This window comes from Marmota flaviventris, chromosome 15 (assembly GCF_047511675.1).
Source record: "Marmota flaviventris isolate mMarFla1 chromosome 15, mMarFla1.hap1, whole genome shotgun sequence".
Lineage (NCBI taxonomy): Eukaryota > Metazoa > Chordata > Mammalia > Rodentia > Sciuridae > Marmota > Marmota flaviventris.
Genome location: NC_092512.1, coordinates 52,035,543 through 52,156,731, shown reverse-complemented (window position 1 = coordinate 52,156,731; position 121,189 = coordinate 52,035,543). Strand labels below are relative to the sequence as shown.

The 121,189-nt window shown below is 36.5% G+C and overlaps 2 protein-coding genes and 1 pseudogene across 2 annotated transcripts; 1 reads left to right on the top strand and 2 right to left on the bottom strand.

The window, feature by feature from the left end:
* The first annotated feature begins 12,369 nt into the window (after nt 1-12,369).
* Chmp4c (charged multivesicular body protein 4C) lies at nt 12,370-40,724 on the top strand. The gene is made up of 5 exons (XM_027948063.2): nt 12,370-12,693; nt 33,386-33,563; nt 35,840-35,954; nt 39,418-39,571; nt 39,764-40,724. Exons 1-5 carry the CDS (start codon nt 12,504-12,506, stop codon nt 39,826-39,828), a joined length of 702 nt encoding a protein of 233 aa, XP_027803864.2. The 5' UTR covers nt 12,370-12,503; the 3' UTR covers nt 39,829-40,724.
* On the bottom strand, nt 31,751-32,166 carry LOC114101466 (small ribosomal subunit protein eS24 pseudogene; annotated as a pseudogene).
* A 23,667-nt stretch (nt 40,725-64,391) lies between the features above and the next one.
* Nucleotides 64,392-94,129, bottom strand: Snx16 (sorting nexin 16). Its single transcript, XM_027947818.2, has 8 exons — nt 93,950-94,129; nt 91,798-92,272; nt 86,435-86,521; nt 80,501-80,649; nt 72,350-72,419; nt 66,976-67,112; nt 66,320-66,439; nt 64,392-65,527 (listed from the first exon to the last, which is right to left on the bottom strand). The coding sequence occupies exons 2-8, from the start codon at nt 92,170-92,172 to the stop codon at nt 65,431-65,433; spliced, it is 1,035 nt and encodes a 344-aa protein (XP_027803619.1). The 5' UTR covers nt 92,173-92,272; nt 93,950-94,129; the 3' UTR covers nt 64,392-65,430.
* Nucleotides 94,130-121,189: the final 27,060 nt, after the last annotated feature.

Here is a 121,189-nt window from a genome sequence, read left to right as displayed (position 1 = left end):
ACATGACACCACGCAGAGTGGAGTGACCACTATACTCATGACAGGATCTGGAAAACCATCCAATGCTTGCTTGCGATCCTTCTGCTTTAGCCTCCGAAGTTGCTGGGATTACAGGTGTGAACCACTGCACCACACTCTTTTTGCTTAAGAGATTCTTAGCTGGGCCCATGGCCCATGCCTGTAATCCCAGAGACTCTGGAGGCTGAGGCAGGAGGATCCTGAGTTCAAAGCCAGCTGAGCTCAGCAAGGCGGAGGCGCTGAGCAACTCAGTGAGACCCTGTCTCTAAATAAAATACAAAATAGGGCTGGGGATGCAGGGAGTGGTTGAGTGACCCTGAATTAAATCCCTAGTACCAAAAACAAATAAAGGGCGGGGGGGAGGGAGAGAGAGAGAAATTCTTTGCTCTCCCTGACTAGAACAAACCTTGCTGTTATACAATTCATTTTGCATCTTTTTCAAAGCTGTAAACTTCAAGAAGACAGAGATCATGTATGTTTCTTTTCCTGTCCATCGTATTGTAATTGCCCTGAGCCTTTCAGACATAAAATAAATAATTATTGAATGAATGAGTTAAAAAAAACAAAAAACCCTTAGATGTTTTATGCACTTGTCAACTTTAGTTACTACATGTTTCCTATTCCAATCCCCAAATGCTTTACTCTGTGTCTTTGTGCTATTCCCTTTGCTTTAAAGTGTCCTTTCACTATCTTTACAAATCAAATTTCTACCTATCCTTGAGAGTTACATTCAAATGTTATTATTTCAGGGCTTTCCTTCATTCCTCCCACTATCAAGGAGTCAATCTTTCTTGTAGACTCTATTGTGGTTTATCTGTACCTCTTTATTAAACTTAGTTACTTCCAAATTTTTATAGTTATTTTTATGTACATCTTCTCCTTTACTAGGCCATATGGTTATATAACCTGATGGTTCAACTGATGTTTTATTCCTTGCTGTAATTCTTTCAATCTACCACAATGTCATTAGACCACATAATAAATATTTTGTATAAATCTATGAAATAATTAGCTGAAATTTAGATTTTTTGATTCATACCTAATTAGGGTAGAGCCCCTTTCTCCAGATTTTAGAATGGAAAAATGATCAAAATCTAAACACCTGAAACAGTAATATTGCTATATACTGGAGGAAATTTGAGCACAAGAGAGACATACAAGAATCCTGAGAGCAGCATCAGCTTAATCTGAAAATAAAACAAATGCTTACCAATAACAGAAACAATAACTTGTGGAATGGCTAAACAGTTTAATCCTTTACAACAGTGAAAATGAAGGAGATATACTGCGTATGAGAATGTTGATAACACTTAAAAATGAAGTATTCTGTGGTAAAATAAAACCCAAAGAATACATGTCATATCATTCCACTTACATAAAGTTCAAAGAGGCATCATTAAATTGTTTAGGGATTAGTACATAGAGGTGTGCCTATAAAGAAAATTAAGATAACATGCAGTACAGAAGAGTGAATACCTGTGGAGGTAAGGAAGGATCAGAAAGGCACATATGGGATGGTAGTGGGAAAAAATGCCCTATTTTGAACCACATGTTGCATTTATATTGATGTTCCCTGTATATTTCTTTGTTAATGTGTGTCTGTGAACTTCTCTGGCTATTTGTTGTTTTGCAATGAAAATGCTTCTCCAAAGATAATATTCTAGAGAATGGGAAATTAATTCTATTTAAAGGTTTGGCATATTTAGACAAGTATGGAATTAGGTATGATCCCACTTAATGCTATAAACGATGTTAAAACTCATTCATAACAAATGTTTGGAGTACTGATGTTCGATTTATTTATTTAGGTACTGAGGATTGAACTTAAGGGCACTTTACACTGTGCTGTGTCCCCAGCCCTTTTATATTCTTTATTCTGAGACAGGATCTCACTAAGTTGACCAGGCTGGCTTTGAACTTACTATCCTTCTGTCTCAGCCTCCCAAGTAGCTGGGATTAGAGATAGGCGTCACTGCACCCCATTCTACTTTATTTCTTAATTGGTTAAAATAAGAATTCACTTTTGTTTGAATTTTTTGTCAATACCAAAAGGTGAGAATAAGAATAAACTTAGTATCTGAAATTATGATTGCTTAAAACATTGAAAAGTGTCAAGTGTGACAAGTACTTACCCTATTGTTAAACATTTGAAAAGAATGCAATAATGTTTTACTTTTTAAAATCCTATATTTACTTTTAAAATTCCACATTGCAGGCATGGTGGTGCACACTTGTGATCCTAGTAACTTTCGAGGCTGAGGCAGGAGGATTGCAAGTTTGAGGCCAGTCTCACCAACTTAGACCCTGTTTCAAAAATGAAAAGGGCCAGGGGTGGCTTAGTGATAGTGGGCCAGTAATTCATACCTACACACAAAATTCCATATTATTAGCAAATAATTACTATTATTTACTTATATTATCACATGCATGTTTAGAATCCCTCTTTATTCAGAATCTCTGCTTAATGTAATATTAATAAACATGAGTAAGAGAAAAAAAGTAAGTTGTTAATTGAATATTATTTTTTGATACAGAATTATATTATCTGTTATAAACCCGCAGGTGTGACAGTTTGAATTATTATTCTGCAAATATTCACTGCCTTTCTCCCCAGTGAGGGCAGGTGTGCTTTATCAACTCATACATATTTGGTTTGGCCAGCCATATGACTTTCATTGCTTACGGAATGTTAGCAGACCTGGCATAGGTAGAGTACTTAACTGGGTTTCTGTGGTTTGTCTTGCCTGTTGTGCTTTCATGCTACACCATAAGAACATAAGCCACAGAGTTGCTGCCTTTCAGTCCTGGCCCCAGAATGAACACATGTGAAGCATGTCCGAAACCAACCCACAACCTGGACTGGAGCTTTGGCAATTGACAGCTATGCCTTTTCCAGCCCAGATAAATCTTGATAGGCCTGTAGGTCTGTAAGCATGAGTATGAAAGCTTATTGTTAAGGTCCTAGAATTTGAGGGTATTTTGTTACACAGCATCATCGTGGAAATAATTGAATAATATAGTTGATAAACAAAACAAATGAAAGTGAGATTTTCCATAATTCACAGGAGATTATTTTCACTTAAGATCAATTTTGTTTTTTTACTGTAGGAAATATCATTTAATCAAAGTTTCTGGGTTTTATTACCACTCACAGGAGAAATCAATCTGACAGAGAATGTATTAATGAGAATAGAAAAAAACAAACAAACGTAAAGCACTTTCAAAAAGCTCAAGATATTTTAAAAAAATTTTTACCTAAATGGAGCAAGTGATATATTTTCAAAATTTATTTTCACTTTTTTACCAATTAGTATTAAAATTTGTCTTGTAAGCCATAACTAACTTAAATAACAATTTTTATGGTAACATTAGTTATTGATTTAAATCATTTTGTCTCTTCTTTTGCACTAGGAAAAGTATAGTTATTTTCTTGACTAATTATCTTCCATTCTCTAAAAATGTCATATTACTTTTTTTGTTTTTCCACTTTTTAATTTGTTTTTTATTAGTTATACATGATGATATAATGTATTTTTAAAAAATATTTTTAGTTGTAGATGGACATGATATCCTTATTTTGTTTGCTTATTTTTTATATGGTTCTGAGGATCAAACCTAGTGCCTCACATATGCAAGGCAAGTGCTCTACCATTGAGCTATAACCCCAGCCCGGTAGAATGTATTTTGACATATTATACATATAAGGAGCACAATTTTCCATTCTACTGGTTGTACATGATGTAGAATTACACTGGTAGTGTACTCGTATATGCACATAGAAAAGTAATGCCTGATTCATTCTACCATCTTTGCTATTCCCATATCCTCTCCCTTCCCTTCATTCCCCTTTGTGCAATCTAAATTCTAATCTTTCCTACCCACCCTCCATTATGATTCAGCATCTATATATCAGAGAAAACACTCCACCTTTGGTTCTTTGGGATTGGCTTATTTCACTGAGCATGATAGTCTCCAGTTCCTTCCATTTACTGGAAAATGCTATAATTTCATTACTCTTTATGGCTGAGTAGTATTCCTTTGTGTAAATGTATCACATTTTCTTTATCCATTTATCTGTTGAAGGGTACCTAGGCTGATTCCATAGTTTAGCTACTGTGAATTGAGCTGCCATAAACATTGATGTGGCTGTGTCACTGTAGTATGCTGATTTTAAGTCCCTCAGGAGTGGGATAACAGTGTCAAATGTTGATGCCATTCCAAGTTTTCTGAGGCATCTCCAAATTGCTTTCCAGAGTGGTTCCATCAATTTGCAGTCCCACCAGCAATCTATCAGTATACCTTTTTTCCCCAGAAAAGATCAACTTTTGAATAGTTTAAATTCAAAATTTAGTAATACTAACAGTTTAGACTTTTTGATTACTTACTATGTGCCAGGCAATTAAATGCATTATTTCATAAAGTTTTTAAAACAGATACCATTATTATTCCCATTTAATAGACTGGTTTATAAAAATAACTTACCTCCTGCCTTATTGTCCTCAGCATCTAAGACTACTCTACCCTTTAAGTCCACAGGTAGACTCTGAATCATTTTTACTTACCAGCTTTCTTCCTGCCCAGCCTTATGAACCAGTCCATTAGACTGAAAATTTTCTCCCTTCCCTCTATTTACCTGGTAATCTCTTTCTCATGTTTTGGCTCTCAGGGTCTAGAACCCTAGAGAGGGTTCTAGGACATGCCTCAGATTCAATCAAGACCTTTGCTGTTTGTACTGGTTGTCTATTGTTGCTTTAATTAGCATACATATAGTGGCTTAAAACAATAAAAAAAAGGCTCTAGGGGTGAATCCAATTCCTTGCCTTTTCCAGCTGCTTTGCTTGGTTTGTGACCCCTTTCTCCATCTTTAGGACTTACAAAGTGGCATTGTTTTCTGTCAATTTTTTCACTGCCGTGACTGAAAAATCTGACCAGAACAATCATAAAGGAGGAAAAATTTATTTGGGGCTCATGGTTTCACAGGTCATGGTCCATAGAAGGCCAGTTCCATTCCTCGGGAGGCTTGAGGTGAGGCTGAATATCATGGCGGAAGAGTGTGGCAGAGGGAAGCAGCTCAAATGATGATCAGAAAGCACAGAGAGAGAGAGAGAGGGATCTCCATCTTCCAGATACAAATATATAACCCAAAGAAATGCTCCCAAGGCCCTACCTCCTCCAACCATACCCAACCTGCCTTCAGTTATCATTCAATTAATACCATCAAGTGATTAATTCACTGATTGGCTCAAAGCTCTCAAACCCAGTCATTTCTCCTCTGAACCTTCTTGCATTGTCTCATATGTGAGCTTCTGGGGGACACCTCACATCCCAACCATAACAGGCATCCTGAAATCTCTCCTTGCCTCCCCATGCTCCTCCATCTCTTCTTCTGCCACATCTCCTTCCCTGGCTCTAACCCTTCTGCTTTCCTCTTTTAAATATCCTTGCAATTACAATGGGTCCATTGGGATATATCAGGATAATCTCTGCATTTTATGAGCTTTCATTTGATCACACCTTCGAAGTCCTTTTTGCCAAAGGTTTCAGGGATAAGGTTGTGGATAATGTCGGGGATCATCATTTCAACTACCTCAATGTACATTCTTACTTATCTCATATTTCCAAATATTTCTTTACAACATTTGTTATAATTTTCAACCTTATATTTCCATCATTATTGATTTATATGCCTCCTCTTTGTCATTTGAGGACAAAGATGTTGTCTTATGCATTATATCTCCAGCTCATTCATCAGTGCTTTACACATGGCAAGGCCTCAAAAATATCTGTTCACTGAATCAATGAATAAACAAGTCAACATTGACATACATGGCTGTCCCCCAAACTGTTATAATCTCTCTCTCTCTCTCTCTCTCTCTCTTTTTCTTACAAGGGATTGAACCCAGGGGCACTTAACCACCCAGCCACATCACAGAAATACTTTTTTGTATTTTATTATTTATTTAGAGACAGGGTATCGCTGAATTGCTTAGGTCCTAGGTAAGTTGCCAAGGCTGGCCTTGAACTCGTGATCCTCTTGCCTCAGACTCCTGAGCCTATGGGGTTACAAGCATAGCTGTTATAATCTTTTCAGTAATATTAAAATACAATTTTCAGAACAAGGAACACGAACACTGTAATTTGTTTTATGTGCTTGTCTGATCAAAACACCAGGACTATTTTTCTTGGTTCTAAGCATATACTTTAGATGTAAAAGAAGATAATTGGAGCATATTAAAAGGCAGGTAACAGGATGGTGAAGAAACTAAAAACAGTAATATGGCCAGGCTTGGTGGCTCATGCCTATTATCCCAGCAACTCAACGGACTGAGACAGGAGGATCAAAAGTTTGCAGCCAACACGAGCAATTTAGTGAAGCCATCTCAAAATAAAATTTAAAATTGCTAGGGTTGTAAGTCAGTGGTAGATCACTTGCCTAGCATGTGCAAGGCCCTGAATTAGATCCCTAGTACCAAAACAAACAAACTAACGAAACAACAACAACAAAAACATATTATGTAAAACTCATGGAGTGTTTTTAATGTTTACAGCTCAATGAGTAGAGAAGAGGAAGGAACAGTGTTTGGTGATACAGAGACAAATCTATCATCATGTCCTCAGCCCTATCATCATCATGGCCATTTTTGTGAGTGTATTTTTATGTTTGTGTGTGGGCGTGGGCAAACCTGTGTTCATGCATGCTGCATGTGTGTGAGCATGTGTGTGCATTTTGGACATCTTCATCTTTTTAAGCAGTAGTCTGCCCACACAGGTAAGTTTATAACATTTTCTTAGGTAATTATTCTTTAGAGAGACGATTTTAGTAGTCCTGACCAACACACGTGAAATTATTTTGAAATATCAGCTTAAATTGCATTTTGGCAGGAGGTGGATATTTAATTAGTCTAACTAGGGAAGTTTCTTGATGATGCAGTAACAGCTACTATTATCTTTACTCCTTGAAATTCCTACCAATGCAAAGGAATAACAGATCTAAAAACACGAATGATTTTCTAGAGAAAATATTTTTATTTTGAGAAAGTATTTACCTCTCTTTCTAGTGCTGGGTGCTCTACCATCTCAAGTGTTTTCCTTTGCCTCAGATGGGCCAAATATTCTGTCAGAACTTTTGCCTACTGGTCTCAGAGATTTGATTACTAGAACAGTGGGTGTATCTTCTGTATCGTCAGAGTGATGACACAGGTTGTAGGATCTAGGAAATGAGTTTCAATTTTTTTCATATGTTGTTCCATCATTTGGATATTTTATCTATGTTGTCTTCCTTGCTCGCCCTGCCTCCTTCCCTCCAGCCCTCCCTCTCTCCCTACCTTCCCTCCTCCCTGCATTCAGTGAATATTAATAGAGATCTTACAATGTGCCAGGCTTAGCTTTGGGAACTGGGAAGGTACTGGTGACCAACCTCTGCTCTCATGAGGATGGTTCTGGAAGCAATGGAGATGGAAAATAAACAGAATTAAAAAAAAAAAACAGCATATAACAGATGGTAGTGAGTATTATGAAGAAAAATAAAGCCAAGAAAGGGGATACATATTCTGTAGGAAATAGGGAATGAGAGGTTAGGGAGGTGATTTAAAATACAGTGGGGTGACAATGTGATTTCATAAAAGGACCCAAAGAAGGTGAGGGGTGAACAAATTAGATGTCTGGGAGTAAGTCAGAAGGCAGAGGAGCAGCTTGGGCAGAGACTCAGCTGGGAGATCGTGCTGGTGTATTACAGGCCAGTGGGGCTAGTGCAGAGTGGACCAGGGAGAGGGATAGGATGTATGGACAGGGGGGCCCTGCTTGGGTAAGGCTGGGGGTCAGTATTACTTCATGTGAGGGTTTGAAGACATTTGTGAAGACTTTGGCTTTTAACTGGAGTGAGATGGGAAGTCATTGGAGGATTCTGACGTAGCTCACTCTGGCTGCCATCTAGGGACTATGGCAAGATCAGGGTGTTTATAGGGAATTCAGTCAGATGTCCCTCCAGGGATAATCCAGGGAAGATATGACTGGCTCACAGCATGAAGTGTGACATTAGCAGTGTTGGTGGTGACAAGGAGTCAGGTTTCTGTGTTAGAGTCCCCGGATTTGCTGATGGATTGAATGTGCTTCAAGGATAATTCTAAGGATAATTTCTTTTGGCCTAAGCAAAAGGAAGCCCGGGGTTATCATTAACTGAGAAAGAAAGAAACTGGACTGGGGAGAATCTATTGTTTTGGGATTAGGTTCAAATCTCATGTGATTCTATTCAAGAATAATTAAATTCTGGAGGAAAAAGGAAAGTGTAAAAATTAGCTTTTAGAAGGTTGTATAATAAGAGTGACATTGAGCTGTGTGCAGGGCTACATTTTACATCCATTAAGTGTGGTGTAGAAAACACTTTAAAGCCAAGTCTGATAAACCTTAGGCTTTTTTTTTTAACTTCTGATCAAAGATGGACAAAGATATGAGGAACGTGAACAAAGAGCAACACAGGCGAAATTCAGTCACAAGCATCATATATTTTCATTATGAATTAGGGTAATCAAACTTGTAGTTTTGCAAAATTATTATTTTTCATAATGGCTACTTTTGTACTCATTATTGTGATTGAGTATTACATACAATGAGTATTTGGTTCTAAGAAGCTAAAAAGAACTGCTGATGAAAAGAATGTGTACATGCTTGTTGAGCTGCTTAATAAATAACTATTTGATGATTATTCTGCAGTATGTTTAAAGGATAATTCTTCTTCTGTTGCTTTAGAGAGCTCATTTGGCATTCTAAAAATGGATGCAATTTCAAGGGGTGGCCAAAATGTATCAATTAGCCTGACATCTAGGTCTTTTTAACAGATCTATAAATTTCCAATTTCCTTTGCTATCTTAACCATGGTAAATCATCCTGAACAAGATCATTCTTTTGAACAACAGCCTCCTTATTAGCTGAGATCAATTGAGATTAGAAAATGAAAAATACACTAGATGCTGAGAACTCTTTATGAAATCACATTTGTAGGATGAGTATTGAATGAAGATTAATGTGTTATTTTCAGCTTCTAAATCATTGATTTAAAAATTTATTTTCTACATCCCGCTGCTGGATTAAACACTAATACATATCTGGATGGTTTACTTGCTTTCAAGTATTATCTTTTCCCCATTGAATTTATGTATTAATGGAAGGGAATGATTTTTAATTTAAACGTGTCTTGCTTTGCATACCACATGTTTCTGAAAGTGCTACACATTAAATTGGGTAAATTACTTTTTCCACTGAATTTACAGATTAATAACCAGATTCTTTATTTTACCTTGTGATTGACTTTCAGTTGCTCTTCTGATAAAATATGGGTCCTTAGCACATGGTGTGGATCCTCTGTGATCAGGATGCTACCTTTGAAGGCAATCTTTCCACATTCTGCTCTTCTGTCTCCAAACCCCACTTATACTGGCCTTCCTTCAAATGTTAATACTACAGACTTGAGATATTTGTATGTATTATTTATAATTTCAATTCTCAACTAGTCCCCATTTTCCCCCAAAGAGCCCATTTGGTACATTATTTTCTTATTTAATTAATTGTCTGTCTCCCCTTATCTAGAACACAGGCAACAAAAATCCATGGATTTTTGTCTAATTGCTACTGAATCTCCCCATCTAGAACTGTGTTGGCTATAGAAAATGCACTAAGGAAAAAATGATAAACGAAAGAAGGAAGGAGGAAAGAAAGGAATGAGTGATTTCTTATACTAGAACACTGATTTCCCTTCTGAAAACTTATGGAACTTGTATTTATTACTCAAATTCTAGCTTAAGTGTCACTTTTTCAGACTATTTTTCTTTGATCCCAAGACAAGACCAGTTTCCTCTATTATTTACTCTTATAGTTGCTGTCCTCTATAGAACTTTTTATAAAATTAATTTATAAAGCTCATTATTTGTGAGATAATTTGTTCAACTTTTGACTTCTCCCCTAAGGCATAAACTTTCTTGGACAAAAAAAAAGTGGTTCTTATTCTTAATAATATGACACAATACCACTAGCACAATTCCTTGGACATAGAGATATTCAATAAATATCTGAAGAATGAGAACATAGGTGAGTGGATAATTATGTAGCTCCCCTTATAACTTTCAGTCCCTCTGTTCCACTTGTTCAATATTCTTCTAACAAAAAAGTAGAATGGTGAACTACAAAAAATTTGGTAAACTGGACAGTTCCTATGTAAATGTAGCCCTCTGTGAATTCATTAATACATGTAGGAGTCTTTAAGTTGGATGCTTTTTCATAACCTCTTCACATCATATCATTTAATCAAACAACTACGTAATGAATTTCTTTTATGTATCAACTCAGGGAAAGAAGGCCACATAAATCGTGACAACACCATAAGTTTTAAAACAGAAAGCTGTCTTCACTCTTATGTGTGACCAATTGAGCCTTATGTACTTCCTTTGTCAAACATAAAAGGGAATATTTATCTTGTGGGGTTATATAGGGGTTATTGATAATGCATGTAGCATTCTTGCCACACAATGGCAGTCAAAAGATGGCAGCTACTACTATGATACCTAGACAATAAGCTCCCAGAGAGTGAACTATACCTGCATTCTCAGTCTCTCATATGTAGAATATACTCAAGCAACTCAGGAGGCTGAGGCAGAAGGATATCATGTTCAAGGCCAGCCTCATCAGCTTAAGGAGACCCTGTCTCAAAATTTAAAAACTAAAATTAAAAAAAATATGCTGGGAATGAAGCTTGTCAGTGATACAGTACCTCTGGGCTCAGTCCTCAGTACCAAAAGAAAGAAAGAAAATAGAAGAAGAGGAAGAGGAGGAGAGAGAAAGGAAGGAATAAAGGAAGAAGAAAAACTTTTTTTTTTTTTTAAAGAATATACTCATAAAGTTTGGGCCAACTGGTCATTAATGGGAAACATAATAGGATATGTATACTACTCAATTTTTAAGGGGCTTGAAATCAAATTAAGAAAGCAAGTTTAAAACATGTTTATGAATTTTTTGTAGCTGGCTGCAGTTACCGGGAAATGGTAAGCTCGTGTGTGTGTGTGTGTGTGTGTGTGTGTGTGTGTGTGTGTGTTGTATGTGTGTGTGATGTATATTGGTAGTTTCCTATTAAAACGTTTGTTTTAGCAAAATTTGATGCTAGCTATTCCAATGTTGGATAAAATGCAATAATTTCTTCTTCTGTGTTAATATGATGGCAGACAAAATTAGGTCCTTGATCTTGGGTATCAAGGTGAATTTGTTAGAATAATGGATGCTGTTTTCCCTTTTAGCAGTGGTTTACTAACAGTTACAAATAGGTTCTGATGATGTTGGGTGATGTTGCTCAAATAGGGCTGCATTATGCAGTGGACCTTGCTAATCTTTGAAAACTGGAACATAGACAAAATTTCACATGCCACTTCTTTGTAGCATACTCAACACAGATTTTTGATTGCATTGATTCATCCATAATCATTACATATATTTTTTCATTTTACCAAAGTCTTTGCTTGCAGCTCTAATAGATGAGACAAAGATAATGAGCATGACCTAAATAATGTATCTTTTCTCTAGGACGTTTTCTACTTTTTGTTACTTAAGTGTTTATGTAAAGGCATCTGACAAAATTCAAACAGAAGGGAAGCTCCATTTAAGGTTATTGATACACTGCCAATCACACAGAAAGCTTCAGATTTTTAATTATAGACGTCAATGCAACCACTAAACACACTGAGAAGTCCTGACTTTGGAAAACAAATAGCCACCATCTCTCACTTGAAAATATGTAAAAATAATTTAGATGCACTCATGCCAACTGGCTGGCGCTTAGCCACATACCAACCTGCCTGGACTACACAAATGCTGACCAGCCAATCAGAGCAGCTGCTCTTAACTTGCCCACACACCTTCATGATAGGGGCAGGCAAATGTCCCGGAAGCCACACACCTCTACCTACAGGACACACACTTGGAGGAAAATATCCGAGTATTCTTATTCACAAGAACAGAGACCTGAGCGCGCGCGCGCGCGCGCGCGCGCACACACACACACACACACACACACACACACACACACCATCTTATATTCCACGTAGGCAAAGCGCACTTGTTACAAACGCGTTCAGGTACTGCACAAGCCCCCTGGAGCCATTCGCATCCCTGGGTGCGTCCCTAGCGTGGATCAGGCAGCAACTTTGGCGCAGTCTTTCTGCCCCTTTCAACTTTTCTCTGCTCTCCCACAACTCCCAGAGGGCGGGTGGCGCCGGCTGGCCGCCTCGGAATGGTTTGCCCTCCCCTCCCGGTAGCGCTGAGGGGCGGGGCCGAGCTGGCAGCCAGGAAATGCCCAGGAGTGTGTGTCACCTGCGCCCGCAACTTGTTGATTCCCTGGAGCGTCGCCTGCTGGGTCTAGACTTTCTCGCCCCCTTGTCCCCTGGGCGCAGCCCTGGGGAGATACGGAGAGACGCCCCGGCACAGCACTACCCTCCAACTCCACAGCCATGAGCAAGTTGGGCAAGTTCTTTAAAGGGGGAGGCTCCTCTAGGACCCGGGCTGCTCCCAGCCCCCAGGAAGCCCTGGCCCGACTTCGGGAGACTGAGGAGATGCTGGGCAAGAAACAAGAGTACCTGGAGAACCGAATCCAGAGAGAACTGTCCCTGGCCAAGAAGCACGGCACACAGAATAAGCGAGGTAGGCTGGGGTCGCGCCCCCAGGCTGCAGCTCTCCCACCTACCTCTGGCCCTTCCTTCCCTTGGGGACCATGGGGAGCACAGCACCCTGGTCCCCCAGGCGGCAGGGTTTGCTTTACAGCCTTTCTAGGAACTGATGCTGGACCCCAGGGCCCGGTGATGAGGGTAAGCTGAGCAAGGTACTTACCTGTATGGCAAAATGTAAGAGAGCTTCCAAAATCTCGAAATGAGCAATGCTTTTATACCATATTTAAAAGACTCAAATTAATAATAATAATAAAAAAAAAGAATCCATGAAGGACCCCAAATCAAGTGTTCAAATCAAGTCATGATAGATATTACTGATTCTTTTTCTCTGGTATCTGGTATGACACTTCTTTATTTAAAATTCTTTTTTTCATGGGATATTTTGTTTATTATGAATTTTTGTATTAATTTTGAGTTTTAGTACATATTGCAGTAAATGTTATTTATCTTGAATACTGAATTTTCTGACACTCCCTTCAATTTTGCTTCTGGCTTTCCTTTCCCTAGTCCAGCCCTCCCACTCCAGTACTGCACAATTAAGTTTTCTGCTGTATGTTTGTATACCAACACAAATCACACATAAATCACGAGTGCAGCATATTCTAGTTTGTTCTGGCTTACTTTGCTCCTCAGACTTTGAAAACTTTGGCTGGCTGTTGTGTAGTTGAGATCTTAAAAAAAAAAGTTGAAGAATTAAATATTAAATTTCCTATCACTGGCTTTTACCACACACAAGGGACTTTGAGTCAGTAATGATTCTTGGTTCTCCTGTTGCACCTTGAACTCTTTGTTCTTTGCCAGAGTTAATTGGTTTCTACAGTATATGGCTTTCTCTCTAGGACTAGATCCAAATGGTACCCATGGCACATATAAAAACCCAATGAGAAGATGAAGTGGTTTGCTCTTATAATATCAGGCAGACACAGAAATAGAAGTGATAGAACCGGACTTTGCTTACCTCCAAACCCTAAACATCTGCATCTTCAAGTTGGGCTTCTTTAGTCATGAAGAAGCCCTGGGAAGATTGAGCTCACCCTAATGATGCTGCCATTGTTTAAGGCAGGAAAGGAATGGTGTCTCATGGAGTTGAACGTGACAGCCTGCTTCTTCTTGTAAATGCAGGCATGATACTTTTATGGCCAGTTATTACTGGCAATGAAAAGGTCAAGTTTCATTTTTCTCTTCTATTGCATATATCTTTTAGTCATATTAAAGCTTGTTTTAGAGCTAAATAGTGGTTTCTATTTTTACTTTATGTCAGAAAATATTTTAGGAAGTTATTAAATGGCAGTTTCTAAACTGAGACCATATCATTATGGGTTGCTAAAATGTGTCACTGGTCAAAAATGTCACTGGTCAATCTGTTACTCCTCCCTTCTTCCTCAGTTTGATATGTACTCTGACATTTGCTTAGTGTCTGTCAAGGCATCTTTCGACTTTGTCATCTATTTGGATTTGTGTGTAGTTTTGTCTGCTGTGGTTGCTTAGTAAATATTGGTTTAAAATGATCATAAAAACTGAATATCTCCTTCAAGGAACTGGTAAACATGTAGGTTTGCTTTCAGAGAATCACATGTAAAATAATATGTGTTTTATTACTTCTTTTTTTTCCCCCCAGAAATGTCCTCCAATTGGCAATGCACTAAAGTGTGTCAAAAGCTAACTTTGTAAACACAAAGAAAATTAAAGACATTGCTAAGAGCACCAGTCTAACTTCCTTGAATCAGGGAAATTACAGATGCAAGTGTAAAGAATAAGTCACCAATTGGTGTTAAGAAATTCATCCATTCTTTGCCATTTGTACTTGGAAACTTCACAGGTGTTAGCCCAGGCCTGGTTCTGCAGTAGCCCTTGCAAGTAAGCAGCAGAGGCTGATTAGCATTAGGCCATCTATTGTATAAACTATGGAAAAATTCAATCACAGCTCTGTGCATTAGAAACGCTGTTAATATCAATATCTTCAAAATGTACAAGATAAAACCAAGTGCTGAATGTTTCCTTTGATATAAGGAGGCTTATTAATAGTGGGATTGGGAGAGGGAGCATGGGAGGAGTAGATGAACTCTAGATGGGGCAGAAGGGTTGGAGGGGAAGGAAGGGGACTGGGGTTATAAATGATGGTGGAATGTGATGATCATTATTATCCAAAGTACATGTATCAAGACATGAATTGGTGTGAATATACTTAGTATACAATCAGAAATGAAAAATTGTGTTCTATACGTGTGGTAAGAATGTAATGTATTCCACTGTCATATATAAAAAAGAAAAAATGTACAAGATAACTTCATATACATCTAATTACCTCTGTTAGCCACTATTTTCACACTCATAGTAACTTAAAACTCTGTATACTCAGTACTAAATGGTCCCCATGCTGCTTTATGCCATTGCTAGAATGGCTGTAGTTTACATTGTAACCAGAGTGAGATAGTGAATGTGCAGTTAAAGCTTTGCTTCTATACTTGGTTGGTCAATTAACACACTGCCAAGTTTACAGCTAGCATTGCATTAAAAACTAAAAGTTCTTCAATGAACTGTGGTACAACAGAAGCCTTGACAACAATCTAAATGCCCACAAGGAGTTTTACTGGAAAAACAAGTAACTTCTAAGTTAGCAAGTGTTAGAAGTGGGATCTCATTGGTGAAATTGCAGATTGGCTAAGGTAGATTTAGAGACACTTCCTTGTCCCCCATGTACGAACTCTTGAGGAGAATCTACTAGGTACATAACTACTTAAAACCAGGTGATATCTGAGGTTTGATCTCAAATCAGTGTGGCATCCTGTCATTGGTTCTGGTGGATTTCTGATTTGAGTGCATCTCCAGTAGGGCACAGCACCTTCTAGGAAATGTCACTGTCAGCCTCAGTGAGCCTTGGAGCATCTGAAGGACATAGAGTTGGGAATTCATTGAGCTTGTGAAACAGATTGACAAACTGTTTATGCTTGCTTACCAGTGCATGCTTATTTAATAAAGTATTTGCAGAATTTAGTCAGAATCTTGTTTGCATGATAACTTGTAGCAAGGCAGTGCAGAAATGTCTAATTCTCCTCATCTTAAACTTCTTTTGGGGTTACCATAAATATCTATCAAAAAGAATCTAAGTATGTATAACCAAATTGACTTTGGGACAACCATAATATCATGATATTCAAGGTTCTATTGGAGGATGGGGATATAGCTCAGTTGGTAAAGTGCTTGTCTCGCATGCACAAAGTCCTGGGTTCAATCCCCAGCACCCTCCCCTCCCCTGACACACAAAAAGGTTCTATTGGTCCAAAGGAGTATTACTTAGAGTTGGGTACTGTGGTGCATGTCTCTAATCCAGCAACTTGGAAGCTGAGGCAAGAGAACTGTAAGTTCAAAGGTTAGCCTTAGCATCTTAGCAAGACCCTATCTCAAAATAAAAAATAAAAAGGGCTGAGAATATAGCGTAGTGGTAAACTGTCCTTGAGTTCAATTCTCAGTACTAAAACAAATGAAGAATAACAATTGGAGCAAGATTCATAATTTAATTTTTTAGTTCTTCAGATTACTATCACATAACACCTGCTTTACAGCTAGTGCTCTTTTTTATACAAAAGCCAACTTATACATGGCTTAATATTTTTTCCCCTTTCTGAACTCTGTCACCTACAGCAGTTTTTAGTCTTGGCTATATAATAAAGTCACTTGGATGCCTGGAGTCCGCTCCTGTAGATTCTGATATAACTCTCAGGAATGGGTTTAGGCATCAGACTTTAAAGAAGTGCTTCCAGCTGATTCTGCCCTGTTGCCAGGTTTCAGTATCAGAACTCCAAATCCATAGCAATGTTAATGAGATAGAAAAAACAGGTCTTTTACTCTCCCAGTGCTTCCTGGTCCCTTTCACATCATGCCCCCATGGCAATGTTTATTTATATGCTTCACTGGGATATGGCAAGTCACCTGGAATTTCCATGCCCCAGGCTGGTGGGCCTCCCGAGTGTCAATTATCTTAGCTCACTGCAAACCTCTGCTGCCACATTGGTTTGGCAACATACCTTAGAGGTTACTCTTCTAATTCCTTTTTGAGGTCTTTTTTATAATATCCCTGACAGATGGCCGTAGGGATTTTGCTCAAGTGCAATTTCATGTTTTAATTTTTATAATTTAATATAAAGGAACTTGGTGTCAGAGTTAAGAACCTGGCTTTCAGAACAGCCAGGCCTGGGCTTGATTTCTAGCCCTGACTGTCACTTAGCAACTCTGTGACCCTAAATCTGATGCTTGGAACCTCTCTCATTCTCCATTTCTTCATCTGCATAATGCATCGATAACAGATCTTAGAGTTGTGAGGATGAATGACATTTCTGTGTAAAGCACTTGGTATACTGCTCTATAAATATCTGTCTTGGTATATCATAGTAGCATTTTTTTTTTTTTTTTTTTGAAGCTGAAGTCAGCCCATTTACTGGCCCAGATTTTTGTCTCCTTGAATAATGTTGAATCAATGTACTGTATCTCCTTTGTGGGACAACAATCTTTTCTCTGAGAGCCCTTTCCCTCATTCTCCTTAGAATTTTTATTCCCTTAGCAAACCTCCTTTACTGTGCTGAGGTTTGTCCCCCAGGGCCCAGTTTACAGAGCAGCAGGTGAGACACTCAGGACACACCTGTGTGACCTGGGTGAGTGCTGCCTAGCATTTTGTGCCTTACCTGCTCCTTCTCTTCTCACCCCAGTCATGGCCCTGATGCTTGTCTTGTTGAGGGCTGAGCAACAACCCCAGATATGTAATTAGATGAAAGAAGTGAATTCAATTTGTGGCTCTCTGTAGGCTTCAGCTTGCTGATCTCATAGGTTAATAGAAAGAAAAAGCTGAGACAGTCTGGAAGTAAATTTGTCCCAAAGCTCTCCTTGGTAATATTACATATGATTCAAGGGAATATCTGGTGCTAGGCTGCTCCCCCAGTTCGTCAGGTTGTATGGTGAAGTGAGTCGCCCAGGCAGAGTGTCCTCTACTTGAATGAGCTATCTTGCTTTGGAGTCTGGGCTGTGTGGACTGACAGGGATGGATTTGCTTTCAGAGTCATGCTGCAGACATGGTCTGCTGCAGAGCAGCAGAGCAGGGGTGTGTGCACAATCCCACTCTTATGTCAGTGATAGGAACCTCCTTAGTCTCTTGATTTTGCTTTTAACTGTACTTGTCATAGGGCTGAATTCTTCCACGCTCACTCACCAGTGACCACAAGGACTTCAGTGTGAAGAGAATCACAACACAGCCAGCTAACACCGAGGGCAAAAGCGTGGCTCAGGTAACCGCAGGACCCTGGCAGAAGTCCCCTGGGTGATATAGCTTACCTGGTGACCTCCTTTCTGAAGAGTTTCTCAGAATGTGGCTCTCCAATTACCTGCATTAGTGTTCCTTCTGGATGCTTATTAAAATGTTTGCTCACCAGAACTTGCTAAATTTATTAGGTGTGTAGTCCAGATATCTGAAAATTGAGGAAGCAGCTCAATGATTCTGATCTCCACCACACTTGAGGGCCTGTGAAATATTATTCAGTGCTCTGTTCAACTGCAAGAAACTAATCTCTATTCTGTTTTCTTCCCTTATCCTATATCTCTTGATTTTCTCCCTCTCTGTTGTCATTCAGATACCTGGATGAGAAAAATATTTACCTACCATCCCCTCTGTTTACTTCTGAAGAAACAATTGAGGAGCTTCTGGCAGATCTTTATAGCCATCTGACTCAGTTTCTTTTCTTTTTTTTTATGACCCAGTTTCCTTAGGGACATTTATATGTCTATAGGTGGTACAAATCAACCAGTTAAGGAGGGTTTCAGATTTATCTAGTATTCAAATTACAACTGGGCATTCTCATATATTGCTCTGTTTGCCTTTGTTTATCTGATTATCTTGTACTATATTCAATATTCCAGTGCCTGGAAGGGAAAATAAATTTTTTTGACTGGATGATTAATTAATACCTAGGGCAGGTCTTCCTCCCCAATCAACTGTCCCTCTTTCTTCCAGAAATACAGATTACAGAAATGTGAAGAAATGTGATCCTTCCCACAGCCTCAACCCCACCCACGTTTCTCTTCCTCACATAGGCAGTTACCCCATAGTGGGGGACCCTAAAACATCTGCCCCACACCTGAAAATCCCCCTTGCTTAAACTATGATTTTAAAACTTCTCAACCCCCACTGCCTCTGTTTCCCTCTGATCCTGGCAAGGATCCTATTTTGACTTAGGCCTTCACTCATACACCTAGGTACAGACCAGCACAGGGTGTCCTGGGCTTGTTATCTCTTTTGCTCTGTCAATACATCCTCAGTTTGTGGATACTTTTTCAGGTGCCCATGTGTCTTACTTTTTTTTAAACTAGATTTGGAAAGAGTTAGAATCCTAGCCAGATGAGGACCCTCTCCTCTAATTGATTTTCTCACTCAAGCTTGCATTTAGTGCTTTACATTTATTTCTATTAAACATTCTATTTTGGGTTAAGAATTTTAACTGAAATTAAATTAAATTCGTAATTTAAAATTGAAAATTTTTAATTCCAATTTTATTGCCCTTTATATGAGCTCTTTCTTTTAGTTGAATCAGCCATAATCAATCTTTTTGTTGTTACAGAGATATTTGTTAAAATATCAAGACAGACAGAGAAAAGGACAGAACCTTGTGGCTTTCTACTGGAGACTTCATTCCAAGATAACTTCTGCATGATCGAGTCAATGTTTCATCTAAGATTCAGCTACCCCTTGATAGATCAGCACTCAATGAGTTAGCTCATTGAGTGAGCTCACCCACAGCTGTTCTTAATGGTGCCGGCATGTTTCTCAGTGTTTAGAGCTATTCATTTTAGATAATTTTCAAAATAACAGGAAAGGAAAAAAATGTATGCTATTCTAGACAATGAGATAGAAGGTCAAATATCTAATACTCAGGTTTTGAAACTTAGATATTTAAACTCAGTTATTCATCTAGCTATGAATACACCTGACCTACATTTCAACCCATTATCATTTTGCTTATCCCACTTTTTTTCTCTTTTCTTTTTTTTTTTAATTTTTGTTGTTGGTTGTTCAAAACATTACATAGTTCTTGATATATCATATTTCACACTTTGATTCAAGTGGGTTATGAACTCCCATTTTTACCCCGTATACAGATTGCAGACTCACATCAGTTACACATCCATTGATTTACATATTGCCATACTAGTGTCTGTTGTATTCTGCTGCCTTTCCTATCCTCTACTATCCCCCCTCCCCTCCCCTCCCCTCCCCTCCCCTCCCCTCCCCTCTTCTCTCTCTACCCCCTCTACTGTCATTCATTTCTCCCCCTTGTATTATTTTTCCCTTTCCCCTCACTTCCTCTTGTATGTAATTTTGTATAACCCTGAGGGTCTCCTTCCATTTCCATGCAATTTCCCTTCTCCCTTTCCCTCCCACCTCTCATCCCTGTTTAATGTTAATCTTCTTCTCCTGCTCTTCGACCCTACTCTGTTCTTAGTTACTCTCCTTATATCAAAGAAGACATTTGGAATTTGTTTTTTAGGGATTGGCTAGCTTCACTTAGCATAATCTGCTCTAATGCCATCCATTTCCCTGCAAATTCTATGATTTTGTCATTTTTTAATGCAGAGTAATACTCCATTGTGTATAAATGCCACATTTTTTTTTTATCCATTCGTCTATTGAAGGGCATCTGGGTTGGTTCCACAGTCTTGCTATTGTGAATTGTGCTGCTATGAACATCGATGTAGCAGTGTCCCTGTAGCATGCTCTTTTTAGGTCTTTAGGGAATAGACCGAGAAGGGGAATAGCTGGGTCAAATGGTGGTTCCATTCCCAGCTTTCCAAGAAATCTCCATACTGCTTTCCAAATTGGCTGCACCAATTTGCAGTCCCACCAGCAATGTACAAGTGTACCCTTTTCCCCACATCCTCACCAGCACTTGTTGTTGTTTGACTTCATAATGGCTGCCAATCTAACTGGAGTGAGATGGTATCTTAGGGTGGTTTTGATTTGCATTTCTCGGACTGCTAGAGATGGTGAGCATTTTTTCATGTACTTGTTGATTGATGGTATGTCCTCCTCTGAGAAGTGTCTGTTGTGGCGTCCTTTTTTTTCTCTTTTCTACACAAAATGCTCTTAAGTACCTTGTGAATCTCATACCTAAAACCAAACTATCTTCACGTGCCTGGGGATCATGGAACTGATAGTGTGTTAGATTCATCACATTCACTAAAGAGCTCTTCAGAATACCACAGCAGGGGATTCTATTTCAACAGAGGTTTCAAGACTATGGCCCTCTGGGCTGGGAGTGTGGCTCAAGCCATAATGCTTGCCTGGCAAGCACAGGACGCTGGGTTTGATCCTCAGCACCACATAAAAATAAAATAAAGATGTTGTGTCGCTGTTAAAAAAAAAAATTCTCTCTCTCTCTTAAAAAAAAAAAAAAAGTACTGTGGTCCTGTATGATTTTCTGTGCTAGATTAGAAAGCCAACAAGTGAATTTTCCTTTGAGTCAGCATCCAAAGAAAAGATGCCCATAAGGTTAAACAGTTTGGCATTTTTCATTTTTGGGAACTCATATGGACTTGTAGTATTCACAGTCTTATTTTCTAACTTCTCAGAATTAAAGTGTATGATATTGAAGCTTTAAAATTGTTCTGTCATGTACGTGTGGCACAGATTTTGACAATTCACTGATGCATTCTGGCCACTTCCAGAAGAACAGTTGGGACTCTTTGTAATGTTGCATAACACTACACCCACTTTTCTAAAACATTAATGAATTTGAAACAGTATTATGAATATTGAAACATTCATTATTATTCTTCATTTAAATTCCACCAGAGTGGGAAGACACTATATTTGGAGAAATATGTATGTTAAAAAAAGAATGTGAGTTTTCTTGTTGTCTACTATTTTTTTCAGCTTATTGAATCAGACAAAATAAGATAGAGAAACATAGAAAATCTGCATTAACCTGTAACTATACCAGTGTCAGAGGACTTGATATAGTTTCAAGAAACTATGGCAGAAGAGAACTGTGAGCTTACCCACATGTGTTCTTTTTTTTTAAACTCTTTTTTTAAATATTTATTTTTTAAGTGTAGATGGACACAACACATGCCTTTATTTTTATGTGATGCTGAGGATCGAATCTGGGTCCCACCCGTGCTAGGTGAGCGCTCTACTGCTGAGCCACAATCCCAGCCCCCGACATGTGTTCTTAAGGTGTTGGCAAGTTTCTCAGCATTTAGAACTATTCATTTAAGATAATTTTCAAAATAACAGGAAAGGAAAAAATGTATGCTACTCTAGCCAATGAGATAGAAGGTTCAATATCTAATACTCAGTTTTTAAAACTTATTTTGCTTTATAGGTCAGGTTTGGAATGGGCATGAGTAAACTGTGCTGTTGTTCTGTTTGTATAATAAGCTTGATTGCATGTGAATGTACTTTTTTAATTATCCCAGATACTTAATATAACAGATAATATTTAGGACTTATTATTATTATTTTAAATCACATTCTTGATCTTCCCCCTTAGTAAATGTAATCAGGTTAATGCTTTCAGTACACATTACCAGTGGTTTTAGTCTTTCCTGCTTCTACGGATTATCCTTTGGTAGAAGTTCTAACAAACACACTAGACAACCAATGAGCTAGCTCCTCAGGTAGGGACAGGCCCCACTACCATAGCCCTGTGCAGCCTCATTAATCTCTTACTCAGTCTAGCAATCTAGTGACTTAAAATACCAACCCTGTAATCACTACCCACAGAAGAAAACTCACTCAAAAAGGAAGCAAGCAAGAATGGTGATTCTAAAATTACAGGCAAAGAAAAGGAGCTCATTCTCTATGAAAAGTTAGGAATCCTGCATTAGAAGTGAAATCCTTGATTAATAATTAAAATTTAATATCAAGCATCTAGCTTAAAGGAAATGAAGGCTTCAAAAGAAGTTTAGAGAAAAAAAATTATGCAACCCAATGTTTGACTAGCACTTTGGACATTTTGTTCTCTCTTTAAATAATTCCCAGTGAATCTTTTTGACTTTTTCACAGAGTGTTGTAGGCTACATAGTCATAATGGGTGTGTCTTATTTTCTGCGGTGTGACATTGTTCTGTGGGCTTTGCTCAGTAAGCATGCTGTTTACATTACCACTTATTTTGAATTTTTATTTGTTTCTTTTGAAATAGAGTCTTGATATGTTTACTTGGCTGGTCTCAAGACATCTTCCCACCTGAGTCTCCTAAATAGCTGGGACTACATGCACATAGTACCACTCACAGCTATACCATTTCTTTCCACATATTTAGCACATACAGAGTGGAAGTAAATAAAACCTTAGAGTTTGAACAAGAATATTATCCTAATGCAAAAGTTACACTCTGTTAACTGCATAGAGAGAGAGAGAGAGAGAAAGAGAGAGAGAGAGAAAGAGAGAGAATGAAAACAAAAAAATTATGATTATGTTAAACTAATTTGTATACTTTTCAAAGATTGTATATGCAGCCAGCTGTGGTGGCCCATGCCTGTAATCCCAGCAGTTTGGGAGGCTGAGGCAGGAGAATCACAGTTCAAAGCCAGCCTCAGCCATTTAGCAAGGCCCTAAGCAGCTTATCGAGATCCTGTCTCAAAATAAAAAATAAAAAGGTGTGGTGGGGATGTAGCTCAGGGGTAAAGTGCCCCCTGGGTTCAATCCCCAGAACCCCCCCCCCCCGCCACACACACACACACATGAAGATTCACACATATGAGATCCCATGTTATATCATTTTGTGAGCTTTAAATATTTAATAATTTTATTCATGAAAACTATCTTGATTTGTTGAGTGTTACTTGTCTTTAAAGAATTAGAGAATAGTATAGTGTGATACTAATTTCAGGATAAGTATATTTCTAAAGAGTTTAAAATACTAATACTCATCTTGAATGACTCCAAAATTTGTTTACCATAAGTTCTCAAAGGAGTGGTCATAAAGTCATAGACAGTGAGATCTAAAAGGAATATGGTTTGTTGGTCCTTGAACTTCAAGTGATAGAGCAAATTCGTGGTTACTTGCATAGTGCTTCAAACTATTGCTGCATCACATGAACAAAGAATTTTTCCAATAAGTAGAAAATAGAACCACATTAAATATATACATAACATTTAAATAACATATTACATACGTAGATGTATATATTACACCCCAAGTACACATATACCCTGTAAAATTAAGCATAAGAAGCTATTTCTGTTTTTTTCTGTTAACATTTGCTGATTTCATATTCATACCATTTTTCTTATATTCTAGGTAACAGGAGGTCCACAAAGATTACCAATTTGTGAGGTTATGAATAATACTAGTAGCAAGTAAAATATTCAGTCAGTTATGTATTCTGCCTGGTGTCAAACAATTAATTAGGTTTTCACAAAGAGTATCAAGTAGATTTTAATTAATGTATTGGTATGTTGTTCCAATAACAGATCACTTCTACTTGCCTGGCAATTGACCTCTGTAGCAATTAATTATAAGGGATGAGAGTTTCACTGGGTATTTAAAGTAAGTCTTTTTTGCTACATTTCTGCTTTTTCTATAGTTCAGGGTTGATAGCATTTTTGGATCATGAGCTTCCCCTTAGGGTTTACCTCCTCTAATATTCTCCTGTATGCTATCCTGACAGCAAGAATGGCCTCATCCTCAAAAGCAACTGTGAACCATTTAGAATGAGGCGATGAGCATTTTTTCTGTTGGAAAATCACTGTAATTGTCCTTGTCTATTTGTTCTGTATCTGGCGAAGGAGGAGGGCACTGATCCACTTATCTTTTGCACTTTGTAATATTAATCAAACACTATGTTTTCAAATACAAAATGAGGTCCAAAGTTGTGGGATTGCTTACTGCAATATTCCACTTCCAAATGCTCTTTCCTCAGAAAACCTCTGATTTAGCTTCTCCAATCTCATTCCCTTTTACTGTTTTCTCAGGCATCTGTCTTGCCATTGTATAATCCCATATTTCATTGTTGTGTTCCAGGCTTTTTTTTTAGTTTGCTATTTACCCTTCTTATGACATTTAATATTGGGAGACCTCTGAAAATATGGAGGTTATATATAAGATCCAGCTGGTGTGGCAAGCTGGTGTGATTTGCTCTATTTGTGAGGTTTATAGTTCCTGGTGTCCAATATATCTCAGCCAGAAACTTCATATTGGTATGAGATTTGCAGTAGGAGAGAGGTCATGTTTTTTTTTATTGATCAGTGTATTGAGTATACGTGTAGATAGTCACTGGGCTTTATCTACATTGCCTCCTCTCTGAAGCCTTCCCTTACCCCTGAGAGAGAGAGAGAGAGAGAGAGAGAGAGAGAGAGAGAGAGAGAGATTCAAATATCTCTGTGTATCCATTGTACTGTGTACATGTTTCATTCTCCCTACGACTTGAGATGGAGAATGTTACTTATGCATATTATTGTCCTTGGGGGCAGTGCCTATAACATAGTAGGTGCTTAATAAATGCTTCTTTTATTTATGTGGTGCAGGAATCCATCCCAGGGTCTTGCACATGCTAAGCAAGTGCTCCACCACTGAGTTGCACCCCCAGCCCTAATAAATGCTTACAGCATAGTGAATAAGCAACTGAATCCATTTTGTATTTTGCCTTTCTGAGTTTGTCATCTTGTTCCTTTGTTCCTCTAGTTCCTAAAAGTGCCAGGCATGTGGTAGATCCTTAATAGGTGTGTGTTAGGTTACTGAAATAAATGAACAAAGAACATTCTTTGAATGTGCACAAACCGAGGAAAATTCATAATGGGATGTCCCCGGCTAAATGACTGTTAAAATTTTATAGTATTTCCTCAGCTGTTTCCAATCTAACCGGTGATTTTGAACCAAAAGATTTTATTTTTATCCCATTTGTAAAATGCTTGTGACGCTTATTCAGATTGTGCTTTCTGAGAACTAAAATCATGTACCACAAATGGAAGGCACTGCTTAATTTACTAGGTGATTTGTATGTGAATATGAACAGGGCTTACAGTAAACATCCTCAAATAAAACCTGATCATGAGATTCCCCAGTTAAAAACAAAAGATGACATAACCAATTATCTGTGACATAGCTCTCTTAAGAACTCTCATAACTGGCTTAATCTTCAGACTCTCGTCTATTAGTTCTTCCTTCCTTAGAGCTCATCCATTCGTAGAGAAGAGCTGACGTAATGCAGTTTCATATTTCATGACCAGGGTTGTCTGAAGTCACTGGATAAAATGGCTCCTAAAAGGTTCTTCCTGTTTGCCAGGATTAGCAATGCACACATTTATACATCCTAGATGAGAAAACAGACTGACCTTTAAAACCAACATGCCCTACGCATTATTCAAGCAATGAAGCTACAGCCCTTTTTTGCTATTTTAAGTTCTTTGGAGCAGATGACTGAAAGTCTTCCTCCTTTGGCAGCAGAGTTGTATAGGATGGCTTTTATTTTGACTGAAGTGGATAGTTCTTGCATTTCATTCTCAATCTCCGGTGGTCAGCAGTCAGGACTCTCCTGTATTGACTTATGTTCTCCTGAACATAAAGCACATTGTTCTGCAGCTCCATTGCTAAAGGGACGTCACTATTATGTGAGAAGAGGAAACTCTTGGCTCTCCACCACAGAGGGATACAATAGGTTCTTTTGTTTTAGAAAGAAAGTTGCCCAGTTCTCACCAGCTGCTTAAAAACACATGCTGGGAGTCTGGAAAATGTAATTATACCTTCCAAACAGGTTAAACTACATGGTTCTAAAAGTGTCCTTTACCATATCAGGAGCTATGCTTGATTTGCAGCATTTGTTGCATGCCTTCTCAAAAAGTCATAGTAGTAGGGCCGGGGTTGTGGCTCAGTGGTAGAGTGCTTGCCTGGCATGTGTAAGGCACTGGGTTTGATTCTCAGCACCACATATAAATGAATAAAATAAAGGCCCATTGACAACTAAAAAATATTAAAAAACAAAAGTCACAGTAGATGTGAGATCTAGTCATGTAGGAGTCATTGGTTTTACCTATGCAATATTTATAAAAAATATTTAAATCAGTATTTAAAATTAAAATTTGGGGACTTTGCTTGCAAATCCAGATTTCTTACTTCTTTGGAATATATGGGGGGGCTAGGCCTGTAGGTCTGCAGGGCAGCCATAGACAGAAGCCCAGAGGTGCTGCTTCTATTAGATCATGCACATGCTCTCTGGTCTCTGGGTCCCCCTTACTTCTCTTGAGGTCCTGAGTCTGAGGCTAGTGTCCAATGCCCTGGCACTGGATTTTTTTTTTTTTTTTTGCACTAGAGGTTGAACCCAGAGGTGCTTTATCACACTGAGCTACATCCCCAGCCCTTTTAATATTTTTTATTTTGATATAAGTTTTGCTAAGTTGCTGAGGCTGGCCGTGAACTTGCAATCCTCCTGCTTTAGCCTCCCGAGTCATTGGGATTAGAGGTGCATGCCGCTGTGCCTGTCCTGTCACTGTTTTTTAATGGTACAGTAGAGAAACATTTCTCTTTCTCATAGGAGAGAAAAGAAAGAAAGCCCTTTTCCTGACCCTCTCTCTGCTTCACTTACTTTCATTACCTTCCTGGCTCTGTCTGAGTTTGGGACTCTGGTGCTGGCCAATCTGTAGTTTGCAATATAGGAATTAAAGTTGAGGTCCCAATCCTGAGTGAATTTTACATTTCTCTTAAATATTTTGAGAGGCAGAAACCATGTGTTAACATAGGCATTTAAAATCGTGTCCGAACCAGAATTTATTAATAATTACCATTTTGCAAATGGTGAGTTCATATTGTGTATATTCCCTGTTGGGGTTCCGACAGCCTATGAAGGAAATGGCCATGAGGACAAAGACCCCTAATATTTAGTTATTATGCAGTATGTGCCAGGCATGGCACTAAGCATTTTACTTGTGTTATTTCATTTAATCTTTAACAACTGAGTGAGGTATATTCCCATTGACCACGAGGCTAAGCAAGTTATTTAAAGCCATATAGTTGTAGATTGAGGGAGCCCAGGTTTGGAAGCAGGCAGCTTCTCAGTTCTATTGTTGTCTTCTAGGTGTTGTTATTATTCCAGTGAGGGGACATCAGTAAGGAGAGTTAAGGGTACACATTAAGATTATTTTGCACAGTTATTAAGTGGCAAAGATAGGATTAAAATATAGGTTTGGAGACTCCAAGACTTCTTTATACCAAATTATATTTCTTAATTTAAAAAAAATCTATAATTTTTACTAGGAAATATGGCATATTTCTTCATGGAGAACTTGTAAAATTTTCTGGAAGGAAATGTTCTTGGGTCAGTAGGTACCACTGCACAGAACAGCCTGGCAAGTGAGGGAGGAGACCCCCTGGAAACGTTCCAGAGTGCTGGGGGAAGAGATGTGTATTTGCTAGTCAGCTTTTTAGGATTCTCTGCTGGAAACCATGGTTTGCTGTACCTATTGAAATGCACAGCTGTTTTGTAATATTGTGTTCCTATTATGGTGAGTTATACCGAAAAAAAACTAAGTAATTTGTTTTGAAGGGTTATCAGAATTGGGATAGACAATCTTATTAAGAATGTTATATAAATCACTGACATTGATAGTAATATTTAGTGGCTATGCCCCTGTCATTCACAGGGGCTATATAAATGATCCCAGTTCTTATAATTCCTAGGCCTGATTTAATCCCCATTCCCAGAACAACAAACTGAAGCTCAAAGAAGCGAAGTGACACATCTGTTAAATTGGGGAAGAAGGTCCACACTCCATACTCTTTTCACTGGACTGTGTTGTTATTGTACTTTGGGCACAAAATCATGAAATTTATTCATTTAATATTAGTTTATTCCATCATCTTTAAAATGGCTTATTGTAGTATGTACTCTTTGTGTGTGTGTGTTAAGTGGCATAAATCGTATCATGCACACAAAGCACTTAGCACCAGTTTGGCATATAGAAAATTATCAGTAAATGTTACTTTTTGTTATGTATTTTATTGACCCAGTCGTAGGAATTGGACAAGTTGCTGGAGAAACAGAGACGTAAGATGCTCTTTCATCAAAATGTTTATAATTAGGCACAGGAGAGATGGAACAGAACAGATTTTACAAATAATTACAATACAGTGTGATAGATACAGCAGTAGCTGTGGATCCACAGACAGAGGGATAGCCCAGGGGGTCAGCTGGCCATTCTCCCTGTGCATTGGAGAAAACCCTCCCACAGATTGGTCATTAATGTGGTAAGGCTCTCTTAAGTGTGATCTTGTAAGAAGGTCTTTGAGCCAATTGACTTAAGAAGAAATTGTTTTAGTTCTTTCCTACAGGACAGGATAAGCAAATAAGAGCTGTTCTATAATTAAAGTGTAATGCTGTTCAATAAAAGCTTAATTGTGGTGCCACACCCGAAGAGGAAAACAGCAGAGCCTGAGGTAACCTCAGACCCCACAGTGGGTAGGGAGGGTAGGAAGAAAAGTCACCACTGCCAGGAGGGAGAAATATTTCACACTCAAAGCAAAGCCTTTCTTGGGCAACTGTAGGAGTCCCCAGCTGTGTGCTCGCTCCCTCCTGTGGAAGGAAGCCTGCCTGCCGGCATTCCCACTTGTTCCACAGAGCTGTGGGCAGCCTTCTCCTTCCAGGAGAGGCTTCTGTAACTACAAGACACACAGCAACTTACACGAACCATTCTAGCCTTTCATTTATAAATATGAACCTACAAGAGACAATCAGAAGCATTTTGAGGAAGGGCAGTTATGCAAAAGCATCAAGATAAGCAAAGCAGACAATAGAACCCAAGAGAAGAGAGAGAGTTTCAGAAATGAAAGGTGGAAATAAACATCTTGTATTGAATCTTCAGGGTTCAAGAGGCTATTGCATCTGTGAGACCAGAGAATGCTGCTATAGAAATCTGCAGGTAGAAAACAAGAAGTTAGAAATTAAAAACATAATTTAAAAACCAATTAAAGGGCAAGAAAAAGGTAAAATGAATATAGGTGAAGATGAAACTAGTAATCAGGAAAATAAAATCAAGAAATTCTCCCTGAATATTGATCAAAAAGATGGAGAGACAAACTAATAAGTTAGGGGATAGAGCCAAAGAAGCTGGTATCCATCTCACAGAGGTTTCAAAAGAGAGAAAACAGAATGTTTATGTGGGAACAGGTGATGGTAGAGATAATTTAAAAATAAGTGGGGATTTCAGAGGAGAGTGACAGAAATATTGGAGAACAGAGAAGAAACAAAAGAAAAATGGAACACTTTTTCCTCAAGCTAAAGGAAATTTTTATTCTAATTCTTCACAATAAAAATGCTTAGTTGGAAAAAACAAAAGATAAAAGGCACATGCCTAGAATTATCCTAGGGAAATTTCATGACTTTAATATAAAAAATAGAATCTCAAATACTTTCAGAGGATAAACAAAAAGGCAAAGCATTTACAAATAAATTAGAATATTTTTAATCAAACTTTTGAGATGTTGACTACTGCAAAACAACAGAATAGAGTCTTAAAATTTTAAAATATTTGGCATCTAGAATTCTGGAAAAGTCTAAATTATCATGCAAGTTTGAAACAAAATAAAGATTTTTCAGACCTATAGGTATTCAGAGTTTACATCTATGCACATTTATATAAGTATATCTACAGTATTTTATCTATATGCTAAAAAATACTTTGCTGAAAAAAGATTCACTTCAGTAAAATTTAAAAAGCCATCAAAGAGAACAATGTAGAATATAAGGAGCAATAGTAAGAAAATAAGCCACTAAACATACAGATTAGTGTAAATAACTAGTGAAATTATGCATATGATGCTTATTATTGAGAAAAAGTCCCTTAAAAAATTGAAAGAATAGCAAGAAATTTGTTAGTCATCTCGAAGTCAAAAAAAATTGCAGATTATTTAGACATTGTGGAGTCTGGGGTGGGAAGGGAATCTTGTTTGGGAACAGTAAATTATAGACTGATTAATTTTCAATAGGGTTACAAAACTTATTTAATTATATGTATATATTTTAAATACAAGTGTATTTGTTAGGAGAATAAATTTAGTATATGCACAAATTATAGTGAAAAAATGAACAAAAATACTTGACTAATCTACATAAAGAAAAGAAAGCAATGAGGACAAAATGTACAACAATCAGAAGACACAGAAGTTGACAGTAAAAAGATCATATTTTGTAAAATCAATTATTGTAATAAATGAGGCTATGGCCACATGCAGTGGAACATGTCTGTAATCCTAGTGGCTCCTGAGGCTGAGACAAGAGAATCACATTTAAAGACAGCCTCAGCAACTTATTGAGGCCCTAAGCAACTTAGCAAAATCTTGTTTCAAAATAAAATATAGAAAGGGCTGGGGAATGTAACTCAGAGGTTAGGTACTCCTGGGTTCACTCCCCAGTACCATGCCCCTGAAAAAAAGAAGACCAGAAGACCCAACAATAAAAATTTTAGAAGAGGAGAAGTTCATTTGGGATTCACAATTTCAGAGGTCTTAGTTCAAATACCACCAATTCCATTGCTCTGTGCCTGAGGTGGGCAGAACATCAAGGCGGACGGGTGTGATGCAGGACATGGCCACCAGGAAGCAGAGAGAGTGAGAGAACTCCCCTCACCATGGACAAAATATAAACCCCAAAGTCATGCCCCCAGTGACCCTCCTCCTCCAACCACACCCTACATGCTTACAGTTACTACCTAGTTAATCCCCATCAAGGGATTAATGCACTGATTAGGTTAAACCTCTCTCGTAATCTGATCATTTCACCTCTATGCTTTCTTGTGTTGTCTCACACGAGAGCTTTTGAGGGATACCTCATACCTAAACCATAACAACATTCGACTATATGCTATTTTTAATAGGCATTCTAAAAAGGGGCAAATAAAAATTTGAAATAGAGGTCCATGAAAAAGTTTATTAAAAGCAAACTGTAACCAAAAGAAGGCCAAAATATGAATATAAGACAAGATGGAATTTAAGGAAAAAAAATATAAGTGGGATATAGGATGATATTTTGTGCTGATTTTTTAAAGTCTTTGCAGTTTATTAACCCTCTTGTGAAAAAGTGGCACAATTGCCACAGATAGTCATGGCAGAGTCTTTACTCTGCATTTTGCTGGCACTAACACTGGCCTTTGCAGTTCCCCTGACTCCCTTTGTTCTATTCTTTTGTTCCTTTCACTGTTTTCTTGAGGTCTTTTTCTTCTGTGTATGTCATGTCTTGCAAGGCTATATTTGTATTCACTTTTCTTTGCATAACCCAAAGAATTATAAGTCATGCCAAAGCCATCACCAAAATGGGTTCTAAATCCAAAAACAAAGATGATGTCTGGGGTGGTCTTGTACATTTTGACTAGATTTTCCTGAGAATCTGTTTTATGTACTGTTGTCTTCTCAAGGTGAAGGAAATCAGTAACCATTTGTTCCCTCTGAAGTGGTCAGTTGATCATGGACTTCCTGGTCTGGATATGAATGTGTCATTCATGATGGTGGCTGATCCTCAGGTAGCCAGAGAGGGAGGAAAAGAGCTTCACGGATGACTAATAAAATCTATTAAGAAAATACAATGCCTATGAGTCTGTGAACCAGTGAAAAAACACTGGAATAAGTAAATTTGTTGGAGTTACAAAAAGCAATTCCTGCGAACAGAAGGAGTTTTCTCCCAGAAGTGTGTTGTAATAACTCATCTGCTTCTGTCCAAATCCACAAACTATTTGAGTTCTTTTGTCAAATCCATTTAATTATCACTTCTCTTTATGCTAACATTCTTCTGCTATTCTTTTCTTGCACTTCCCCCAAATGCTTTATCAAAAATGAACATTTTAGGGGGCTCAGCAGTAGAGCGCTCGCCTTGCAGGCATGAGACCCTGGGTTCAATCCTCAGCACCACATAAAAATAAATAAGTGAAATAAAGATATTGTGTCCAATTACAACTAAAAAATAAATATAAAAAATGAACATTTTAGGGCCTGATAATGTTGCCTTTCAAAATGCTAAAGTCAAAGGACTCTTAGTTTTGTGGTTTCAAATTGATATAGGTAAGATTATCTTGCTAAGGGGTGAATAAGAAGGTTATTTGGATATTGTTTCTCTGAAGGCAATGTTCTTTTATGACACCCATATGCCATGTACTCCTTGAGGATGACTCTAACTGCACTGATTTCACGGACACTTGGTTAGATGTAACCTTAATGACCATTTCTTAATCATTTCAAATCAAGACATGTAGGTCCACACTCCAGGATCTGGTTCCAGCTGCCACCCATTAGTGGTCTCACTTTAAGCAAGTGACTTAATTAATCTGTGTCTCCATAAACTCACCTTTAAGGAAGAGGATTAGAGTTGACAACCATTCAGGTCCTTTGGTCCTCTAAAGACTTTTTTTGTTTTGCATAGTTTTACTCATATTTTTATCTTTTAAAAAAATCCAATATTGACAGAAATGTTTCTGTGTTATATTTCATGGAATATTATAATTGACTTTGCGTCCTCTGTTATACCTTCCAGATCTTTGGAAGAAAGCATAACACAGTGTTTGAGAGATGTCACCCTTTAGTGTCTCAGGAGTGTTTGGTGTGCACTTTGTCTTAGGTATCAGCAGTTCTGAGTCTGTGGGTGGTGTGTGTAAATGCCTTGAGTAGTGTGTCTTCCCTTATGAATGTGGTCTCTCCCTTGTTTAGCTGCATTGCAGGCACTAAAGAGAAAGAAGAGGTTGGAAAAGCAGCTCACTCAGATCGACGGCACCCTTTCCACCATTGAGTTCCAGAGAGAAGCTTTGGAAAACTCCCACACCAACACAGAGGTGTTGAGGAACATGGGCTTTGCAGCAAAGGCAATGAAAGCTGTTCATGAAAACATGTGCGTGACTTTGTTCTCCCTCTGAATCATAAATGCCCTCAGTGTTGGGAAAAGCCCTTGAAATTACATGATGATTTTAGCAGGAATCTCTTTACTCATTTGAGGCTCTTTGGCATACTGAATGGAATGCTTTCTCAGAGGTAAATCAGAGGTTGCCATGACAAAAAAGACGAGGACAAACCAACCAGCCATGAAAAAAAGAAGGGTGTACATTTTTATCCTTCATGTTTCTTAGTTCTCTATGATTGCTTGAAATTCCATCTCTGTACATACCTTAATTCTATAATTTAAAAAAAGACCCTTCAATGTCAACATCTGTGCCGAGGAATAGTGGTTGTCCAACTTGGGTGGGAATCTGAGCTGTTAAAGGGAACAGATTCCAGGTTCCTGGAAGTAGGATAGGATTTTTTATATGTTTGTTTGTTTTTAACCAACTTCCCAAGTGATTCTGATACCACCCAAGGTTTGAGAACTTTGTAGAATAGATACAGAATATAGAGAGAGTAATAGTTGTGGGAATGAAATTTTATACTTTGGGGCTCAAATTTGCTGGCTTATCATCCCAGCTGCCCAGGGACAATCCTTGGGCAGATTGCTTTCTCTCTCTCTCTGATTCAGTTTCCTTATCTGTAAATTGGAAATTTCAGTGAGATGCTAGATGAAATGCACTCAACACAGTTTTCAGAGTAAGCACTCAATAATCATTCATCGTGGTAGTGGGGCTGGTGGCAGTTTGGTTCACACCCACATTGGGAAGTAAATGCCAGTGACCTGATCCTTTCCTGGTGTTAGTCATGACAGTGGAATCTTGGTCAAAGATGCATAAGAGCAATGAATGCCTGAGGGATGTAGACAGATTTGCACAGGATAGGAAGAGTGGAAAAGGCAGAGGCTGGGGCAGCGAAGACAGCCTTGCGAACATTTTCTTGCCTTTGTAGTTCATTAACAATCAGCCACCATTTTGGCAGCTTTAGAGAGGTCATTAGATTCGTTATCAGACTCTAAATTCTCTATGGTTGCTGGAAGCTGGGTGCTGAAATGTACAAATTAGTCTCTCCCCAGATAGCTCAACAGCATCACCATTGTGTTCCTTTTGAGAAAAATTCACACCCAGCCCCAAACTTTAGCAACACATTTCTCATTCTCCTTTTAATAAATATATTCATTATAGATATAATAGTAAGGATTGGAGATAAAGGGTGTAGGAGAGTGATAAAAGTATTCTTTTTGATTACTGCGTGAAAATATGTCAGAGTACTCTGTGGTCATAGCATATGGAGAGAATCTGAGAAACTCAAAAAGACTAATTCTTCTGGGACACAAACTTTCAGTGTTTAGGTTACTTAATAATGAAGTAACCTTGTATCCTTGTATCCAATCAGCTTGGCCTAGTTTTGGAGCTGAAGGAATGATTTGGAGACACCTGGATTCCTTTGCTGTAGTTGCTGATTCTTCTGGGGTACCCATAGGCCAAATCCTTTTCCCTTTAATAATCTCCTGGGGCATCACACTATGGGAAAACCCTCAAGGCATCAGGATCTGAGGTACTATAGAAATTAGATCTCTAGTCCCAGAGTTCAGCTTCTACAAATGCTGCTTTCAGAAAGTGGCTATTGAGAGCTGCCATACATATCTCCATCTTGGTGGTCCCTGGTGGTTCGTGGTATATCTCCTATAGAAGTAATATATGGTAGTATATATCTAAATTTTTACAAATGCCCTTTTATACAAAATTTCAAAATGGCCCCATAAATTCTGTTATAAAATAATTTGATTTATAGTAACTCCTAAAGGTAATGGATATTTACTTAATATTTAAAATATAGGTGCATATAAAGGATTGTTAAATTTTTTGAAGTGCAAATTATTTTTAAGTTGATATTTATCAACTTTATATCAGTGGGGAATTTTTGTTATGCTACTGAAATAATTAAGAGTTTATATTATGGGCTGGGGATATAGCTCAGTTGGTAGAGTACTTGCCTTGCCTGCACAAGGCCCCAGATTTGATCCCTAGCATCACACACACACAAAGTTTATATTAAATTGACTCATTGTGGTGGGGTTTGGTGGTATATACCTATAATCCCAATTACTTGGGAGGCTGAGGCAGGAGGATCACTTCAGCTCAGGAGTTTGAGATCCATCTGGGCAACACAGCAAGACTCTATCTCAAATAAAAAAGAAATCCACTAATTTTTTCATATGGGATTATGCCTACATTTATAATTTTAAGGTAAAATCCTAAAATATTTCAACAAATTATTATTTGCCAGGGATCTGAACAAAATAGATGACTTGATGCAAGACATCACAGAGCAACAGGACATTGCCCAAGAAATCTCAGAAGCATTTTCTCAACGGGTTGGATTTAACGATGGCTTTGATGAGGTAGGTAACACAATGGTAATGTGGTTTGTGGCTGCTATACCACAATAGGGTAGCAGCCTAGAGCATGTAGTGGGTAGATTCTTTTGTTCCTTGGAGAATAAATGATATTTGTTGAAAATGTACTTCTTTTGAGGGAGAAATGAAGAGTTAGTAGCTCTGATTTAAAGGAAAGATTAATCTAGTTTGGCAAACAGCCTCCTAATTAAGTTTTCAGCTATTAAGGAAAAGCGGCATGTGATTATGTAAAGTTACTGACTTTTAATGGTTGGAGTCTGAATAGCCCCATTAGGAGGGATCGAGTGCTCACACATCTGGGCAAACAAAGCAGACTGTGTTGCTTTGCAAAATGCAGGCATCATGCTTTGTAGATGTTAAATTAGAGGTCCGGCTGCCTCTGTTTATTAGTCAGATTATGAAACAACATAATGTGGGGTGGCATTATTAACACATACATTCTGTTTAGATTAATCAGTCTAATAATACAGAGAGGAGGTAATTATGTTGGTGGTGTTTGCACTGTGAATTTCAGCTGCGCTACTCAAAGCATACCCAAGTAGGACTAGGGCATGTTTAAAAACATGTCCACATACTAGAGTAGCATAGCAAAGAGTCCAACTTCCTTCTATGTGATACTAAAAACGATACATCTAACAAGTACAATGTGGCTCCATGGAATCCTAGAAAGTGAGAATTGAGTGATAACTGAGTTTAAAAAATGGCATAGACCATTATGAAGTCAAACAACAACAAATGCTGGCGAGGATGTGGGGAAAAGGGTACACTTGTACATTGCTGGTGGGACTGCAAATTGGTGCAGCCAATTTGGAAAGCAGTATGGAGATTTCTGGGAAAGTTGGGAATGGAACCACCATTTGACCCAGCTATTGCCCTTCTCAGACTATTCCCTGAAGACCTTAAAAGAGCGTACTACAGGGATACTGCCACACCGATGTTCATAGCAGCACAATTCACAATAGCTAGACTGTGGAACCAACCCAGATGCCTTTCAATAGATGAATGGATAAAAAAATGTGGCATTTATACACAATGGCGTATTACTCAGCACTAAAAAATGACAAAATCATGGAATTTGCAGGGAAATGGATGGCATTATAGCAGATTATGCTAAGTGAAGCTAGCCAATCTCTAAAAAACAAATGCCAAATGTCTTCTTTGATATAAGGAGAGCAACTAAAAACAGAGCAGGGAGGAAGAGCATGAGAAAAAGATTAACGTTAAACAGGGACAAGAGGTGGGAGGGAAAGGGAGAGAGAAGGGAAATTGCATGGAAATGGAAGGTGACCCTCATTGTTATACAAAATTACATATAAAAGGATGTGAGGGGAAAGGGAAAAAAATCAAGGGAGAGAAATGAATTACAATAGATGGGGTAGAGAGAGAAGATGGGAGGGGAGGGGAGGGGGATTAGTAGAGGATAGGAAAGGCAGCAGAATACAACAGACACTAGTATGGCAATATGTAAAAACGTGGATGTGTAACCGATGTGATTCTGCAATCTATATATGGGGTAAAAATGGGAGTTCATAACCCACTTGAATCAAATGTATGAAATATGATATGTCAAGAGCTTTGTAATGTTTTGAACAACCAATAAAAATAAAGTGAGGTACTAAAAAAAAATGGCATAGACAGAGGTTGGCAAAATATGGCTTGAAGACCAAATCATTCCCTTTGCTTGTTTTTGTCTGGCCTAGAGCCAAGAAGCTTTTTCAGTTTTGTAGTATTGTAGAAAACAACTACAAAGAAGACTATGTGATGGAAAGATATGTGACCTGCAACACCTAAAACATTGCTATCTGACCCTTTATAGGAAATATTTGCCAACCCTGGTGTAGACTAACAAGCATCTAATGCATGCATTGTGGCATGGTGGAAAGGGCCTTGGGCTTATGAGGACATCTTAAGTCCCTTTACTTTTCTCACCTGTAGTTTTCTCATAGATAGAATGGAAACTCTTGGATCACTGGATTATCTCCAAAGCTTATTAAATTCTAAAAATCTTTTCTAAAATGATCAAATAAGAGTTTGGAACTGAAAGGCTAAAAATGATGGAGGAGATAGCTACTGTGTCCATCATATTTCCTGAAGAAAACATCAATGTCTTTCTGGTGCTGTTGGTAATTGTCAAGTACCCATGACATTCTGGGCATGCAGTCAACATAAAGCAGCTCATTCTGCCATTACCACAGTTACTATGTTTGTTTTTTGAGCAGAACTAGGCATCAGACTATTCATTCTATTATCATTTTATTTATATAAACTGAGAAGAAGTGTAAAGCACTTAGCCACACTCATCATGCTGTTTCACATGACCTGATGGTATACACCTTCTTATTTTATTTTTTTAATGTGCAGTCAGTTTAATAGAGGTCAACTTTCTGCAAATCTGATACTCATGAATTTGATCAATGAGGACTTGGCTTAAGTATCTCCTCTCTTGCTCCATGGTGTTATTAACCTTACTTTAATATATTTGTTTACATGGCTTTCTCCCAAATTTAAGCATGCACTCCTTGAATGTGGGGAGTGTGGATTCAATTTTGCATCTCTAGTACTGAGTTCAAACTCTGTCCTAAATTTGTGGAATCAAGAGTGAATGAATGAATGAAGAATCTACCTGGTTGACTCTAAGGGTGTCCCAGGTCATTTCTAATTGTGATAACCTAAAAAATTCAATGATGGTAAATTTAATTTTGACTCTTGACTTTTTCCTGAGGGGAGCTGATCTCTATCTGAGACTTATGGAGGCAAGAGATGTGAAATACTTCAGGTTATCTCAGACCTGGTACAAGGTGACGTACATCCTTAAGATCTCAAACTAATGTTGCCTCTCTACAGCTTTTGTTCGGGGAATAGTTTAAGATTAAACCAGACTCTTTGGGACTATTGTTAAAGAAATACATTATACCTGTCTTTGAACTGAAGTTTTATTAACCCAAGCACACACATGATTTATGTTAACTTTGATGATTTGATAAAGGTACCACAGTATCTCTGATTCTTTTTATTTTTATTGCATTATGGTTTTTGCTATGCTTACTGTTCTATTTTCAATAGCATTAGCCCAAATAAAAATATTTATTTCTTCCAATTAAAGTTTCATAGCTTCTCAACAGGAGAAAAGAAGAGAGCATATTGAAAAAATGACAGGCAAGGTGTAAATTTCCCAGAAACTGAGATTATATATTCAGCTAGCACAAATTACTTGAATGGCTGTTTACTGAAGTATTATAAGATTAACTACAACAAATTTGCACAACCCAAAATATTCATTTTTTAATCATTGCTCAGTGTTGCAAAAAAGACTTAGTTTTAAAATAAATATTCCATTTCACTGGGTTCTCACATATCAATTGGGTAGCAGATGTTCTTGTTATTGTGTTTAAGGAAACCCACTTCTTGAAACGTTAACTCTGTAATTCTTCCTTTCTCCTACGTTCAGGATGAGCTGATGGCAGAACTTGAAGAATTGGAGCAGGAGGAATTAAACAAGAAGATGACAAATATTCGGCTTCCAAATGTGCCTTCCTCTTCTCTCCCAGCACAGCCAGAGAGAAGGCCAGCGGCATCCTCCTTTGCACACCGATCTCGAGCAGGTCTGTACCCATCTCCACTACCTGTGTTCTTACAGTTTCCTAAAAATAATAGCCACGTCCCTTCTTTTAGTACTCATTTACATTTGATTTCATAAATAAACACATTTTATGTGTAATTCATACCTTTTTGTAGGCTGAAAGTGGGAGTGATGTCAATGACTAATTTTTTTAAAAATCATTTTTATGTTCCAGCCTCTTCCAGGAGGGTAGAAGACGAAGACGATGGAATCAAGCAATTGGCAGCTTGGGCTACTTAATATAAAGTGGAATTTCCTGAAATCGAAATCGATGAACTATGTATGAGACATAAAAAATATTTTTGCCAAGTTCAGAAGTTAACAAAGACCCTGCTTTATATTTACACTGGATGAATGAATAATTGTCTTTTAAGCCTCATAAGTAAAAGTTAGGAAAGGAGTTGTGTGTAGACACCGAATGAAGGAGGAAGAAGGACCTCCTGGTAGCTTCTGAAAGGATCCCTCCATGTTGATGGTGGGGGACACACGTCTCTCTCCTCTGTTGACTCCTGTATTTACCGTCCTTGAGTTGATGTTCTCTCTCTATTTGTTGAAAGCTGAATTCTACTGACATGTATGATATGTAATAGTTTGCAAGCCATTTATGAAGGACACGTTTAGGATAGCTGGGGAAACGTCTTTTCCTATGTGAATGCAAGGTTGTGTGTTGTCTATCCATGTCGCCCATGGTAAACCTAAATATGTGGAGTCTCTTTTAGGAAAGACTTCTGGTGGGGAAGTCTCCGTAAGAGTCTATACATACATAGTTGCACTTGACTCTTGCAGTTTAAAATCTTAAAGGAGCTTTAATTGACATTTATTATGCCAATTAAGCTTGGAATGGGGCAATGGATGCATTTCCCAAAATGTCTGAAAGCACTAAAGGCTTACACTGCTGAGTGAGAATCTCTGGGGTGTAATTTAGCCACTTAGGGAGCTGCGTTAACACTCCCAGGCCATTATGATGCTGTTGTGGCTTCTCTGTGTTAAATGTGAGTGTTCATTCTTTTCTGTTTTGTGCTCTCTTGCACTTTTTTTTTTTTTTTACAAGTTCCGGGATACACTTTGTAACTATATAAAAATATTGACAATTCAAAGTATGTCCTGAATAAAATTTTGGCCATAATTGTTTTTAAATGAAGATAAATTATAAGATTATGTATTACTCATAAAATGCCATAAACCATAAAATGAAAAAATCATTACATAATGTGTTCTGGTATTCTCTACATTTATTTAGCAATATTGTGGAATGGGAAGAACATTAGATGTGAAGGTAGGACTCCTAGATTTTAGACCCTCTTCTGCAACTGGCAAATGTCATAAATTCTCTGAGCCCTTGTTTCTTCATTGGGAAATCTAAGGGCTGGGCTGGATGATCCCTAATGGTTTTCATTCTGCAACAGGCCTTTTGCATATGCTGCTCTCTTCGGTAATATTCCTACTCTGTAAAATATTGACACTAAATCTCCCTTATTCCTTAACTCTTAGTTAAAATGTCCTTTGTTTCTTGATTTCCCAAACTAAATCAGGTGTTCCCATTATATACTTTTATAGCACTCTGCTCCCTCGCATACATATTTACTTGAGTAATTTTTAGTTATTTTTTTCCCCTGATGGGCTGTAGTAACCACGAGGGCAGGGACTGCATATTTTTTTAGTTCAACAGTCAATCTCCAGATCTTTGCACAGTTTCTAATATACAGTAGGCACTGAATCAACATTTATTAAATGAGTGGCAATTAAATTTTTATATCCTTTAGACCATGATAGAATAACATAAACTAGATTTGCCTTTTCTCCTCAAATACTAGAAAACTGACATAGAGTACACGCAACAACAGTTTTCAGACATTGGACAAAAGATAGCACTGGATAGAGATTCCCACAGAAAGGAAACCAATCACATAAGCACTTCCATGGCCCTGGCTCATTCCTCTATGGGGAAAGGGAACCCAAACAACCTGGTAGTCCTGCTGAGCTTAGAAAATTTGTGGAGAAACATTCTAGAAAGGAAGTCGCTATGGAGAGAGGGGAGAGAGTGAGTGAGTGAGTGCACACACAAGAGGGTAAGCGTGCCCTAGCAGGCAGGCAGCAGCGATGGCCTGAATGTTTGCATCTCCCCAGAATACATGCATTGCAGTTCTAACCCTCAGGTGAGGGTAGTAGGAGGCAGGGTCTTGGGGAGGTGATGAATTCATGAGGGCAGAACTCTCAGGATGGGATTAGTGCCCTTATAAAATGGGCCCAAGGAGCTTGTTTATAACTTCTTCAGTCAACTGAGGACACAGTGAAAAGTGCCAACCATGAACCAGAGTGAACTCTCTTCGGATACCCTATCTACTGGTGCCTTGACTTGGACTTCTTTGCCTCTAGAACTGTGAGAAATAAATTTATGCAGTTTTTCAGCTTCTAGGCTATGATATTTTGTTATGGCAGGCCCCAGCAGGGATGTGCAATCTATAACAAAGAGAAAAATCAAACTGTAGGAACAGATCCAGAAATGACACAGATGATAGAAGGGGAGAACGTGAAAGCAGCTCTTATAAATATACTCCCTATCTTCACTAAACCAACTAAGAAATGTACTCCATGATTTTAAGAAAGGAGAGGAAATCCTCATAACAACCAAAGGAAAAATAGAAATAGCTTGATCTATGCCTATTTTTTTTTCTATCTATTGTGGGAGCAGGGGGTGGAGAAAGAAAAAGTGCATGATCTGAAAAGAAAAATATAGAATATGATGGATGGTATTAATAGCAGATTAAACACTGAAGAAGAAAAAATGTGTACATGAAGACAGAAACAGAAACTACACTAAATAAATAAGTAAAAAAAAAAAAAACCCAGAGAAAAAGAAAAGAACAAACCAAAAGTGAGCTATGGGACCATATTAAGCTGATGATCATGTAGTAACTAGAATCCTGGAATGGTGGTTTTAGAGTGGTGGGTAGTTTAAGGGGGGCAGTTAGAGGAGGATACAGGACAGAAAAAGAAAAAATAAAAAACCTTTGAAGAAAGAAGGACCCTTAAAATTTCTGAATTTGATGAAATCTATAAAGCTACAGTTTTTAAATATATATATATATATATATATATATATATATATATATATATATATATATAATTGTTGATGGACCTTTCTTTTTTATTTATTCACTTATATGTGGTGCTGAGAATCAAACCCAGTGCCTCACGCATGCTAGGCTAGTGTTCTATCACTGAACTACAACCCCAGCCCTAAAGATACAGTTTAATGAGGGTTAACATACCAGTCTCAATCTGTTTCCTGCTACTAAAACAAGAAAATCTGAGACTGGGTAATTTATGAAAAAGTTCATCTGAGTAATGGCTCTGGAGGCTGGGAAGTCCACAGCATGATAGCGAAATCTCCTCATCTCGTGAGGGCCTTCTTGCTGCATCATTGCATGGCTGGGGACATCACATGGCCAGACAGCAGGCAACTAGCTCAGGCCTCTCTTCTTATAAAGCCACTAATGCCATCATGGGGACTATCGTAGAAGGAGAGAATGTTAAAACAGCTTTTATAAATATACTTCACGTGGTCACTGAAACAACTATAATAAATAAATATCTTCAAACTTTTAAGAATGAAGGGGAAATCATCATAATGACCAAAAGAAAAATGGAAAAAAATACACATAGATCAATTGTTACATATGTGTTCAGATAAATGTATCGACCATTAATCTGGTTATGAATGTATAGTCCCTACATATAATCCTGCCTATCTCTCAAAGGTCTCACTTCCACATGCTATTAGTACAAGTAGGGATAAAGTTTCCAACACAAACTTTAAGGGACAAATTTCAAACCGTAGCAATACCTGAAGATACAAGTAGAAATTCTTGTATCTTTCAATAATAAAAAGTGATTGAAGAGTGTTTGAACTGCTAATACCTTGAGTGGGTGCTAATACCTCTGATGAATGTTTGAGCACCTCTCCTCACCATCGTTGAACACATGTGCCTAGAGAGTTCAGCTGGATTTGTGAGGTCTGGAGTATTTGTAGCCAGGTGTTCATGACTAATCCCAGCAACTCAGGAGGCTGAAGCAGGGACATCTCAAATTCAAGGCCAGCCTCAAAAACCTAGTGAGGCCCTAAGCAACTTAGTGAGATTCTGTCTCAAAATAAAAAAATAAAAAGGGCTTGGGGTATAGTTCAGTGGTAAAGTGTTGCCAGGTGCAAGTCCCAGTATCCAAAACAAAGTAAAACAAAAAAAGAAAGTATAGATTAGCCACATGAAACATGCACTTGAAATGTGGATAGTGCAATAGAGGAACTGAATTTTAATTGCATGCAATTTTAGTTAATTAAAAAATTGATACTGAAGTCATTTATCAGAAACTTTATGTTTGAGGAACTTGGGTATTTGAATCTACTTTTTCAACTCTAAAATTTATAAGATCTATATATGAACCAAATATTTCTAACAGAAATTTGCATCTGATTTGAGAAGTTCTCTAAGTGTTAAAACACATGCTGATTTTAAGGACTTAATATATAAAAAATTGTAAATATCTCAATAATTTCATTTTGATTACATGTTAAAATATTATTGTAGATATACTGGGATGAAAAAAAATTATCATCTATATTCATTGTACCTATCTCTTTTTACTTCCAAAACATGTGACCATTGGGAAATTTAAAATTTCTCTGTGATTCTCATTATATGTCTATTGGTTAGTCCTGGGCAAGACCAATTGCTTGCCATCAATGAGTGTACAGATAAGTATTAAAGAAGTTCTAAAATGTTAAGTTTTAAAAATATAATAATAAAAATATTTTCTTACGATAGGTGATGTTTTACCCTAAAAAGAAAAATATTTCGATATGAATCATCATGCTGCCCTTCTGTTGAAAATAAGAAGCAAAATGAATGAGAGAACAGTTGTAAAAGTAGATCATCCTTGAAAGTATGAAAAAGAATAAAGTATTAATTAGACATCTGTTTCCAGGAAAGCATCCTTAGTATGGGATGTTGTTTAAAAGTTAAAAATTCTGAGAGGTTTGCTAATATTTGGTCCCACTGCCTTACAGTACACTTTGGTGGTGGAACTCAGGTTGGACAGTGCTAAAGAGTTAGTGTGTTGGGTTTTTTTTTTATACTTTTAAGATGTTTTGTCATATATAAATTTCAATTTTTTCTTTGGTTGTAAAGAACATATTCAAAATAATTTAAGAGACAAACTTGAATTTATTGGCAGTGATTTGCATAATGATCAGAATCAATCTGCTTACAATGCAAATCTAAGGGAAGGTCAGAGAGCTGGAAGGCTCTGGAGCTCAAGGAAACCAGATATAAGAGATTTATTTTCCTGAGTAGCCAACTGTAGGGAAAATTAAGCGATCCCAACTTTGAGCAGCTGTTCCACTCAACAGTTAGATTCCAGTGCCAATACATTTGACTGACCAGGCTTGGCTCAGTTACCTACCTCTGGAGTCAGCCACCTGGACCCTCGTGAACTGAGAGAGAGGAAGTAGGGATAGTTTACTTCCTGTAATCAAGGTGATCCTACACAAATCAGAGGGGATGGATATTGGCCACCCAAAACCCAAACATACCAGCTCAAACCATTGGTATCCACTTAGCAACTGAGAATAATTCCATCTTAAGTGCAAAATTTTCTCATTCTTGGTAAATGTGGTCTGAGCACTGACTTATTTTGCAGAAATTGGAGTAGGAAACAGTTTATACACCACAATGGTATGTGTCTAACCGAACAAATTGGATAATGTGTTAAAGTTAGCAAGCCTTGCAAAAAGAAAGAAAAATCCAAAGAAGCTTGGGCTAATAAGGATATCTTGGTACCATTACATTACAGCCCCAGGAAACAAACTGATGAAATGTTAGTCAATTTATGTTTCATCTCTCCCTTTCCTTTCTCCTATCTCCTTAATTTAAGACAGATATTGATGCTTCTTTTGGAGAAAGCATTTCTTAAAATAGCTAAAATCCTTCTCTAACTTCACATTCACTTTACATCATTTGTTTCTTTCCTAACTAGAAGCTTTATCGCACTATGTAGAAGACACTCCAGCTATTTTTCAGAAGAAAAAGACTTGGTATACATCAAGAAAACACAGACAGGACAAAGCAATAGAGTTGTTACTTAGAAGAGAGATTTACAAACACTGAGAAGTAGGAATGTCTCTGATTAAGAATGATTCTCTGGACAATTCTAGTATCTACAGGTTATTGAGGTTATATATACACTATTTATTATGTTGAGGGGATTTAAATGTTTCCTTTCAGCAGACTGAAAAATTAAAAGACAAAACCCTCCAGTTGAAGCTTCTCTGTGGCACGCTCAAGGAGTAATATGTCTGTAGTTTTGATCACTTTGGTAACAGAAGTAGTTTTTTCCTTGATTTTATTTACCTATGGTTAATATAATCCAAAAACATTAAATGAAAACTTTGAGAAACCATTCACAAGTTTTAAATTGTGTGCTGTTCTGAGTGTCCCGATGAGCTCCTACTGTGTTGCTCCCTCCTGCCCAGATGTGAATCATCCTTTATCCACCATTCATGCTGTTATGCCACCTGTCTGTTAGTCACTTACTAGCCATCTTGATTATCAGATGGACTGTCACAGTATCACAGTATCCTTCATTTACTTAATAATATCACCAAAGGGTGAGAATAGTGGTGCTGACTATTTTATTGCAGAACTTTCTATAATGGTTCTATTTTATTATTAGTTCTTATTGTTAATCTTTTGCTAAGCTTAATATATAAATCAAACTTTAACTTAGGCATGTATGTGCAGGATAAAACATAGTGCATATAGGGTTTTATTCTCTTCATGATTTCAGGCATCCACTAGGGATCTTGAAACAATCTCTGCAGGTAAAGGGGGGCTGCTGTAATGTGTGTATGTAACATGTATGTATTAAACACAGATTACATATGTACTCTATATTAACACAATATGTGTGTCCTGCATTCTTGAAAGTCTGCCCTTCTTAGCCCTCTATTACATTCTTGTATTTCCTTAATTCTTACTCTTTCTTTATAATTATGAACCATCTCGGTATTTTCCATGATTCAGTTGTTGCTGTCTTTCCCTTTCATACTCTCCATAGGTCTTATTTAAAATTATGGCTTTAACTATCCATTCTATAGGAATGATTGAAGAGATTTAGAGTTCATATATAAATTCATTTATGTAATCAATATTTATTAAAGACCTATTATATAATATCAATATCTTTGTCTTAAAGGTTTTCTTCTGAAAATAGTTCAGCCACTCCAGTTCTCTTTTGGTTAAGGTTTGCATGGAATACCTTTGCCCATCTTTTTATTCTCAATCTAAATCTGTACTTGATCCTAAAAAATCTCTTGTAGACAACATATGGTTGGGTCATTGCTTCCCCCCCCCCTCAATTTGTCAATCTCTGTCTTTTAATTGGAGAGTTTATTCCACTTAAATTTAATGTAATTACTGTATCTGCTACTTTGCATTTGTTTTTGTATGTCTGATATGGTTTGAATATTTGTGTCCTTCCAAAATCCACGTTAAACTTAGTTTTTATTTTGGTAATATTAAGAGGTGGGTCCTTTTGGGAGGTGTTAAGTCATCAGGGCTCTGCTCTTAGAATAGGATTCATGCTCTTATAAAAAACTTTGGAGAGCTGCCTAACCCCTCCAACTCTTTGCCATGATCTTGAATTTTCCAAGCTCCAGAACTGTCTTAGTGCTTTCCTTGGGGATCACAATTAACACAATTTTAAAACAAATTACGTTGAGTTAATATAAGCTTAATTTTAATATTAAAAATCGTGGCTTCTACATAGTTTCATCCTTCCCCCAAACTTATGCTATATAAATTACATGCTTATTTATACATGATGTGTCTATCAAGTAAGACTTATAATTGTGATATGTACTTGGGTTTTAAATAAAATTGAAAAAAAAGGCATTATAAACAAACAGAAAACAAATTAAAATTGTCTTTTATGGTTACCTATGTAGTTACCTTTCCTGGTGGTTTAATTGACTTTGTGTGGATTCAGATTATTGTCTCAGGTCTTTTCATTTCAGCCTGAAGCATTTCTTGTAAGGGAGGGAGATGAGCAATGAATTTCCTCCATTTCTGTTTATCTGCAGGTATCTTTATTTCTTCCTCCTATTTTGTAGAAGTTTTATTCGCCAGTTCTTGATTGATCATTTTTTTTTCTTTCAGCAATTTGAATATGTTATTCTGCCTTCTGGTTTTTTTTTTTTTTTTTTGAGGAGAAGTTAGTGGTTAATTTTATTGATGATTCCTTGTACATGATGAGCATTTGCTTTTAGAATTTCTTGTCATTATCATTGGCTTTTTATTTCTTTCTTTCTTTTTTTTTTTTTTTTTTTTTTGATGGGCTAGGCATGGAACCCAGGGCCTTCAACACACAAGGCAAGTGTTCTACCACTGAACTATGTCTCCGCCCAACTGTTAACTTTTGACCATTTGATTACAATGTGTCTAAGTGTGGGTGTCTTTGAGTTCATCTTTCTTAGACTTTGTTGAGCATCTCAGGTATTTATATTCATGTCTTTCATCAAATATGGGAAGTGTTTGGTTGAGTATTACAGGCCAGACTCCCTGGGAATCAGACTCTCAGATGGACAGGAGAGTACAGGAGGTTTGTGAAGAAGTGCTTTTGGCATCAACACTCAATAAAGAAAGGGAAGGGAGGTTGTATAGAAGTTAAGTCTCCAAGGAGAACTCTGCTGACTCCATAGGATGCTCAGATGTCCCCATAGGGCATCTGAGTCGAGGTGGTTCCTCACAGAAATCAATCAATCATTAAATGTGGCTCTCCTACAAAGAGGGCATAGCCTTGGGTAGGGAGTGCCATAGACAACAGTCCACACAAAGGAGGCAGCAAATACATTCTTAAAGAGGGATTTGGAAGGTTACATTGCAGCTTCTGCCACAGGGACATCAGGTAATCTAACCTTGCTAAGCAAAACATTCAGAGGAGGATCAGATCTGGGTGGGAGGGAGAAGATAAGTTTGGTATTGATCATCAAAGCTGAGGTGTTTAATGCCAATTGGTTACAGGGCTGGAGTGTTGGAGGATGATCTGTGGAAGAAGCCAGAGTTTGGAGACAGCAAATTACAGCCATAGAGTGGGTGGGGGCAAGTGCAGAGAAGGAGGACTGGTTAACATCCAGCAAATATGAATTGCAATTGAGGAAGAAGAGGTGGATAAGCAGAAAATCCTGGTTTTCTAGTTTCTATCATGTGATTTTAAAATTGTGCTATTAATACATATTAATTAGTGAATATTTACTTAATTTAGTGTTGAATAATGGGTGTCATTGTGGCATATTTATATAACATATGACATACTTTGATCAGATCCATCTCTTCTATTGCTCTCCTCTCCTGCCTCTCCTTTCTCTCATCTCCTAGTCTTCTATCATGGGTTTTGACAATATGGAAAAATACCCACCTACAGCTGATCAGGTGTCAGCCTTTAAAACTCTGAATAAAGCAACTTCTCTCAGGTGTCAAACCCCAGCCCTCCCTCCAAAAAATGATAAGGAGTAAATAGGAGAGATTTTACTTTTTCAGATAATGTGACAGCAATTTATCTAATAACATACCATTCTTAGGAAATTAATTAGCTTTAGAAAAAATAAAAAGAAAAGAAAAAGAAAAAACAGAAAAACAAAGCTAAAGAATAAGGAACAGTTTTCAAAAAGGAATACAGAGAATGTGAGAAAATGAAAAGGGTAATGTGGGAGTAATTCTGGAATGGAGTTATTAAAATCTGTTAGAAACAGACGTACCTTGACATAGTGCATCTGGCATTCTGATGAAATAGGTAAAATAATAGAAATGAATAAACTGGGAGTTTATTAATGCTCAAAATTGGGGATAATAACCATTAGTATGTTGATATAAAATAGCTAAGTTAAAAATCAATTTCATGTTTCTACTTTATGAAGTTAAGGGGAAGAATTCACCAAAAATATTCTACAGTAAATGAAATGCACTATTTAGGCTATTTGAGAGCTAGAAAGGATGTATACCCTTATTTAGCTAGTACACTTGCTTAGACGAGGTACTTACCCATCTAAGAGGCATCTCCTTGGGCTGTATCTTATTTAGGTCAAGTAAGCTCTTAAAGTAGCAGCGGGTCACCGAGACCTTGATTTTCAGTCTGTAGTGTGCCTGACATTTCCCTTGGTATCTTTTTCCCCTCCATGTGTGCTGTTACACATCGTCCACACTAGGCGGCACTCTAAGCCCATCGTAAATGCGAAGATCGCGCCAACTAAAATCTGCTGCCCTCGCCACCTTTTGTGGGAAATGGGTAACAGTTTGAAGGTTATTAATTGAAACTTTGGAAATGAAAACGGTCATTTCTAAACGAGGCAACAAGACTGGCCATATGTTTGAGTCTGAAAGCATGCAGTCTTCGGAAACCCTGATTTGCTTTCTTTCAGTTTTCAGGTGCTTATTTGCAGACCACTAAGGCGAGGCTGCAAGTGACAATTGGTGGGTTGCAATCACACTGGGGAGTGGCCCTCTTTTCCTCGAGGTCAGATGACCTGGGATTGTGGTAACTGGGGGATGCCTCGTTCTTTTGGGAAACCTAAACTGCTACTCAAGGAATTTACATAAAACCCAATAATCAATCTTAGCCATGCACAGGAGAATAGCAGTAGCTTGTTTAACAGTCAGCCTGGGAGGAATGGTTTTCATTACTAGCTGGCAGAGGGGCTGGGAGCCATGACTATAGCACGGGATGTGGGGGCTGACTCTGTAGTTAAATTCAGAGAAACAGCTCTCTTCACTTCTGAGGTTCCAAGCACTGTATTGCATTCCTTGCATTTCGAAGTCCTGTTAGGTGACCTGTAATTGTCTCTAATTTAGTAAATGAAGAAATGGAAATTCAGAGAGCTTTGCTGGCTTATGAGCATCAGGTACTGCACTGTGTATTAGTTTCTTATTGCTGCTAAACCAGTTACCACAAACATAGTAGCTTAAAATAAACATGAATATATTATCTTACATGTCTGTAGGTCAGAAGTCCAACCACAAAGATCTTGGGAAAATCAAGATGTTGGCAGGGCTGTGTTCTTGAGCAGAGAATGTGTTTCCTGACTTTTTCCAGCTTCAAGAAGCCACCTGTGCTCCTTGGCTCATGGCACCTCTTCTACCTCCAAAGCCAGCTGGTGGTGGCTCTCTGATCCTTCCTCCATCATCACATCTCTCTATGACGATAGCCAGGAAATATTCTCTGCTTTCAAGATAAGATTAAATAGGGAGTGTCTAAACAATTAGGATGATCCCCCATCTCTAGGTCTTTGACTTCATTACATCGATGGAGTCCCTTTTGCCATTACATAGTTTCAGGGAATGAGGACGGGGACATCTTTGTGAGTTGAGATAGACATTCCCTTCATCAGCTCATGGGAGGAAAATTTTGTTTGATATTTTTATTTTACATGAACACGGACACAAGATGCAAAACTTATTTCTTGTTAATAATTAAAGCATCCAAGCAAACCCATGCAGTAAGTTCTAGAAACCTTACTGAGCATGACTATCTTAGATTTATTTATAAACTCCCAGGCATCATATTAGGTGGTGGTCATGGATGGGAAAAGATAAAGTCTTTTTCATTCAGTGGAGGGAGGGGAGTTATATGAACAAAGAAGTAGAGTGAAGTAACATTGGTTTTGTGAGAGAAACCCACACTAAAGAAGCTTACACTGAGGGAGAGCTTTAAATCATGTCTTCTGAGTTCTAAAATAACCAGCTAAAACCGGTGGTTGCTTAACTTCTCACTTGTGGATATTGCGACCAACAGGACCAAATCTTCCCTTGGATAGATTATATCCATATCAAACCCTTGACTGCTACATTTCTATCCTGAGTGTTAGAGGTCTGTTCTGCCCTCAGTTTGGAAGGAATCTCTGCAGGTTGATAACAAGGGGGAAGTTCATGTTGTTTGTCACCACTGGGAAAGGGAAACAGCTCCCTAGGTTGATTCCTTGACAAATATGTCCTGGATTACCCAAGGTGTGTCTCTCTGTGCTTGCACCTGTTGAGTATGTACTATTCATCAGAAGTGTCGTCATTCCCATGGGGCAACTAGATTAGCTGCTTCAGACTCTTCCAGGTTCTAGTGTAGAGATGAAGAGCATTTGTCTCATTCTCCACTTCTGGACCTGAAGAGTAGGGACCAGGATCCTCCTAGGGGAACCTGAATGGGAAGTGAGTGTGGATTCTGAAGACAGCAGTAGAGAGTCGAGAGGGGCTCTGATTCCTTCAGTGGAGGATATGAGATCTTGTTGTGCTCCATCTTCTTACCTCTGACAGTGTGGACACTGTAGTAGTTATTCCATTCTGTAGACTTGCCCTTAAACTCCAGGCCTTACTCCAGACTATGCCAGTGTCTGTGGTGCTACCGTCACAGTTAAGGACATAGAGCTCATTCCAGTGGGATCAGGATGATACTTCCTGTAGATGCAGACGGGCAAGTGTGTTCATGAGTGACATTGGGATGGGCAGAGATTTTCAAAGCCCGCAGGGGGGTGGGTGTGACACCTGTAGGTTGGTGGCCTTTTGTTAATGGTATTAAAAGGTGACTCATGACCCTCCACCCAATTTATCCCAAAAGGTAGAACTGAAACTGGAATTAGGGACAAGATTGAGAACTCCCCCTTCCCTGGCTCTGGTGAAAGTATAATTCACAGATAATGGCTATGATCCATCATCCATGAAATCTTTACAGGTATAACGAAATGCAGGAGAGACTCTAATAAAGCACGCTAGGCTGAGAGCCAAGGAGTCTTGTCTTCTATAATGCTTTATCACTCAGTCCCCGTGTTCATGTAACCTCTCTGGTTTAAGGTTTCATTTGTAAAACCAGGGATTTGGAGCAAAGGGTTTGACAGCTTCCCTCAGGCATAAACGTTTTAGGGTTTGAATTTAGTGGGGTGGAATGTGTCTGCAAAATGCCACCCTACAACCACTGCAGGAGAGCTTTCCAAGTCACAGTTGCTTCTGTGGCAGTGACAGGTTTGCTGTCGGGGGAGCTGTGTGCTGAGGGTCAGTTTGGATCAGCTGCTTTCTAAGAGTTCAAGATACTCTATTTTGTAATGATATTTCCAAGGTGAGTCACACTCTGTGCATACACAATAAATATCTTTTGAGCCCTTGAAAGTGTATTTTAGGCTGGCATTTTAAGGTAGTAAGCAGGGAAGGGCAGCTTTCATTCTCCTGAGGTACTAAGATAAACAAGCATAACCCAAGGTAGTCAGTGGCCAATAGGAGGAGCGCACAAGGTGCTGTGGGGCTGGCTTCCTGTGTGCTCTGGAGGGAACAGCACAGGTGGAGTTGGGATGAAGCATGCCCAAGGTGTGGGGCTCAGGGTGGGGACTGATCAACAGAGGAGACTTAAGTACTTGGGTCATTAAGGTCCTTGCTCACTGCACGCAGGTCCTACCACACAGTGGATGGTCCATAATCAGTGCTGAACAAGTGCTTCAGTGTATGGAGATCACAAAATGGGTAATTGAGGGGAATGCCTAAACTGTTTCCGAGATCTTACTGTAGGCAGAAAATGTCCCTAGCATGCATTGTATTTTTGTTACCATTTATTTTCCAGAAACTCCATGGACGTAGGCAGGAACCTCAATAAATATAGGTCTAGTAGTTAAATTGAAGGAAATTCTTATTTCTCATCTCAAGATTCAATTAACTTAGAAAGCACCCTCCTGTTTCCACAGAAGCTTGTGAAAAAACGAGTGGAATACATTTGTTCAAATAATGTTTACTTTTCAATATTTTTGACTTAAAAACTCCCTGTGTAATTAAGTGAGGAACCAAAGTACAAAGGAAGACTGTTTCGTCATGGTGACCATTTTGTGCCTTGAAAATAAACTCAGGACATGCCCTCCATATCTGCTTCTTATGCCTTGACAGCACATACAATCCCTATCATTCCTTGGACAAGTTGAAAGGTGAGACTGAGCCAAAAGAAAAAAAAATGTTTCCAAGATAAAGCTTAAAAGAATTTGATATCTGATCATGAATAGGTCAATTTCCTTTATTTTCTTATTTGTGTCCTTAATTTGTTTGGTACATTGACATGAAAAGTTTCATTTTAAATTCTAGTGTGTATGAAACAATCTGTAAGCATCACTCAGTGAAACAAGATTTGTTAAAAAGGCTGCAGAAGCAGGAAGTTGGGATTTCCCTGGCTAAATTCTGGCATTATTCCTCTATGGAAAGAAAATGTGAAGAAAATATTGCATTTGAAGGTTGTGAGGTGAGGAAGTGTTTAGAACAGTCAATCAACAGAAAAGGTTAGAATGGTCTGGGAACCAGAAGAGTGAGGAGGATGAGGTTGGAAAGGAGAGCTGCGATTTATTGTCAACTTGGTGCACTAAAAAATCTATTTCCAACGGGGTGCGTTGGCACATGCCTGTAATCCCAGTGGCTCGGGCAGCTGAGACAGGAGGATCAGAAGTTCAAAGTCAGCTTCAGCAAAAGCAAGGCACTAAGCAACTCAATGAGACTCTGTCTCTAAATAAATGCAAAATAGGGCTGGAGATGTGGCTCAGTGGTGAGTGCCCCTGCATTCAATCCCTGACACCCCCCACCCCACAAAAAAAAAACAAAACAAAACTAAAACCAAAACCAAAACCTGCTTCCATGAAAATGTCTATTCAAACAGAGAATTCATCAACACCAAGTGAGCCTACAAAAGGTGAAAATCAGGGTTGCAAATAGCTTTCTTGTCTCCAGACTGTGAGTGAACTGTTATCATTGTATAGCCGGATTTAGCAGACACTGGATGAAGCATAAATGGCTGACTGGGACAAACACATCCTTCATGGCACAGAAAGCAGCACACTCTGGAGCATCTCAGCAATGTCCATGCTGACCTGGGTGATAGTGTTGTTTCCTGGGCCCCAGCAGGTAAGGCACTCTGCTCAGGAGGGTGGACACTCCACACGAACTTTCCTCTCTACAAACCAGATGGGTGGGGACTATTCTTGTCTCCGTTTTCCATGAGCACTGAGGCTCAGAAACACAAAATGAGTTGCTCCACCTCATAAGCAGCAGAGTCCAAACTCAAACTTAGGTCTGTCTGTCCAACTTTGAAGGATATTCTTAACTAGACTTAAAAGGCATGTAAAATTAGAGGGTTCTGGGGCTCCAAGAACTAGAGCAAACTAGGAAACATTTGGCAGACATGAAATGCTCAGAAAAGTTAACCCAAAGGATTAAAAAAAAAAAATGCTGAGCAAGGTGTGTAAGTAAATATCCACGTAAAGGGTATGAGCACTTAGTAATTATCATCTAGCTGAAAAATGAAAGTTGCAAATGTGTATTTTATGTCTTCTATCACATACAATAAAGGTCTTATTTTGAACCCAAAGTTGTTCACGTATTATAAAAACAACTTCTCCAAGATCCTACTAAGTGCTTCATGGATCGTGTGTTTGAAAGATAGGGGTCTGAACCAGGGCAAATGAGAAACCTCCTGGAGGGAGAGCCCTCCTCTTTCGTCTTGCCCAGCTTCATCAGCCTCATTCTTTTGGTTGTCTTGCTGTCCTCTCAGGCACTGGAGTCCTCATGTTGTTGTCACATTTATTCTTCTCCCAGGCATACCTTAGTTAATCAGCTGGAGGCAGACTCACACTTCTTCTGTCTTGTTTAGCTACCATGAGAAAATTTTCATTCCATCTTAGGCGAAGGCACAGCTCTGACTCTGATTAGTAAGAATGAAACTAGGGCTAGTGATTGACAGAATTTATGTCAAAGAAATAGATCCAGTACCATCATTTTATAAACCTTTGTGCAGCAGACTATGACCTGGTCTACTGCAGGCAAGAAGACACGTAAATATAACATTGAACAGGTAATTTGGGACTGCAAGGAATTCCCTGATGTGGCAGTAGATGGGCCCTGCAGAGCTGAGGTGGCTTCACCCAGCCGGATGGCACTTGCAGCAGGAGGGAGGAACCAGTGGTCTCTCTGCTCCTGGGATCTGGTCCATTCATTGCCCCGTGTTCCTGGCAAGAGCCACCAACCTTTAGGGTGGCCTCTGTGAGTAACTAGGGAACATTTGGATAGTTGTGTCTTCACTTGCTTGTGACCTTAAAGCATAAATGTTTTATTGTGTTCTTGGAATATTTAGTTGCAGTGGTCAGAGGTGTTGATTTTTTTTAGTAAATTTCAAATCCGTATTCTCTCTTTGTGTTTGGTCCAGTTCACTCTGAAATCCCCCATTAGATTCTTTACAAAATCTCCACTTACCCTTCATCTAGAATTAAACTGCTTCCCTCAGGCCCCACGTGTCCAGATGTATTAATGCCTTATCTTGTTTAATATACTAGTTCAAAGCTATTTTATCCTTTGTAAACATTGTATATATTTCCAGTATTTTACAGATGAAAAAAGCACTTTAATTTGATAACCACCATTTAATGAATGCATCACTTGGAAATTCAGTGAGAACAAAACCCATTGTAAACTGGATACACTCTATTCAAGCCTTCAAAATTTAAAATACAGGGTACATGATTGGGATGATATGGGTTGTTAATGAACAACATCAGATCTGTTTACCAGTATCAGTTTAATAAAGTATTTCCACTGTAGTTTGGGTTTAGAGATGGGTTTTTGTGAATGGTCAATAATGATGGTGTTTGTCTAGGGGGATGGATAGCAAACTCTGCCTATTAATGAGCACAATGTAAACTGAGCTTAGTATGTTCATACTTCATTTAGGTCACAGGAATGCTTTACCTTTCTTCATTTTACAGGAGACAGGTTGAGGAATTTGATGTAAATAAATGAAATAGATGGTGGGGCAACATATATATTATTTATTATTAGTTTAAAATTAGTTTATTATTAAAAATAATTTTCAGAAATTTCAAAGTCATATTTACTTATTATAGAAAATTGAGAGAATACAGGTTCATGAAAACAAAAAATAAATTCCTTCATAACTACATCAAATAGAAATAATCATGGTTATTAGTTTACAGTATTTATTCTTTCTGTACAAAATGCTAAAAAGAATACCTTTTTACTTATAAAAATGAAATCCTACTTTTTGTTCCTGCTTGTTTCAATTAGTATTACATCATGAGCATTTCCATTATTGTTCTGGATCACCTTTTTTGTAGGCCACACAATGTTTAGCAAATCCCCTTAATATCAGAAGCTTTGTTGATGTATTTGTGATAAATGTGATACATGTCTTTTGAGCAAATCTTTACCCATCACATATGTGTCCTTAGGGGCTGAGATTGTGGCTCATTGGTAGAATGCTTGCCTGGCACTCATGAAGCACTGGGTTCAATCCTCAGCACCACATTGAAAAAAAAAAAACCCAACTAAATAAACATATATGTCCCTTAAATTTCTGGAAGTATAGCTGTTGGGTTGAAATCTATATCTACATCTATATCTATCTACCTCTCTCTCTCTCTCTCTCTCTCTCTCTCTCTCTCTCTCTCTCTCTCTCTCTCTCTCTCTATATATATATATATATATATATATATATATTTGGTACCAGGGGACTAAACCCAGGGGCACTTAACTACTGTATTACATTCTCAGTTCTGTTTTTTTTTGAGACAGGGTCTTGCTAATTTGCTTAAGGCTTTGATAAATTGCTGAGACTGGCTTTGAACTTGTATCCTCCTGCCTCAGCCTCCCAAGTTACTGAGATTTCAGGCATGTACCCCATACCTGGTTAAAGTCCTGAACATTTTTAATAGTTTTATATTGCCAAATTAGCTCTAATATTAATGGATTCATGTTAATTTCTAATTTAATAAATAACATTATTCTTAATTATTAATATTAATAATTTAATAGCTTTAATTTAGTATTCTTAAAGCAAATCACTGTACCACCATCAACACACTGAGTTTATTTTCACACACTATACTGAAAACACCTTTTAAAAAAAGCTCAGTCCATACATTACCTTCTTGTAGTTGTAGTGGTTAGATATTTCTTTGATTACTAGATCAAACGTTTTTCATTTTATTGTCTACTATATTTGAATTTCTTCTTTTTCTTAAGCTTCATCTAAAATACTAAAGATTATTAAGATAAACAAGGAAAAAGGATGTAACTTTGTGATATTGTGTTATTATTAGATTCCTTCCAAAGGAAGAAAAACAAGATCTTCTGTGATAATAAATTACTTATGGATCGAAAAACAAATTAACAGGATCAGACACCTGGGCCCACTAGGCATGTTTCCATGATGCATGGCCCCGTGGCACAAACAAAGTCATGACTTCTAGTCTTCTTCATTTTATTTCTGCTGACATGAGTTCCTGCTATGTTCTAGATCACTGTACTAAGGGCAAGTGAAATGAAGATCACCAGGGGGAATACTCCTAATTAATTTGACTTCTGTTCTACTAAGGCAAGCTTTTCCTGAGTTTTGGAGTTGTATCTACTTGCCTACTGCAGAGCTCCACTTGGATTGGCTATGGGATTTCAAACCCAGCATGTTCTAAGCTCAATTTACCTGTCTTAAACCTCTTCCTTCCTCTGTCTCCTTGGTTAGTAGCACAATAGTCTACCCAGAGAGTAACAATCCCCAAGACTTAACTTTTCTTTCTCAAGATCTTTTACTATTGACCTCTTTTTTTCCTCTAATAAATTCTTTAATTCGGGGTTTTATAATGTTAATCACTCAGTAAATATTGAGCCTTTACTCAGTGCCTGATCCTCTTCTAAGTACAAGGAGAGCAAAGATTGGAAGAAAATAGACGAAGTCTTGCCTGTTAGAGGAAGCGAGAAGGAGGGCAGTTGACACAGATGATAAGTAAATAATAAACATGGATTCAGGGGACAATTTTGGGAGTGATTTAAGACTGTCTGAAGAGGAAAAATTTAACCTAAGGCTTGCAGAGAAGGGGCCACTAGTGTAGGGTCTAAGACTAGCTCTGGGATGGGGCTGTGGCATGACGGGGAGGAATGCCCAAGGAGCAGTTGGCAGAGGTGAAACCATATTAGGATGCCATGTAAAGAAGTCTGAATTTTATATTATTTTAAGCATAATGGGAATTCTATGAAAGTTCCTAGGGACAAAGAAAAAATGTGATTTCAGATTTTCAAAAAGAACACTGTCACTATTCTGGGAGAACAGGCAGTTGCAGGGGCAAAAGAGGAAATAGGGGTAACAGTTAAAAGACCACTGTGGTGGCTCATTTGAAATATCTGATGGTTGGACCAGGATGATGGCAATGGAGATGAGAACTTGATTAATGCAAACTAGAAGGTAGATCATTTGCGTCAACAATCCTGTCGAAGTTTCCCATCCTCTACAAAATGTGATCATGGACACTCATGGAACTCTGAATGCTCATAGCTAGTGGGCTATTTAGTGCCCCTATTTAGAGCACTTGGAGCTGTATGAATACTAAGGATAAGTTTTGTTTCCAAGTTTGTGTATACCAGCTTTATTTAAAATTAAAATTAAAAAATATTTACTAAAGAAATAATTAAACAGGTACAAAAATATCAATTCTAGTGAAAATCAGATCAACTGATTTGGAAAAGACTTGGTAAAAGAATAGGCAAGAATACCATTGCAAGATTGGGGAAGAAAAGAAAAAAATAGAACATTCTGTCACAGATTCCTTCATGGGTCTCCAGTCTGCATTTTACAGACACCAAAGCTGCAATCTGAAAATGCATCAGGGGTATGGCTTACCAAGACAGTCAGAAACTCAGTAGGGAAAATATTCCCAAAGAAAGGCTTCAGACCTCAATTAGAAAATGGGCAATGAAATATATATTTATGTACATTAGGTTAAAATAGAATGTTTAAGGCGTCAAGGTTTGTATGTTCCTGACTCGTCAGCATCAGGTAATTGAGAGGCTGCTCAATCTGGAACTAGAATTGATGGACCAATGGACTAACAATGACATATGTCACTTGCATAGGCTGCAGTTCACCCTTCAGCTTAGTATGCCCTCTGTTCCACCTCTAAGGAACAGGTAAAGTGACGTTTTGTTAATCTTAGTTGTTTCTGGCTCTCACATCCCTGTAATTCACCATGAATACCCCTATTACCGCTTTTGCCATAGTGAGACACAATCATATATGTGGTTTGCTGAAAAGAATTTTAGAAGTCAAGGAAAACTTGATGCGTTCAACAGACATTTATCTTCCCTTTAGGTTCAAAGAGAAACAAATTTTCTCCTTTTCCTTTGCTAATAAAATGTAAGATACTGTCCCAGGCAGATGCCCCTTGATTTATAGAGAACTACCTGTATAAAAGCCAGTATCATTCTAAACTCCTTGAAGAGATCATGTATTTCTTAGTTACTTTTATAACTCAGTGCCAACACATAGCAAAGACTCAATGTTTGTTGAATGAACAAATGAAAGAATAGGCTATCTAATCTTTTGAACTGAGAAATGTCTTTTGTTACATCCATATTATACTATTATGTATTGTTTATGCACCCCCCCCCCCCCACAATTCACATATTGAAGCCTTAGTGTGCCTCTATTTGGAGATGGCATTTAAAAGGAATTAATTATGGTTAAATGAGGTCATTAAGGTTAAGTCTTTGATCTGACTGGATTGGTTTTATAAACAGACAAACCAGAAGGTTCTCTTGAAGCTCACACAAAAGAAATAAAACATCACTCAAACACACAGTGAGAAGGCAGCTTCTTATAACCCAAGAAAACAGGCCTTAGAATGAAACTTACCTTGTCAGGGTCTTGATCTTGGGACTTCCAGACTCTTGACCTATAAGAAAATTTTTGTTGTTTAAGTCACCCTGTCTGTGGCATTCTATTATAGCAGCCCAAGCAGACTCACATATGTTAATATATGTATACATAAAAATTATATACTTTGTCATATATATATATTGTTTGCCAAAAGAAGCCTCAAAAGTAAGGGAATTTTGGTATGTCTAATAGATATTCCTTCCCCTTTAGCTTTCATGTAAACATCATCTTTTCTTTGCTAACAAAATGTACAATATCATTATACACAGAAAAGCTTTGTTTTGTACAATTTTTTTCTCTCTTAAGTTCACAATCTACAGTCCAAACTTAAGATGGTTTTTATTTTGGTGTATTTAATAACAAACCCATAACTTGAGGGTGATTTAACAAATGGCCAGAGTCTTTGTGATTCTTTTCTCTCCTGTGTCACATTCTGTTTGCAAGATGATTGTGCAGGACCTCTGACCATCATCTGAGGTCAAAATGAAAAGGAAGTGGTGAGGCTATATCCATAGTATGCCTGCCTTCTTACAGGATGATTTCCTAAAAGCAACTAGTAGATTCCCATTTGTCTCATTGACCATAATTTTAACAGGCTCAAATCTATTTTTTAAGCTGAGAAAATGACATTTAGATTTTTATTCCTATCTTGGAGGTGGCAAAGCAGAAGAGGACTAAAAAAAAATATCTGTTGGGTTAGCCAATGAACAGTGTCTGCTGCCTAAAGGAAACAGAAGTTTGGACTGGCAGCTGAGCTAATTCTGGAGAAAGTCTTCCAGGCTTAATAATCCAATGGAGGAGTTTTCACACTTCAGCAAAGGCCTCCCACTATAATGCGACTATTGTTAATACCACTTTGATTACAATTAGCTAGGCTGCAAACATTTTGTTAGGTATCTAAGGTTTATAGTCACTCTCACCAGTTGCTATTACAACAAAGAACTACCCATCATTTATTAAGCATACATTGGCTGCACTGTTTTTTGTTGTTCTGTGATTTTTCGTGCAAATGACAAACATAAGAAAGTGGCAAATGAGCTGTTGTAATTTGAGACTGGCTTAAACTATGGTCATATGACCATATTATGCTCTGGTCAAGAACCTCCCTACAGCTTATTATTCACCAGCATTTCTAAATTTGAACTCCGTATTCCTTGATCTCCCGGGCATTTTTGTTTTTCTTTTAAAGAACAGTTCACCTTTTTGCAATCACTGGCTGGTGATGGTAACTGTTAGATCAAGTACCAGCTGTGATGAGTTGTCACCTAAGTATAGTCCAATATGTCACTCAAATCTTCATCAGGACAAAAATACATGTGTTCTAATGAAATAATTTAAATAAGGAAGATAATTGGAATTAAGAGAAAAATAACATAAAATAAAACTACAACTATTACTATAAAAACATAACCCATAAAATCCCACAAAGTAGCTGTAGGTGAACTACAATTTGGCTCAGAGCTGTCCAAAAGGCATTGTCTATTTTATTAGTACTGGAGATTGAACCCAGGGGTGTTTTGCCACTGAGCTACATCCTCAGACCTTTTGGAGATAGGGTCTCTCCTTGAGAGCTTGTTTGGAGGTTCTAGCAGGGGAGCGCAGCTACTCGCATACCCTTGACCGAAGAACGGTCCTCCTCTATCGGGGAAGGTCGTCCTCTTCGACCGAGCGCGCAGCTTCGGGAGGGACGCACATGGAGCGGTGAGGGAGGAAGGGGACACCCGCCTAGCCAGCCAGATCAGCCGAATCAACCCTGGCGATCAATGGGGTGACAGATGTCGCAGCCAGATCGCCCTCACATCCGAGATAGGGTCTCTCTAAATTGCTGAGGCTGGCTTGGAACTTGTGATCCTCCAGCCTCACCCACCATTGATGGGAAGTAATAGCATCTTTTTTTTTAAAAAAAAATTATTTTAATTAGGTATATATAACAGCAGAATGCATTTTGATTCATTGTACACAATTGCAGCACAACTTTACATTTCTAGTTTTACACGATGTAGCGTCACACCATATGTGTAGTCATATATGTACGTAGGGTAATAATGTCCATCTCATTCCACCATCTTTCCTACCACCATATATGTTGTCGAGGATGTGGGGGAAAAGGCACACTCATTCATTGCTAGTGGGACTGCAAATTGGAGCAACCAATCTGGAAAGCAGTATGGAGATTCCTTAGAAAACTTGGAACAGAACCACCATTTGACCCAGCTATCCCACTCCTTGGTCTAAACCCAAAGGACTTAAAATCAGCATACTAGCATCTTTAAGGTATTAGCATCTTTAAAATAAAAACAAATCAACTGTTTAGGAGAAGTATAGGTTTCACAACTACTGAGACCAAAGAGAATTGCCTCCTCTGAGTCCTCATAAAGGGTATACTGTGATATAACAGCTGCCAGCATTAAAAGCACATGCATTAAAAATATCAAGTTTTGATGATCAATTTCTCCTATCAGAAGTCAACAGCATCAAAACAAAGTGCAATGTAATAAAGGTATTTTTATGAAGAGCTAAAATATGGATCAAATATGTAGCTCTCTTTAAGATCTTCAGAGGATAAAATTGAGATTCATCTCTTTACCAGTAGGGCACCCAAAACTTCTTTCTTGTAAGTAATAAAATCCATTTCAAACCAGGAAAATGATTTTTAGATTTAAGGCCATTCTTCCCTTCTAATGCCACAGATAGCTGAACTAGATTACATACATTACATACAGTTTTCTCAATTAATGTTTGTTAAGTGGCTACTTCAGTGGACAGGTGAAATAAATTTTAAAATGTGAAGTTTTATGGTTGCACTACTATTATGTGAACTTAATTCTTAATAGTGTAAGTTTCAAGACTGCAAAAAGTATGTTTAATTTAGTTACATTTAACTTTTTTATTAATAATGATTACATATGAAGAGCATTGCACCTATTCACAAAGATTTTTCAAAGATATCAGTGATATAAAGTATAAGCTCATAAGGAAAATCAGACTCATTCCACATCTGTAAAATGCAGCAGCCTTTAAACATAATTCAATTTACAATAATTATAGGGAATAGGGAGGACACAGAAAGTGGAAGGGGAAAATGGTATTCAACTTCTGAACAACACAGCTACTGTTGTAATGAAAATATAATTTATTAACAAATATAATAATACTGGGAATAAAATGAATTATAAAAGTAAAAATAAGTCAATTCTAAATATAAATAATGGCGGTTTACCTAGTCAACAGAGTTACTCTTTACCCACCTAGAACTTTGTAAATACAAAGTTCTGAAAAGTCAGAATTTCAAAGTGTAAGGTTCCCTTTAAGATGTGTTGCGCTATAATCTCTGGAATTTGGCAAACATCATCTTGCTTTATTAGCCTCAAAATGGTATGTATAAATGACTTAACTTTTTAAGCTTTATGTAAACTCTAGAATAATAATTTTAAAATGAATAAGCAGTTTCATTTAATATATTCATTTCTGTCTCTAAGGATAATAAACACATTTCTAATACACTTTGTGGAAAATGTTCTGAGCAGAGCATATCTGTGCATTTTGAAAAGACTTTAAATTTTAGGTATGTTGGTAAAAAATAGTCTCCTTTTAAGATAAAAAGTTAACAAATAGCCACGGGATATGTTGATTTATGTCAGTAGAATTTTAAACAACTACATCTTAGTATGTACATTAAGACAATAATAAACTTTTAGTAAAGAGAAACAAATGGAGACTTATTCTATTTCCTTAGCAAATGTCTCTGGTTTGAGAAAGCTTATGAAGTTCCACATAACAACTGAGATTTCAAAATGCTAGCATGATTACAATGCATATTAACAGCAACATGCAAACCAGTAGAAACAAAAATAAATGACTAACTTCAGACTATAACAATGAAACAAGACATTTTAAATAACTGTACACAAAGCTGAAATAAGCATAAACATTTTTCAAAAGGCTGACTCACAAAACCTAGGAGATTTTTGTAATATGAAGGCACTACATAATTCTGCTAACTCCACTTACTAAAGAAATTTAAGTTACAATTAAACTTGGCACAAATGAGTTTAATTTTCATAAAGTGCATCACTTGGCTAAATACATTAAAAAGAAAATCAGCCATAACACAGCGTAACAACACCTTCACAGACACAGAAATAAAACCATAATGCCATGGGTTCAAGCCATTTAGGAAATCTGCAGTGTCTATGGCTTTCTGCTTTCTTTTTTTGTACAACTCCCAATTTCAAATATGTAGTGTATTTTCAAAAGAATATACCTTGATTAGCAAAGAGAGGTAGTGTTCTGAAAAAGGAAAACTCACTCAATCTACTGATAGAGATTTAAGATGATGATGTGGCAAATAAACTAGTCTAACATATCAATAAACTGGGACATTTATAAAATCTTTACCAATGAATTCACTTTTAAAATCAAGGCTATTTTGTCACGTTAGCTATTATATGATTATAGCTCTTTAAATGTTTTCCTTTGGTACTAGAAAGTCATTCTCCTCTTTTAAATAGTATTAACATTTCAAATAAGGAATTTTTATTTGGAAATGGCAAACATGTCAACATTTAAAACTCAACTCATCTTTACCCTTACTGTGATGTTCACTGATTTAAGCCATTAATGAAAATATGTCATTTCAGAGATACAAAGAAGTATACATCACCCAGATAGTAACATGCAACTAATTTCCATTTGACTAATATAACTGTTGATTATACACACATACACACACACACACACACACACACACACACACGTCTGGAGCATTATACAGGCAAAACACCATAATAATTTATGTACAGTATTTAAGAATGTAGACCTTGATAACAGAATTCTAACTAGATTTTTTCAGTGTATTAAATACAAAGCTGAATAGAAGACAATTAAAAGCAGCAATGAATATATTTCCTATCCCAATAACTTAAAAAAACTTTTATGTAAACTTTATATATATACATTCTTGTTCTTTTCGTCAATGTTTCATAGTCCTTTTTTTCTTTTTAAATGGTATTTGCCACTCTATTCTAAATTTGCTGAAATGTTGAAATGGAGAGCTGCTTGTGTTTTGTATTAGTCTTCTTCAGCGTTATATGCCAATTCTGCTACTTCTATCTCTGAGGTGGCATTTTCAGGTTCACAGAAGCTTAGGTGTGGCTTACTATCAGCTCTGTAAAAAAAGAGAACCATATCAATGAAGGGATTGCCATTCCACTTTATTAACACCTCCCTTTTCTTCCCCCAGTGCTGGGGATCAAAACTAGGCCCTCATGCATGCTATGAAGGAACTCCACCACTTTGCCACATTCCCCAACCTTCATTTCTTTTTTTTATTATCTTTAAAAATTATTTACCTTGAGGAAATACTAAACATTCAATGTAAAAGTAATAAAATACTCCATTAAAAAAGACAGAAATTAGTATTTTTAAGTTGTAATTATCAGGTAACACGTTTGGAAATGTATATTGAAGTAAATATATAAATAAATGTATTTTAAACTCAGTTCTCCCAACTACCATTAACAATAAAAATTTACTTTGTTGTTACCATAACAAATAAAATTTGCTCTCATAATTATAGTTCAACAATTACCACTAAAGTATTGATGATTACCTTAGATATATATGTAATAAAAATTCTATGTACTTTCAAATATATTATCTTTCATCATTCTATTAAGGAGGCAGGGTGGTAGATATTATAGTATTCTATTTTTTGAATGAAAAGATTTACAAAACGAATTCCCTCTGTCAGAGGCCAGATATTTCAGGCATAGCTTTGAAAAAAAGCAATGAGAAAACACACAGGCTGATGGCAATTTTAGGGAGAACCTGGAACACCTATGGTCCGTTTGTTCAAAAGATGCAGGACACAATAATTCTGAGTGTATAAAGAATGCTCTTCAGAATATTAGAATTATTACTTAAATGATTAGGCTATAATAAACTAAATATTATATACCTAGATTCTTCATCCACGATATCTTGATCAACTTCAACTCCACAGGACTCCACTCGTAGGATCCGTCCACCTTCTACTCCTGATACATACAGTGATTCTTCAGCTTCTAAAGATAATGTTCTAAAGTATGTTACAGCAAAAAGTTATTTTATATAAATAAAATAGGTATAAAATAGTAATATGTTTATTCCTGTGAATACATGTAGCTTTAGTAGTCTTCAGTTGTTGCATCTAATGCAGTCACTTTGTCAATAAATTGCTCACCGTAAGAATCAACAGAGAAATTAGTAGTTAAAATTAAAAGGATTTTAAGCCTCAATTTGATATTTGCTGATGAGAAGGTAAATACGTAAGTAACCCAAGAAGGTTTTCATATGTGAAAAGTTGGCATATATGCCCAGAAATAAAGATACTACTTAGGTTACAACAAATAATGTTTATCTTTGTTGAACCACTAGAGGTTGATTTTCCTGATGTTCCCCATCCTACAAATGTTCAGCCTTCTAAATTAAATCAAAAGACAATTTATCCAATTTACAAAGAAGGAGGCCAAGATTCTGTGACTTTAAGAATCAGAAACTTCTGAGATCATTAGGGTATGTAGCCCAGAGTATTAGGAGTAGAATTATACTACAAAGGCAAGTATCACAACACACCTGATTCTGCTCTCTAAAGCATTTATGTGAAGTTGTTTCTCACTGAGCAGTTTCTTCAATGATTCCACCTCTTTTTGTTTTTCAAGTAGTTCCCTCTGTAAATGGTAATTAGTCTCTTCTAAAGTTTCACAGAAAGCCTTAAAAAATGCAGAAAGAGAATAAAATTAATTACTGATGCAGTATTTTTCTTAAGTGCATTACTGAAGAGTCAAGAAAACAGATCAAAATCACAAGTATATTTACTCTCTTAAAATTTACTCTCTATACTCATCTTTTTAGGTCTCTATTATCTTGGCTCTCTTAGTCCCTAAGTATAAGTCCCTTTTCTTTAGAATTATTATAGTAGTAAGCCAGTTAGACTGAAAGTGGCTATATATTTACAAATATATTAACAGATTTTTAGAAATCATGTTAGAATATTATGAACAGACTTATGCAAATATACATGAAATTTTCAATTTCTAGAAACATACAAATTATCAAAACCGACTAACTGAATCAATTGTCAATAATTCAGTTCATTAGTATGTTCTTTAGAAAATTCTGCTGGCGTCTGTTTGGAATTATAATACATTTACTGATAAATTTGGAAAGTATTACCTTCATACTATTGAATCTTCCTATCAATAGATCTTTGCTTATTTAAGTCTTCTTATGCCATCTTTACACATGCAAACAAAAGAATTAACCCCCCCCCCCAACACAACCCCTATAACTTAGCAAAGGAGGAACAGAAGATAACTTCCTTAACATAAAAACAAAGAGAATAAACAATTTACAACCATCAATGGCTTACAGTAAACACCATATGCTAATGGTAAAATGTAGGATCATTTCCTTTAAAATTAGGAAGGGAGAAAAATGATAATGGCTTCAACTTAACTCCATGGATCTGTGCTAATACAATGAAATGAAAAATATTAAGGACTACAAAAGATAAAAACATAACTGTTAATATTGGAGGTGATATGACTAACTATACAGAAAATCCTAAAGGATCTATAAACTAAGAAAGTATTTCAGCAAGGATGTGCCATACAAAATAAATATATAAAATCAATAATGTAACAGTAATAATTTAGAATATAATAAAACACCAATTATGATATAAAAAATGCTAAGAATAAATCCTATGGCTTTTCTTAGAAGTTTAAGAAAAATATTAAACCTTTATTGAAGAACTTTAAAAGAAGACTTAAATAAGCAAAGATCTATTGATAGGAAGATTCAATACTATGAAGACAAAACCTTTCAAAATTAATAACTGTATTGTAATTCCAAACCAAATGCCAACAGGAGTTTTTAAGTTGATTCTAAAAGTCATATAGAAGAGTAAACAGCCAACTTTGAAGAGTAAGGAAGAAACTCCTTGATCTGCTTGATACCAAGATTATATATGAAGCTACAGTAATAAATACAGTCTAGGGATAAGAGACTATCTAGACAAAGCTGATTGGCCAAAAATAGTCACAATGAATGTTTTATGATTAAGGAAGAATTCCTAACTAGTTAAGGAAGGAGGAACATTTCCCTAAATGATATAGGGATGAATGGTCATCCATACAGAAAAAGCAAAGTCAATTAAAGGACCCAAGTGTGAAAAGTAGAAGTTTAAACCTATTAGAAAAAAAAATTAGGAGAGTATCTTTACATCATGGGTTTAGGGAAGGAAAAAAATCACAGAAAATATGACAAAGGATGGAAGAGGAAATTCACAGAAGTCCCAAAGAGCTACTAGATAGAAAAGTTTTGTAAGCCAGTTGGTAATCATGAAATAAAAGGCTGACAATATTCAGTATTAATGAAAACATGGGACAAGAGGAAAATATATTGTGAGTGAAAGTATAACAAATTTGGGAAGTAATTTAAACATGTCATGGCATATGTTTATACATGCACAACATATACAACAACCAAATGATTACACTCCTGAGTTGAATTATTTAGCGACTATTTATTAAGTTGTAAGGTATTTTTAAATAGTCCTTACATAAATTCTTGGGTTTCCTCCAATATTAAAAACCATTTAGTAAGGGGGTATTTCTTAGGGAAGATGTATGTAAGAGGAAGAAACTATTTTAGAATAGTTATTAGAAAAATGTGCTGATAGAACTATTTAGCTCTATTAATGAGACTATAAAAATGGCTTATATTCCTAGAAAACAAAAAATAAAAAAGATATATATAAATCTAATTAATTATATATATAAATCTAATTATTATAATGCTAATTAAAGGTGAATCTATGATATATATAATTTTCTTCTGTGGCAGAGAGTAACTGTGCCTCAGAACTGGAAAAATCACCTAGCAAATGATCCTAACAATTGATTACATTAATTATCCTAATTCAGACTGTATTCTTTGCCTTTCTAAATTTCTCAAAATTAGGAACAAGAAAATCCAGCTCTCAACCTTTAGAATAACTGAAAATTGGAATTTGAGGAAAGAATAGAAGCTTTAATGATTTTAGCTTTAATTATCTGTATTCATAACATGTTTCTTTAAGATGATTTTTTATAATTCATTTCTAATTATAAGCTATTCATTAAAGCTAGTATACTAAGACTTCATTTTGTCCAATTATATTATCTCCATACAAATAATAGATTTCAATTTTTCCAAAGGAAGATAGAATAAATTTAGGTCCTTATCCTTAATCTTCTCTGTTCGGGTACATGAGAGGATAGAAATGACAGCCTTCAACAGGGAGTAAGAGAAGTAGGTTAGAGACAAGGTTTACTGGATTGAGGATTCCTTAGTCTTCAAATAAGCTCAATAATCCCACTCTAAGGGATGTAGATTAATAAATCATTTTGAATTTTTTCTTAAAATGAGAGGCTGCTTAAGGAAATACGCAGACTAAAGAGATATATCTCATTAAGATCACTAAATATTTTATTTTGAAAGAAAAGAACACAGAATTTCTTTAAATTTATAATGCAAATAAATCTGTGAGCTAGAAAAGAAATGATAAACAATAATCTTCTTTAGCCTAATGTACACTTAGAAATCTGACTTTCCAAACAAATTCTAGATTAACAATATGAACTGGAACAAAAGTGACCACATATTTCTGGGGAGAAAATATCACAGACTTAATTCAGGCAAGTTACTAAACAAACCCACATAATAAGAAAAATAATAATCACTCTAGGGGGCAGGAATCAGAATCAAGAATTGTTAGAATATATTACCTAAAATGTCTGGTATTTAACAAAAAATTATGTGACATGACAATAAACAATGTAAAACTAAACATATTCAACAGAATCCAAGCAGTCCATAGAAGCTGTATTTAAATAACTTCAAGCATTGGGTATATTAGACAATGGTTTGTAAAGTGGCTATTACATATCTTAAATGAACTAAAAGCAATAGAATTAAAGGTATTTAATACTTACTAAATATCAAATCTGAATAAAGAGAAAGAATATAATATAAAATAAGCAAATAAAAATTCTGGAGTTGAAAAATCCAGTAACTAGAATGAAAAATTAATAGGAGGGGCTCAACAGCAGATTTAACAGGACAGAAATATGAATCCCCAAAATTGTAGATCAACAGAAATTACCTAATCTTAAGAAAGGAGAAGAAAATAAATGAAAAATGATTGAAGAAATGAATAGGACTTCAGGAATATGTGGTAAGACATGAAGTATATCATGAAGTATACCAAGGAAAAAATGGATTGAAAAAATACTTGAAGAAATAATGGCTAACAAATTCCCAAGTCTGTTGTATAGCACTAACCTATCAAAACTAAGAGGCTTATTAAAGCCAAAGTGTCATAAATACAGAGTGTCACACCTTGATACATCATTACCAAATTCTTCTGTGAATCTAGCCTACTTCTTGAAGAAATAGGCCACTTTAACACGTCAACTGCTGATAGATATTGAAAGCAGCAAGGGCAAAATGACTCAGCAAGTATATGGAAACAATATAATTAAAGGTGGACTTTTCATTAGAACAAACAGAAACCCAAAGGAGGTAGAATGACACATTCAAAGTACTGGAAGAGGACCTATTTGTAAAACTATCACTCAAAAATGAATAAAGAAGGTATTAATGTTTGAGGGCACAAAACTCTCCTATGTTATTAGTAGGAATGCAACATAGTAGAGCAACTTTAGAAAACAGTCTTTGAGTTTCTTTAAAAAGGTAAACATAAGATTGCCATATGACCAAACAATCCTCCTCCCAAGGATCAAGTCAAGAGAAACAAAACTATTTCCACACAAAAGATTCTATGAAATTGTTCACAGCATTAGTCATAGTAAAACTGGAAACATCAATGTCCCTCAACCAGTAACTGTATAAACAAAATATAGTAATGAATACAATGAAAAACCATTCAATAATAAAAAGGAATGAAGTAATGATAGCCAGATGCAAAAGACTATATATACTGTATGATAATTACATACACACATCCACATCCACACATTCTGTATGATTCTATATATGAAATATCCAGGAAATATAACTTTGGAGAGACTAAAAGCAGGGTAAAGGTTGCCTTGAGCTGATTGCAAAAGCTTATAAGAATTTTTGTTTGAGGTGATGGGAATATGCTAAAACCAGATCATGGTGATGGTGGCATAGCTCTATAAATTTATAAAATACTATTAAATTTTACATTTATAATGGATAAGGAGCATATGAAGGGAGTTTTTGGATAAAGATCTTACTTCATTGATGCTGCTTTTTAAAAGCTACAGTATTCACACTAAAACACAAAGAACCGTCTCAGTTTAATCGAATACAACACTGCTAACCTATCAATTAAATCTGTTCCATTTAAATACCATTAAACATTTGGGGAAAAAACTTGCATAAAATGCAAGCTAATCTATTATTACCAAATCTTTCTGTGAATCTAGCCTACTCCTTGAAGAAATAGGCCACTTTAACACGTCAATTAATGTAATTTGAGTAGCATCAAGCATGAACTGAACTGATAACAAGACTATTACTTGTACTTCTGAAGATAAGTTTTAAATTTGATTTTAGCTGTAGGTTCTTTACTTGGATATGTGAATAGAAAAAACTCAGTAGGCAAATAATTCTATTAAATGTAGTAAAACAAAATTTCTAAGTTACTGTTTTTGAAACAGTTAAAGAAGACAGGATTTATTTTAGATCTTCATTGACTACATGATGCTTACGAATTTTAATTTTTTCACTGAACTAGGTCCATGCATTTCAAAGAAAGAAACCTTTGACTCAAACATTAAGAGCTTTCTGTGAAAAACTCTCATGGTCTGAAATGATAATATTTTGCTGCTTGCAAATCTAATTCAAGAAACAATGTAGTTATTGTACTGTATTATTTGTTCCTCTTCCATGTGATATATAATACAGCACTTACCCTGCTTTCTTCTAGGCTATCAAATGGACCTGGTGGATCATCCAGACAAAGAAATTCTCTCACTGCAAGGCTTTTCAAAGGTAAAAAAAATTAGCTGGGGTATAAATAAGTTTACAAAAGATAGCAAGAAGCAGAAGTTACTTTGAAGCTATATAGTATTCTAACCAAGTAGGTTTTGCTGATACACCAAAATAAGCAGTTGGTCATGTGTCTTAATATTAAGTAACAAAATACACATAACAATCTATGAAGGATACAAAATCTAAACCCATTTTCTAAGATCTTATAACATAACAAGAATCACAACTTTATTGCTACATACCAACTACAGGACATAAATAATTAGAATAATGGTATAAGAGACCAAGCTAAGTAATGATTATTATTCTCAACTAGTAACAAAGTCATTATCCAGTTATGAATAAATATAGTTTCTAATTTATACTTCACTTGTTTTCCTTTGGTGGATGCTTCTAAATAACTAAAAAGCATTTACTCTGAAACAACTGAAAGATTGTCCTGAGGTTGTTTATTATGTTAATTTACTTAGTTTTAAAACAATGTTATTGTTTATACTTTGTATTTATCAGAAGTAGGTTAAGAAGGCAGATAACCAAAACATTTTTTCTTTTTACTGAATTTCTTTATAACAAAAATAGCTCCCCCTTCTACCAAGCAATTTTTGGAGTAATAAACGACTTTATGTGCATGTCAAAGCATAAATGTGCAGTCTTTATTTTTTCATTTATAAAAGATAAGATTACGATTGCTTGATGGGCTACATAAAGGAGATGACAACCTATGCTGAAAAGAGAATGGGACTTTTGAGTTCAGATTGTCAAGATAGGTTGATGATGATGGGAAGCTCAAAAAGAGATGAATGGGATTCTTAGTGAAATCTTTCTGAAAGAAAAATCAGTATGAACTAATATAGAGAAGTAGTGTTAAGAAAAATAATCCAGAAAATCCCAAAGACAGAACAAAGAAGAATATGGGAGGGTCTTATTTAATACATCAGAAGATGTCGCATTCAGAAAAGCATATTTTGGATTATAAATTTTAATAGCTTGATAAAAAAAGGATACACATTCAGGGAAACAAAGGATTTGTGGCTTCATAATAATAGAAGCGATCTTAAATGTGATCTAGTTCAATCAACCATAGTTTTTGTCCCTTTGACAGGCTCAGCCAAGAGTATACTGAAATATTGACAGAGATAATGGATACTCAACGTCTTTGGTTTTTTCATAAACCATCCCATGAGTGAATAATGCTGACAATTATTTCACTTCATATATATATATATATATATATATATATATATATATATATATATATATATATGAAATACAGTGTCTTTTCTCCCTGTAGCTTTTATTTATTGTATGTTAGTTCTGCTTTTTTCAGTAGGGGCATTTGGGCATTCAGAGCAAACCTAAGTCCTCTTTCACTTGGGAAGACTGAACATATGTCAAGAATGTCATCCCATTTCCTCTAACCTTCCATCTCCAAGAATCAGTAATGTTTTCACAGTATACTGTACACACAGAGCTTTCACATGCCCTATTTTAATTTTCATATCAATTATGTGAGGTTAGGATAGACACTGTATCTACAATTTACAAATAAAAGTTTAGAGAGGTAAAATGACTTGCCCAATGTCACACAATGCAAATGACAGAAACGAATCTTAAATCTGTCTTCTAATTGTAAATATGTGTCCTTTTCTACCTTTAAGTTCTTATAAGTGATGTTTTGGTTTAACTTCATTTTTTCTCCTTACACGTCACTTCTCTCAAACATACACAACTTGTCTGTATACCTTTTTAACTATGGCCTTTAGAATCTTTTAACTGGTTTAAGAGCACAGAGTAAAAATGGGACTATCACAGTCTTCTGGTATAGATAGTAATTTCATCCACCCAATATTTATATGGGAGTACCCACTATTAGATAAAAATGAAATAAGTTGATCTTGGGCTTGAGAGAACAAAAATGTGGACGAAGCACTGAGAAACCAGCATTTGGTATTGAAAGAAAAATATGCCAAGAAGAATATGGGAGAGTCTCGCTTAATATATCAGTATATGACAATCCAATGTGAGCCATTTTCATATAGGTCTATATTTAGATATCCTCATATTTTAATAATGTTGTTATGTTCACTAATCACTACAATTATTGGACTGCTGACAGAAAAGGAAAAGTGAGTAAAGCAGTAATGTATCTTTTTTCCTATCTTTAATTTACACTAGAAATTTGGCCAATATCAACAGTGATGATGACAGTGCTCCCTGCTGGAGGAATCTTTTTTTGGAGTGGTTGTTTTATTTCATTCTCCTCCCCCAAACATTTTTATGATTTCTGGCTCATGAGAGTTCTACTTAAATGAAATTCACTGGATTCCCTGACTTTTCTTCCATAAGTTCCAAGGTTATATTCCACACCCTACTTTAAATCTGAAGCATAAGAACATAATTTGAAACTGACTACAACTTTAATTTCCAGCCCACTTTTTCAGTGGTTCACTGTATTTTTTCTGCTTCAACAGGACGCAGAAGTTAACATCCTCACAGTATTCCTGTCCAAGAAGAGGACAAACAAAAATCTCTGAGGAAAATAGAATCTAAGAAAAGACTGAAACTGCAATACACTCTTATTTTCTTAGGAGAGAAGCTGTCACTGTTGCTTGAGAATCATTGACTTGGGAACTTTATTTAGATTCAATAACATCTACTGGTTGTTTAAAAGTGGCATGGGTCTACTTAGTGATTTTCTATACAGTATTAACACATGATTTATAAACAAGTCAAATGAATTCTAATAATACAGAAACACCAAAACATCTATATTAAATAATTGATGGATTAAATGGAAACATTTTATAAGAACCTTATTCTTTTTTTAAAAAACTGTTCACTGATAAGTTGAATATAGCCCCCTAATTTCTGTTCTATTCTATCCTTGCTTCTATCTGATCATGACAATGAATAGATGATAAAAATACCATGATAAGAGTGAAACCTATCTGGCTAAGGGGAAATCCAACAATCCTGAATTAAAAGGCAAGGAAGAGGGGTTGGGGTTGTGGCTCAGTGGTAGAGTGTTCGCCTACCATGTGCGAGGCCCTGGGTTCAATCCTCAGCACCACATAAAAATAAATAAAATAAAGGTATTGTGTCCAACTACAACTAAAAGATAAATATATTTTTTAAAAAAGGCAAGGAAGAATCATTATATCACTGAATTCCTCTTATTACCTGGATAGTATATCTGGGAAAACTATTTTAATAAAGCTAAGACCAGTTGTTAACTTAAACTGCCTGAAGATAATGGAGACCACAGGTGGTATCCTTCAGGATCATTTTTATTTTTAGAGCAAATCTTTACTACAGCTCTTTGATTCTCTTTAAAAAGTATTCTTTGAAAAAGTTTCACTGTATTTTCAAATTATGCTCCTAATAAACTAGCTCTATCTATTGAACATTCACTTTATATCTATTTTTTCCTTTCATAGACATGTATCTGTTTACACTTCAAATAATTCTTTTTGAAGTGTTAACAGCTTCATGTGTTTTTTTTTTATCTCAAAGATTGTAATATAAAGAAGCTCCCAAAGCCAACGTCTACAATTCATTAAAAGTTCAGTTAAGAACTAAGTAAAAAATGTACTAAAAATACTAGATGTCAATTCTGCCAAAAGCAAATTAGGCACAAAAAGTCACTGCATAAAAACATTACAGAGGGATTTCAGATAGAAAATGTTCGATCAGTTAATACTTGTCTTCAGTTTTAAGAAAATAGCAAAAAAATATGAAGTACAACCTTGAAGATTAAGGGATCAAGGATCAAGGATCATGACTGGTAACAGATAGGGTAGCTACTCTAGTAAGAAGGAACAAAGCCAAACTCTTATTAGAGTTGGCATAAAGCACCTGCTTACATTCATATTTAACTTTCTGATTTGACATATCAGCAAGAGTACATCCTCACATTTGTAATGCTGTCCATGCTTCCATGCTGTTACCATGCTGTCTATCATCCTGGCCCATTCTTCCTCCCTCTACCTGGTATTCTTACTCTTCAAGATTCAGCTTATCTAATAGCTATTCAAGAAAGCCTTGCTGGCTAAATCCCTTTTCTCTGCTTCTTGTATGTACTACCACCATAGCACCTTCATAAGACTTATGCTGTACTACTAGTATTCTGTGTTTACCAAGAAATCTGTTCCAATGAAAGGTAGATGACAGGTTCCTTGACTGCACAGATTATATCCAAATCAACAGTAGAGCACAAAATAAGCATTCACCAAACAATAAATTCATTAAAATGAATCTATTAAAAATATCAGAACAAATCTGTATCCAGTAGTATAAGCACTATAGACAATTATCAAACAGGAGATAAATTTAGTTTTCAAGAGAAACTCCTACTTTTTGTGAAAGATCAAAGTCTTAAGTATTAAAGATTAGAATCTGATTGCTGCTGATGCTCTAATTTCAAGATACACAAATATTCATGAGGAAGCACAACAAAATGAATAGGATGTAAGAAATCTGGAGTTGAAAGATTTTTTTTTTTTTTAGAGGACACCTAGCCCAAATGTCTTATTTTGCAAATGAAAACACTAATTAAAATTAATTAAGCAATCTGCCTTAAATTATTTGCTACTAAGCCCAGAAAAAGGTTTTATATAAGGTCTCTGAGGTTCCATTTCATTAGGTTATAGTCTAATTATTGTCCATAATTTTCTTTCTACCAAACTAACATTTTGTGGCAAAAATCATTCAACCAACCTTAACAATAATGTGTTGATTCTTATGAGATGACATTATATAACTGAATTTTTCTTTCATTTTATAAAAATATTAAGATCTACCCAATTTTTCTTGGTAATATATTTACATCCAAAACAACTCAGAGACATAAACAATAAAACTTCTTGTGAGTAGATAATTTGGACTGAAATGTAAAAGTAGTTAAGTTTTCTTCTTCATGAAATATAGAATTATTAATTTTTTTAAGCTAGGAGAGATTAAGTTGTCATCTAATCAAATGAATCCCATTTAATCATTCTCTCTTTAATACCACTGAGAATTATCTACCCTCTTCTAATACTTCAGGTAAGTAGGGACTCAGTTTTTAAAAAGGCAGGACATGCTTACATTGGACAGCTTGAAATGACAGTCCCTTCTGTCTTATTTGAGCTGACGGTGCCCTTCTCCTAACCCCTCACTGTCATTTCTAGTTCTATGGGTCGATTGTTTCAGACTCATATCTATCTTCCTACCCATAATCTCAATCCAATCTTTTAGGCTCTCAAATCCTACTCCTACTATGGGTATTACTTGATAATCACAAATAGCAGTAATCTCTCCCTTCTCTGAGTTTCTACCATTTTTATAATCCATATCATAAAAATCAGCAATTCATAAACTCCCTTCTGTTTGAACAGAAGCCTAATATTTCTAAATGAATTTTAAGACCAATGAGTATATCCCCTCTGATTTTATATAGGGCATGATACAGAGCAAATGCTTAACATACAGGTGATTGATGCTTCCTCTCCTCCCTCTTTTCAGTGCTAAATCACTTTAAAAAGAAACTTCTTATAATGAGAAAAAAAAAATGCAACCTATCAATCATAAGAAAGAAAGTGGATAAAGTACCACAATCAAGGCATAAGTATAATAAGAATTTTATTTTGAATTCAATTTAAGTTTTCTTACTAGATTTCCTAAATGTCTGGTGATATATGACAAAAATAGGTAAGCCAATAAATGGGAGGCCCACTAGGTTCTTTTATGTGAGACTTTTTAGAATCTTTAATACACTAAGTTTATTAAATAAAACCTTTTTCCAGCTGATTTGGTCAAGAAAACTTTCTTTTCCTGAAATGCTTATTTATAAATTCAACATGACCACTACCAATGTTCTGAAGTACACAGTTTTACAAACATCATGATCTTTAATGTTGCCATCAATGTCTAACATAATTGAACTCTACTCTTAATCATTAAAAAAGTACGTCTGAATATTTAAGAAAGATACATTTTTGCTACTTAAAAAATGAAGCAATCAATAAATGAGTTACTTAATGTGGTTCATATCATTTAAAATTTGATTAGTAAAAATAGAGTACAGTCATTCATAGAATAAGTATTTTCAGCACAAAGATATAAAGGTTTATTGAATAAAGGAGAAAAGGGATAGGATGCACTGACTTCTTTGTAAAAGTTTTCTTTTATGGTACAGTATAAAGTATTTCTTCTTCAAAGACATTCTCTATGATTTTAATGCTTGTTAACTTTTATTACTGTATTATGTGCCTGCATTAAAAATATTTTTTTTTATTTTGAGAATATTTACAAAATATATAAAAAAAATAGGTATTACTTAGTTCTCACCACCTAGATCACACACACAACTGCCAAGTATGCCATACTTGCTTCAATTTTTTTTTCTAATAAGTAGTACAATAGTGAATATCAACAGTTCTCTCATTGGAAAACTACTTATTGAGAACTGGCGTGTTAGCCCTGTGCTAAGTGAGACACTGGAGAATAAAATAGTCACATGACCTGGTGCTATGTATCTTACAATCTGGTAAGATAAACACAACCAAATAATCACAGATGTAACTACAAACTAAAGTATTTGAGAGTCATATACCAACCAGCCTTTCAACTGGTATTCCATGAGAGAATTAAATCCTACTTAAGTTATTATTTTCTCAATTTTTAAGACTGTCACATAGCTAGTAACATCCCAGGAGCGTAAGAGAAATTAATTAACTCATTACATACAATCAGTGTCTCAAGGAGGTGACTCCCAAGCTAGTGAAGAAGGGCTGGAATAGGCAGTGAAAAAAAGAGAGAAAATGACCTAGTCTTTGGTAGTGATGGGCAAGAGGTCAGTCAGGAAGGCCAGTTACCTTAAGTCATAAAGGTTGTGGTGAAATCTGAAGGATGTATTAAAGTTACTTAGGCCAGGGGTAGGTAGGATAGTAGTGTGAAATATTGACTTTCTAGGGAATAGCAAATTTGAAGGACAAAGGAGCAAGGTGATTTTGGAGAAAGAAAAAGATGATTAATATGGCACAGAGAAAGAGAATGAGGAATGGGGAGGAATAGTAACATTTGAAGTTGGAAAGACAGACAGGTAGGTAGGGACCAGAAGTGTTTTATAACTATATTATAAAAGATTTCTGAAAGGGGGTGAGGAAGACCAGTGGGAAGATTTCTAGAGTAATTAAGGCAAAAATACCTGCTTGGATTGGGTGTTAATGGCATCAATGGAGAAAAGCAGACATGTTTGAGTGGGACCTAAAACATAAAGGAAGGGATATAAGTAGATCCTGCAGATCTGGTAGGCGATGCTGAAAATTGGGTGAAAACAGTCTGGAGACTGCTTTTAAGTTTATTTTAGGTTTGAGGTAAATTTTGAGAAATCTGAGGAAGATGTCACAGAGATTGCTGCACATATACATCTGGAGCAGAGAGAAGGGGGTCTGGCTTGTAATTTATTATTAAAAGGAAAAAGAGCCATTAAGCTTAGGCAGCTCACATTGAAAAGCAAGCTTCTTATGTACAGGGTTTGTGTCTTATGTACAACACAAGGCAATATACATAAAGACAAACTGAGAAAACGGTAGAAAAAGAGTTTCATCTTTCTGAGAAAAACTGCTAGAGAGTCACAGACATATAAGATACGCTATTATAAATATTCTCTACATTTTTCTAAAATTTAATTCTAATTTATCTGAAGTCCCCAAATGAGCGACCTAGCTGATATTAAAGCAGTAAGAAATTTTCTTACAAATATATTCAGAATTGACTAATATAATTTAATTTAATGATCATAAAAATGCTAAATATTAAAATCAAGTTGATAGTTGGGTAGCTTGGTATGAGTATATAGTGAACTAAATTTTTTACCTCACTGACTTTGCAAAAGCTTTAATAAAAATGAAATGCCAAATAAAATCCTTAATTGAAAGAAAATCCCATGTAGAACTTTATTTTAGAAGACAAGTAATTATATTCCTTCTCTATATTATGTGCTTAACTAAGTATGGTCCTATTTTTATTCTTTAGTTTAAATCAGTTGTTGAAATGCTTTCATAATTTCTTATTTTAATTTGTTACATACCAGTTAGCAATGTCCTTGTGAGCTACTAAATTTTGAAGAAATGCTTGTAATCCTAATTGTCTATCTTCTAAAAAGTCGACATTATAGTTATCTTTAAACCAGCGTTTTGGTGGAAGTGCTAATCGAAAGCCTGGAAACATCTCTTTTAGCTGAAAGAGAAAGAGAAAATACAATGTTTAGTTGAATTATATTAATTCTAGAAAGTACATTTTGTTCATTATATGAAATTATTCATGAAGAAAGCTTAAAATAATGAAATCCAGCTAAGTTTTTTGTGCCTTATTTCTCTTCTTGATTTCTACCAGTCCTGTGTACAAATGTGTTTCAGTTGCTCCACATTCTTGCTTGAAGCTGGCACTGTCCATCTGTTTAATATCAGCCATTCCAGTGGGTGTGCAGTATTTCAATGTGGTATTTCTTTATTACATTTCTTTATTTGCCCCTCTTTATTGATAGCAATGTGGAATATCTTCTCATTTTCTTATTTATATGCATATATCTTCCTGGTGATTATCTATTAAAATCTTTCTAGCTCATTCCCCTTTTAAAATCTTGGGTTGTCTTTTTAGTAAGTGCCAGGAGTTCTTTATATATAATCCACATACAAGTATTTGTACTACAAATATTTTCCCTCAGACTGTGGCCTGATTTTTCATTTTGACAGTCTTACCAGAGCTGATGTTTTACATTTTAATGTTATCTAATTTGTCCATTTTTCCTTTTAGGGTTGGGGATGTAGCTCAGTGGTAGAGTGCTTACCTAGCATGTTTCAGGTCCTGGGTTGCATCCCTACCACAAAAACAAACAAACAAACAAACAAACCAACCAACCAACCAACCAACCATACCCACATACAACCTGACTCTCCCCCATTTTTTCTTTATGGCTTATGCTTTTAGATCATGGGAAATTTTTGCTCATTCCAAGGCTGCAAAGATTTTCTTCTTAAAAGTTTATAGCTTTAACTTTTATATTTTGGTTTATTGTCTATTTTTCTACATATTTAGCTTAAAATTTACTTCCTTAGGGAAGATTTACACAATCAGGTTATCTACTTTTATATACTCTGTTCAAGTTACTTTAACTGTGGTGGCACATAATCTCAAAACTTAGTGGTTAAAAAAATTATTTATTAAACTCATGGAGTCAGTGTGCCTGTAATTCATTCATACAAGGTACAGTGAGGATGATTTATCTCTGTTCTACAATGAATTGGGGCCACACTTGGGAGATTTAAAAGCTGGAAGCTGGAATTGTCATACACATGTATGATACTGGTTGTTGAAACCTTAGCTAGGGCTATCAGCCATAAGCCTAGCAATGGCCTCTTTGGATGGCCTGGACTTTTTCACGGCATGGAGGTTAGGCTTCAAAGGGGAGCATCCCAAGAGAGAAAGTCAAGATGAAATTATATACTTCATATGATCCAACCTTTAAACTCATAGAGCATAATTTCTGCTGTCTTCTATTGTTTCATTCAGGTTAAATGAAGGGGGAAGTAGATTATATTTCTTAACAGGCCTTGGCAAGATTCTGGAAGAGCATATGAACTGAGGACATTGTTGTGGCCATTTTTTGGAAAGACATTCTGCCACACATTGTCAAGTCATTAATATGTTTTTTAATGGTATCTATCACATGTAAATAATACTTATTTAATTTGGAATTCTCTTAGTAAATGTTGCCTCCACACTGGAATCTTTCAAGGAGTTTTAAAAAAGTATGAATGATTGTATTCTGCTTCTGACAGCTGGAGTGTGACCTGGGCACCATGATTTTAAAAAGCTTTCCCAGGGAGTCCAAAGTGTCATAAAGATTCAGAACCATTACTACACTGTAATTAATATAGCTGCATCCTCAATGTCCACCATCATGCCTGCTATAAAAAAAGTAGTCAATACTATATGTTCAATAAATGGATGAAATAAATCTATAAACATTCACATTTTTATATTTAAAGCTAAATATTACAACTATAAAAGGGAAAAAGTCCACACAGGATAAAACGTTAAGTAAAAATGTAAAATAACATTTTACATTTATACAAGTATGTGAAGTTACATGTGGGTAATATCCAAGTCTGGCCCTGATAGTCTATATAAACTTGGTTCATTTTAACAATGAACTGATGATGATTTTGCTCCTTCCCTCACTTTGCTCTGTGGACTGGGCTGAAAATACTCATTCTACATACAGAAGTGTTCAGCTTTGACATGCTGCTGTGATTTGTAAGTAAAAAAATACCGAGTTCTAAAACACCCACTTCTCATGGCTATATGTCTGTAACCAATTAATCACCAGCCTACTCTATAACTCTGCCTGGTCACCTCAATTCAGGTAAAGATACACATTAGAACTTGTTTGGGAATTTGCCTTCTGACTTACTTAGCAGAGAAGCTAAGCAAGACTATAACTCAAGAAATTAAAAAATAAATAAATAAACAGAAAGGGGAAAAAAAAGCCCTCTCAATTTTCTATAGGAAATTTTTCTTTCTAACCAGTGTTATTTGAATTATGCTCAAAAATTTTCATAACTTCAATTAGCTATTTTTTCTTCACAACTATAAATGAGAAATGTAGGCTCCTTAAAGTCAGGAGCATATTTATACAGTTTCTATGTTATCTAATATTTCTAGGACAATGCTGAGCTCAAGCTACTCGTTTCATAAAAATTTCATGATTGATCTTATAAAAGACTGGCATTTTTGAATCCTGCCAATGAAAGTAGGTGATGGATAGAGGTCTTTCTGGTATCTATAATAATCCTCCTCTATCTACAGTTTTCCTTTTTGTGGTTTCAATTCCCCAGTCAACTGTGATCCAAAAATATTAAGTGGGAAATTCCATGAATATAAATTTATAAATTTTAAGAGAGAAAAGTCAAGATGAGATTATATACATTATGTGCTATTCTGAGTAGCATGATGAAATCTTGCACAATCCTGCTCCAGCGAGGTGCAAATCTACTCTTTGTCCAATGTATCCATCCTTTATATGCCACTTGCCTGCCTGTTAAGTCATTTGTTAGTCCTCATGGTATCAACTGTTGTGGTATTACAATACTTTTAAGAAACTCTCATATCGTGGATTAATGCTACCTAACCATGTCTATCTCATTTACTTCACTTTATTTTCATCTCATGTCAGCATAATATCATCTTACATAATCATCAGAAGAGTAAGTATAATACAGTAAGATATTTTGAGAGAAAGAGATCATATGCATGTAACTTTATTATAGTATACAATCATAATTGTGCTATTTTATATTAGTTTTCATTAAGTTTTTACCATGCTTTATTTATAAAACTTTATCATAGCTATGACTATAATAGGAAAAACAATATTTATAGGGTTTGGTACTATCTGTAGTATCAGGCATCTGCTGGAGTCCTGAAATGTATCCTCAGAGGATAAGGGTTGCTACTAAGACTGATACAGACATTTATTAATGGGTTAAGTTACCTAAATCTCAGCTTCCCTAAGACAAGCCTTTGAGCAAAACAGGTCAATCTAGAGAGAGAAAGAGAAGTAAACACTAAATAATAGTTGAGTCCTGAAAAGAAAAATAATGTTATAAAGGATTAAATAGCTCTGAGCTGAAAATGTTTGAAATTAGTTTGAGTGACAAAATGACAATTTTGTAAGAACCCTAAGAATTCCATTTAAGTATCTGATAACTGATGAACTGCTTTTATCTTCTTTTTATTTAGTTATTAAAGAAGCACAGAATTATAGAATCTTAATTCATTCGCGTAATATATGAAGCTCAGGAATAAGAAAATTCAGATAAATGGTAGAAATACATTAGAAATAAACTTTAAATATTCTGTCACATAGGTTAAACATCAAAATGTTTGTGACCAAAAGTGGTTCAGACTTCAGACTTTTTCATATTTTGGAATACTTGCATATATACAATGAGATATCTTGGGGATGGACCCATGTATAAATATGAAATTCATTTATGTCTCACATACATATATAAATATGTATTTATATCTTATATAAATATAGCCTAAAGATAATTTTATATAATATTTTTAGTGCACTTTGCACTTTGATTATGACCTGCCACATGAAGTCAGATGTGGAATTTTTTTGCTTGTAGTGTCATATCAGTAAAAGTTTAGAATTTTTGGAGCATTTTGCAATTTGGATTTTCAGAGTAGAGATGTTGAATCTGTACTAAAAAAGGGCATCCTAAGCACACTTAATAAAGGATAAAATAGTTTAGCATTCTATATTTTACTTTTTCATTTAAACTGAGGTTTTCACAGCAGCAGAAACTTTCTAGCAGGCAGTTGCTAACTCATATAAATCGACATTCCCAGCACAAAACATTATAAGAATATACTAACTTTTGAAGTTTTGAGTAGTTCATGAAAAGGGTAAAGAGAGGATGGAAAATGAGAGAGAATAAGACCAATAGAGCTTCCTCTACTACACACCAGTCAAAATTGGGGAATGATTTCCAGATGTTCTAAGGTTATCTTATTTAGCCTCTTAAAAGCATCATAAATCACTTGCTTCTTGTAAAAAAAAAATGATTTTTTTCTTGGCTTCCAAAATGTCAATTACCCCACCACCTACCCCATCTGGTTTTCCTTCAAGCTTTGTGGATAGCTCTGCTCTTTATTACATTCTAATTTCAATTTACTTAATTCCTCACTGTGAGAAATTTAGGAATCAAAAACAAATAGAACACAAACAAAATCATCATAAACCATATGCTAAGTATACTTAGAACTAAGCCTTTCCCATATTCATGACTGGTTACATAGGATTCCTAGAAATGATTACTGCATCAAAATTATGCAAAAGTTAATGGAGTCCTCTAGGAAGATTTGCATTTCCAATGCTGAATGATATCATTTAAACGTCTTTCAATTTGACAGGGGAAATAGTTTTGTATTTTTCTTTTCTTGAAGTAGTTGTAAATTTTTCAGAATTTATTGGTCACTCATATTTCTTCTGTGAATTACCTTGTTCATATCATTTTAATATTTTTTTCTTTTGGGCCCACTTTTTATTTTTAAGGGTTCTTAATATATCAAGATTCATTATTATCCTGTTTCATATGTGTAGTAGGCAGAATTCTAGATGGCTTTATGACCTTTGCCTCTGGTATTGCTCTTGTGATTTTGTTATGTTATAGAGCTAAAGGTGTTTTGCAGCTGTAATTAAGGTTACTAATCAGTTGACCTTAAGACAGGCAGATTATCTGGTTGAGTCTAATTTCATAACTTGAGACTTTTACAGTGTCTTCTCTGGCTTGTGGCAGAAGAGAAAGTTGGAGAGATTCAAATCATAAGGACTTGTGTTACTGTTGCTGGCTTTGAAGACACACAAGGAATGGAAATTAGTCTCTATGAGGTAAGAATTACCTCTGGCTGTCAGCCAGCAAGGAAACAGGGACTTTAATCCAATATCTTCAAGAAACTAAATTCTGCCCACAAGTTCAATAAACCTGGAAGCTGAGTCTTCCCTAGATACTCTAGATAAGAGCCTAGCCCAGTCAAAAGCTTGATTTTGAGTTTGCTTAAAACTAAAAAGCAAATCAAGCTGAACCCACCTAAATTACTAAATAATAAATGAGTGTGATTTTTAAGTAACAAGGTTTATAATAACAGGAGACAGGAATAGCACTAATGCAATATGTTAAAATATTTTTTTATTCTTATAGTAATGATTTTATAAGTTCTGATCTTATTATATAGATCTTTGTCAAACTTACATGATTACATAAATACTTTTATATATTATAGATAGAAGTTAAGGCTATTATAGTAAAATGAAACAATTTTCTTATGAATTAGTAAAGATTTACTTGAATCACATAATTAACAAGGAAAAAACATAAAAATATAATAGATGTACAAGGAACATATAACTCCATTGAAAAGGCAAGTTGGGATTTATTAAAGTACTTACTTTGTCATTAAGCCTAGAGAAGTCAGTGTATCTTCTGAAAACTACCCAACTCTCTTCTGGGGTTTTCTTTACAAGTATTTTATACACCTACAGAAAGTTAGAAAGAATTAGATTAAAAAAAAGTAAAAGTATTCAAACCTAATATATTAAAAACTTGAACTTGAGAAAACAAACTGTAACAATTATTACCCAAAAAATATGAGAAACCATTTAGATAGTCAAAAATACATAAAAATCATCAATGGAGACACCAAAGCCAAAGTTTTTCCTTAAGAAAATCAAAATGATAAACTTGAGACAAAGGCTTCCTCTGTGCACAGTAATAACAATGAACTCACCAGCCTCTAAAATGTTTTATGCCAACATACGCATTCTAAAATTGATAAATAATCAATAATGCTTAAAAAGAAGTGTTCTGAACTAATTTAATTTCTAAACCCAATAATCTATATAGCTAATTATTCAAATAAGTTTTATAATGCTTTAATTTTCAAGGCTGAAATATAAGGTTGAAATATTAAAAAACCCATATCAACGGTTTACAAAACTGCACATAATAACAATTATGCACAATGATCTAGGATATTGCATAGAAAAACATAATTAAATCAAGGCAACATATTTTTTAAAAGAATATAACAAGAAAAATATAGATTCTATTTTTTTAAAAAGTATAATTTTATAATTTATTATAAGGAAGTATGTAAGAAAATCACAGAGAAACATCTAGTAGATTTTGGTGCTATAGGCTATATTAAGGTAACAAATAAGTACTAGGTATTTGTTGAATGAGTGAACTCTTAATAAGAGTAATTCTTTTATTGAAATCTGTTATGCAATAATTCTCTAGAGTTATGCTTTAGTCACATGTGTCTACTCAGTATTTGAATGTGACTAGTCCAAACTGGCATGTACTCTGAGTGCAAATACTTACCTGATTTCAAAGACTTAGTGGGAAAAAAGATGTAAACATCTTTATTGAAATTCTTTTATATTGATTACACATTGAGGTGATAATATTTTGGGACATATTAAGTTGCATAAAATATCTTATTAAAATAATTTTACCTGTTTCTTTTTAGTGTTTAACTCAGTTACTAGAAAATCTAAAATTACAAATGTGAGTCACAAGTGTGGTTCACATCATACATCGACTAGCCAGTTCTCCTCTAGAGATAAGTCCTTATTTAAGGACTGCAGACTGTTTTTACTATTTGATTTCCTCCCCTCCCATACAGACTGTATTTTCAGATTTTAAATGGAAAAAGCAGCAAGAGTTAAGGATATATCTTTTGCTTTGAAGTAATTGTCTTTCTAAAATATAAGAGTAGAAAATAAAAATCCCTAAATAGATACCCTTTTAAAGTCTGCAAAAAGTCCTGACCTAAGATAGTCACAATGGAGATACAAAAGAAACATTATTTTCACTCATTAAGACAAAAAAAAGATAAATTAATTTGATTTTTTCCCCTTTGCAGTACTAGGGCCTTCCAAATACCCTAGGCAAGCACTATATCACCGAGCCATATCCCCAGTCCCAATTCAGTTAGTATGAATAACTAATGAATGATAAAAATCAACTTCATGTCTACAAATCCACGACTTTATTTTCCTATTTTAGAAACTACTGCCCTGTCCCTCAACTACGCTATTCCTTACTCTGACTCCTGAATACTGCTATTCTCTAAGAAAGACATAGACCTTTGTGTTTTCTTTTCTAGAAAGCATTCTTTCTACCTTTCTCTACTTGTTTAAGTAATGCTTTCAGTGAAAACTTTATGTACTCAAACTTTGCGTTCTAAAAGTAGTTACCACTATGCTATTCAAAACAGCGTATACAACTTTGTACTATCTTTTATGTAGTCCTTGTTTGGACTTTTAAGTGAATTATAACATACAGAAGCACATAGTAAATTACAAAATATATATATAAAAGTACATAAACCTTAAGAATGCAATTTGATGTATTTTCATAAGTGAACATACCCATGTAACTAGTACCAAGAGCAAAAAACATTACCAAAAAAAGAAGCCCTTAGGGCCTTTTTTCTAATCATAATCATCACTCATCCTAATTACTTTGTTTTTAAACATCCCTGGAAACACTATTGATACTCTACATATTGTCAGATCTCAATAGTCAGTCCTATACTGTCTTCATTAAAAGATCACTTCAAAGGTACAGTTGTAGTCATGTGCCCGCCTATAATCCCAGCAATTTGGGAGGCTGAAGCAGGAGGACAGCAAATTCCAGGCCAGCCTCAGCAATTTAGCAAGACCCTCTCTCAAAATAAGCAAAGCAAACATAATTAAAAGGACTAGGGATGTAGCTCAGTTGTAAGCACTCCTGGGTTCAACCCCCAATTAAAAAAAAAAAAAAAGTTCTTGGAAAAAATTATTTTGTAAATCTAAGGCTCCCAAGCTTGGTATCTGCAACCCAGACTTCTCCCCTAAACACAATTTACATATTTACACACAAAAAACTGGGGATGTGGCTCAGTGGTAGAGCACAGCATGCTAGGTTCAGTCCCTAGCATCACAAAACCAAAAAATAAACACATAAATAAACACATAACCCTATCTCCTCAAAAAAACACCTTTTCAAAACACCTTCATTTTATGTACAGTGAAATCCAAAGTCCTTACAACAGCCTATTCAATGTAACTAATCCTTGTCACACTCCCCTGCCTTTCCCAGTTATCTCACTTCCTTTATCTCTCCTCTGTTGTTTACTCTGCTGTCAGCCATAAGGGTCTCTGTAGACCTCTCATCTGTATGGAAAGCTCTTTCGCCAGATAGTCTCATTTCTCACTCCCTGTTAGTAGTAACATCTTTTCTATGAGGCCAAGAGTGACAACCCTATTTAAATCCAAACCCCAGCTTCAGGGAAATTCCTTGTCATTCCTCTTCTGTTTCTCATTACTTATCGCCAAGTGACATACCAGCAGTCTTTTTATTTACTTTTTAATTATTCATTCATGTTGCTATACCACGCTTACCAGGAACAGTATCTGGCACATAACAGGTAATCAAACAATGGTGAGTTAGTGAATGAATGAACATGACTAATCTGTCTTCCTCTATATTATAAAAAAGTCTTTATATATCACTGCTTTAAATAAGATTGCAAATTTGCATTTTCACATGTCACCTGTTTAGTTTGTTTGGGCTGCTATTAACAACACATCAAAACTGGATGGCTTATGAATAACATAAATTATCTCTCATAGAGACTAGGAAGTCCAACTTCCAGAAGCTATCACCTACTCTCTGATTCAGAGATGGTGTCTTATAGTTGTATCTTCAGAGGACACACAAGGCAGCTCTCTCTTTTGTAAGGGGACTAATCCTATTCATGAGGGCTCTGCCCCCATGATCTAATCACTTCACAAAGGCCCTGCTTCTTACTGCTGTCATCTTAGAGGTTAGGTTTTCAACATACAAATTTTTGGGGGACACAAACATTTACTCCACAGCATTACCTCAATGAATGCTCATTGTTTCATAAGGAAGGGAAGACAATGTAAAGAAATGAGCCATCAGTTTATTATAATTTCTAAAACTGCCTTCCAAAAGAGATAGTTCCAGGCAGATTCCCCATCATATCACCGGTTTTATAGTTCTAAAGCTCTCTCTTTGTAAATAATGTCAATACATTTTCCTAGATGCCCTCTTATCCTGGCATAAATTTACATAAAATTTTACTGCAAGAAAATCCAAAGAAACAAATTTTGACCTCATAAGTGAGTTTAGCAAGGTTGATGGATATACATAAACATACACAGGTCCAAATACATGTACATAAAAAGGTCAAAATATACAAATCAGTAATGAACAAATAAAAAAAATATCTCTTACAAGGGCATCAAACATTACCAGAAATAAATCTAACCAAAAGAAGAAACACTTCTGCACTGAATCTACAAAACGTTATTAGAAGAAATGAAAGTCAATGGATTATGTTCATAGATTTGAGGACTCCCTATTGTAAAGTTGTCTGTTATCCCCCAGGTTTATTTATAGACTTAACAAAATCTCAATGCAAAGAGCCAAGAATGTCCAAGGTGATCCATAATGATGATAATAATAAAACTAGAGTACTTAAAACTATTAAGTATCAAGAACTATTATAAAGAATCACTAATTAGTATTGTGGAATTAGTAAATATAGGAAAACAGAACACGGAAGCCAACCCGTACATTTATGATCACATGATTTATGATGCAAGCAAAACTGTAGAGGCAGAGAGCAAGAGTGGTCTTTTTAACATAAGCCTGATTAATTGATTCCATATAGAAAAAACCAAAAATGACCAGACAAAAATCAATTCCAGACAGTTTGCAAATCTAAATGTTAAAGGCCCAGTAAAAATAGCTTACAGAAAAATACATGGAACAATATAATTATAACTTTGCAGTAGGTAAAGTTTCAAAAAGTGCTAGCCATAAAAGAAAATATTAATAAATTAGACTCAAATTAAGATCTTTCAGTTATAAAAATGGAGAAGACTTCCCCAAAGAAAAAGGAACAAAATAAAAATTTTCTTGGCCATTTGAATATTAACAATCTTTAAATTAGTCATTAAAAACATTCAAACTACAATGTCTTATTCTACACAAACCAGAATAGGTTAAAAAAAAAAAAAAGATGGGAAAAGCACATGTGGAAAGGTGTAGAACAATTAGAAATCAGATACACTGCTTTTAATACAGATATGTACAACTACTCTACAACACTGTCCATTAATATCTTCTAAAGTTGGGCAAATGAACAAGCAATTTTAGTCCTAGATAGATGTTAAACAAAAATGTATGCTCTTATCAAGTGACAAGTACTAAACTATTTACATTGGAAGTGTTTGAAAGAACCTAAAAAAAAAAAAAAAATTGTGGCATATTCACATAAAGGAACACTATGTGTAATAAAAAGGAGCTACCAACATTTGTTGCAAGATCAAGGACAAAACCACAAACATAATGCTGAAGAGACCAGACCCAACAGGGTACATACTCAACAATTCCATTTACGTAAAGTTCAAAAACAGGCAAAGTTAATCTAGGCTACCAGAAAAGTGTTGGGCCTATGGTTACTAACAGAGACCATGAAAGGCTTTTCAGATGCTAATAATGTTCTATTTCTTGATTGATATGCCAGTTACACAGGTGTGTCAGGTTTGTGAAAATTCATTAGAGTAAAACAAAAGTTTACTATAACATGACAAAACTTAGTGGTATAAAAATCATAAAAATTTTATATTCAAGAAATTATAAGTATAGGTTTAGACTAATTAACAGTAGTTTAAATACACAGATTAACAAATTTTTAACTTTCTACTGGTGTGTAGTAGAGATCAATACTTACAGTAAATTTGGCTCTTTCTTCCATTACCTCATAACCCAGTATAGTAGGTGTAGATGGTCTATCTTCCCAATTCACTGTTTCACGACTTTGTTCTTCAATTTCTCTTGGTCTAGTAGAATACTCAATGGATGAATCTGTACCTGTAAATTTAGTCCTAACGAGAGGACTGTTACAGACAGATGAAGTACTATCTATATGATCAGGCACACTTGTCTGTTTACAATTACCCATATTTGAATCTTCTAATTGGCCTCTGGAAGAGTTTGAGCTTGTTGAGATACTGCCAAATGAAGAACTCCTTTGATTTCTGTTGGCTGTAAAACTGGAAGCAGAGGTTCCTATGGGCATAGGAACTGGGACATAAGGAGTTGCCATCCTCTTTTGGCCTTTGCAATAAACTTGTACACTGTTGAGTCCAAATACTCAGAGAACAACTAATATGCAATCCATTATTTTCTTCTTAGGAATTCACTATCTAAAAAATGAGAAAGACATATTGATAGTTTAGTCCTGGAGCATAATCCCAAAGAAAGCAAAATGTTCTTTTCAATTTTGTGACACTTTCATTTTAACTGAATTGAAAGCACACCTCAAAATATTTCCTTTGATCTCAATTCTCTAAGGGCTCTTGTTCTCAAGGTAAAGAGAGCAAAACCACTCCATATCCCCTTTCTTAACCCTCATGCTACATTTCATCCGTTTTTCTTATTTATTTTCTGGTGAAGTATTTCTGTAATGTTCATTTTGCTCTGACTTGATCCCCAGCACCCCCCACCCCAATAAGAATTAAAGGAGAAAGAACAGTAAAGACCTTCCTGAAGCTGTATTGTAGGCTTTTCATCCTAATAATACTTTAAGTACTTTATATAGTATAGGAAAAAAGGAAAGAAGGGGGATGTTTAGACACATTACCTTTTGATTTAATTAGTGAAATTCTAAGAACTTACAAAGTAATAATATTGAGTCAGAAGCTTAGATGCTGTGTGGTAACTACAACTCTTAAAAATAACATTTTATAAAACCCATGATAGAATGTATTTTAAGAATAAACTCGATCAAATAAATTAAATAAAACCCAAAGAATATTAAACTTATATTCAACAAGATTAAAGTTTGTTTCACATTTTTTTCAGGTCACCTATAATTTTGCTTTGTAAGAAAATTAGAGTACTTAACAAATCTTTAAAACTCATACTCTGTAATGTATCTCATCCAAAGAACCAGTATTTCTTTTATCAGAATAATATCCTAACACTACTTAGTGCTTTATCATTATTAAATAACAAACTCATATAAGAAATTTAATAACTATAGACCAACAAAATGACTATGCATAACAATGGATCTGCCTGCCCAACTTCATCTAAGCAAATCCACTAGTGAAAAAGGTAGGAAGAGTCCCCTGGACTTGTAAAGATGCTGAAACAAGATTTTTTTTTTAACTCAGCACGTGGCTCTGGGCAACCATCCCTACTATAAGAATTTCGAAACTTGAGCTGCTGATTCACAGGTCCCTGGTTCCGCTTGATGACCTACCCCAAAAGAAGTAAATAAGTGTGATATCTCAACCTTCTCAAGGCCTGTGGGATCGCCCTGCCTTTTGCGGGAGCTACCTGAGGCCGCCAGGCTGGGGCAAAGAAAGATATCAACACAATCACTGACGTCCAAAGAACTGAGAACTGCCCAAGCGTTAGGAAGACTTCTTGTGCTCATTAAGAGCGTCTTCACTTTTGTTCTTGCTTGGAGATACTCCCTAGAAGGTTCATCTCAGTCTCACCTCGGGCAGGTGAGGTGGTCGGGGCAACTTGGTATGTGAGAGGAGTGGGCGGAGGGAAGAACCTGGGGTCGATCTACCCTAGCATCGGGTCTGCGCGGGTCTTAGGGCTTTTGGCTCCGTGGGTAGTAAGACTTGCAGCTCTAGGAGGTACCTGGCGACCCCAGACCCTCCCGCCTCTGCCGCCTGGTGCGCGCGCGACCAGAGCCTCCCAGGGACGCCGAGGAGTCGGGGTTGTACTGACCAATAAGGGGTTGGAGTGCGGGGGAAGGGGGCTCTAAGGCGTCTCTCCACCCTCGGGCGCCACCCGCCAGTCATCCAGGGTGCAGGTGTCACTCGCAAGAGAGACCAGGACAGCGCCCGCCGCCCACTCCCTACCTCAGCGCACTCGGTGATCTTGCTCGAGCGTGCTTCCCGGTGACGGTTAAACTGGACTATTCCTAACTTCAGCTTCTCGCCTCCTCCCACAGCACTGAGCTGCCTCACGTGACCGTCCGCCCTGATAGTAGTGGCTCCTAGCCGCTCCAGCCTCGGCCGGGCCACTGGGCCCAGGACCCAGGAGAGGTGGAGGGAGGGACTGGCCTGGGACGCCGATCCCGGAAGTGACGTCACCACAGGCACCGCCCCCGGAGGCGCGGGTGGAGCTGTCTGCTGCTGGTTCATTAGTAGATGGGTTAAATCTAATCTTGTGACAGGACATCTACACTCTCAACCCTATCTTTATTTTTCCGAAGTGAACTTCTGAGAAAAGGAGCTGCGATACCTAGTTTGCCCCGCAGGTGATTAGATTTCAAGACCCATCAGGAGCTAGGACCGCACTCCTGCTTTGCATCATGGGACATGTAGTCCTCACCAGCTTGGGCTAGTTCTAATAGGTTATTGATTGTTTCCAGAATTAGCAGAGCTTTAAGGGATGACAATTGATTTGAAGAGTGGAAAGATAGAACACTGAAATTTTATATATCTGTCCTACTTAATTCAGAAATCCTTGATGGTAGAAACCCCTAAATTCTTCAACATGTTTTTCCCCCATCTGGGAACAGTTTATCACAAATGATACAATATATTAGGCCTGCTAGAATTGTTAATGTGAAAACTAAGGTTATCAGGAAAGCCATTCTTTGATAATTAAATCGCAAGATTCAGACGGCTGTACAGGACTGTTCATCACTAGAGATGTGCAATTGGATTTAAAGATTATTCCATGATTTCTCGGTCTTTGGAGCAGTACCAAGAGTGGGAAAAATTGATAGTGGTAACTTCAAAATGAATGTAGAAAGATAACCTATAGCATAATGATGGTTTTGGTTTGAGAGATATTTTACTTTCAGTATGAAGAAACATAAAAATAGAATTCTATAGAAACAGGGTACTAAGTTTTTTTAGTTTTCAGGATACACTTGGCAGTCTTGACCTCAGATGGCAATTATATCCTTCACTTACTTAAGTTAGTAAGGTAAGAGAAAAACAAAGGAAGGAAAAAACCTTGTAATATTTTTCTCAGTTATGAATGGGGCTGCAGGTGGTAGCAAAAAAATTCCTGTAATGAGGTATAGTTCAGTATGTAGGAAGCCAAGGAAAATTAAACTTTTGGGAAGTAAGAGCATACAGATACCACAGTTAAAAGTAGTATAAAGATCTGGAAAAGATCATTGAAATTGTCCAAGAAGAACTTTTTATTTTTTTAGTACTGGGGATTGCACCCAAAAGGACTTAATCACCAAACTACATCCCTAGCCATTTTTATTTTTTATCTTAAGACAGGCTTAAGGCCTTGCTAAGTTGCTAAGGCTGGACTCAAAATTGTGATCCTCCTGCTTCAGCCCCTGGAACTGCTAGGATTACTGGCATGGGCCACTTCACCCATCAAGAAGAACTTTCTTCACAGATTATTGAGTGAAGCATAACAGACTATCATACTGCATGCTTTATCTTCTAGAATATCTGTTATTGACAAATGTCTACATTTTACTTTCAAGAAATAACTAAGTAGCTGTAGTAATTAATGAAGAATATCCTGTGGTTGGTCAAAGTGAAAGTTCCTGCATTATCACAGACCATATTTGATAGCTACTCCCTATATTTGAAATTTTTTAGTTAAGCTTATGGATACTTCTACATAGTATCCACAATCAAATTGAATTGCTTATATTTTGACTTATGGAATAACAAAATGTTATTTTTCTTCCTTCACTGTTTAATTTTACATAAATTATATATCCCTGGAAAGCCATTTTGAGCTCACCCAAGATATCATTTTATACAATGATATGTAGTTTTTGATAACTGAAGTGGGGTTACAGGAAGGAAGAGGTAAAAATTACAGCAGGAAAAAAATCATATGCAGTAGATGAAGTGACTTCCTAGATCCAAACATTTCCCCTTCTCAGGAATTGGTATTTATTTTGTAAGGCTGGGCCTCTGGTTGCCATGTTCATAATATGTCACTCTTGGAAAAAAATTTTTCATTATAGTTCATTGTGCCAAAGTGGAACATTTGACCCAAGTTGTGTCCAATAGGTGCTGTTTCCTAGGAATGAAAATTTGGGCGGTTCAGGAGGGAGGTTGGAAGGCACAGGAAGTAAAATCAGAATAAAGGAAATTTTGTGATGAGAAGGTACATGGAGTTCTACTGCTAAATTCCCTGGAATTAATCTGATCTCTCTGCATGCTTTACATTCCTTGGACTCTATGAGATAACCTAGTGTTCTTTCAATATATTAGCTTTTTGATTCAATGTAGCCGGAGTTGGTTCTTCTGACTGAAACCAAAAATACAACTAAAACACAATGAGGAAACTGAAAATGAATAGTAGATATCTACAAAATGCCTTTCTGGCTTTTGCAAATAGCTGTCAACAATTTGTAGTCTAAGGTTTTAAAATAAAGTATGGCGTTTCATAATCTGATGTGTGTTTATAAGTTAAAAATTCCTCAATTACAACTACAGTTATGTAGGTATAACTTCATTAATTATTTTGGTTTCACTTTATATATTCCCTAATTCATGCATTTTGTTTTCTATAGGCAGTGTTTCTTTAATCTTAATATTTAGTATCTGTATTCCACTTTCCCTCTAATTCCTCACTGCCATGAAAGTGAGAGTACAGAGAAAGACCCACTAATGATCTATTTTTAGAGTTAAGGGAGGTAACCAAAGTAGTAACATGATAACATGACAGCTGAATTTATCTCAATGAACCTGTGACCTATATATTTCCAAAATCTAGGGTAGGAATATATGGCATTTATAATAGCACAGAAATGACACTCTTCAATACTGCCCATTGATTAGTGATCTTTGACTCATATATTTATTACATAAAGAAAGTTTTGACAGCATGTTTGGAAATCCTGGGTACATAAAAAATGTGATCAGAATTATTCCTGGAGATCACAGTCATAATCTCAGAACTGAAAGGAAGTATCATGACCATAAGGATAAAACTCCATTTTATAGCTAAGGATTCTGAGGAAAACGGAGGATAGGGCATCTGCCTGAGGTCATAGAGCCAGTGAATCCTTGTTAGTAAACTAGTTACCCTCTTAGCATACACAATAAGATACCATTCCCTAAGTACTTTTATACTCTGTCAAGTCCTATGTGTCTTTCAACTTTCCAATATATAGCTTCTGGTATATTTTCAGTTGGTGTTTGCTACCTGGGAAGTCTTCCTGGATTTTATATATGAGAAAATGCCTGCACTAGGCCTTTGAAGGTCAGTAGGAATTGGATAAGTAAAGAAGGAAGGTGGAGCACATCAGGCAAAGTTGAAGACTTGAGAGAGAGAACATAGCAGAGGTGGGGTGTTGTGGGACCATTAAGAGACAGTCTGATTGTTCAGAAAAAAGGGATATTAGGAAATTGCTAGAAATAAACATGAGCTTCTCCTTATGTCAAAAGTCCATCTCAAATATAATCACATCAGCAGTACCTTTCTGTTTCTCTCAGATGGTATTAAATAAACCCGTTCTCTATGACACTACTGTACTTAATTCATGAATGGAGAAAATTATTACTTTATATAATAAGTACTTATTTATCTGTACAACCTAAGGGGCAAGATCATGTATTAGACATCTATGTGCTGATAGTAACTTGTTTTGCTATCTGAATGAGGTATAGTCCCCACAATTATTATTGTTTTACAAATAGCTCCCTGTACTTATTCAAGTTCACTGCAAGATCCCTTGGGCATTGCATTTTCAACTCCTAGTTTAGAGAATAAAATCCAAATACTTTGAGTAGGCCTGTATGCTCCTTCATGAACTGACTTCTATGGCCTTATTTTCTTCAGAATAATTAGTCAGCTAGTTAATCAATTAACTAGCCATTTATTAAGGACGTGCCGTATGCAATAAACGTCAAAGTCCAGCTGTACCAGTTATTTCTCAGTCTGAGTCTTTTTTTCCCTCTTTCCAGCATTTGATACTTTTGCCTGTAATTCTCCCTCATTCTATTTAACAGGCTTAGGTGTAGGCGACGTGCTTTCCAAAACAGTGTCCTCTCTCCCTCCACCATGTCCTCAGAGACCTCTCTGCAAGCCTCTGCTACCAACTTACTCCCATTGTATATCATCACTTCCATGTCTGCTTCCTTGACAAGAACAAGAGCTTCTTGGGGCTGAGACAGGTTCTTTTTCTTTTTCTATGCTGGCTGGAAGAATCTCTGGCACAGAGTGTGGCTAAATTGCATGAGTAAATGAATGAATAAAATTTTTTCATTTGTTCAACATGGTGGTTTAATACAAGTAAATATAAACACACACATTCTTTGTGGAATTATGCTTTGAAGAAATGTTAAATGGAAGCTCACTGTATAAAACAAATGCAAGTGAAGCAGCTGTGGTTGGAAAGAAAGGATTTCTTTAATTACTGAGTTATTTGTAAACCATTGGACTAAATAAATTATTTCTAATGTCCAGTTCAAATCTAACACTTTATGAGTTTATATCTATTACTTGAGACCTGAAGTAGAAATCAAAACAAATACCATAGTCTAGTTAGCAGCACAAAAATCCATAAAAGGCATTAGGCAAAGCAAAAACAAAATTAAAACAACAAAGAGCTAAACTCCTGAAATTATACAAACCAGTGAATCAGACATTATTGTATATTTAAGTCTTTGTCTTAAATAAGTTTGAGACATGCTGAACTCCTGGTATGTGAGTAAAGAATGAAATCTGTCATCTGAATTCCTAGTGCCAGGTTTTACAGCATCTGGATTTGCAAGAGACCCTTGCGAAGATGCAAGAAAATTTCAAGGTAAAAAGCAGAGCCTTGAGGGACAATAAATCTTCAGTCAACACCATGATTCCTGCTTGTCCTAGGCAAGCCTGATACCTTCTCAAGGGGGACTTAAAACATTGTTCTACACCTAAGTCTTTTGTTTGGGTTACCTCTGATTTTTTTTCATCTGTATGGGGTAACAATAGTCCTTTCCCATGGGATTGTTATAAAAAGGAAAAGGATGCTTGTTAAGTGTTTAGTATGGTGACTGGTAAAAGGAACAATAGCTATTGTCAGCGTCTCCTGAGTCAACTAGTCGGCTCAGCTGCTTTAAAAAGACATGAATGACATTAATAATAATGTACTTAGATATATGCTAAATGAATTAATAGTAATTAACCATACAGAGAATTGCTGTATTGACTACATGTGTATTAATCAACCAGTATTTTGGACCTATATTTCTGTGAGTTTTTTCCCTACTGACTTTTATTTACATATTTATTTTTACTGATTTATTGAGAAAAATTGGTAAGTAAAATTATATGAATTTAAGGTATACAATGCAATGATTATATATTCATATGTATTGTGAAATGATTATCAACACATTACATTACATTTATTTACTGAATCCTCATAATAATAATATAATAAACATCAGTTATAATAATTATAACATCAATTATAATAATCATTATTATAATTGATGTTATAATTATATTATTATACCTGATGTTTTACATATTGAATCTCTTGTCCTTTTTTTAAATGGGAAAGTTATTCTACAAGATTATCTTGTTTTCATGGTTGGAACTCACACCTCATTTAAAACTTGTGTTCAGATTCCCGCTCCATTTTACTTTCTCCATCTCTGTAGCAGGTGGAGACTGGTTCTTCAAAGAGCCACACAGGCAAGACATTTGTTGAAAACAAACTCTCACAGGATTTAGTTCCAGGAATTTTGAGGTTCTTCAAATCATTTAATAAACATAATATCTAGGCCAAATGATTTAATTTTGTTTTTCTTTTTCATGGATTATTAGCTAGTTCTATACAGGCATCTTAACAATGGTTTCTAAAATTGTTTTGATGAGCTAATCTTATCATGTGCCTATTCTGTCCCTGGCTTTACTATTGTTATCCTGACTTGCTCTCTGGTATTGGTTCTGATGTTACCTTTTAAATTTTCCTTGTTGAAAGACTGGATGAACTGGAAAGATTGGGAAGGAGTTGACCAGGTGAAGCATGTTTCCAAAACAGAAATAGGGATGTAGTTGGATAGAAGAATATCTCAGGCAGAAGGGTGTAAAAGATATTATGGAGAAATTCCTTAAAATGTGAGATAATGTTGTCTGAATTGAAATAAACCTTGTAGACATAGAATTTGAATTATTATATAATTGTATCAAATGGCTTCAGCACTTTGAAGAATCAGATCTTCATCCTCATTCAACAAACATTTGTTAAGTGCCTACCACATGTGCCAGTTATTGTTCTAAGCTTACAGGAATTTACTCGTAACAAGATATGCAAGGTCACTATTATCATGGAATTCACATTCTGGTAAATGTTTTTGCAGAAATAGTCAGTGAACATAACACATGTTTTAAGAATTTAGGCAATTTTACATTCTCTATATTCTAAATATTTATTATAAAATAGAGTAATGTAATAAGAGTGGCTGGGGCAGGAAGAAATGAAGCAATTATAGATTGGGGCATGAAATCAAGGGTCTCTCAGCACATGTTTTCAATTGCAATTGCTGAGATTTTCACATCTACCAAAAAAAGCAAAAAAAAAAAAAAGAAACCAACCAACCAACCAAACAAACAAACAAAAAAACCAAAACAAAAAAAAAACCTTTGCAAAAACCTGATGGCTAAGCTTTGCAGGAAAGCTACTTCACATAGACCATAGGAGAAAAAAGGAAAAAGATGAGTTAGTAAAAGTGCTCCCTTCCCTTCTCTAACAGCTCCAATTCCAGGAAGTAAGATGCCAGATGTTTCCCTAATCACAGATGTGGTACATATGTCCCTGAGACTTTGGATTTTTAACATTAATACTCAAGTCCTGCTGGTTTCAAATTCCAACTTCTTTGTTAAAGAATTCTAGTCTTTTATAAATTTTCCCTAAGTATTCTTGATGTCCCTAAGGGTACGTTCAATGCTCCAGGGAACCTGTTCTGGTTATTGCTCTCTGTCTGAGTTGCTGGATGAGCTGCTGTCATTGCCTTTGCCGCTGGCTGAGTCATGCTTGCCTTGACAGCTCTACACTAGCCTTTGCCCTAATCGAGATTAGACGTGCAGTGCCTCTTGACTTAAACCCTGACAACCACTGCTGCAGGCTGGAGATCTTCCAGTAATGCTACCTGACTCTGCTGAACCGGAGACCCACAGTGGTCTGCTGCTGGCTGAAATGAAAAAGCTTTCACTTTTGCTTGAATTCTGGAGTATTACAGTTTGGTGAGCCAACCCTTTCAGTTTTGTTCGAAGTCTTCTTTTCCCCAGGGAACTCTTCGCCACGTGGGTGGCTCATTTGACAGAAACTCCTATAACAACTCTGTAGTAGATTTTATTGGCTGTCAATTCTGAATCTTTGTGTGTCTAGGGAATTCCTACCTAGTATGAATCTTGATAAGAGGTCAGAGCCCACTTCCTACTAAAATTTTAAAGTGCCATATATTTGCTTTATCAGCCTCCCTTGCAGCTAACGTATGGATAAATGCTCAAGGTGTTGCTAATCTGACGAACCATTTCCAACATATGCACACTGATGTCTCAGAAATAGGGTATAATGCTGGATCATGGCAGCATCCTCATAAGACAAGTTTTGTGGTTTGATTTTAAGCTTTGTTCTTGGTTGCATTGTCCTCAGGCTTCCTAGGATTTCTGTGAGTTTGTTAATATCTTAAAAAAAATCATTCTTTTTAAATTGGACACAACTTAACATACATATATATGAAGAGAAATGTCAAGAGAAAGACCAAGAGAAGGGAAGATCTTATTTCTTGTACTTGAGGGGAAGTATTCTCTTCAATTGCATATAAACATGGTAAAGAGTTCTCATTGCCATTGGCAGTCATGTGAGTCACTTTGTACCAAAGCCAATAGGAGGCTAGCAGGGTGAAGAGGGAGGGGTACAACAGCTGGATGATGCTATCAAGTCTTTCAAGTCTACTCTGCTTCTGCATGTGAAATCCCCTGAGAAAATCAATTTCCTATCAATAACCAAGCTTAAGTTGAGATTTTCTGTTGATACTGGCTTTATCACAATAAATACGAATAATAGTGCCTAGCCTTTATTCAGAACTTACTTTCAATGTTGCAAGAACTTTTTATTCATTCAAAATATTGAGCACCTACATATATTAAATCATTTAATCATTTTAACAATACTCATTTTGGCAATAAAGTATTATGTGTGCTGCTGGATATATGCACTTATACATAGATATATACTTAGATATAGACATACATCTAAACAGATATGGGCATGTAAATGGATATAGATGTAGGTACTGGTATAGTTATAATTAAGGCTATTGGTATAGATATAGACATAAAGATGTGCATCTAGGTGATAAATGAGATTTCTATGCTCTCAAAATGGCAGTTAAAACTCAAAGTTGAGGCTATAAATTGGTAAATACTACATGTCTTAGTGGGAATAGTGCATAAGTAGCTGGAGACCTTGATATTCTCTAAAATTCTTATTTGAAGGGTGCTAGTTCAGAGAACTGGCCCAATCATCAGTGTCACCAGGTATTATTAGAAGATGCCTGAGAGAGGGTGGCATGCCCTTTTGGAGAATGCCATGTCTGTGAAAAGAAACCATTTTTTCCCCCATCACAATTAATTGAATAGTGAGCCCCATCTCTAGCTTTTTTACATTTTATTTAGAGACAGAATCTGGCTGAGTTGCTGAGGGCCTCACTAAGTTGCTGAGTCTGGCTTTGAATTCACAATCCTCTGCCTCAGCCTCCGGAACCTCTGGGAGTACAGGCTTGGGCCACTGCACCTGGCTAAACTACATTTTTTGACCTCATAATCAGGATGGCCAATAACCTAGCTTGAAATGTTGCTCGGTACTATGCTTCTCTCACTCAGTCCATTTCATATCTTAATATCAACTCTGAATCAGAATAAATATGCTTTGGGGCATAGGTAATAGAAATTTTGGCTCATACTTGCTGAAATATAAGAAAATTTATTGCATTAATTACCTGAAAATGCAGAAGCAGGACAGATTTTAGGTTTGGGTGATTGCTAGACTTAATGGTTCTGTTCTGACTTCTGTGCCATTAAGCTAAATTAGCCTCATAGCTGTAGGATGACTTCTAGTAGTACTCCAATTTTTCTCTGTTTATTCTAGTGGGACAAAGAACTTCTGTATGAATGTTCCAACCAAGAGTCCTGATATTTATCCCGATTTAAGTGTTTAAGTTCAAATACACTAGTGACTATAGTCAAGGAGATAGAATATGTTTGCGTTTTTTAGGTCAACCAAGGTCTACTCCTGAGTTTGGGGACTTTGAATCAGCTTTACCCAAGGTTGCCTGGGGCATGGAGATGAACATCTGAATTAAAATATGAAAGCCATTAGGAAGAAAAGCAGAATGGATGCTGAGAAACAATCAATAATGTTCTCCCCAAGGAGAGTTAATGACCTGATGAGAGATGATCAATAATAGGGATATATTTGAATCCTAGAGAAGAGGCAGAAGAACTTGGACAGTGTCCCAGTTGGTAGGTAAGGATGTGCATATTTTAGAGCTTCAATGGCTTTGAAGAATTTGCTCTCCATAAAGACCCGCTTATACTTTCTTTGGGATCTGTATTCCTTTGTAGAAAGTCAGGTTAGACAATGTCTAGAGCAGGTTGAGGAAGGGTACCTCCCTCTGTGATCCATTGGTAGAGAGGCTGGTGGCTCCATCATGGCTGCTTAGTGAGGAGCCTGTGGCTAGTTGGAAAATGATAACATTAACACCACCCTCACTTTCCCTTTCCTACAAGTGAAGAGGTACATTCTGTGAAACAGAAAAAGAGAAGCACTTGTCCTAGGTCAGATTCCAAAAGCTGCTTGGATGTCTCTGCTTCACGCACCATTAGCACTTTGAAGTCATCATTTCCTAGTATCTCCTTCCTCTGTACCTAGGTATTCTTTTCCCTTTCTGCTTTGGTTGGTGATGATATTGCTACCTATCAGGTCATCTCAGGCCCCATTTGTCCCCAATTTTCCCTCTTTCCTGGCACTCCTTGGCAGAAGCAATCCCTGTCTGTTGTTTTCTAAATATTTTCTGAAACTGCTTTCTCTTCTATCATCACAGTGAATACATTCCTTAGGCATCCACACTGTCAGATTGCTCTCCTTCACACTGGACATGCATTGTCCACTTTTAGCAAAAATTCTGAAACACGAAGCTACATGCATCCAACGGTCCAAATTATTTATCATTTCAGTAAGTTTTGAGATAAGGTTGCAAAGCCCTTTAGACTGGTATCAGGTATCCAGGGACATTTATGAAGTGGTCCTGCTTACTAATCTAGCCTCCTGGCTCCTAATTTTCTTTTTCTTTCCTCTTAATTCAGGTCCTGGGTGAATCCCTTGTTCTAGATCCTTTTCTTGGTCGTGTTGCTTCTTCCTTCTCCTGAAAAAACCTCATTCATAAAGCTCACAATTTAAATTCCCCATACATTTTTTTCATAAATATCTCAAGTTTATTTGGCATTTCTCCTTCAATGCTTCTGTTTGTCCTTTGTGTAGCTTCTGTTTGTCCTTTGTGTAGCTTTTGACCTTTATCACATTTTATCAAAATTGTTTCGGCATTTGTCTCTCCACTCATTTAGTCATCTCCCAGTTCTTGAGCATCTTGTAAGGGTGAAGAATAATCCCAGGTTCTGGTCATATTAAAGTAAATACTTGTTTACTGATTTCAGTCTGAAGTTAAGTAGAGATAGGCATTGAGATCCATAAACACAAAAGTATTTTGACTAAATAGGTCTTTCAAGAAGGTATTTAATTTGGGCATGGTGGGGAAAGCCTGTAATCCAAGCAACTCAGGAGGCCTAGAGGCAGGAGGATCATGAGTTCAAAGCCAGCCTCAGCAACTTGGCGAGACCCTGTCTCAAAATTAAAAAAATATATACACATATATATAATATATAAATATACACACATATATAATATATAAACATATAATATACATACAACATACATACATACACACATATGTGGAAATGTGACTCAGTGGTTAAGTGCCCTGGGTTCAATCCCCAGTACCAAAAAAAAAAAAAAAAAGCTACCCAATAAGCATAAGCAAGAGAAGGGCAATTTTAGTTGGAGTTGGGGATTACACGTCAGGTTTAATATTAATCACTACACATGTTGTTGCATTCATTATTTTTGTGATCAACATATATTTATTGAACAATTATGGCTACTACATACCAAGTAGTGACCGAAACAGAGTAGTTATCATCCTCTTGGCATTTATAGTATAGCTTGGGGGAGACAGAGCAAGCACCACAACTGGGTAAAGTAGAAGGGGCTCATACAAAGTGTTATGTCAACCCAGGCTGTGGGGTGAGAAGGCAGTGAAAATTTCCAGGAGGAAATAATATCAAAGCTCTACCTGAAGGATAAAGAGAAGTTAGGCAGGTGAAGGGGCTAGTGTGTGTGTGTGTGTGTGTGTGTGTGTGTGTGTAGATTAAGTTGTTCTGTTCAGGATAGTATTTCTCAAAGTCTGAACATGAATAAATAGCACGGTCAATAAAATGTATTATGGCAAACAATTATCTATATATGAACATATGTAATTTTCTATATACCCTTGACCTTTAAGGTAGAAGGTTAATTTTATTGATTAAGTATTTTATACAACCTAGTAATGGGCTCATTTTATTTTAAACAAGGGAAACAATAGAGAGAGTAAAGACTGTCTTTTCCAGGAAGTTCATATGTGCCATTCTTCTGAGAAAATCAGGAAATTCTAGGGCTTGCAGCTGCTGGTTCTGTCTCTTCTTACCACTTCAGAGTGGGTTAATTTGGTTGTTGGGCCTGAGTGGAAGTCTGAGGACCAGGTGTCATGCATGATGAGAAGTGGTAGCATGAAAGAGGAACTACCTCCATCAAGACAGAGAGGAAAAGATTTTTTTCTGGCTTTTCAGAATGCGAAACCTTTAGGAAAAGGAGTTAGGTAAAGGAAGTATTTAGGTAGCTTTCTATGGGCTTTGTACATCATTCCTGTTAACCCTTCTAAGAATTCTGTTGTTAAGATCTGCCCTATCCTTCAAATTTTCAGAGGGAAGGCTCATGTGTTTGTGACTGGAATGCCATGTAGAGATCAGGGGCCCTGGGAAATATTTGTATTTTGAAAGAAAATGTAAGCAGAGAAATAGAAAAAGTTTACAGAGTTCACTTCACAGAGTATAGAGTGGGGAGGTTCAGGATGGACCAGAGGTAAAGGAGGGCAGGTAAATCAAAGTCTTTGAAAACAAGGATGAAGAGCTTAGAAATTAACTGGTGTGATGAGCAATAGGAACATGAGGAAAGGAACCCAGCATCAGACTGATGTTTTAATGGATTATTCTGTCTCTGGTGTCCAAAACAAATAGGAGGGAGGCAAGTCTGAAGGCAGAGAGATGACTTGTGAGGTTATGTAGCAGTCATTGACGTCAAGTATTATTATAGTTGGCCCTTTGTATCTGTAGGTTGTATTTTTCTATATTTATGTTTTATATCTGCAAATTCATATTTTAAAAAAATGCTTCTATAATGAACATGTACAGACTTTCCCCCTTGTCATTATGTCCTAAAAATACAGCATAACAACTATTTATACAGCAGTTAAATTGTGTTAAGTAATCTAGAAATGATTTATTCTGTGGGAGAATTGTGTAGGTTATAAGCAAATGTACAATTTTTTATGGTACTGGGGATGGAGCCCAGGGCCTTGTGCATGCTAGGCAAATGCTCTACTACTAAGCTATACCCCCAGCACTACTATGCCCTTTTACATGAAGGACTTGAGCATGCATGCATGGGTATGGGTATCAGTTGAGTGTTCCTGGAACTTGTTCCTCACAAATACTGAAGGATGACTGTATGCTGATTTTCCAGGTTCAGAAGCAAAAGCTCAGTGGTGTGTTTGGCAATAAACAAAGAGGATTAGGACCCTGGACTATCTAGTTCCAAAGTCCATCATTTTCTTAGTAGTTCATGCTTCTCTTGGACTATGCCGAATTACTCTTTGAAGGTAGAAGCCAGGTCTTTCTATTTTTGTTCTGGTTATCCATTGATGCATAAATAACCATGACAAAAGTTACTGACTTAAACCAATAAGAACAGTGATTGTGCCCCTGTGTCTGCCACATGAGCAGGGCTGGGCAGGCATAGTTCAGCCAGGTTCTCCTCAGTTTGGAGGATAGGGACTGGGATCACCTAGGGGCATTTACAGGCATGTTTTGCCAGTTGATGCTCATATTGCTTGCAACCTTTGCTCAGGCTTCTGGCCAGAACACCTTCAAATAGCTTTTCCTTGCATCTTGTCTCATTTCCTTATAACATGATGGCTGGGTTCCCAGGGTGAGCAACTTAAGAAAGAGTTTTAAAAAATAGCATGCTAAATTTATATTACTTTTTTGAATTGGCCTGAGAAATCACTACATTCTGTCCTTTAAGAGTGCTTCACGATGGACGTGGGCCTGAGAAACTTCCAGATCCGAGGGCCTAAACATGGATGCCTAAGGCATTCCGGATCCTGGGGCCTAAACATGGATGCCTGAGGTGTTTCTGGATTCTAGAGCCAAACATGGATGCCTAAGGCACTTTCGGATCCTAGAGTCTCAACATGGACATGCATCAAAGGAACTTCCGGATCCCAGAGCCTAAACATGGATGTGTGCCTGATGAACTTCCGGTTCCGGGGGCCTAAACATGGACGTGTGCCTGAGGAACTTCTGGATGCTATGGTCTAAATATGGATGCATGAGGCACTTCCGGATCCGAGGGCCCAAAGATGGACGTGTGTTGAGAGCCACAGCCGCAGGGACCCCAGCAAACTTCCAGCTGCCAGCAAACTTCCAGCTGCCAGCAAACTTCTAGCTGCCAACTGATTGGCTCCTCTGCAGTGATGCTCATTAGGCTGTTTCCCTGCCCTTTCAGACCAAGGAGCTGCTCATTGGGGGACTTTTTTTGGCTCCGCCCATGTGACCCAGCCAATCGGCCTCAAGAGCAGGAGGAGTGGGGGAGGTGCAGAGGCTTGTGGGAAGCCAGTGGTGGCAATTGGGCTCTGAGGGTTTTTCCTGAGGAGCTGTGTGGTGTGGTGTGTGTTCTAAAAATAAAGTTCGTTTCTTTTGACAAGTGGCTCCTGAATTGTGCCCAGCCAGACTGCGGCAGACGTGCACCTGAGGAACTTCCACATCCAGGGGCCTAAACATGGACACCTGAGGCACTTCTGGATCCCAGAGCCTAAACATGGACGCCTGAGGAACTTCCGGACCTGGGGGCTTAAACATGGACGTGCACCAGAGGAACTTCCAGATCCTAGAGCCTAAACATGGACAGGCACCTGAGGAACTTCCGGACCTGGGGGCATAAATATGGACGTCTGAAGAACTTCCAGATCCTAGAGTCTCAACATGGATGTGCACCAAAGGAACTTCTGGATGCTAAACATGGACGTGCGCCTGAGGAACTTCCAGATCTGGGGGCCTAAACATGGATGTGCACCTGAGGAACTTCCGGATGCTAAGGCCTAAACATGGAGGACTGAGGAACCTCTGGACCCCAGGGTTTAAACATGGACGTGTACCCAACGAATTTCCTGATCCTAGGGCTTAAACATGGACATGCGCCTGAGGAACTTCTGGATCTGGGGGCCTAAACATGGACGTGCCTGAGGAATTTCTGGATGCTACGGTCTAAAAATAGATGCCTGAGGCACTTCCGGATCCGAGGGCCCAAAGATGGACTTGCACCTGAGGAACTTCCGCATCCGGGGGCCTAAACATGGACGTTCAAGGAACTTCCGGATCCTAGAGTCTCAATGGATGTGCACCAAAGGAACTTCCGGATCCTAGAGCCTAAACATGGACATGTGCCTGAGGAACTTCCGGATGCTACGGCCTAAACATGGAGGACTGAGGAACTTCTGGATCCGAGAGGCCAAAGATGGACATGCACCTGAGGAACTTCCGCATCCGGGGGCCTAAACATGGATGCCTGAGGCACTTCTGGATCCCAGAGCCTAAACATGGATGCCTGAGGAACTTCCGGATCTGGGGGCTTAAACATGGACATGCACCCAAGGAACTTCAGGATCCAGGGGCCTAAACATGGACGTGCACCTGAGGAACCTTCAGATCCATGGGCCTAAATGTGGATGCCTGAGGAACTTCCGGATCTGGGGGCCTAAACATGGACATCTGAGGAACTTCCAGTCCTAGAGCCTAAACATGGACGTGCACCTTTGGAACTTCCGGATCCGGGGGCCTAAACATGGATGTCTGAGGAACTTCCGGATGGGGGGGGCCTAAACATGAACGCTTGAGGCACTTCCGGATCCGAGGGCCTAAACATGGAGGTGTCTCTGGAACTTCTGGGTCCTTGTGCCTATAAAGGGCAAGGCGTGACTCTCAGAAGGGACGTGGCCCATGAAGGGGAGTGGAGTATGGGGCCTGTTGGGGGGTAGACTGAGCTGTCGCACCCTGAACTTGAATGTGATGGTGGCTTTACTTCCTGGCCTTCCCCTGGGTGTCACTTCCTCCCCTTCTAGGCGGTGCCCAGGAGGAAGTAAGACCAGGCGCAGGGCCCAGACCCTGAGGAGGGACACCGTTTTTCTCCTCGCTTTCAGGCACCCGACCTGGCTGGGGACGTGGACGTCTTGTGACACTGGCTGCCTCCTGCATCCCTGCCCCAGGACCTCAGGGACCATAGGCAGGGACAGTTGTTGATTTTCCCCTGGCCGCTGACCCTCAGTCCCGGGGTCTGCCCAGGGAGAGCTCTGTCTCCCAGAGGGTCAGGGGGCCCCTGTGACAAGCTGCTCCTTACTCACCATCATCCTGGGCGAGCAAAGGTCAGGACACCAGACGCTACTGAGAGTGACATCTCCTAGATGGGCGGCTGGGGACTTTGCCTGTGTCCCAAGGCCTCAGACACTGGATGATCCCCCCCAGAGACAGAAAATAACCCCACACTGCCCAAGACTTATTTTTAAGCTTTGGATTCTGAAATTTTCCTGCTGCTACCTTCTTTGTGAAGCCAGTTTTTCAACAGAGACAGTATTCCAGGGGGAAAAAGCAACAACAACATGGAGTTAATCAAACTAAGCTGACACATCTGGTCCTCCAAGAGAAATCTGGTTTGGAGGGAGAACAGCCATTCTCAACTGTCAAAATAGTGAAGTTCCCTTGTCCTTATTTTGTGTAAGAAAAATAAATAATCTAATGTTAAAAAAAAAGAGTGCTTCACTAAGGTGGACTCAGATCTGACAAAAAGAGAATGAGACTCTTTTGGTGGGAGCAAAGTCAAGGAAATGGCTGACATGATTTAAATTCACAACAGCGACTAGTCAGAAGAGCTAATACTTATAAAGTACTTAAATAAAGCAAACATTCTTCTATGACTTTTACTTATTTAATTCTCACAAATGTTATATTATTATACATACTTCACATATGAAGAGAAGTAGGCCCAATAAGTTAAATATTTTACGAAAGATCACACAGATGATAAGAAATAGAACTATCACTGCAGCCCAGACTTTCTGTCTCCAGGGTCTGTGTTCCGAATCACCATACTATATCGTCTACTGTGACGCCTAGAATACAGGCTGGACAAATATATACATATTTGTTGCATGAATGAATATTTTGTATCTTGGGTTCCCTTAAATACTAGTCAAGTCATCATTCAGGTGAATGATTATGTGTCACCATGCATCACATATTGAATGGAAGACATGTCATTGCACAAGTAAAGGAGCAATCATGGGCTTCCAAGTGAGTGTTGAAAGAACCTATTCAACATGGCTCTGCTTTTGGATCTATCTTTGGTACTATATTCTACTATCCTTACTCAGGAACCTTGGACACTATCTAAATAGATGAGTTATTGAAAGGGATAAATCTCTTTCTTGCCCACCTACAAACAGATCATTGAGAATAAATATACATATTTGCGCATATATATGTGTGTGTGTGTGTATATATATATATATATATATATATATATATATATACACACATATATATCTTAAATTTTATTCTCCCCCCCCAAACTGGGTTAATTTCCATAATATTCACTTAGAAAATAAAGAGATTGTATTTTCTCTATAGAAAAATTACTCACATGATACTCTAGAAAGAGCCACCTTGTGGCAGAATTTAGTATTTCACACTTATATATTTATAAAAAAAATCCTTTGGATAGCAAAATAGAAGATATTAATAATGTCTAAAAGTCACATAATTCTGTTTGTGAGATACACAGAGTTTATTTTAACGTTCAAAGATATTATTCAAAATTATTTATTGAGAATTCAAAACCCCCCACATTAAACCTGCAAAAGATGATATATTTAGTAATGAATTTATATTTAAAATGCTCATTTCAAGTCCTTAGGTATCTCCCATATATTCTCAAAGTATTAATTTGGGCCTTAAATTAAAATTTAAAAGCATATTCAGTTAGATTTTTCTTGATGTAGTATTTAATTGAATTGTTAGTATTTATATAGAAGCTGGCACACACAAGGTGCTAAGTAAACTCTGTCCAATGAATGAATCAATCAATGGACAGAAAAGGAACATGCTTACACACATGCTGTGAATACCAACCATTATTATTTCTTATCACACAAGTGCTCATCTCCAAATGCTGAATGTGTGTGCATGTATGTCCCTGTGCATGTGTGTGTGTATGTATATATATATATATATATATATATATATATATATATATATATATATATATAAAATTATAAATGTACATATTAGCTTAAGTGACAGTAGAAAGAATTAGCAGGTTCATCACAAGGGAGAGTTTTTATCTTCTTTGTCCACTCTTGGCTCTTGTCTATTCCCTTCATCTCTGTTAATTCCTGTCTTCAGAATTAGTTTACTGGAAAAGGTTAGGGATGTGCAAATTGCTTGCTAATTCCAAGGTAACTCCTAATAAATTAAGGGCTGATTTAGTGTTGGAATGTCTCTAGGGGTATAGTTTTAGAATAGGGCTACACTTTACTACTAGAGATGTGGGGAAAGGAGGCTAAATAATGAGAAAATGAAGCAAAGGGGACAGTTTTTGTGAAGATATAATTTGATACTCATGATTTCTATTAATTTAATAACTGCATGGTGCTTATGTACTTTGTATTGTCTCATTTACTCCTCAAAAAAGCCTCCCAACACTGCTTTGATTCTGTTCTTACAGATGAGGAAAATGAGTGCTCCAATTACTCTTTTTTTTTTTTACAAAATGGTACCATTTTTTTATGCTCATGAATTTTATGGATCAGAAATTCAGACAGAGCTGGCTTGTCTCTCTCTACTTCACAATCTGTGATGCCTTGGCTGGAAGACTTGAAGGCAGGGTCAGCCTTCATCTGAAGCTCTTCATCTTACAAGTCTAGCAGTCAATGCTGACAGTTGGATGCTGAGGGTCTTTGCGATATTTGCACATGGGTTAGTTTGCATTCTCCAAGGGCATAGCAGATGGACTGTAAATAATAAGTAAATGAATGTTGATGGAGATAAAGAGAAGGGAATGAGAGAGAAGAAGGGAGAGGGAGAGGCATCAATTTTGAGGACTGTCCTTGAATATCATGGGGGCAGTACCTTCTGCCACATCCTATTCATTGAATGATTATGAGGAATGTCCAATTTCAAGGGGAGGAGAAATTGACATCTCTCCATGAAATACAGGCAAGGATGGAAGAGGAACACAGATGTGGTCACTTTTAGAAATTACAGCTTACAACAGAGTCTCAGAGAGCTAAATGACTCTCCCAGTCAAAGAGCTATTAAGTGGAGCAGCTCTGGGCAGAAATCAGAGTTACTTGTCTCTTGGCACTTGATCGCACTGCACAGTAGAATGTTGTACGATCAATACAATTTCAAAAGAACTACTGAGAAATAAGTAGGGGTGCGAGATCCTGGAGATTGATTCCTAGCACTGCAGATAAATAAATGGATATAAATAAATAAATAAAAATAAGCAAGGACAAAGATATATGAACAACCTAAATTTAAAGTTTATGTATTACAGAAGACTCCCAGAGTTGAAGATTTTACAGATCACTGAATACTTTTCTCTTTTTCTTGTACCTTCCTGATGGCACCTCTTCACTTTTTACTTTGATAATGTTATTTACGCATGTTATCTTAATACTCACCAACCTCAACACATACATTCTGTCTGCTTATTTTACTCAGAGAAGGATCTTGGTCTAATTTGGTTTATTTATCTGCCATGATGATACCTGTTACGAGAGCCTGGTTTATAGAAGACCCTTAGTAAATACCTGTCAGATGAATACATTAATTCACACTGATATGAGATGGTGGAAACTATGCTGTTGTTGAACTCCTCTGAGTAACCCAAGTTGTAGATACTGTAAGGGTCAGATTAGATAATTAGAGTTGAAGTGCTTTAAAATGGTAAATGTCAAATATGAGTTGTAATTAATATATGGCATATCTACATTCCATTGTAGACCTCTGAGGAAGATGTGAAGATGTTTGATTTTTGGTTTTGACTTGTGGCATTAGCTCACCTTCTAGAAACCAAAAAATAGATCATGGTCAGAAGATCAAAAGAAATGTAGCGTTAGATGATAGGAAGGTCTCCTCAGTCTATCTTCTGTCATCTATCATTTGTTATATATTTGTAATTTTAACATAATTACATAAATAAGATCATATGTTTTTTAGTCTTGTTTTGCTTTTAATCTTAAAATATATATTCCAGGTCTTTCCATATAACTATATATGATTTAACATATAAAAATTATATGTCACAAAAATTCAGTGAGTGTGTCACTTCACTGCATTATATAGAAATATTTCTATATATGAATATTAGGTTGTTCCTTTTATTTTTGTTGCAATTATAAGTAGTGCTGAAATTTAATGACACATAGCAATACAATTACACATAGCAATAATTTTTATTGAATAAATTCCTAAAAGTGAATTACTGGGTAAAAAACATATGCTTGGTTAAAAGTTTGATAGACATTGGCAAATTACTCTCCCAAATGGGTATATGGTTATATTTCTTCTGATATTTCCCCATATCTTGTCAAGGTTGACTTTGATGTGATTGACTTCAGGATATTATAGCATGGTAGGTTAAAGTTTCCATGTCGATAGAGGAAAGATTTTGGATTCACATCTGGTTTAAAAATTCTTACTCTGACTGTAACAAAGGAAGTAATCTTGGGAAAAATTTCTATCCATTTCTCTGCCTCACATTCTTCATTCATAAAATATAGGCAGTGGGAACAACCTTCCTGATTTGTTGAAAAGAATAAACAAGATAGCTACACATGTAAAGTGCTTAAAGAATTACAGTTAAATTATTTTTTCCTTTCCTTTATCAAATTTTTATTTAAATCTATAACTTCAAAGTACAAGCCCTATTTGGGTCCTTATATACCTTCTTAAAAAATCCTGCTTGATTTGTACATTTTCTCCTGAAATAATGGTTGGAATTTAAAAGTATGTATTTGGAAAAATGCATTTTGATTTTTCTGACAAAATCCATACATCAGGCTTTACAGTAATTTTTTAAAAAAACCTCTTTGGATTACTCTCTGATCATGTAAAATAATCATATGCTTTTCAATACTTGGTTCTTAAATATGTTTTAATAGTGCTGTACCCTACTAATCATAGATTCAAGCCACAGTTTTCTTATTTTCATAGCACGTATGCTGTTTAAAGAAATACTCCAGAAAGCTGAAGTTTTTATCTATTAATATAAAATTTTCTCCAGAGAAAGGTGGACAACATTAAAACTTGATTGTTTTTATGGAAGTTGCTTGGGATGAATACAATTTTTTTAGTTTGTAATGAGTTTTAGAAGAAATGATGAGAATTGAGGTATTGGAAAATGAAATATGTCTTTTAATTGAAAAGACTATGATTGTTTTTTTTTCCAATCTAAATCAAATTATTATGGCAGTGGTTTCAGGCAATTGGTAAAAGGAATTATTCTCTGGAAATAATGACCTTATTATACAACCTAAAAAATATAATCTAAAAAAACCTCCTTTTATTGTCTTTCTGCTGAAATAAATGATATAAAAGGGAAAATATACATAATGTTCATCTGCAAGTATTATTTTTTTTCTCAAAATAATATCTAAGCATTAGAAGAAAGGTATTTTATTCTTACTGGAATTATCATTTGAAGCCATCATGAGATATAAACTATCTGAGCAAGGGAAGTGAAGCTACCATATATATAATACATTATACATATGAACATATATAATATTTACTATTTTAATTTTGATTTATTTTCATATAAATTTTAAGGAATTATTATTATTTAAATGGCAGTGTGACCCTTCTTTTTAAAATACTTTTATTTTATTTGTTTATTTTTATGTGGTGCTAAGAATCAAACCCAGTGCCTCACACATGCTGGGCAAGCACTCTACCACTGAGCTACAACCCCAGCCCAGGAATTATTTTTTAAATGTTAATGATATGGTTTAATTTTTAGGAATATAATGTGCATTTTTATATTATATGTGCATTTTAAATTATGCACGCTGCTATGGTATTCTTTTCTGTCCCCTGAAATCTCATGTGTTAGAAAAGCAAGAACATTGAGAAGTGAAATGATAAGATTAGAAACCTCATCAGTTTGATTGGCCCATTGGGTGATAACTGTAGATGGGTGGGGAGAGGCTGGAGGGAGTAGGTCACTTTGTTGTGTCCTGGGGCTGCACCTGTCCCTGGCTTCTTACTTTCTCTCTGCTTCCTGGCTGCAGTGAGCTAAGCAACTTTCCTCTGCCATGTCCTTCCTCCAAGAGGTTCTGCCTCACACCAGACCCAGAGCAGTGAAGTTTTCTGACTGTGGAGCGAACCTCCAAAACTGTGGACCGAAATAAACTTCTGTTTTTGTCAGGTATTTTGGTCACAGAAATGAAAATCTACATTGGATGTAGATGTCCTAAATACTGACTCTTGTGAAGGAAGAACATGCCGTGATGTGCTATCTGGAAGAAGGAAAACTTTCAATTACTTTTTTTTAACTTTTAGACAAAATTGTCTCCCCAAATTCTAATACTCTCTAATATAGTAAAATAGTACATGATTTAATACTCTAATAGTAAAATAGTACACAATTTCAACTTTGAGAACAAATACTCATTGTCCAAATCCAGATGTTAGAAATAATTACCAAAGACTTCATTTTTCTTTTCCCATTTACTGCTAGTGGACCATGTAAATCATTATTCATACTCTTGTAGTTTTATTTTGATCATGACCTAGACAGGTTGGAAACTGGAAAATTTTCTGAAACGATTTACTAATACGAATCTACCTGTTTATCCATCTATCTAGTTAAAATACCTATTTATCTATCTTATCTGCCAATCTATCCATTCATCTCTCACCAATCCATCCATAGCACATATATTGTGCATGCTACTCTTCCTTCTACAGAATACACACTCTTTCTGTACATATGTGTATCAATTATGCTTCTTTCCCATTTTTGTATAAAATTCATTAGATTGAACTTTTAGTATAGAAGCATTTGGAATTAAACACTTAAAACAATTTAAACTTGGATAGTTTCACATCATTAAGTATACCCTTGGACAGTTGTAATTGTTTGGGTGTTCTTGTTTCGAACCAAAACTTCAAATTCTACTTCTTGGGGCCCCAATCTCCAAACAAGTAGCAGATCTAAAGTTTCCTATGACATCGATCTCCCTTCAGAGCCTTAGTTCTTCTTTCTCCTTCATCTTCAACCTAAATCCTCTCCTATGGGCTTTTACTTTCTGCTTTGGGGCTTTGTTTAAGATACAGCTCTAAACCAAAAATATTTCTGTGCATAACTGTACACATATACACATATACTCCACTCTCGGGTAACAGTTTTCTCCTGTATCCTGATTGTTAATCTTATTCTTCAAAAGTCTCAGTTGTAAACAGTTTCTAAAGCTTTCACATATGTTCATCCCACTGTGGAGCAGGGGTAACAAAATCAATTTGAGATGATAAACCAGTGTGATTAACACAAGCTCATCGGTCTAATTCTGATTCCTTCTGTATATACTCTCAAATTTATAACTTATAGAAAAAAAGCACTGCTTGAATCAATTCTTTAAAACCTTTCACTAGTTCACATTAAAGAATAAAGTACATAAAGTACTAATGCCATACCAAGGCATTATAGACCCTTTAATCCATCTTGCCAACTTTATCTATCACTATTTTCTCATCAAAAACTTTAGCACAATAAATCTGCTCATTATTTTCTGATAGGCAGGACATTGGAAAGGGACCTAGCTGCCTGTGTTTAATCTGTGCTCTGTCACTTCCTACTGTGTACCTTGGGGAAATTAATTAAATTGACCTGATTTAACTAAAAAAATGCACCTCACTAAAAATGGACTAGTATTATTATCTGCATACTTAGAGAAGTAAAAGTCAATCCATGTAAAGACACAGAGAACTGTGCACGATGCAATTTTGCATGGTAAAATTTGAGTATTTGTCAGCAAAAAATGGCAGGGCAGGCATACTTCATTAAGATTATTTTCACATATCATTCCTTTTTCCTGTAAAAGAGTCACTTTTTTCTCTTGTTATTTTTACCTTTCCTTTCTTCAAATACATTTAAAATCTAATCTTTAACAACATCTCCCCTTCTGTGTGCTTCTTTTCTGTGTCATTGATGCAGTGCTTAGGTAGGGTGACCACATCATTTATCATTCAAGCGGGGACTGTTAGATGTAAAAGTGAGTACGTTTGATAATTGCAAGGGGACAAGAGGCATAAATTGGGACTGACTTGGCTAAGGGGACAGATGATTACCCTATGTAGAATGGAGCCTGAAGTTATCAAATCTGTTATTATATCAAATCTGTTATTATAAAATCATTTTAAATTTAAAAATTTTAAAAAATTTGTTCTAATTAGTTATGTATGACAACAGAATGCATTTTGACACATCATACATAAATGGTGTATAACTTCTCATTCTTCTGTTTGTACATAATGTAGGATTACACTGGTTGTATAATTATATATGCAAATAGGGTCATAATGTGCAATTCATATTGTTATCCTTCCTACTTCTAAACCAACCCCCCTCCCTTCACTCCCCTCTGTATAAACCAAAGTATCTCTATTCTTCCCTAGCCACCCACTTTATTGTGAGTTAGCATCTGCATATCAGAGAAAATATTCAGCCTTTGGTTCTTTGAGATTGGCTTATTTCACTTAGCATGATATATTTCAGCTCCATCCATTTACTGGCAAATGCCATCATTTCATTGTTCTTTAAGGCTGAGTAAAATTCCATTGTAAGCACAATTACATTGTAAACACATACATTATCATGGCAAATATCCTATCAACTTAACTGTCAGGAAACCAGGATCATCAAAATGAGCCTAAACTGTTTCTGGCTTTTCTCTTGAGTGTTCGTTCTCATCTATTCAGGCACAAACCCCTAAGTTTCTTCTTTTCAGGCTTCTTCATTTATTGTTCATGGTCTGACTTTCTGACCACTGGTCCTTATAAGATAGCCACCCCACCCAGTGTTGCTGCATTGTTAAGCTTTCTTGGCTCCACTTTTCCCCTCATTACCTTCTACTCACATCTTCCTCTGAGGTCTAGGAAGAGAAATAGCCTTTATTCACTTCTTTCTTTCCCCAAATGCATGTGGCAGGGCTTTTAAAATTATCCATAGCACTGCTGAGGCCATGATAATTCTTGCTTAGGCATTACTGAACATCATGGCTAAAAGGAGAGAGGTTTGTGTCAGACAATTCTTAACAACCACTACCTAAAACCAGTCCAAATCTGTGGTTACTCGTAAGCTCATTCTTTGTCTTGCTCTCAGTCTAACTCCTCTCACCACAGACAGCTCAAACCTACCATTTGAATCACTCCACAAATCTTAGACCTCTTCATGCATCATATGCCTCTTGCTCACAAAAAAAACAAGTGTGCCTAGTATTGAAGTTCCCACCCTTACCTTCCAGTTTTAAGTTTTTTAATGATAATTGACAATAGGAAAGCTGCTCATTTCTGGGGTCTGTTTCTGTGTCCTTGACAGCATAATCACAAGAGCCTGGACATCATTACATTCCTCTAAAACTGGGTATTTAGTTTTATTCTGCATCATCTATTGCATCGTATCAGCTACACCATTATACTATTTGTCTTTTCATACCTATGTCATGTATCCACAACTGGAGCATGTTTTCCTTGAGAGCAGCTACTTCCTTTTCCTCGGAAGTTTCCTGACACTGAGAATGTGCTTAATAAATGTTTCTGTGCTTGATGAGTGTGAGGGTAAGGTAATACCAAATACTCTGGGTTTGCAAAATACCAATTCCTTCCTCAAGTGTTATTTTCTCATTTTTAAACAGTAATCCTCTGTAGAACTTGCCATAGATCATTGGGTTTCCTTGGCAGAAACCTGCAGCTGATGGATCTACTCAATACTTTTCCTTTTGGCCATGCTATTTGCATAGCTTTCCTCCCAGACAAGGTGACTTTATATTCTTGGCCTAATGTGTAGGTTAGTGCAAACTTTGGTGAAAGGAGGATTTACAGGGAAGTGTTATAGTTTGAATATGAGGTGTCTCTCAAAAGCTCCTGTATTAATGTAGGAATATTTGGAGGTGAAATGGTTGGATTGTGAGAGCCACAATCTTATCAGTTCACTCAATTGACTCTTCCATGCCCTTCCATTATGATGTTCTTCTGCCTGACTTTGGGCCAAGAGTAATGTGTCAACCAGCTATGGCCTAAGACCTCTTAAACCATGAACCCCAAGTAAGCTTTTCTTCTTCTAAGTTATTCTTGTTCAGTATTTTGGTCACAGCAATGCAAAAACCAACTAACACAGAAAGTGATATCCATGAGAGATAAGTGTCACAAAAGCACCATGACTGGCGCTAGGTTCACTGTGGTGATGTGTATTAGGAAACTCTACCCCATCCCAACATCATTTTTCTGTCAGTACAATTTCGGTGGACTGTTCTGGCAACTCTCTAATGGTTTAATACAAAAACATTTCTATCAAGTATAAATTTTCCTCTTTCAACTCTAATAATTTCACAGAGTTCTATTTTTTGTGTGTGCAATTCCACTGTTAGATATCAGACATGACACAAAGCAAGGAAGGTCTTACTAATTTATGAGTGTGATGTTTCTATCATTTATGCTAGCCTGATGTCAGCAGCTATTTTATTAGATATCATCATCAGCACTTAACGTTAACCACAGAAGACGTTCTCAGATTTTGACCTTTTACACACTGAGGACAAAAGAGAGGAAACAAATGATGGGAGAGTCAGGAAGGGTAACTATAGAGAAAGATCCTATCATTTGTTATAATTTAGTACTTTTTAAAATGGCCACACCCATGGTTGCTAAATATTTTGAAATATTCCACAACAATAGTAATATATTATTTTTATTATTTACCCTCTTACTATATAATTTTAGTTCTTTGCATTTGTGCTGGGCATTATATTTTATTCCTGGTTTTGAAACAAGTAATTAAATCACAACAAACTTGGGCAATAGGTTAACATTACTTATCTTATACTTTATTTATATTGGGAAAAAATAGAATTTGATTCGAAAGACTCAAATCAGTATTTGGTGGGGATCATTAAATAAACATGTTCTCTTTTTTTTCCAAAGAGCAAGGCAGATGGAAGTCCAGACTTTATGTAACACGAAGCTGCTATTTAAGAACATGGCCACATTTGCAGACAAATGTGTTTCTTACTACTGAATTCTGGAAGTAGGCAGATTTTTTTCCCCCAGCAAGTTATAGCTCCTTGTCCTCTCCTATGTCATATCCCAAGGGGAAGGAATCTGAGGCTAGGGTTGAGCTGATTTTCTACTTGCTGTAGGTAGGGTTTGCCCAGGAGAAGGAAAAGAACAGACTACAGGTCATACCCAGTTTCTCCTTCTAGGCTCACTTGCCACATAAGTCATTTAGGAAATCAATGAAAAAGAGGTGGAAACAGGCTAGGGATACTTTGCCAATGGGGTTCCTCCCGCATCAAAGGAAACATTAAGAAATGGGCAAGAAGCAGCTTCACTAAAATTTCCTGGCTTTTGTTCTCTTAATTCATTGGGCTAAATTGTAAAATCTTTGGCCAACTAGAGAT

Coding starts and splice junctions, on each gene's coding strand:
- Chmp4c (XM_027948063.2), top strand. CDS start 12,504: ATGAGCAAGTTGGGCAAGTTCTTTAAAGGGGGAGGCTCCTCTAGGACC. Junction 12,694..33,385: donor CGGCACACAGAATAAGCGAG/GTAGGCTGGGGT, acceptor TCCCTTGTTTAG/CTGCATTGCAGGCACTAAAG. Junction 39,572..39,763: donor TGCACACCGATCTCGAGCAG/GTCTGTACCCAT, acceptor TTTATGTTCCAG/CCTCTTCCAGGAGGGTAGAA.
- Snx16 (XM_027947818.2), bottom strand. CDS start 92,172: ATGGCAACTCCTTATGTCCCAGTTCCTATGCCCATAGGAACCTCTGCT. Junction 80,650..86,434: donor TCTCTAGGCTTAATGACAAA/GTAAGTACTTTA, acceptor TTTCTCTTTCAG/CTAAAAGAGATGTTTCCAGG. Junction 67,113..72,349: donor ATAGCCTAGAAGAAAGCAGG/GTAAGTGCTGTA, acceptor GCATTTTTTAAG/GCTTTCTGTGAAACTTTAGA.